The 128,514-nt window shown below is 45.3% G+C and overlaps 1 protein-coding gene across 1 annotated transcript; it reads left to right on the top strand.

The window, feature by feature from the left end:
- Positions 1-4,178: 4,178 nt before the first annotated feature.
- cndp1 (carnosine dipeptidase 1) lies at positions 4,179-97,293 on the top strand (the record flags this gene model as incomplete). The annotated part of the gene is made up of 12 exons (XM_084308337.1): positions 4,179-4,277; positions 17,207-17,320; positions 47,589-47,732; positions 49,530-49,692; positions 56,731-56,819; positions 67,058-67,255; positions 67,623-67,707; positions 69,706-69,866; positions 70,540-70,704; positions 73,150-73,291; positions 89,968-90,115; positions 97,218-97,293. The coding sequence occupies 12 exons, from the start codon at positions 4,179-4,181 to the stop codon at positions 97,291-97,293; spliced, it is 1,584 nt and encodes a 527-aa protein (XP_084164463.1).
- Between the last annotated feature and the right edge of the window lie 31,221 nt (positions 97,294-128,514).

Here is a 128,514-nt window from a genome sequence, read left to right on the forward strand (position 1 = left end):
GAGAAGTGTCAAAGTGGAAGATTTTTTTGAAGATTTAGAGATGTTTATTTTTTCAGCAAGGACTAAAATGAGGTTGAAGAACAATGGGGGTACACTTCCCAGGACGTTTTTAGACTGAGAAAAATTGTGCAGAAGCTCAGAAAATTGGATAATATAATGTTACCATGATAATGGAGCCTCTGATGTGTGGAGCCTGGCTGGACATTCAGGAAGGGAGTAGACCTGGGCTTGGACAGTGTCTGCAAGCAGTTGGGACAATGACACTGAAAGATGTTGTGGATGTAGCCGGGTCAGAGGAAGTGGCTTCTTTATTGGGGCTGAGGACGGCCTGTCACAACAGGGTCTGTCTGGACGATTGGACTGAAGCGCGGAGCGTCGGGGAACAATACCTGTTGCAGGATTATTTCGGTGGAACGGAAGGTCCTGATGAAGGGGATCTTTTTTCATGCGCTGGATATAAAAACTGACACAAATGGACTGACGGGACCCTTTTGGGTTGCTCATATGTTGTTCTTGATGACATATTATGTGTTGAATGGAAGTATGGATACATTTTTTGTTTGGGTGGAGCTTCAATGTTTTTTTTGTTGTGTTGCAGAAGGACAGGTGTATTTTAGCATTTTTTTTATTGTGAGATCTCATGTGGGTTTTAAGTGTGATGGGGACACATGTTGCCCGATATAATGTGTAGTTAGTTATTTAATTGTATTGACATACACATTGAGTCCATTGTAATGAGAATTATGTAAATAAATGTTTTTCTAAAATAAAAAAAACTCTCTCTCTCTCTCTCTCTCTCTCTCTCTCTCTCTCTCTCTCTCTCTCTCTCTCTCTCTCTCTCTCTCTCTCTCTCTCTCTCTCTCTCTCTCTCTCTCTCTCTCTCTCTCTGTCTGGACACAGACTCATCTCTCTCTCTCTCTCCCTCTCTCTCTATCTCTCTCTCTCTCTCTGGCCTTGCTCTGGTGGAGGGTGTGCCACTGTGTGTGTGTCATCATGTTAACGTTAGCCTCAGTTAAACCTTGCGACGCCTTGTTAGATGAAGCTGTGTTCTGAGGTGTCCTGTGTTCTGAGCTGTGTTCTGAGCTGTGTGCTGAGCTGTGTTCTGCATGTGTTCTGTGTTCTGAGATGTGTTCTGAGCTGTGTTCTGTGTTCTGAGCTGTGTTCTGAGCTGTGTGCTGAGCTGTGTTCTGCATGTGTTCTGTGTTCTGAGGTGTCCTGTGTTCTGAGCTGTGTTCTGAGCTGTGTTCTGTGCTGTGTTATGAGCTGTGTTCTGAGATGTGTTCTGTGTTCTGAGCTGTGTTCTAAGCTGTGTTGTGTTCTGAGCTGTGTTCTGAGCTTATATAGTGCTTTTACTAACTATTATATTTCTCTCTCCTCTGGTCAGGGGCATTGCCGGGTCTGTGCAGCGATAACACTGTATATTGACTGTAGAACGGGAGCGCTCTCTCGCTCTCTCGCTCTCTCGCTCTCTCTCTCTCTCTCTCTCTCTTGCTATATGTTGACTGTATCATGCCCAGCCTCGGGCAGCGCTATCATTTAAGAATATGTTGACTGTATGAAAAAAAAGAAAAAAAAAATATATATATACATATTTATTTTGTACCTTTAGGGGGGGGGGGCAGTTAGTAGATAAATATGGCATGTTCATGCTGAATGGACTGAAAAATATGAATTCATCCTCCCAGCACCAAACCAATGTGCCTAATACAGGGGCGTATTTGACGCCGGGGACAGCGGAAAGTGTCCCCCCCACGTTTTACCGTCCAAAGAGCTGAGTCTGACTACCTGTTCTATTATTATGCAAAGAGCAGTAGATGGGGGTCGCATTCTTGCCCTGCAAGGGCCAAGTACCCACTCGCTAAAGTACTTGTCTTTGCATAATAATAGCTCGGGTCGTCAGCCTAGGTGTGTGTTAAAATACGTCAAACATATTGTTTACACTGTCTTTCTTCTATAACCCTCCCAAATCATATTCAGAAAGTATCACAGAGACTTCTATTGACCAAGGAATTAGTTATTATTTCGCGGTTTATTCACATAACGTTATATTGTTTACACTGTCTTTCTTCTATTATAACCCTCCCAAATCATATTCAGAAAGTATCACAGAGACTTCTATTGACCAAGGAATTAGTTATTATTTCGCGGTTTATTCACATAACGTTATATTGTTTACACTGTCTTTCTTCTATTATAACCCTCCCAAATCATATTCAGAAAGTATCACAGAGACTTCTATTGACCAAGGAATTAGTTATTATTTCGCAGTTTATTCACATAACGTTATATTGTTTACACTGTCTTTCTTCTATTATAACCCTCCCAAATCATATTCAGAAAGGCACACACACAACATATTCCAGTTAACGGTATATTTTTTTAATGATTCGTTATGGCGTAATCAATACTTCCATGTGTATAAATTGCGTTCGCAACCTCCGTGTTTTGGGGGTAGTCATCAGAAACCTCGGATCCGGGATTCGCTCCCATCCGTCGGACAAGAACTGTGGGTTTTCAGCCTCTCTCTCTCTGGAGCTTAACGGAGTTTCTGGAGGAGTTTCTGGAGGAGCTTGTCGCGGCTCATGCGCATGCGCACGCTCAACCAATCAGAGAGGGGCTTCGCTCAACCAATCAGAGAGGGGTCTGCAGAAATAGAGTTCAACCAATCAGAGAGGGGTCTGCAGAAATGCGGCTACGAAATGTAGAGACGCAGAGGGGGGGGGGGGGGGGGGGCCCTAACCCCCCCCCCCATCGACGTCACTCGCCACGCCCCCAAATCTGTCCCCGGCACACATTGAGAGAGAGTTACGCCACTGGCCTAATATGCCAAGAAACGGTAGCTCTTGTGAAGAGTGACAATTTGAAACGCCACTACGAAACAAAACAGTTATTTTGATGCAGCCTTTCCTCCAAATTCAGTGCTAAGAACCACAAAAATAAATGGAATGAAATCATCATATCAAGCTGCAAGCAGAATTATTGTTAAAGCTATGTCACAAGTTCACAACGAGAAAAAGCTAGTCCTCACTCAGTGGCATGGGTGTTGGGCTAAACACAAGAAGCCATTCTCTGATGCATACATAATAAAATAATGTATGACTGAAGTGATGGAGACCATGTTTGAAGGCAAACAAAAGCAAATCCTCAGATAGCACAGCAACCAGAATAACTGAAATACTGGGTGATGATTTGATTAAACAGCTTTGTGATAGAACAAAATAATCGGGGGGCATAATCCCATGGGACAATGCATTGGGAACTTGTGTCTACTACTCCAGTGAATATTATTGCGCGGATCGGAATACGGGTGCACGCGTGGGAGCTTGCACAAAATCGGCAAGATATATATATATATTATATTGCCTAGAGGTCGCTGATTGACATCATTACAGATTCTGCCTTTAATTAAAATGGTTGGTTAAATGAAGACGAGTCGCTACCCCTGAGACGCACATGCCCTGTACTGCACACACTTCACCAGAGGGGGCAGTGCAGAGTCAGGGTCCCCTGGAGCACCTACTGTAGGAGTAAAGAGTCTTGAAGAAGAAACCTCAACAGGGATGAACCTTTGACCTTCCAGTCATGGGTCAGTCTTCTTAACCCTCTAACCACCCGGACACCCTCCCGGTCCTGCACAGTAGTGTGTTGTTGGCCACTGTTAAAGGTCCAATCTGTGATTTCTTTGGACCAGGGGTCACCAAACTGTCGATCGCAAACCGACTGGTGGATCTTTGGGACATTTCAAGTAGATCTAACGACCTCTTAACAAGCACTGCAATTCAAGCACTCTCCTTCACAGAAAGGGTTCCTATGGTTACATTATGCAACATCAGGGCTTTCTGCTGTATGAAGCAGGAAAACGTTAATACCTTTATAACGCGACACGATGGGACCCTCGCCTAAACCTGCTGTTCAGCCTTTATTTGGTAGCAGGCCACCTGGAGACGTCCGAAACACAAACAACAGGAATTCTTTCATTTCGAAGCCCTTTCACCGCGGTGCCTTTTGTTCCCGAGCGCGTCCCGGGGAGCCCCCTCTTGGAATGGGATCAATAGTTTGAGTTTAATTGTCGTGCCAGTCAGCGAGAAAAATGCAGTTTGTCAGCTGTCTTGGCGTTGCTCCAGGAAAACGTTTGACTGCACAGCCCCCCCCCCCCCGGACCCCTGCCGGGGCGGATGATGGGAGGGGAGGTATATAAACACAACAGGAAGCAATGCAGGGCCACAATCAAACTGGCAGAGGAGCCCGTTTACAGCCCCCCTACACACCTGGTGAAGGTAAGACATATCTCAAGTTTCAAGTTTGTTTTTATTCGTCACATATTATAAGGTACATGTACTTTATAGTGAAATGCTTGGTTCTGCATGAGCTCCTGAGAATGTGCTTCATACAGTAAAACAAGTAAGTAAAAGAGGAATAACTATACAATATACAATACAATATACAAACTAATGTACAACCTAAGTACAATCTAAGTACAATGAGTAAAATGCAGACAATGAGGTAGAAATGCAGACAATGAGGTACAAAAACTTTAAGGCAAGGTGCAAATGCAAATAGTTTATTCTAATAAAACAAAATTCATGATATTTTCCAGGGCAAAAACATTTAGATTACAATAGTTTACAGATATCATCACTAAATGGTACACAAATGAACAGAGTCACGGAATATAAATATTTGGGCCTGTGGATAGACGAAAAATGTACCTTTAAATTTCATACTGAGAAACTTGCGTCTAAGCTGCGCCAAAAAGGTTGGCTTTCTGTACAGAAATCGCTCAAGATTCCCTCAATTCTGTCTGAAAAGAGTTGTTGTGTCAATATTTTTATCTGTTTTTGATTATGGAGATGTCATTTATCGTCATGCTTCAGCTTCCACCCTGAAACCCTTGGACTCTGTGTACCACTCTGCACTTAGATTTATTACTGGAGATAGATAGGTATGATACACACCACTGTATCCTTTACAGTAAGGTTGGTTGGCCATCCCTGGCAGCTCGGCGAGACTATCATTGGCTCTTGTACATTTTCAAGGCATTGACCGGCAAACAGCCACCGTATATAGCTGCCTGTTGGAGTGGAATGCTCCAGCCCATCAAACACGATCTAGTAACTGGATCACCTTTAAAATACCACGGACTAGTACAGGACTCTGCAGGACAGCGTTCTCTTATGCAGCCCCAAAGTCCTGGAATGACAATCAGTCAAAGTTAAAGTTGGAAGTTCTTCCTTGATTGATTGATTGATTGATTGATTGATTAAACACTTTATCAACAGATTGCAGAATGGGTACAATACAGTACAGCTCAATACACACAATTGTTAAGGGGATGCAGACCAGAGAAAGACTTTCGTCTTGTTTACATCAGGGTCCCCCATTTTCAATTCATCATAACATATATGACATACATGACATACAGATAGACAGTACTGCTACATCTATACATTTATGACATACCAGATTTGCAAATACAGTACTGCTTGTGATACAAAAAGAGTCCAGAAAAGAGAGTATATACATTTGATGTAAAAACTGTACATTGGGGGAGGTTGGGTAGGTGGGGGGGGGGGGGGGGTAGGAGGGGTGGGGGGGGAACACTGTACAACTGTACAAGCAAAACTGTACATTGGAATATTGACAAAACCATACTTGGTCATTTACTGTACATTGGAGGGGGTTGGGTTAGGACATTTACAGGGGCCTCCCCTAGGGAATTTAAATTACAACACAAACAACAGGAGTTATTTCATTTCGAAGCCCTTTCACCGTGTTGTCTGATTTCATTTCTAAATGATTCATGTTGTAACTGTTTTTAACTGATTGGACTGCACATTGTTTTGTTGTTTTATCTTGTTGTGCACTCAGCAGTTCTGTAAATGAGGTGGCCTCACCTCAGAGCTCACCTGAGTATAAATAAAGGTTTCAATCAATCAAAATGAGGTATGAATGTAGTGCAAATCTCTTTAATAAATAGATAAATATAATGCAGTGTTAAAGTGTCTAAAGTGAGTGTTAAGTGTTTAAAGGGAGTGTGTGCATGTGGATGTCTGTGCAATGCGTGTAGATGGATGGGTTGATGGTGTTACATAGAGTCATTGGGCATCCTGATGGCCTGGGGAAGAAGCTTATATCTGGAGCGACGAACGCATCTTCTAGATCAGGGGTGGCCAACCAGTCAGAGACTAAGAGCCACAAAAAAATGACTGTGGTACCACAAAGAGCCACACCATATACCAGCGTTTCTCAACCTTTTTTTTCAGTCACGGCACCCTTCATGTGTTTATAGGTCTCACCCTCTGGCCTCTGAAGTTGCTAATGTCTTTTTTATTTGGGCCTCACAGGGTTAAAAGTACCCTGTGAGACCCACGGTTGCAAAATTACAAAATCACTTTTAGCCATTTAAAAAAATAATGTTTATTTAAAAAATGTTAAAGGGGAACTATTTTACTATTTCTTTCACTATTTGGGCACTTTTACACAATTCCTGTGAGTCTATGGAACACCTAGGTTTTTTTAAAAAAAATGCATTGTTTTGTATTTCTAATCAAGTACTAAAAACCGCATTTTTCTACCTCAAGATCTTAAGCCGTTTTGAGGCTGGGCTCCAACCACTGTGTGGCCTGGTGCCAACTGCCACATCAACTGCCACATTATTATGCAGCTGAGAAATCTCTGACATCACAGATATGCACATTTTCAGATGACTCAGTTCAGTGAGGGTGAATATTGTGAGCGGAGAATTGGAAGAATTCGCCAATATGAGAATTAGAGACATATATCCTATTAATATAAGTCCACATAGCTAAGAAACAATGGTAAACACTGAAAAAAGCCATTTATAAGATAGTTCCCCTTTAAGCACATGTATAGTCAATTGGTCCTGTTGTTCAGCCTCACAATGCTATTTGATAGTAAATGTGTTTATATGTCCCACCCTCTGAAGTTGCTAATTTCTTTTTAATTTGGTCCTCACAGGGTTAACCTCTTAAGCCCGAGATATACAGTAAAAGTGTATATTTTCAGCATTATGTTTGTTTACCAATTATTTTAACTGTTATTAGTGAAATATAAGATTATAGAAATCTCAGGGCATTGAGTCGGAAACCGGCGCATATTGACAGGAGGAAGTGGCACCGCCAAAAGTGAGTGTAGTCTTTTGAAGGAAGAGACTCAGGGCTTTCAAATTTCAAAAAACTACCCTACCCAGCTCACACCAGCCCCTGTCAATCATCTGACTTCTGGATTTACTTTTTAATTTCTCTTATTTTTTTGGGATTATCTCCCACAAACCTGAACGTTATTGCCATAAAACAGAACGCAGTTAGTTTCTCTACCTTTCTGTGAACGTCTTGCAAAAAACGGTGTTGCAATATGATGAAAAATGGTGGAGAAATTTACATTATAAAAAAGATGGCAGAATTCAGTACTGTATCTACAAAACCTTCTGTTTAATCATCTTCCCTTTATTCATTTGCTTAGATTTTTCAGGTCTGGTAAATTTTAGCATGGTGTTATTTACAGTCAAAGATATTTTTTTTTTAAATAGAATTGATATTCTCCTTTGGTTCATTACAATTTACTCAAGCCTAGTAACAGACACACTATTTCTGACACTGATCCATATATGTCCCTAGATTCAGATACCAAGAACATGCAAATGGACCATTTAAAAAAAAATTAAATGTTTATTCTACGTCCTTATGGAATGAGTGACATAAAAAAAAAAAAAGTAAAAAAAAAAAAAAAAGGGTAAAAAAAAAAAAAAAAGGTAAAAAAATGGATGGAAGAGCCGCACATTGACGGGCAAAGAGCCGCGGGTTGGCCACCCCTGTTCTAGATGGATGGTGTTACTCTTCTAGTGCGGGGGGGGCGGGGGGTTCTTAAACGGTAGTTTAAGACACAGAAATAGGCCGTGTGTCTGCTTCTTCTTCTGGGTCGGGACATTTTACACAAGTCCTAAAACATCGAGGCTGGGCGCCGGGGGACGAGAAACAATTAGCTCAGTTTGGACCCCTAGACCTAAAATAGCCCGATTGCTGTAGGCTACTGTATGTGTTCAGCATCACTTTCAGTCACCAATGTAGGAACAAAGTATATGAAGATGCACTAGACTTTGATTAAGGTTAAGACATGGTTCAGTTGGCAGTTGGTTCAGGAGTTGTCGGTTTGAATCTATAGGCGTCATTTACATTGACTACACTTACGGTGACTTTGCACATAAATTGCATAACATAATATTATTAAGGCTGACCTCGACTAGTTGAATAGTCGACTAATCGATCGAAAGGAGCCGTAGTCGACTGCCAACCTATTAGCCGAATGCAATAATCTTTTTTTATAAATAAAAAAAGATTATAATTTCTTTTAAATAAAAAAAAAAAAATTAAAGCAAAGAGGCCTAGAAGCATGGCTAATGCTAATGATGCGCATACCAGCGAGGCTAACTGCCTAAGAAAACGGGCACAGAGGCACTGCAAGATGATTTCACACACTAGACATATCAAGATGTATCCATCAGTGGACCAATTGCATGCTTTCGCAGAGGCCAAGAAGCCTTCAGTTGACTCCTTCAGACATTAAGGGCCTTTCTCACTCACCTATTGGGATCGAATCAGCGCCCCCCGGGACGGGGGGGAGTGTTCTCACTCAGACGGACACACCCCTTTTGGGATCGAACCGGCGCTGATTCGTTTTACCCCCCGCTGAACCTGGGACGGTTGGATTAGGTGGTTTCGGATGCGGGCCAGTGGGAGCGGGGGGCGTGGTTTTGCGAGCTTGTACCAAAACACGGACGTGGCTTGCTGCTGACACAACGTCATAACTATTCGACCGAGAAGAAACATGACTAGCAAAGGGTCACTGTGGTCAGCTGCCGAAATTGAATGTTTGCTGGCACGCTTTAAAGATAGGAGTGCGTCACCTTGTTTGTAGAGCTATATCTATATTCTATATTATAGCTATGGAGACAATACTATGGTCATTTGACAGTGACTTTCTTCCGTCGAACATGCAAAGAGAAAATTCTTTCATGCATATGTTCGCGCGTTATCCCGTGGTGAATATCAGTATAGTTTAGGAGTGATCCGGGATAATTCCTGAAAAGCTGGTTTATAGGGCGCTACGTGTATTCTTGTGAGGATTGGTTCTTTCCCCACCACAGGCTTCCTAAAGTACTGTGATGATTGGTCCGTTCCCGGCCACACGCTCCGTTCCTTTAAGGTGCTTTGTTAATTAATTGCATTCCCCACCACACGCTCCGTTCCTGTAAGATGCCGTGTTGATTGGTGCTCTCCCCACCACACGCTTCTGGAGCAATGATCAATTTCATCCCGCAACTGTCACAGCTTGTCATTAGCACCCTCTGGCTTTATATACCCTGATTCCCCTAATATCGATGTTGGATTGTTTTGAATATTCCCTGCATTTGCCTGTTCTTTCCCGTCGCTGTTCCCTGTCTGTTGCTTCCCAGGACTTTCGTGAAGTATCCCTGTGGAGAAACCTGATTCCCCGTACGAAGCTGCGCCTCGTTTATCTGCCCGCTTTACGCGTTGCGCTCTGTGAGCTGGGAGGATCTGCAGAGCGGCTTCAGACGTCACAAGCTAATTCCCACCACCACCTACTGGGAGAATCTGCAGAGCCGCAACCATCTTCACATGCCAGATTCCCCGTTTGTTCTGTTCTCCACCTAATTCAATCTTGTGACTCTGAGAATAAATACGCCCTTGTTTTTGGCTAACTCTGAAACAACTCTCTCTGTGCCGTTGCGCTTGTGGTCGGTTACAAACCCTAACATTACGATCCAACCATGACGACCTCAGCCGACACAGAGAGGGTTAGGGCAGCGTTGGCGGTCCAGATCGAGTTGGTCAACGACCACACCCAACAGTTGGGTGCGGTTGCGGCCGCTTTACAGGACCTCCGGGCCGAGGTCCAGCTTATTCTGGATGCCATTGACTCTCAGGAGTATCAGCAGGCTGTTGCCCTGCACCAGCTTCAGGCTCTCCATACTTCATTAAACACTCTGCTTTTGACCCCACCTGTCTCAGGAGTCTCGGCCAGCTCACCACCCGCGGCAGACCTCGCACCTCGGGAGCCCTGTCTCTCCGAACCACGTCTGTTCAATGGTAACTTCGAGGATTGTGCCACATTCATCATGCAATGTGAGTTGGTCTTCCATCATCAACCCAGCCGTTTTTCGTCAGAGGGATCCCGAGTAGCCTACATGACTAACCTGCTCACGGGCCAAGCAGCACAGTGGGTTACTGCCTCCTGGGCAATGGGGGCATTTTTCCTACCCAGACTTCGTGGCAGAGCTCCGCAGGGTTTTTCACCACCCAGCCCGTGGCCAGGACCCAGGAGCTCGGTTGGGCACCTTCCGGCAGGACAGTGGCAGTGTCAGAGACTACGCGCTGGAGTTCAGACTGGCCGCAACGGAGAGCGGTTGGAACGATCAAGCGCTTCGTCTCACCTTCCTGAGGGGGCTCAACGACGCAGTAAGGGACCAGCTCGCGACCCAAGAGGAGCCCGATTCTCTCGAGGGCCTGATCAGCCTCGCTATCCGCATCGACGGACGCCTCCGGGAGAGAAGGCGCGAGCGAGCACGACGGGGACCCCCAGACGTACCCCCCGAGTACCACGACCTCGAGGAGGTCTTCAGTACCCCAGACGTACCCCCCGAGGACCACGACCTCGAGGAGGTTTTCAGTACTCCAGACGTACCCCCCGAGGACCACGACCTCGAGGAGGTTTTCAGTACCCCAGACGTACCCCCCGAGTACCACAACCTCGAGGAGGTTTTCAGTGAGTCCAGGGCTCAGGTCTTTCCGCCTCACCGGCCTTACGACTGTGCCATCGACCTCCGCTCAGGGGCTCCATTTCCCGGCGGCCGCCTCTACAGTGCTGACCGTCCTGCCCCCTCCGTGACTGGTGGGTTTGTTCCCTCCCGAGCCGTGACCGAGGAGGAACCCATGCAGCTGGGACGCAACCGTCTTAGCCCGGCCGAACGGGAGTCCAGGCTCAGGTCCAGCCGTTGCCTCTACTGTGGCCGGGATGGACACGTGTCTCCAATTGCCCTACCCGGCCAAGAAGACCAGGCTCGCCGGGACCCCGGGAGATCCTGGTGAGCCGTTTTTCCTGTTCCCCCACCCGTGCACCACCTAACCGTCTGGCGGACGTCACCCGAGCTTGGGCGGACCAGCGGGCGACGGTGGGTGCACTCATGGACTCTGGTGCTGATGGGAGTTTCATGGACGTTGGGTTTGCCACCCGGGCCAACATTCCACTTGAGGACCTCGAGAGGCCCTTGGAGGTCTTCGTGCTGGATCATCGCCGCCTGGCTGACGTCACTCAACGCACCTGTCCAGTCCTTCTCACCGTTGCTGGTAACCACGTTGAGAGACTCCAGTTTTTCGTCACCAGCTCTCCTCTTGTCCCTGTGGTCCTGGGCAGGCCCTGGCTCGCGCTGCACGAGCCCCACATCGCCTGGTCCTCCGGTACCATCAAGGGGTGGAGCTCCTCCTGTCGTGCCCAGTGTCTTCAGGTGCCATCCAGCCCCCTCACCGGGTCCCAGTCCCCATCTCCGGCCTCCCTCGCCGGTCCTCTGTCCCCGTGCCCGGCCTCCGCTGTCGGGCCCCAGTCCCCGTCTCCGGCCTCCCTCGCCGGTCCTCTGTCCCCGTGCCCGGCCTCCGCTGTCGGGCCCCTGTCCCCGTCTCCGGCCTCCCTCGCCGGTCCTCTGTCCCCGTCTCCGGTCCCCCTCTCCGGGCCTCTGTCTTTGTCCCCCTCTCCAGTGCCCCTGATCGCCGGCTTCCTTCGGTCCCGTCCGGGCAGGCCGGGGCCGAGTGGGTCGCCGGGTGGCTCCCGTGGAGGGGGGGGTACTGTGAGGATTGGTTCTTTCCCCACCACAGGCTTCCTAAAGTACTGTGATGATTGGTCCGTTCCCGGCCACACGCTCCGTTCCTTTAAGGTGCTTTGTTAATTAATTGCATTCCCCACCACACGCTCCGTTCCTGTAAGATGCCGTGTTGATTGGTGCTCTCCCCACCACACGCTTCTGGAGCAATGATCAATTTCATCCCGCAGCTGTCACAGCTTGTCATTAGCACCCTCTGGCTTTATATACCCTGATTCCCCTAATATCGATGTTGGATCGTTTTGAATATTCCCTGCATTTGCCTGTTCTTTCCCGTCGCTGTTCCCTGTCTGTTGCTTCCCAGGACTTTCGTGAAGTATCCCTGTGGAGAAACCTGATTCCCCGTACGAAGCTGCGCCTCGTTTATCTGCCCGCTTTACGCGTTGCGCTCTGTGAGCTGGGAGGATCTGCAGAGCGGCTTCAGACGTCACAAGCTAATTCCCACCACCACCTACTGGGAGAATCTGCAGAGCCGCAACCATCTTCACATGCCAGATTCCCCGTTTGTTCTGTTCTCCACCTAATTCAATCTTGTGACTCTGAGAATAAATACGCCCTTGTTTTTGGCTAACTCTGAAACAACTCTCTCTGTGCCGTTGCGCTTGTGGTCGGTTACAAACCCTAACAATTCTAGCATTGACGTTTCTTGCCTGGACACGCTACTATTTCCAAATCAAATGTATATAATAGGTATTATGTTTCATCATGAATGCATGAAAGGGGGGGGGGGTCGTTTTTTTATGCTTTGATGGCCAGTAACAGCTTTCTTGTTGAACACTACAGACGCTGATCAGCTGGATCGATATGAAAACATTGTTAGATCAAGCTGAAATTGATGTCAGATAGTCCTTACCTTTGGTCAGGGGTATTCCAAAAAGAATATTCCAATTGTCTGATCGCGATTTCCAGTATTGGTGTCCATCTGGTCCCCGTCATAATTTTGCACAACTTATGGATAGAGTGTGCCAGATCCGTTTCGAAGTGGTCGGATGAAGTGATTTACTCGGCTCCGTCTAAATTTAGCACCCGGAGGGATTTAAATGTAACACACGGTCTGGAACAGGGTTTACTGCACTCTTGATACTGCCACCTAGCCGGATCTGGCCGGTACTGCACCCTCGGGTCCCAGTATGCCTTTTAACGGCAACATACAGGTCCGTGACATTGAATAGAATATTAAAAAAGAAAAAAAGAAAAATGGACCAAATAACGAGTTTACTCGTTGTTGGCGTTCAACGCATGGCACCAATAACGAGTAAACTCGTTGTTGGCGGGGAATGAGTTAAGCACCCACCACAGCCCAAATGGATGAATGATCCCCCGACTATCGGCAAATTTCGGCCAATCAAAGTCGACTATACAAATCCTTAGTCGGGGACATGCCTACATAATATAATATGACAAGGTAAGATAACAACGTGACTGGTGTGTTAATTCATCTGTCCTAACAAGGTAGAAGGGTTTTAGAACATCCTCACCACATCTCTTACTCATACTGTACGCACTTTGAACTCTGTTGCCTATACTCAATTTATACCTACCTACTGCTTTCACTGTCTGTTACATTTGCACTCTGGTTGTATGACAAATTTATTTTCATTGTACTGTACTTTTACTGTACTGTCCATTTACATGTTTATGTTAAATTAGAAAAGGTCTATATTCAGTAATGATTTATATGACGTACGGTAGCCTTTATTCCTCGTGTGATATTCAGGCCTCATACCATCCATTCCCTTTAACCTCTTGAAAATATGAAATTATATAAAACCATGACTTGACCTTAATTACCATAATTATATAAATCCATGATGCATGACTTGACCTTAATTACCATATAATACATATGATTAGGGACGGGTACAGAATCCGGTTTTAAGGCTACCGATTCACATGCGATCCACCGGTGCCACATTTCAGTAAAAAAAATATATATATAAAATGTTTTTTAGTTAAAAAATAAATAATAATGTAAGTCTGATGACATCAACGTTTTCTTTACCGCAAAACGAAACATATGAGGTGTGCCGCACGTTCACGGCAACGTTCACACGCACAATACACACTTACCTAGGATTTGACTTGATTCAACAACAAAGCAGTTGGGGCAATGGCAAGCCAAAAACGGTCGCAAGCGTGGTTACACTTTACAAAGCAAGATGCAGACAACGCTTGCTGCAATATTATTATATTAACTAATTGTTCTAAATAAATTATTTGAAGTTTGGACACATTTTTTACAACTGAGGTAGGTAGATTAAAAAGACTAAAGTACCGAAAAAGGTACCGTTGGGTACCGGTATCGATTCACAGGTACCGGTATCGGTTCAAATGTGAATGGCACCCAACCCTACATATGATACAAGCATTCTGCAGAATTCCTCATCAAAGCTTTGTACATCAGTGATGTGTTAATCTACTTCTGACTATAGTAATGACTGTTGGGTATAAAGGGGCATGAGACCTCGTTATTGTAGAATGTCACTTTAATGCCAACTTTCTAGCTGAGTTACGACACAGCTACATTACAGCTTTGAAAGGATCTGCTGGGACAAAATGTCAACCTCTAAGAAGATAAGGTCATCCAGTGAACCTCTTGTGTTTTCTCTCCCAGACGGATCTCTTTGTCTGGGAGTTGAGACAGCTTCATTCTGTGGTTGATGAGGGGAATGAGGATGGTTGAAATCTTGTAATGCATGTTGGAAAAATGTAAAGAAAGTATTAGTTAATGTAAAGAAAGTATTGGTTAATGTAAAGAACGTTTTGGTTAATGCAAAAAAAGTATTGGTCAATGTAAAGAAAGTATCGGTTAATGTAAAGAAAGTATTGGTTAATGTAAAGAAAGGATTGGTTAATGTAAAGAAAGTATTGGTTAATGTAAAGAAAGGATTGGTTAATAGAAAGAAATGATTGGTTAATGGAAAGAAAGTATTGGTTAATGTAACGAAAGGATTGGTTAATGTAAAGAAAGTATTGGTTATTAAAAAGAAAGTATTGGTTAATGTAAAGAAAGGATTGGTTAATAGAAAGAAAGTATCAGTTAATGTAAAGAAAGTTTTGGTTAATGCAAAAAAAGTATTGGTCAATGTAAAGAAAGTATCGGTTAATGGAAAGAAAGTATTGGTTAATGTAACGAAAGGATTGGTTAATGTAAAGAAAGTATTGGTTATTAGAAAGAAAGTATTGGTTAATGTAAAGAAAGGATTGGTTAATAGAAATAAAGTATTGGTTAATGGAAAGAAAGTATTGGTTAAGTATTGGTTAATGTAAATAAATTATTGGACCTGTTCCACCCCACGGGGTCGGTACAGACCCAAAAAATGACAATTTATTTTTAATATTGCATATAAGTTGCGATTTTTTTGTCAAACGTCTTCAAGTATTAATATCACTAACATGTCACAAAAGCATGTAGAATGTATATTATCATCAATACGTTAGTTTAGCAATAGGTTAAATGTGCCATTAGATAGTTTTTCGATTTTCTGAAGTCTATTCCAAGACGGAAACGGAAATGGAAATTTTGAACCATGGGAATTTAAGCAAGCCTAGTAATAGACACAATATGTCTGACACTGTGAATACATTCCCTGAGGTCCATAGATGTACCTAGATACCAAGAATATGCAAATAGCCCTTGTAGAAGTGGAACAATATTCCATTTACCTAGGTATATATTTTAGGCGGATTTTCACATCGTGTGGAACAGGTTAACGGAAAGACATTTTGGTTAAGAAAGTATTGGAATTAATGTCCATCATTGTCCATTTAAATAAATATTACTATTATATATTATTATATTAAATATATATATAAATATTAAATAAAGTTACACCCTTTGAAGAGGGTGATGGCAATACTACACAGGTTCACTGGTCAGAGCTCTCTGGACCCTGTTTACAACATGGAAATGCCAGTGAACCTAATGTTGTTGCTATATCTATACAATAGAAACATTTATGTATTAATTCATTCCCATCATTATCCATTGAAATAACTCATATCCTCCCTATGCTTCCTAACAGCCTTCCTGTGCTTCCTAACACCCTTCCTATGCTTCCTAACATCCACATGCTTCCTAACATGCTTCCTATGCTTCCTAACATCCTGCCTATGCTTCCTAACATCCTCCCTATGCTTCCTAACATCCTCCTTATACTTCCTAACACCCTTCCTATGCTTCCTAACATCCTTCCTATGCTTCCTAATATCCTTCCATCCTATGCTTCCTAATATATTTCCTATTTGATTTGATTTGATTAGACATTTAAAAAAAAATACAAGATTCCAGAAAAACGTCAAGGATGCTACACAAAAAAGTCAAGACTTATTTCCATGTGGTCCTTGGTCTCAGACAGACAAGCAATACAAAACATGACCACAAATAACACTTTGACAAACTACATAGACATGAACATTTTAAATGCAGTACAAACGTAGCCACAGGCAACAATGTATCAGACACCATTTTCATGCATTTTAAAATCTAGTTTTTGACATTGTCGAGGAGCCATGATTTTATTTTTTTCTTAAAATTGTGCCGGCTACTGCTGCATTTTAGCTGTGAAGGTAGCAAATTCCAATTTGTGGCTTCCCAGAACTTAAAAGAACATTTGCCCATATTAGTTTTGAACCTTGGAATACGCAGGTCAGCAATGCTGGCTCTGGTGTTATGGGTATGCATGTCTCTGTTCCACTGAAAATAATTTCTAAGATAAGTGGGGGCCCTATTATTATAAATGTTGTGAACTATGTTGAGCTGAAGTTGAATATCTTTCCTATGCTTCCCATCATCTTTTCTATGCTTCGTATTAGGGCTGCACGATTCTTGCTAAAATGTGAATCACGATTTTTCTTTGAGATCACGATTCTCTCACACGATTCTTATTTTTATTGCACTTTTTCTTAAACAGACAACATAACATATCAAAGTGCTTGACTTAAACTTAAACATAACATATATGAAAGTGCTTGACTTAAACTTAAAAGTCTCTTGTAAGTGTAACATACAAAATAACTCAAGTCAGAGTCGTCAAAAGAATTTAATAAAAAAAGTACTTTTTTTGTAAAAAGAAAATAGTCATAATTTTTTATTAATCGTGCCGCCCTACTTCCTATGCTTCCATCATCCTTCATATGATTCATAACATCATTCCTATGCTTCCCATCAAACCTTCTGTGTGTCTAGGCGTTCCACCTGGTGGAGGCGGTACACTCTACTGAAGTATTCGGGAAATTCATTTGTAAAGACAATTCTCTTCTCTAATCCCGACTATACTTTTCTCTTACCACCAGATGCTGTTCTCGCTACTGCCCTCCCTTCTGTTGGTCCTCTCCGCCAGCGCTCACAGCTTCCATTACCAGGAGCTGGTCCAGTATGTTGACAGTCACCAGGAGGAGTATATAGAGGTGCAGTATCACGTTTCATCTAGGGATGCACCGATCCGATATTGATATCGGATATCGGCCCCGATATCACTAAAATAGCTGGATCGGGTATAGGTAAAAAAATAAGCTATATATCGGAATATTAAAAAATATATATATTATTATTATATGGGGCGGCTGGGTGGCGTAGCGGAGATTGCGCTCGTCACCAATGCAAGAGACTCCGGTCTCGACTCCCCGAGTCAGCATTGCCTGCGGCTTGGGCCAGTCGTCATACTATCTTAATTGGCAGAGGTAGCGGGTGGAAAGTCGATGGGTGGGGATTGGACGTGGTGGACAGCGACTCCTACAGGTTGGTTGGGTGACGCCTGTACAGCAGAGACAGGAAGTATCGGGGGCAGCGTGAGCCTCCCACGCGTTACTCCTCGCCACAGAGAGTCTGCGCTGTCTGGTGAAAAGATGCAACAGGCTGCCATCTCGTGTACCGGAGGGGACACGTGATGCAAGGCTTCTATCCTCACTACAGCCGACCAGTGGGAGGCATAGTCTAGCAACGTTCACAGGGGAGGGGAGAATTGGAGCGGAGAATTGCCGATAAAGAAATTGGGATGGCAGAAAAAATTGAAAAAATTAAGGAGAAAAAAGTGGATCAAAAAAATATAAATTATTATTATATATAATATAATAAGAAATAAAATAAGAAATAACAATTCAGTACATTTATATCTATGTGTTAATTTGTTACATTTAGTTTCACTAAGCTAGGAAAGTAATGTTTTAAGTCAAGCCTGATGTTGCCTTGCACAAAAGAATTATCACAGTCTCTTCCACACAGTTAGGCATACAGTTTATTAACAATGGGTATTTACATTTATTCATTATTATTCATTTAGTTGACTCTTTTATCCAAAGCGACTTACAAGTTCTGTACAACAAGTCATCAGGAAGGGCACAACTCTATCAGCTGAGTAACAATGTTCATCAAAGTGTTGAGTGCTACAGTGTATGTTACGAAGGATCAGATTAAACCGAATATATATATTTATTGATTGATATATATTGCATAATATTTGTATATCGTTTGATATCCCTTGTATATTCCTTGTACATATACACGGAATATCCCTTTAGCCTAGTACAGACCATAATATTTCATTCTCCTATTGGACAGCGGTCCACAGGCGCCATGGCCATACCTTCAATGTCGGGTTCAAAGTCACCGCCGGGGACATGCCTGGACATGAACGGTATTGCGCAAGGATATGAGACAGGAATAAAGCTGGTACTAGTTTATTCACCTAAGCGTATAAATACGGCGCAGGTGAATACAGAAGCACTTAGTCAGAAGTCTTAGTAACTAAAGTTGAAGCCTCACCCACGATACGACGTGCGGTGAAGTATGGCCTGTTTGGCCCCAAATAGAGCATTGAGACTGCGTGCGAATTAATAACTGAAGTGTCAGAGTTTAACGCTGTACCGTCGAGTTCGACCTATTCTATTAAGTCAGTAATAGTCTATTTGTGTATAGTGTATCGTGCGGCTAAAGTTCTACAGTGACCAGCATCACCAACGTTTCCTCGTATCAGCTAGAGTGCTTATCCAGGCTGGGCTGCTTATCATGGCGCTTTCACCCGAGGGGCCCTAGACGAGGACCGTGTGGATTATGTACACTGGATAACCTACCGACGACTGCATAGCCCTTTTCGGCTGGATTATATTTGCTTTTGGTCCTGTAATTAATGGAGCGGAAAATCGCTGACACCCACAAGTGTGTGGGATTTAACCTGTGAGGAGCCACGTCGAGTCTGAGGCCGGCTAGCTTTCTTCCAGGTGGAGCTACATGCTACGGAGAACAGCTGTATTCGTCTGTGGATCAAGATCTTATTGCACCGTCTCCTGTACTCGGAGTCTCCTTATCATCGTTGACCCAGACTCTACTACCGACAGATCCTCTACCCTTGCTGGCTTACAACCGGGGGGACCCTACCAGTATCTCCCGCTATATTACTAGTGTACCATAGATATAATTCCCTAAGATTCAGGTTGTATGATTATCTCCTGCGTAATATGAGAATGGACATTCGTTATTGATTTGCCTACGCACATTCCTTTGCCTTATAAGCGCATCCAAAGTGAAGTAAAGTAAAGTATATTATGTACCTTTTGCTGCTAATAAATACTTAAATACAGCTTTGTGTGGAACCGAGTCATTGTGGGGAAGTGTTCATCATTAGATACCTGTGTACTGTATGGCCAGTAGGAATGTACATAAGACGGTAGTGGTTTAATGATACCATACTTAGCAATACAGTCAGGGAATTGTACCCCTCAGTTACAATTGGTCCTTCGAGCCGGAGGGTAATTAGCGTAATATTAATATAGTGGTATTAATATTGACATGGCCAATGATGAACACTCCACAAAACGGTTCTCCTAAAATAGATCGCCCGCAGCGTAGACGGCAGACACCTCAGTACTTAGAGGATTACGTTGCCAGTATACTACCTAGCTTTCTACAGACGGTAAACGCGGAAAAAGTAGATAGTAAAATTATGTCCGACCCTATCGACCAGGCTACCCCGCCAATAGAGGCCCTAGTGGGTTCTAACGTAACTGACCAAGCTCACGGTGGGGACCAGGAGGGACCTGACATGACTTTACCCCCCGCCAAGACCAAAGAAGTAGTCCCCGGAGAGCTCCAGGATAAAGAAAGCCCTCCAGGGATGGAACTCGACCCACTACAAGAAGGGACGAGCACCCCGGAGATGGATCTCCTCGACTCGCCACAGGAGAACGGATCTCCAACGAGTACTACCAGGAGCGGATCACCTCAACCAGCGTCTTCCCCCAGCGAGGCGGACAAGATGCTGGCACAGGCCTTCCTCGCCAGCCTGGCAGCCTCAACCGAGCGCGATCGACTCCAAGCACAGACGCTTAGTGAGCGCGAACATTCTTCCATGGAAAGAGAACGCCTTCAAGCGCAGCAACGGAGTGACGAAGATCGTATACGTCTAGAGATTAGACGCCTCCAGACGGAAGAGAATATGGGAAGAGACCGGGCCGAAGCCCAGCGCGCCGCCGCCGAAGCCCAGCGTGCCGCTGCCGGTGCCCAAAGAGAAGCAGAGCGCGACCTCGCTCTCACCAAGCGCGAAGCCGAGCGCGACCGATTACAAGCGCAGATAATGGAGCAGCTGATTACCAGGGCAACCCCCCCTCCCTCCGCACGGGGCTCCAGGGCCTCGTCAAGACAAGGGTCAAGGGCACCCTCCCCTACCCGATCAAGCGACCCTGAGCCCGACCACCAGAGAGAGCCTATACCCCTCTCCGAACCCCTTCCCCGACCGGTCCAAGCGAGACCCAGCTACAGGGAAGAACCGGTCTATACCGCGGAGAGGCTAAATAGACGACTACAGGATCTAGATGACCTGCCAGAGGAAGAAGAAGAGGGAGAGGAGGAGAGTCAAGCCCAACAGCAGCACAGTACTCCACAGGACCAGGAGGTCCAGTACAGCCCAGGCTTTACCCCCGCGGCTCTGCGCTACAGACCCCCGACTCAATTCACGGGTGAGCTTGACGCACGACCAGCCCCGAGGAACAGCACCTGGGTACGCGGGCCATGGTACCCAGCAGGTACCAGCCCACCAAGACACGTAAGAGGAGACTCGCCTAGGAGGCCTCTCTTCCAACGCTCACCGATGTGCCAGCCATCCATGGCATCGTACATTGGCACACCGACGTTCCCGGACTTCACACACGAGAACAGAGCACAGTACACAGAGCTACGAATGTGCTTAGAGACAATGATGTCCGATGTAGCTGATGAACCGTACAAATATGCTATCCTACTAAAGCACCTCAAGGTGCCCCGAGCGCACAATATAGCGCTGGCATATGCCACCTCTACTACCCCATACACCGCGGCTCTAGCAGCACTCGACCAAAGATATGGACGCATATGGGACTACGTAATACAAGAGATAAGGCATATTGACCGTCTACCCCCAGCCACAGACAATCGCTCACTAGATGACCTGTCTATCAAGGTACAATCCCTGGTAGGGATGCTGGGGGCGCAAAAGGAAAAGGGTATGCACGAACTGTACGCAAACTCTAATGTCGAGAGGATTTTAGAGAAGCTTCCGCCCGCCGTACAAGAGCGCTTCAGGCGGCAAAGAGACCACCGTGATCCTAACGGTCCCGAGCCATCCCTCCTAGACCTAGCCGACTTCCTGGCGAGAGAAGTCAACAGCCTACGGTTGGATACGTTCATGCGGAGCACACCAAGCTCCAGAGAGGGACCTAGGAGAGCAAACGATGGCCGCAGATTGGTGACCGTCATGCACCAATCAGAATCAGTACCGAGCAACAAGAACCACAGTACCCCCCTCGATGAAAGAGAAGTGGAAGATGGTGTGCCCGTACTGCGAAAAGGAACACTGGCTGTCACACTGTGACACGTTCAAGAAGATGACCACCGACGAGGTGAGTCAATGGATAAAGTCCAACCGACGCTGTTACCGATGTGCGCGCAGTCACATGGCAGCCGATTGCCGCTTAAAGAAGAGGTGTAGTCGGTGTGACGGAGCCCACTTAGACGTCCTACACGAAAGTAACAGAAGAAAGCCTGCACCCTCAAGCAGCACAAAGGCAAGTGTTATGTACATTGACCCCGCCAGCAGCGGGGGCGCCCGGGTGCTCTTAAAGGTGGTCCGCGTAACATTGAGTTACCAAGACAAGGTCATGGACACTTACGCCGTCCTTGACGACGGGTCAGAGAAGACCCTTCTCCTCGCGTCCGCTGCCCAGCTGGGGCTGCGGGGGAGCGAAGACCAGATGACGATTCGGACAATAAGAAGAGATCTAAAGACGATAAAGGGCGAGAATGTCTCCTTCACTATCGCAGCAAGCGGGCAGCCAGAGAGACGGTATAGTATCACTAACGCTTTCACCAGCCAAGACATAGGCCTGTCGCAGTACACCTACCCCATCGCCAAGCTGATGGATAAATATGTGCACCTGCGTCAACTACCTATACCGCTCATAGACAGTGCCACCCCGACCCTGCTGATAGGCTCCGACCATGCAGACCTCATCGTCCCGATAGACCGGGTCCACACAGGGCCCAGAGGCTGTCCTGCAGCAGTCGAGACCCGCCTAGGATGGACACTACAAGGCCCCCTCGCTAGGTCTCTTAACCGAACAGCAGCCACTAGCTGCCTCCACTCCAGAGTGACAGAAGAAGACACCACCCTCCTACAGCATGTCGAGAGGCTATGGACACTAGAGACAATGCCCTTTAAGAACGAAAAGAAAGACATTCGTTCTAAGGAAGACATTTACGCTATAGCCCTCCTCGAGCGGGGGACAAAGAGAGTCAAAGTCAACGGAGTGATGAGATACGCAACTCCACTCCTGAGGCGAGAGGGTATGCCTACCTTCCACGCCCCAAAAGAAGCGACGGAGCGGTATCTATTGAACACAGAGCGGCGCCTAGCCAGAGACCCCGCTCAAGAGACTGTGTACCGCGCTGAGATTGACAAGCTAATCACAGCGGGACACATAAAGAAAATTGACATTAAAGAGGCCGATCAGACGACCGAATCATGGTACGTGCCGCACCACAAAGTCCACCACAACGGCAAGGATCGTATTGTGTTCAACTGCAGCTACCAGATCGGATCACAAAATCTGAATAAAGAGCTCTTGCCCGGCCCAACACTCGGCCCCTCTCTACTAGGCGTGTTACTACGTTTCCGCCAAGACAAGGTGGCCATCAGCGGCGACATCAAAGGGATGTTCCTGCAGGTGCGACTAGTGGAGGAGGATAAGCCCCTGCTGCGGTTCCTATGGAGAGAGAGGATCGGGGACGAGCAACCAGCCATCTATCAATGGGAAGTCCTCCCTTTCGGAACCACATGCAGCCCATGCTGTGCTACGTTTGCACTGCAAAAACACGTCGCAGAGGACCCAGCAGCTGATGAAGAGGTCCGACAAAGTGTAGGAAATAGTTTCTACGTGGACAACTGTCTGCAAAGCGTCTCGACGCCAGAAGAAGCCGAGGCCCTTCTACTCAAGCTCCGCGCCTCCCTGATCAAAGGCGGCTTTGATCTCAGGCAGTGGGCCAGCAGCAACCCTCAAGTATTGCGCAGCCTCTCCCCCGAGGACAAGGCAGCAAGCAGCGAGACCTGGATGGCGACCATCCCAGGAGAAGCCCAAGAAATGACATTAGGACTAGTCTGGCGCTTCAAAACAGACTCGCTCCATTATAAACACACACCCCTGACCAAGGAGCAGGGAAGGTCGACTGCACTACCGACCACAAGACGGAGTGTATACAGAACACTCGCCAGACAATATGACCCGTTGGGATGTATTCTACCTTACACCACCAGGGCAAAGATGATTGTAAGAGCGTTATGGGACAAGGACCAGGGCTGGACCGACCCCATACCCGAACACCTTGCCTCCACATGGAGAGAGTGGGAAACAGAACTCAGCTCACTCCCAGGTGTCAACATACGCCGCAGCTACTTCCCACCCACAGTGAGGCCGGAGACGTGCCAGATGGACCTGCACGTCTTCAGCGACGCCTCCGAAGTAGCCTACGGTTCGGTGGCCTACTTGCGTGCCCGAGAGGAGGGAGGAGAAATACATACTGCTTTCATCCTGGCTCGCTCAAGAATAGCCCCACGCAAGCAACAATCTATCCCGCGTCTAGAGCTCTGCGCAGCCCTAGCAGGAGCGCAACTCGCCACGTTAATCCAACGTGAACTCACCATCCCGGTGCAAAGAACAATCTTGTGGTCAGACTCCACGACAGTACTCACATGGATCCGGTCTGATTCGTGTAGATACAAGGTCTTCGTGGGAGTCAGAGTCACAGAGATCCAAGATTTAACAGAAGCAGCAAGCTGGAGGTATGTGGACACAAAACACAACCCAGCTGACGTCATCACCCGGGGAATGTCCCTGGATGACCTCACCCGTCACAATCTATACAGTGACGGGCCAGAGTTCCTCAAGCTCCCGGAAGAAGAGTGGCCTACACCCACCCCACGGGAAGCGAGTAAAGAGGAGGCAGAGAACAAGAAATCTATGTTCTGTGGATTGACCACACTCGTCTCCACAGACCCCGACATAGACGATTGCCTCACCCTTGAGAGTGCGCAGCTAAAGACATTCCTGTGGCACCACCCAGAGGTTCAGCTCACTACTGACATTACTGCAGCTAACTACGAAGAAGCAGAACTTCTTCTCCTACAACGAGCCCAGAGAGACTCGTTTCCCGATGAGCTAGACTGTCTACAGGGAGCAAAGCCCGTCCCGTCAGACAGCAGATTGCTCCACCTAGCCCCCGAGAGCGACGCCCATGGTCTCATCAGAGTGGGTGGTCGTCTGCGGAGAGCTCCAGACTTACCGGATGACGTCAAGTACCCGATAGTCTTGAACAGCCGACACAAGGTCACAGAGCTGATCATAAAGAAATACGACGAGGATGTGCATCACGCCGGGGCAGAGAGAGTCTTCGCGGAGATCAGACATCGTTATTGGATACTGCAAGGGAGAGAAGCAGTACGACGTTTCCAGCGGACTTGTCTAGACTGTCGTAAATGGCGAGCATAGCCCAGTATACCCCGGATGGCTGACCTACCTCCCTGTCGCCTCCGACTCGGCGACAAGCCTTTTCACTCCACCGGTATGGACTGTTTCGGCCCGTTGTATGTAAAGAAAGGAAGAGGGACCGAGAAGCGGTGGGGTATTGTATTCAAATGCATGACCACCCGAGCGATGCATATAGAACTCCTTCCAACCATGAGCACAGACTCATTCCTTATGGCCTTCCGAAGATTCACATCGCGGAAAGGCAAACCGTCTATATTATTGTCTGATCACGGGACAAACTTCAAAGGCGGAGAAAGAGAGCTGAGAGAGAGCTTCCAAGCTATGGGCCCAGAACTTAAGACCCACCTCGCTCCATACCAGATTGACTTCCAATTTAATCCCCCGAATGCACCTCACTTCGGTGGAACTTGGGAACGAGAAGTACGTTCAATAAAGACAGCTCTGTACGCCGTGCTTGGGGCCCAGACTGTGGCGGAAGAAGTCCTAATGACAGTCCTCACGGAGATCGAGGGAGTATTGAACTCAAAGCCCCTCGGTTACGTCTCAAGTGATGTAGCAGATGTCGACCCAGTCACCCCCAACACACTCTTGATGGGGCGGCTGGACCCCGCGCTACCACAGACAGTGTATAGGCCTGAAGAAGCGAACGGCCGAAGAATGTGGAGGTACAGTCAAGTATTGGCTGACAAGTTTTGGAACAGCTTCCTACTCCACTATCTACCGTCTCTACAGACCCGCCAGAAATGGGTGAAAGAGAGAGACAATTTGACAGAAGGAACAGTCGTCATGATTATCGACCAGTCACTACCCAGAGCTATGTGGCCGGCCGGCCGCGTAAGCAAAGTGATCACCGGTGCCGACGGAAAGGTCAGAGCGGCCGAAGTGCTCGTCCAAGGGCGGATCTACACCCGACCCGTGGTGAGGCTAATAGAGTTGCCAAGGCTCCCCGATACTATTGATGACGACCATGACCCCATGACTTTGTGAACTGCCCTACCCTCACAACAGACATTGAGTAGTGGACAGTGCGGTTAATCTGTCTCTGCTTAGCTAATTAGGTGGGACTAATTAGGAGGCGGCTGTTACGAAGGATCAGATTAAACCGAATATATATATTTATTGATTGATATATATTGCATAATATTTGTATATCGTTTGATATCCCTTGTATATTCCTTGTACATATACACGGAATATCCCTTTAGCCTAGTACAGACCATAATATTTCATTCTCCTATTGGACAGCGGTCCACAGGCGCCATGGCCATACCTTCAATGTCGGGTTCAAAGTCACCGCCGGGGACATGCCTGGACATGAACGGTATTGCGCAAGGATATGAGACAGGAATAAAGCTGGTACTAGTTTATTCACCTAAGCATATAAATATGGCGCAGGTGAATACAGAAGCACTTAGTCAGAAGTCTTAGTAACTAAAGTTGAAGCCTCACCCACGATACGACGTGCGGTGAAGTATGGCCTGTTTGGCCCCAAATAGAGCATTGAGACCGCGTGCGAATTAATAACTGAAGTGTCAGAGTTTAATGCTGTACCGTCGAGTTCGACCTATTCTATTAAGTCAGTAATAGTCTATTTGTGTATAGTGTATCGTGCGGCTAAAGTTCTACAGTGACCAGCATCACCAACGTTTCCTCGTATCAGCTAGAGTGCTTATCCAGGCTGGGCTGCTTATCATGGCGCTTTCACCCGAGGGGCCCTAGACGAGGACCGTGTGGATTATGTACACTGGATAACCTACCGACGACTGCATAGCCCTTTTCGTCTGGATTATATTTGCTTTTGGTCCTGTAATTAATGGAGCGGAGAATCGCCGACACCCACAAGTGTGTGGGATTTAACCTGTGAGGAGCCACGTCGAGTCTGCCTCTCAGAAGTCTGAGGCCGGCTAGCTTTCTTCCATGTGGAGCTACATGCTACGGAGAACAGCTGTATTCGTCTGTGGATCAAGATCTTATTGCACCGTCTCCTGTACTCGGAGTCTCCTTATCATCGTTGACCCAGACTCTACTACCGACAGATCCTCTACCCTTGCTGGCTTACAACCGGGGGGACCCTACCAGTATCTCCCGCTATATTACTAGTGTACCATAGATATAATTCCCTAAAATTCAGGTTGTATGATTATCTCCTGCGTAATATGAGAATGGACATTCGTTATTGATTTGCCTACGCACATTCCTTTGCCTTATAAGTGCATCCAAAGTGAAGTAAAGTAAAGTATATTATGTACCTTTTGCTGCTAATAAATACTTAAATACAGCTTTGTGTGGAACCGAGTCATTGTGGGGAAGTGTTCATCATTAGATACCTGTGTACTGTATGGCCAGTAGGAATGTACATAAGACGGTAGTGGTTTAATGATACCATACTTAGCAATACAGTCAGGGAATTGTACCCCTCAGTTACAGTGTAGGTTAGTATTAGGACAAGTGCATGACAGTAAGTTAGTTAGTTTATTCATTTTTTTTTCTTTTTCATTTCAGATAATGGTATGGGTATCGGATCGGTACTCGGTATCGGGACTGAAATAGTCGGATCGGTGCATCCCTAGTTTCATTGCTTAAGTTCAGCCACAGATTCTCAGATTCAATATTTGAAAAATACCCAGGAGCTGTTAGTTCATGTGTAGTCTTCTGCGTGTGTGCGGGTGCGTATGCGTTGTGAGTGCTTGTGTATGTACGTGTGTGCTTGAGTGTGTGTTTGCACAATGTGCAGGTATAATATACCTACACGTTGTGCAAACACACACGTACACATACACATGTATATACTATGTGGTTTATATGTATATACTATATAGTATATGTATAATATATATATATGTGGTCTAGTATATGCTGTTATGGACATAAACTGTGATATTGTGGTCTTTTATAATTATGTATCTATGTATTTAACTGCATGTAGTATGTATGCATTGTAAGTGATATTTTATATGTTCTATGTTGGAACAATGCAATGGTAATGCACTGAAAACAAATTCCACCAGCCTGGCTGGCTGGTCATTAAAGAATCTAATATAATATAATATGTGTGACTGTAGGGTCTATATGTGTATAGTCTATGTATTATACTATGTGGTCTATATGTGTGACTGTATTATACTATGTGGTCTATATGTGTGACAGGTCTATATGTGTGACTGTATTATACTATGTGGTCTATATGTGTGACTGTATTATACTATGTGGTCTATATGTGTGACTGTATTATACTATGTGGTCTATATGTGTGACTGTATTATACTATGTGGTCTATATGTGTGACTGTATTATACTATGTGGTCTATATGTGTGACTGTATTATACAGTATATGTGTAACTGTAGCTGTGCTGTGTGGTTGTATATTAGGGCTGAGCCCAAACGTTTTTTTTTAAACATTTTTTATATATTTTTTGTATGTGTCTATTCATTCTGTTTAAACCAATGTGGTTTTTCTTCACAGTTGCAGATAAAGATTAGGCTACACTAATATTATAGTATAAAAAAAACTGATGAGTTATATTCATTAAAGAAAGTAAAAAAGAAAAAAAAAAATACCCATTTAATCAGATTAATCACTTTATTCAAATTGAGGATTTTGTTTGAGGATATTTATTTAAAATAAATAGATAAATAAAAACTTTATTTTCGAATATTTTGGGGGGGGGGGGGTAATTATTTTATTATTATTATTAAAAACGAAGGTTCGAACGTCCGTTCGAAAAACCCTGACAAAGTTTGAATCCCAAAAACAGGCTTCGGGGACAGCCTTATTGTATATACAGTATATCTGTAACTCTAGCTGTGCTGTGTGATTGTATGTACAGTTATATGTGACTGTAGTATCTGTGCTGTGTGGTTGTATATACAGTATATATGTAACTGTAGCTGTACTGTGTGGTTGTATGTACATGTTACAAGTACCAGGATATGGCACCTGATAGCAGAGATATATTTAACCTATGAAACAGGTTGTAGTTAGTCATTTGACAAAGGAAGGCGCAGACATGGTGTTATTGGTTCTGGGTCCTCCCGGTTGTGAGACTAACAACGTTTATTTATTCAACAGAATAATCAATCAATCAATCATCATCATTGTATCATCATTCAGTTCAATTAGTTACATTACTTTAATACATTCAATTATAATTCCATTCTTGTGATTAATTCAAAAGCATATTCATCATTGCAACACACATTCTACCCTTTTAGGATACCCTGGTTCACTTCAATAGCATTTTCCTTTTAAATGTAGTTATCCAGTATTATATACTGTACATTGTAATTACTTATGTCTTTATACATATTTGGCGTCTTAAGTATAAGCACGTGAAAAGGGAAACATTCTCCTGTTAACCTCCGTCTAGGCATGTCTAGGCATGTTGGAAGAGACCATCGTATGTCTTCTTTTAACAACACTGTCATTCTCATTGTCTGTCAAACAATTCCTTATATCACCAATAGCAGTTACCTTTATCATCATTCGTTTATCATCAGTCATATCCACTATTCTCTAGTCTACAGAAATACCTCAACACCTCAGTGTTACTCATATTTGTGTTCCAGCTCAAGTTCTATTACAACTCAAATGTGCAATGAAAGTGCATTTATATATATATGTATCTGGTCGTTCTCAACCTTACTAGGAATTTGCTAAACCGTGACCATGGTGTAAGTCAAGGGAATAGATTTATATTTACATTTAACGGAGAGCGGGATAGAGATAGAGAGAGAGAGAGAGAGAGAGAGAGAGAGAGAGAGAGAGAGAGAGAGAGAGAGAGCATGTGGGACAGCTCCGGTGTTGAGCTAAAGTAATTTCCCTCTAACCGTCTTCAATACTTGTACACAATATACACATTTACTAAACAGCAGTTCAACCCAAACAGTATGTACTTCAAAACATAAACCTTTATAATCCCCTTGGAGATACTTAACTCCGACACGTTAGTGATTAAATGGGCAATTGTATTTCAACACTATTGTTGTGAAGGGCCAGATTAAAGCTGAGAATCTACATTTATTGTTTTATATACTTTGTATATTATTTATATATACACGGTATATCCCTTTAAGCCTGCGTTCGAATCATAGTAATATTCGCTCTCCTTATTGGATAACGCCCTCGGCGCCAGACCGCAAGCCCCCAAAGTCAGGTTCAAAGACGAATGTCGCAACATGCCCGGAGACAGCGTATTGATTCGAGACGAGAACTGAGGTTCGGGACTAGATAACCACTTAAGTATATATGCTCCGGCAGGTGCGAACAGTAGCTGTTCATCCCGATTCAACGTGTAGTGAAGTGAGCAGCAGTGCGTCTAACAGAGCGTTGAGAACCATGTGCGAATTGAATAGTAAAGTGTCAGATTAATGCAGTAACGTCAAGTTCGATTTAGTTTAATGTGAAGTAAATAGTCGTTAATTTATTGTGTATCGTGCCAACCACAGTTCGTTCGTGGGTAGCATTACCCAGCAGTTCGTCCGTTGTTAGCTAGTGGACCTTAGCCAGTGCGCGTGGACTAAATACATTGGTACCAGCACACGAGGAGGCCTAGTCGGAGAACCTGCTGGACATGTGCACAGGAGAACCGGCGGCGGCGATTGCAGAACCATTGCTGGTTGGATTATATTGATTGTGGAACGTATTACCCGGAGAAGAGCATCGTTAATCTCCACTGTCGTTTGGGATTTAACCTCGTGAGGATCTACATTCGGGCTGGCCTCATGGACCGAGGCTAGCTGGCTATCATCGTTTGCTATCGAGCATTTGGATTACAGTTATTGCTTTTGTTGCTGAGCTAATTCTCATTCTGTAACCAATTATTGCATAATAATAAATACCCTCAAATACTATTTCTTTGTCAATGCCGTGTTATTATGAGTGTCCGCCATATATTAGATGTACTGTCTGGCCAGTAATTAAAGTACATGCATAGCAGTGGTTTAATCTATCACAATCTTTAATACAGTCAGGGTTTTGTAACCCCTCAGTTACAATTGGTCCTTCGAACCGGATGGTATCAGTAATCTTTAATATCATATTAATATTGATATGGCCAGCGGTGGACACTCTCCAGACGGCTCTCCCAAATTAGAGCGCCCGCGGTGCAAACGTCAGCCACCTCCATACCTGGAGGACTTCGCTTTCGTTTTACCCCCTAGCTTATCTAAAAAGACGTTAAGTACGGATAAAACGGATAGTCTAAGCATGCCCAATCCTATCGACTTGTCGGCCCTACCAGTAGAGACCCCAGTGGGTTCAAACGAAACTGACTTAGCTCACGGGGGGGACCAAGCGGGACATGACGTGACTATACCCCAAGACAGCGCCACCGGGATAGACCCCGGAGCGCCCCAGGACAAAGAAAGCGCCACCGGGATAGACCCCGGAACTCAACCAACCCAAGAGCACGCACCCGAGACCGACCTCGTAGCGCAACCAAGAGAAGAGTACCGCGCTCAAGAGATGGACCTCGAGGCGCGGCAAGAGAACAGGTCTCCACCAAGCCCTGTCAGCGCCCGATCACCTCCATCGGTGTCATCCCCCAGCGAGGCTGACCAGAGACTGGCGCAAGCCTTAATCGCCACGCTGACAGCTTCAACCGAAAGAGACCGTCTTCAAGCACAGACACTTAGTGAGCGCGAACACTCTGCAGCGGAACGAGAGCGCCTCCAAGCACAAGCACTTAGTGAGCGCGAACACTCTGCAGCGGAACGAGAGCGCCTCCAAGCGCAACAACAGAACGAAAGAGAACGCATCTGACTGGAAGAGAGTCGCCTCCAGACTGACGCGGCGATGACCATCAGACTGGAAGAGAGGCGCCTCCAGGCTGAAGAAAACATTCAGCGAGACCGCACCAACGCGCAACGCGATGCACAGCGCAACGCCGCCGATGCACAGCGCGACGCCGCCAATGCACGGCGCGAAGCGGAGCGAGACCGTCTGCAGGCGCAGATGATAGAACAATTGATCGCCAGGGCAACCCCCCCCTCCTCCACCCGGAGCTCCCGGAGATCATCACGACACGGGTCTAGGGCACCTTCCCCTACCCGACAAATCTACACGGGACCCGGCCAACAGGAAGAACCTGCCTACGTCGCCGAGCCCCCTCCCCGACCGGTCTATACGGGACCCAGCCAACGGGAAGAACCAGCCTACGTCGCCGAGAGACTAACTAGAAGGCTACAAGACTTAGCGGAGGAAGAGGAGGGACATCAAGCCCACCAGCACGAACCTACTGTGGACCAGAGGGCCCAGTACAGCCCCGACCGCAGCCCCGAGTCACTGCGTTACAAACCCCCGACCCAACACAAGGGTGAGTTTGATGTACAGTCAGCACCGAGGAGCAGCACCTGGGGGCCCGGCCTCTGGTACCCACCCAGTACTAACCCACGACCACCCGTACGGGGAGACTCGCCCAGGAGGCCTCTCCCCCTACGCTCATCGGTGTCCCAGCCATCCATGGCGTCTTACCTTGGAACACCGACGTTCCCAGACTTTACGCGCGAGGACAGAGAATTACGCATGTGTTTAGAGACTATAATGTCCGATGTCCACGACGAGTCTTATAAATATGCCATCCTCCTCAAGCATCTCAAGGTGCCCAGAGCGCATAACATAGCGCTGGCATATTCGAACTCAAGAACCCCATACTCAGACGCTCTGGTGGCCCTCGACGCGCGCTATGGACGCATATGGGATTACGTGATCCAAGAAATACGAGATATCGACCGCCTCCCCCCAGCCAAAGACAATAGAGCACTAGATGACCTCTCTATCAAGGTACAATCCCTCGTGGGGATGCTGGGGTCCCAAAAGGAGAAGGGGAGATATGAACTGTATGCAAATTCTAACGTGGAGCGGATACTGGAGAAGCTCCCTCCAGCCCGTCAAGAGCGTTTTCGGCGGCAGAAAGACCACCGTGACCCCAACGGCCCAGAACCATCCCTCCTAGACCTGGCTGATTTCCTAGCCAGGGAGGTCAGCAGTCTACGATTGGACACATTCGTGTGGAGTGGCTCTAGCCCTAGAGATGGACCGCGGAGGTTCAATGACAACCGCCGGTCAGTGACCGTTATGCACCAGGCCGAGTCAGTGCCGCAGCACAAGAACCACAACACCCCCCACGTGAAGGGAAAGTGGAAGATTGCCTGCCAGTACTGTGAAAACGAACATTGGCTGTCTCAATGTGACACCTTCAAGAAGCTGACTGCTGACGAAGTGAGTCAGTGGATCAAAGCGAACCGCCGCTGCTTCCGCTGCGCGCGCAGCCATATGGCAGCTGAGTGCCGCTTGAAGAAAAGATGCAGCAAGTGCGACGGCGCCCACCTGGAGGTCCTACACGACAACAACAAGAGGAGACCCGTACCACAAAGCAGCTCGAGAGTAAATGTCATGTATATAGACCCTGCGAAAAGCGGGAGCTCCCGAGTGCTCTTGAAGGTGGTCCGAGTGCTCCTAAGCTACGAGGACAAGGTCATGGACACTTACGCCGTCCTAGATGATGGGTCGGAAAAGACTCTCCTCCTCGCTTCCGCCGCAGCCCAGTTGGGCCTGCGGGGTACCGAAGAAACAATGACAATCTGTACCATTAGGCGAGACCTAAAGACCATAAAGGGTGAAAACGTCTCATTCACAATAGCAGCGGTCGAGCAGCCCGAGAAGCGGTATAGCATCACTAACGCCTTCACAAGCCACGACATAGGTCTGTCACGTTATACCTACCCCATCACACAGCTGACGGAGAAATACGTGCACCTACGTCAACTACCTATACCGCCCATCGACGGCGCCACCCCGACCCTGCTCATAGGATCCGACCACGCACACCTCATCGTCCCAACGGACCAGGTCCACATCGGGCCCAGAGGCTGTCCAGCAGCGGTCAAGACCCGCCTGGGTTGGACACTACAAGGCCCCCTCTCCAGGTCTTCTAACCGACCGACAGCCACCCGCAGCCTCTACACGAGGATAAGCGAAGACGACACCACCCTCTTGCAGCACGTCGAGAGACTATGGACATTAGACTCGATGCCCTTTAAGAACGAAAAGAAACTAGTTTGTTCAAAGGAAGACACGTATGCCATAGCTCTCCTCGAGCAGAAGACAAAGAGGGTCGAGGTCGACGGAGTGATGAGATACGCAACTCCACTCTTGAGGCGAGAGGGGATGCCCACCCTCCACGCCTCAAAAGAAGCGACAGAACGCTATCTACTGAACACCGAGCGGCGTCTAGCGAAAGACCCCACTCAAGCCACTATATACCGCGCTGAGATCGACAAACTGATCACAGCGGGACATATCAAGAAAATTGACAATCAAGAGGCAGACCAGACGACTGAATCCTGGTACGTGCCCCACCACAAGGTCCACCACAATGGCAAGAACCGCATTGTATTCAACTGCAGCTACCAGATCGGACTACAGAACCTGAATAAATTGCTCTTGCCCGGCCCGACACTTGGCCCCTCCCTCCTCGGCATACTACTACGTTTCCGCCAAGACAAGGTGGCCATCAGCGGCGACATCAAAGGGATGTTCCTGCAGGTGCGACTGATGGAGGAGGACAAGCCCCTGCTGCGGTTCCTATGGAGAGAGAGGATCAACGATGAGCAACCCTCCATCTATCAATGGGAGGTCCTCCCCTTCGGCACCACATGCAGCCCATGCTGTGCTACGTTTGCACTACAAAAACACGTGACAGAAGACCCTGAAGCTGACGAGGAGGTCAGACAAAGCGTAGAGAGGAGTTTCTACGTGGACAACTGTCTACAAAGCGTCGCGACGCCAGAAGAAGCCGAAGCCATCCTACTTAAGCTCCGAGCCTCCCTGATCAAAGGCGGCTTCGACCTTAGGCAGTGGGCCAGCAGTGACCCTCAAGTACTTCGCAGCCTCTCCCCAGAGACAAAGGCAGCAAGCAGCGAGACCTGGATGGCGACCACCCCAGGTGAAGCACAGGAAATGACATTGGGCCTCGTCTGGCGCTTCAAAACAGACTTGCTCCATTACAAGCACACACCCCTGACCCAGGAGCAGGGAAGGTCGACCCCTCTACCGACCACTCGACGGAGCGTATACAGAACACTCGCAAGCCAATACGACCCGCTGGGGTGTATCCTACCTTACACCACTCGGGCGAAGATGCTCGTGCGAGAACTGTGGGACAAGGAACAGGGCTGGGACGACCCCATACCCGACCACCTAGCTTCCACCTGGAGAGAGTGGGAGAGAGAACTCAGCTCGCTCCAAAATGTGAACATTCGCCGGAGCTACTTCCCACCCACAGTGCGGCTGGAGACGTGTCAGATGGACCTGCACGTCTTCAGTGACGCCTCGGAAGTAGCCTACGGTTCGGTGGCTTACTTGCGAGCCCGAGAGGAGGGAGGAGAAGTACACACAGCTTTCGTCCTGGCTCGCTCAAGAATAGCCCCCTGCAAGCAACAATCGATCCCGCGTCTAGAGCTCTGCGCAGCTCTGGTAGGCGCGCAACTCTCTACGCTGATACAACGTGAACTCACCATAACGGTGCAAAAGACAATCTTGTGGTCAGACTCAATGACTGTACTCACATGGATCCAGTCCGATTCTTGTAGATACAAGGTCTTCGTGGGAGTCAGAGTCACCGAGATCCAAGACCTGGTAGGATCAGCGTGCTGGAGGTACGTTGACACCAAACAGAACCCAGCCGATGTCATCACACGGGGGATGTCCCTAGATGACCTCACACGTCCCAATATTTACAGTGACGGTCCTGAGTTCCTCAAGCTCCCGGAAGAGGAGTGGCCTACCCCCACACCACGGGAGGCTAGTCAAGAGGAGGCAGAGATCAAGAAATCTATGTTCTGTGGGCTGACGCACGTCCCAGCCCCCACTGACCCTAACATAGACGACTGCTTAACCTTTGAGAGTGCGCAGATAAAGACATTCTTGTGGCACCACCCTGAGGTTCCCCCCACTACAGACATTAACGCATCGAACTACGCAGAAGCAGAACTCCTTCTGCTACAGCGAGCCCAAAGAGACTCATTCCCAGATGAGCTAGACTGCCTGCAGGGAACAAAGCCAATCCCTTCAGACAGCCGACTGCTCCCCTTGGCCCCCGAGCTCGACACCCATAACCTCATCAGGGTGGGTGGTCGTCTGCGACGGGCCCCAGACCTAACGGATGACGTCAAGTATCCTATCGTCCTCAACAGTGGACACAAGGTCACCGAGCTTATCATAAAGAAGTACGACGAGGATGTGCACCACGCTGGGGCAGAGAGAGTCTTCGCTGAGATCCGACGCCGTTACTGGATACTGCAAGGAAGAGAAGCAGTACGTCGCTTCCAACGGACTTGTCTAGACTGTCGCAAGTGGCGAGCACAGCCCAGTATACCTATGATGGCCGACCTGCCCCCCTGCCGCCTCCGACTCGGCGAGAAGGCCTTTCACTCCACGGGCGTGGACTGCTTCGGCCCGCTCTACGTCAAGAAAGGAAGAGGGACAGAGAAGAGATGGGGCATTGTATACAAGTGCATGACCACCCGAGCAGTGCATATAGAACTCCTTCAGACCATGAGTACGGATTCATTCCTCATGTCCCTCCGGAGATTTATAGCAAGAAAAGGAAAACCGTCTGCATTGTTGTCTGATCAAGGGACAAACTTCAAAGGCGGAGAAAGAGAACTGAGAGAGAGCTTCCAGGCCATGGGCCCAGAACTTAAGACCCGCCTCGCTCCCTCTCAGATCGAATTCCAGTTCAACCCCCCGAACGCCCCTCACTTCGGGGGAACCAGGGAAAGAGAAGTCCGTTCTATAAAGACAGCTCTGTACGCCGTGCTTGGGGCCCAGACCGTGGCGGAAGAAGTCCTCACGACAGTCCTCACGGAGATCGAGGGCGTATTGAACTCAAAGCCCCTCGGGTACGTCTCAAGTGATGTAGCAGACATCGACCCAGTCACCCCAAACACTCTCTTGATGGGGCGGCTGGACCCTGCCCTTCCACAGGCGGTGTACAGACCTGAAGAAACGAACGGCCGAAGAATGTGGAGATACAGTCAAGTATTGGCTGACCAGTTTTGGAACAGTTTCCTCCTCCACTACCTACCGTCCCTCCAAGCCCGTCAGAAGTGGGTAAAGGACAGGGACAACTTAAAAGTGGACACAGTCGTTATGATCATAGACCAGTCACTACCCCGAGCTATGTGGCCGGCCGGCCGCGTAAGCAAAGTGATCACTGGTGCCGATGGGAAGGTCAGAGCGGCAGAAGTTATTGTCCAAGGGCGGACTTACACCCGACCCGTGGCGAGGCTGATAGAGTTGCCGGAGATCCCTGACTCCCCTGATGACGATCATGACCCACTGACTTTGTAGATTGCCCTACTCCTCACAACAGATACTGAGCAGTTGACTGGACTATTAATCTGTCTCCCTTAACTAATTAGGTGCGGACTAATTAGGAGGCGGCTGTTGTGAAGGGCCAGATTAAAGCTGAGAATCTACATTTATTGTTTTATATACTTTGTATATTATTTATATATACACGGTATATCCCTTTAAGCCTGCGTTCGAATCATAGTAATATTCGCTCTCCTTATTGGATAACGCCCTCGGTGCCAGACCGCAAGCCCCCAAAGTCAGGTTCATGTCGCAACATGCCCGGAGACAGCGTATTGATTCGAGACGAGAACTGAGGTTCGGGACTAGATAACCACTTAAGTATATATGCTGCGGCAGGTGCGAACAGTAGCTGTTCATCCCGATTCAACGTGTAGTGAAGTGAGCAGCAGTGCGTCTAACAGAGCGTTGAGAACCATGTGCGAATTGAATAGTAAAGTGTCAGATTAATGCAGTAACGTCAAGTTCGATTTAGTTTAATGTGAAGTAAATAGTCGTTAATTTATTGTGTATCGTGCCAACCACAGTTCGTTCGTGTGTAGCATTACCCAGCAGTTCGTCCGTTGTTAGCTAGTGGACCTTAGCCAGTGCGCGTGGACTAAATACATTGGTACCAGCACACGAGGAGGCCTAGTCGGAGAACCTGCTGGACATGTGCACAGGAGAACCGGCGGCGGCGATTGCAGAACCATTGCTGGTTGGATTATATTGATTGTGGAACGTATTACCCGGAGAAGAGCATCGTTAATCTCCACTGTCGTTTGGGATTTAACCTCGTGAGGATCTACATTCGGGCTGGCCTCATGGACCGAGGCTAGCTGGCTATCATCGTTTGCTATCGAGCATTTGGATTACAGTTATTGCTTTTGTTGCTGAGCGTTGGATTACAAGGACTGGCTTCTGTACGTGAATCCCCTTCTTCTTCATTCGATCAGACTGAGTATCCGAACATTCCTCTCTCCTCCAGACCTTACAACTCTGGGAGGAACCCATTGTCTCCAGGCGGTACCAGCGTTGCCCTCTATAATTGCTATTATACGCCAGGCGGCGTTAGCCTAGTACCCATCGTAGGAATCATTCTATTCCCAGTGACTTATGCTACTGACTGACTTTATGCCTATTCTTCGCCATACAAGCGCAACCCTAATTCTCATTCTGTAACCAATTATTGCATAATAATAAATACCCTCAAATACTATTTCTTTGTCAATGCCGTGTTATTATGAGTGTCCGCCATATATTAGATGTACTGTCTGGCCAGTAATTAAAGTACATGCATAGCAGTGGTTTAATCTATCACAATCTTTAATACAGTCAGGGTTTTGTAACCCCTCAGTTACAACTATATTTCAATGTACCACGAGACACGGCGCCATCAATAGACGGTCAACTTCTAAACCACGTTACTTGTCGTCTTAAACGTCTTAAACTTGACTCAAACATCGACAATAGTCACTTCATTGGACCCTCGACATTGCATGTATCCTTGTTAACCTTTATGTGTGTTTTGTAGTATATTACCCACCTATGAAACAGGTTGTAGTTAGTCATTTGACAAAGGAAGGCGCAGACATGGTGTTATTGGTTCTGGGTCCTCCCGGTTGTGAGACTAAGCTCGCCTCGTGTGTCCCTAAACAACAAGGTACGGTTCCCTGGAAGGCGAAGCCACTAAACACAAGTCCTATACTGCCACCTATTGACCAAATTATGTTAATGTCTCCCATTAAATATAAATGACTGTTCTACCTTGTTTCTGATGGAGGTAATCCTGTACCAGTATGTTCACACTGTTTTGACACATAATCTAAAGATATTAACGTGATACCACTTCTAGTGGGCATCACACACTCCCTGACCTTAAAAAAATGGCTCCTGACATTTCTGAAAATCACCAAACACAACCATTCAATTTCACCCTCAGGCTTGAACCCCTAACAAACTCCCAATGGGTGGACCGTGGGTGTTGGTTGGACGGTAAGCATACTGGGCATGTTGTGGAAGGCTGTAAAAAATTGGATGCAACCATGGCATTACGAAGGGTATCAATGGATGTGGTAGTGGACTGTGGTGTGGTGCGGGCACTATCGGTGGCCACTGTACTACTGAATTCACGGTCACCTTGTTCTGCACTGACGGTTCACCTAGCATATCATATGTGAGACATTGTCTAGGCCTTCTGTCACGGGCAGACCTCCTAACCTCTGACTGGACCTGCTCTACCGGTGAGAGTGGAGGGGTTCGGAGATTGAGCTGGGCTACGGGGGAGTGAGCTTGGGGATGGGGTTGGGTTATTGGAGAGTGAGCTTGGGGGTGGGGTTGGGTTATTGGAGAGTGAGCTTGGGGGTGGGGTTGGGTTATTGGAGAGTGAGCTTGGGGGGCCTCCCTTTCCTCTTCTTCCTCCGATTCGCTAACATCTTCATCCGGTCTGGCCAAGACAGGTACGTTTCCATCCGTGTTTCCTCCCCTGTCGTCTTCACTCTCAGGGCACAGGCCTGGCATGACTTCAGGTCGTCGTTCACGGTGTCCAAGTGATCTTTCCTCTGTCCTTTCAACAGGTATCCTTAGCCAGTATCCTCTGTCACTGTCATCATCCGATTCATTGTCAGTGCTGTCCCTTGTCTCTACTTGTCTTTGTGTGTCTGACATTCTTCCTTGTCTTGGTCTGTCATTCGTTTTCTTCGCAGGGACAGTTCTGGCTGGCGGTGGAGTCATTTCCACGGGCAAATCATTTACCAGCAGTAAGAGATTTCGGTGTAGTGTTCTGGTCTTTTTCTGGTCTCCATGTTCAGGGCAGACAATGTATACTGGACTCTCAGCGAGCTGGCTTTTGACCACGTAGATCGCCTTCTCCCAGTACGATCTCAACTTGCCTGGTCCTCCACGCTGACTGAGGTTTCTTACCAGAACTCTGTCTCCTGACTGCAGTACTACTCCTTTTGTTTTCTTGTCATAAGCTACTTTTCCTCTTGCACTGGACTTTTTGCTATGTTCACAAGCAATCCGATAGGCTTCAGACATCTTCTCAGCCCATTGCTCCGCGTATCCTCTGGGTGAGTACGGTTCCTCTTTCTTCGTTAACCCAAACAACAGGTCGACGGGGAGGTCTGGATGACGACTGTAGAGGAGGAAAAAGGGTGAGTAACCCATCGATTCATGTTTGGTACAGTTGTACGCGTGTAACACATGCGGGAGGTGGTCCTTCCACCGCAATTTCTCATTTTCAGTCAATGTCCTCAACATCTGTAGTATGGTCCGATTGAGCCGCTCCGCTGGGTTGCTCTGTGGATGGTAGGGTGATGTTCTAGAGTGGCCGACCCCAGACAGCCGTTGCAGTGCTTGGAACAGTTTATTCTCAAATTCTCGACCCTGGTCATGATGTAGTTTCGAGGGATAACCGAATTTGGGTATAAAGTCATTAAAGATACGCTCTGCAGCTGTTTTCCCACTCTTGTTCTTGGTGGGGTAAGCCTGGGCGAACCTAGTGAAATGGTCGATCACCACTAGGATATATTCATACCCTCCACGACTGGTTTCCAGATGTAGATAGTCGATACACACAAGTTCTAATGGGAAGGTGGAGGTAATGCTGCCCATGGGAGCTCGGACATGTGTGACCGGCTTCTTAGACTTGATACAAGGACATCTTCGGGTCACATATTCTTCAATCTCTCTGGACATGAAAGGCCAGTAGAATCTTTCTTTTGCGAGGTGGATCACTCTTTCCGTTCCAACATGACCCATCTCATTATGTAGATGTTTCAGGGCAAGTGTTCTGTACTTTACAGGGAGGACCAACTGTTGGTATTGATTGGTCTTTCTGTAAAGGAGATCATCGTCAATATGTAATCTGCTCCATTCATGAAGTAGCTTTCGGGTTGCTGCGCTTACGGTTCTTTGTACGTCGTCTGACAATTTTGTGTTCGACTCTTTCAACTCCCTGATCGTGTTGATGGCTTGGTTCTCTTTTTGGGCCCTCACCAGTTCATCGTGACTGATTGTTTGTAGGTGTGGGTGAGACTGCTGGTTTGAGTCTGGGGACGCGATGTTAAGCGCCGCAACCCATGCCACGTCTTTCCTTTCAGCCGCTTGGCTTCCTTCCCACGTCGCTCGTACTGCTTCATTGGAGAGCTCGTCTGTGCAGGTTCTGTCATATCTCTCCATATCCAGGGGAAGGCGGGAAAGAGTGTCTGCATCTATGTTGGACTTTCCGGGTCTGTATTTGACATCAAACCGGAAGTCTGCCAGTTCTCCAACCCATCGATGACCGACTGCATTGAGCTTGGCAGTACTCATTACATAGGTCAACGGGTTGTTGTCGGTGTAGATAGTGAAGTGTGGGACATAATACAGGTAGTCACGGAATTTCACACACACAGCCCATTTCAATGCAAGGAACTCCAGTTTTCCACTGTGCATATGGTAATTACGTTCGGCTGGTGACAATGTTCTTGACCCGTACCCGATGACTCTCAGTTTTCCATCTTGATGTTGATACAGAACAGCTCCCAGGCCTTGGTTGGAGGCATCAGTGTGCATCCTGAAGGGTAGGTTGAAATCGGGATATGCCAAGACAGGGGGGTTTGTGAGGAGGTCAATCAGTTGTTCAAGTGCTCTCTGCTGTTCCGTGGTCCACTCTATGGGCTCTCTGGAGGGCAACTGGGGGCGTCTGATGTTCTTACTCCGCGCTGGGGCTGGGGTCTTTCCTGGCTTGATTTGGAGTAGCTCGTAGATGGGTCTGGCAATTCGGGAAAAATCCTGAATGTATGAACGGAAATATCCCAGGAATCCTGTTATTTTCCTCACTTTGCAGACAGTTCTGGGTGTCTTACTTGACAGGGCTTTCACGGTTTCAATGTCTCGTCTGTCTATCTTGACCCCTTCTGCTGACACAAGGCGACCCACATATCTGACTTCTTGCTTGAAGAGGTCACACTTCTCAGGTCTCAATTTCACTCCGTGACGTTGAAGGGCTTGGAGAACCTTGCGGAGGGTCTCTACATGTTCTTCAAATGTCTTTGCGTAACAGAGTACGTCATCAAGATACGGGATACAGCATTCATCCCTGAGGGGACCTAGCATCTCCTCCATGCTCCGTTGGAACGTTGCAGGGGCATTCGAGAGTCCAAATGGGATGCAAACCCACTCGTAAAGACCCCACGGAGTGATGAAGGCGGTGAAGGGTCGTGAACCCTCGGCGACGAAGCCCTGGTGGTAAGCTTTCCCTTGGTCTAGGATACTAAACCAGGTATAGCCTCCAAGCGTGTCAGTCAGGTCTTGTATTCTAGGTAATGGATGACGATCGGGCACAGTCTTTTTGTTCAGTAGGCGGTAGTCGATGCATAGCCGTAGGCTGCCGTCCTTCTTTCTGACGCAGACTACTGGGGCAGAATATGGAGACTTTGACTTGACTATCCAACCTTTCATTAACAGTTCCTGTATGTACTCTTTAACTTCTTTAAACAGTGGCTTTGGTACTGATGAGTACGTCTTCTGGACCGGGACTGTATCATGGAGATCGATTGTCATCTGCAGGCTCGGGATGCACCCAATGTCACTACTGTCTTGTGCAAAGGACCCAGCCTCTTCACAAAGCATCCTGTTGACTATTGTCTGTTGTTCGTCGTCGAGGTGACTGAGATCGACGGGGGGTTTGAACAGGATGGAGCTGGGAACAGCTGACATTGTAGCAGCACGGTTGGGGGGTACCGTGAGCTGGGAGATTTCAGGTGAGTAGGTTGGGATGGGGGTTTGCCGTGGGGAGTCTGTCGTGATGACTTTCCCAACACAATGGATGCTGCCCAGAGCTGTCTTCCTGGGGAGAGTGACGGTATGCTTTGTGTTGTTTCCCACAGGCACGGTGACATACAGCTTCCTGGGGTTTTGCGCTTGCAGCAGGCCTTCTCCAACATCCAGTTCTGCCAGCGATAAACTGTTGTCATCTGGTTCGAACAGGAAGGTGGGGTCAGACAGTTCCACGTGGGGTGGGATTTGGCACTTGACCCAGGCCATTTGACCGGCGGGGATGACAGTGGCTTGTTTACCTGTTCGTAGGCGACCAACCTGCACAGGGGGTCTGTCAGTCTGGATATAATTCACCAGGAGTTCTGCTTTCTCGGCTGGTATCACCATGGCGTTACAGAGCAGGCTGGTGAGAGTTGGGATCAGTCTTCCAGGTTGTTCCTGTATCATCACTTCCAGCACATTAAAACCCAGTAGGGGTCTCTCAAGAACAAGGCTGCTTACAAGGAAAGGCACAGTGATTGACAGGTTAGGATCTTCATTCCCCTTTAAGTTCACTGTAAGGGCCACCCAGCCATCAAATGGGAGGACCTCACCGTTTACCGCATAGACTTTCAACTCCTCTTCTTCTTCGATGATTTCGCTAAGGGGTCTGACTGGCATGTCAGGTAAGTATCTATTCTTCCAAGTTCTGTCAATCATGCTTACTTGGGCCCCTGTATCAAGCAGGGTTTGGACTGCTAAACCGTTTAGGTTACAATGGGTGAGAGCTCTTCTCCCTACGAGCTTGGCGAGGCATTCACTCTTGGTGTTTGTTAAATCAGGGGGGTCTGTGTGCTTCTGTATCTGGTTTACCATCTTGGTTCCTGTTCTAGGTGCAGTCTTCTCCTCTCTTACTCTTTCCTTCTCAGGCTCACTAGTACGACGGTTGTCAGTTTGGGACAGTAAAGGGGAACCGGTCAATGGTTGTCCTCTTGCAGGGACCGGCCCCAGTTTCCCTGACGTGGTGGTCTCTTTTGGCAGCCTAACGCTCTATGGCCTTCTTCCCCACAATGGAAACAGTGGGGGCAGTTAGGTAAATTCTGTTCTACACATCTGCTACAGCCATATGGCCTGTCCCTCGGCCTATTTATCCTCCCTGTTCTGACCTGGGGCTGTTGTTGCAGGAGCTCCACTAGATTGGTAAGTTTCTCTACTTTCTCTGCTAACTGCTGGATCGGGTCTACTTTAAGTTTCTTTCCTGTATTTTCTCCCCTAATGGGGGACGACAACACTGTGCTCCCTTCACCTCAGCACCTGCACTATGTACATGGGGGGGTCTATTGCGATTGGTAGGTCTTTCACTCTCATCGCTCATTACCTTTTTCATCTGTCTGAGAATGGCCTCATCAGGTACTCTGTCTTCAAGTAAGGGTTTGAGTTCCCTACGAATGTCATCATGTTTGTGTCCTAAACCTTGGTACACAGTGTGGAGAAAGACATCCTGAACGGTGCGTTTGTTGTACTTAACGTCAGTAGCAGCATATTTTGATGCAAGTAAAATCTTCTGCTTGAGTCCTATGACTCTATATAAAAACTGCTGCAGTGTTTCACTATCCTTTTGCTTCGTACACATAAGTTCTTGAAACAACTCGGTGTTATTTTGTTCACTTCAGCTCATCGATAGTCAAATCGTCTTTTACCATTAACATATCCTTAAAGCTGCCAGCTTTGATCACTCTCAAGACTGCTCTAACAACCTCTGCATCGCTGAATTGTTCCTTCAGACCTTCGTCGATCTGTTTGCAGACACTGTTGTAACTAATGTCTGATCCCTGGTCTCCTATCTGACCTCCCTGGAGCTTAAACTCCCTGCGGTGAAGGTACGACAGTTCTCTTAAAGATACTAGTTTATCTGTCGACACACCAGGGGTTTCCTGTTTACTTTTGGTGTCTGGTACACTCTCATTCAATGGCACAGCCTGAGCTGTGGGTGGTGGCACACTTGGCAGGCGCTGTAAAACCTGGTTGCTTACTTTTGAAGTGGGCACACTCTCAATTGTTTCACTTACATCATAAAAGACGCTAATGGGGTCGACTGGTACTGCATCACTTTGACTGGTGGACCGTAGACCCTCGGTTATACCCTCTTCTGGACCCACCACCTTATTCTGCATAAGCCCATCAGTCACACCTTTTATCTGTAATAAATAAGACAACCCCGTATTCCTCTAACTCCAGTAAAAAGTCGTTGATAAAGTTGAAGCACCCCTCCACGTCATCTATGGTAAGGTGGGTTCGGTCAGACGCCTCCAGTCCTGTTACCAGTTCCAATGCCTCGGCAATGCGAAACAGTTCATCCGCAGGTAGAGTGAGCAGGCTCTTCTTGATGTCCCATACCAAGCTTTTCCTCTCGCTGTCTCCCATGGATGCTTCCCGATTCCTCGCACTTGGCTCTCAGTTCAGGATCACTGTGGCGACTTTCCGTGGTGGGTGGATCTCCTCTACACGACACCGGTCTTCCTTCTCGTCAGGTGGAGTAGTGGACGCAGCTCTCGTTGTCGTCTGGCATCAGATGAGGCACTTCACTGCTGTCGATACTACGCAGATCAATCCCTCATTCAACGACCTTTACACCGGGCGTTGGTTCCTGGTTCATCGGGTCGCGGTTGGTCCAGGTGTCAAGATCTCTGGATCAGCTCCCATCCAGCAGGTGGCGCTGATCCCGGACGAGCCCCCAATAAACTGTTACAAGTACCAGGATATGGCACCTGATAGCAGAGATATATTTAACCTGTGAAACAGCTTGTAGTTAGTCATTTGACAAAGGAAGGCGCAGACATGGTGTTATTGGTTCTGGGTCCTCCCGGTTGTGAGACTAACAACGTTTATTTATTCAACAGAATAATCAATCAATCAATCATCATCATTGTATCATCATTCAGTTCAATTAGTTACATTACTTTAATACATTCAATTATAATTCCATTCTTGTGATTATTTCAAAAGCATATTCATCATTGCAACACACATTATACCCTTTTAGGATACCCTGGTTCACTTCAATAGCATTTTCTTTTTAAATGTAGTTATCCAGTATTATATACTGTACATTGTAATTACTTATGTCTTTATACATATTTGGCGTCTTAAGTATAAGCACGTGAAAAGGGAAACATTCTCCTGTTAACCTCTGTCTAGGCATGTCTAGGCATGTTGGAAGAGACCATCGTATGTCTTCTTTTAACAACACTGTCATTCTCATTGTCTGTCAAACAATTCCTTATATCACCAATAGCTGTTACCTTTATCATCATTCGTTTATCATCAGTCATATCCACTATTCTCTAGTGTACAGAAATACCTTAACACCTCAGTGTTACTCATATTTGTGTTCCAGCTCAAGTTCTATTGCAACTCAAATGTGCAATGAAAGTGCATTTATATATATATGTATCTGGTCGTTCTCAACCTTACTAGGAATTTGCTAAACCGTGACCATGGTGTAACTCAAGGGAATAGATTTATATTTACATTTAACGGAGAGTGGGATAGAGATAGAGAGAGAGATAGAGAGAGAGAGAGAGAGAGAGAGATAGAGAGAGAGAGAGAGAGAGAGAGAGAGAGAGAGAGAGAGAGAGAGAGAGAGAGAGAGAGAGAGAGAGAGAGAGAGAGAGAGAGAGAGAGAGAGCATGTGGGACAGCTCCGGTGTTGAGCTAAAGTAATTTCCCTCTAACTTCCCTCTAACTTCTTCGATACTTGTACACAATATACACATTTACTAAACAGCAGTTCAACCCAAACAGTATGTACTTCAAAACATAAACCTTTATAATCCCCTTGGAGATACTTAACTCCGACACGTTAGTGATTAAATGGGCAATTGTATTTCAACACTATATTTCAATGTACCACGAGACACGGTGCCATCAATAGACGGTCAACTTCTAAACCACGTTACTTGTCGTCTTAAACTTCTTAAACTTGACTCAAACATCGACAATAGTCACTTCATTGGACCCTCGACATTGCATGTATCCTTGTTAACCTTTATGTGTGTTTTGTAGTATATTACCCACCTGAAACAGGTTGTAGTTAGTCATTTGACAAAGGAAGGCGCAGACATGGTGTTATTGGTTTTGGGTCCTCCGGTTGTGAGACTAAGCTCGCCTTGTGTGTCCCTAAACGACAAGGTACGGTTACCTGGAAGGCGAAGCCACTAAACACAAGTCCTATACTGCCACCTATTGACCAAATTATGTTAATGTCTCCCATTAAATATAAATGACTGTTCTACCTTGTTTCTGATGGAGGTAATCCTGTACCAGTATGTTCACACTGTTTTGACACATAATCTAAAGATATTAACGTGATACCACTTCTAGTGGGCATCACATACAGTATAATATATATGTAACTGTAGCTGTGCTGTGCGGTTGTATGTACAGTATATGTGAGACTGTAGCTGTGCTGTGTGATTGTATATACAGTATATATGTAACTGTAGCTGTGCTGTGTGGTTGTATAGTATATGTGTAACTGTAGCTGTGCTGTGTGGTTGTCTGCTCTAGGCCCTACGGGACTGGGTGGCAGTGGAGAGCGACTCCAGCGACGCGTTGAAGAGACCAGAGCTTCACCGTATGATGGAGATGACGGCGGAGAAACTCAGATCCATGGGAGGAACAGTGGAGCTGATGGACGTCGGGCAACAGGAGGTCAGTGATGATGATACAGAGTCACAACAAGAAGGAGCATGGTGGGTTTGATGGTCATTAGTTTGACCAGGGTTCCCCATAAATAATGAATAATAACGGCTGCAAAACTCCAGAACTACTAGGAACATCACTCTGACCACTAAGTGTGTCCGACTCTTAACACATCCACCGCCATAAACGGCTTACGACGGGTTTGCTGATCATGCGAATTCCGCCAATCCACGGCGTACGACGTTATTGAGATCATATTTCATTTTTCCGCCATGGTATTCATAATTCCGCCACCCAGCCTCTGCTGAGACAGTGGGACTCGGCACAACCGTGCAACGCTTCAATACCGCTGCCTGGTGGATGATCGGGCGAGTTACAACCGGAAATGGATCTCTGGTGATATCGGTGCATCTCGTAAATCCGTCCGGCAGTCACATATTGTTGCGGGACTCTAGACACACATCCGTGTATATGGATCGCTGCCATAACTCAATAATCGATATGATTTGGGCGTTTATTGCACCATACAAACCGGAAATGGATCTAGTCGATTGACATCAAATAAGTGGGATCTTTTTCCTCCAGTCTCATTGGCGACCGGTAATAGGACAGTAACATTACTTTCAGCTTGATTGTTTATTATTTTCAATGCAAACCGCTCTGATCAATATATCACCCATACTACATAAAGCATTTACTGACGATCACGGAATTATAAACGACCCCCCCCCCCCCCCCTTTCATCCGTGCATGTGTAACGGGGAAGCCCGTGGGTATGTCCACAGTCACGGAAACACGACGAGTGACTGTGGCAGTGTGGGCTGGTAAGTTAAACTCACTTCCTCATAACAGGGTTAACAGACGCATAGGTACGGTAGTTAGGAGTGAATTCACTTCTTAGTGCAGCGGCCTGTGTCGTCGCCCATGGACGCGGGAGCCCCCTGTTCGACTCCCCCTCAGGACATAAGCATTTAACATCAAACACAACGCAGACCCAGTATGATCCGTCACAGTGGTGCCCAGTGACCCGGATGTCCTGAGGTGCGTGAGTTTAGGGAGGTGAGTGTAAAGGGGAAGCCTGTGGGTATGTCCACAGTCACGGAAACAGGTGTGTTGACGAGTGACTGTGGCAGTGCGGGCTGGTAAATTAAACTCACTTCCCCATAACAGGGTTAACAGATGCATAGGTACGGTAGTTACGAGTGAATTCACTTCTTAGTGCAGCGGCCTGTGTCGTCGCCCGTGGACGCGGGAGCCCCCTGTTCGACTCCCCCTCGGGACATTAACATTTAACATCAACACAACGCAGACCAATATGATCCGTCACACATGATGAGTCATAACGTTTAGGATCGTATTCAGTTGGATTTTTTAATATAGCGTGTATCGCGAATAAACTGCAATCGATAATCTATATTATGCGTTTAGGCCTATAACTAGCGTTCTAGGAATTACTGCAGAAAACGATAAAAACATACTTATAATCTAGAGTAGACGGTATTTTCGTATGAATATATGAATGAAAAAGTATAACGTTCCTACATCCTGAACGATAGATAATCGATGTTGAATGGGCCATAGTAATGTCAATTTAGCAATACAATTTAAAAAGTTATAGCCCTGCAAAGAAGGTGAACATCTCCATAGGCTTAGACTGGTAGCAGTGATCATACATTGATGGATAGAAGCGTGGCAGTTAATGTGTTAACCACCAAAACCTGCTCGGACCAGAATGTACAGTATGACGTATATGATGACAGTACTGTCCGTTCCGAGTGTTTGATCGTTTCCTCTCCGTCCCCCCAGCTTCCCGACGGCCAGACGCTGGCCTTACCCAATGTGGTGACGGCCCGGTTTGGCAACGACCCCGGCAAGAACACCGTCTGTGTGTACGGCCATGTGGACGTCCAGCCGGCTAAACTAGAGGACGGCTGGGCCACGGAGCCTTACAACCTGACCGACATCGACGGTGAGTTCTCCTCCTGGGCCACACTAGAGCTGTCCCCGAAGCCTGTTTTTGGGATTCGAACTTTAGCAGGGTTTTTTCAAACGGACGTTCGAACCATCGTTTTTTTAATCATGCAAAAAAGGAGCTCCTAAAGTCTTGACAGTACCTAATTATTTACTGGTCACAGGAGGCTTCAATAACGTTTGGATGGTAATCCATTTTGTGAATCCATTTGTTGAAACAACATCTTTGTTGGGCGATGACTCCTGCTATCCCTTTTTTTTTTTTTTTTAATCTTTTTTCCTCTTTATTTTTTTCCGTTTTTCTCCCCTCCCACTGTTAGTCGTTGTGCCAATTCCCAATCCCCTTCCTGGTCGTTGCGCACTCTACCCCCTACCGTCGGTCTGGGAGGGCGGAGACTATCACATGCTTCCTCCGACACCTGTCCAGCCAGCCCACTGCTTCTTTTCACCTGGCAGCACGGACTCTCACAAGAGTGTAACGTGTGGAAGGTCACACTACCTCTCTTAGATCCTTCCCTCGCTGTGCAGGCGCCCCGACCGATCTGTAGGAGTCGCTGTCCACAACGACCAGGACCCACCCACCGGCTTCCCACCCTCTAACACTGCCAATTGTGTTAATATGACGGCCGGCCAAGCCGGAAGCAACAATGGCGGCTCCTGCTATCTTAACGTTAGCAAGCTAAACATGCATAAGCAACGTGCATAGCATACCTGTGTAGTAACTTGTGTTCCACTGGGAACGTTCAGCATCACTGGATACACTTGGTTTAATCCAAACGTATATTCGGAAACGTTGCATTATGAAATAAGACGGGTGAGTGTGAGTGTGTCTCTCTCTCTCTCTCTCTCTTTTTTGCATGATTGATTCATTTCCTGATAATGTATGACGGACGGTGACCCCTCCTCATCTTGTGTCTGTGTGTTTGTGCGTGACTTTCGTGACTTTCAAATGATTGTAAACACAACATAGTACTGTGATATTCTGATATGAATCACATTCTGATATATATTTTTAGTGTAAAATAAATAAATGTAAATTGTTTTTTTAAAACAAAATACAAATAAAAAGCGGAGGTTCATTCATTAACTCATTGGACTCCAGTCATGATGATAGTCGGCAGGGCTGTACGCTAAGCTTTTTCACTAGGGGCACACTTGCCCCTAAATGAGAAATGTAGGGGCACAGAATATTTTTTAGGGCAACATTTTTTAATAACTATTTTACCATTATAGTGCAAAATTCGTTTGTTTTCAGGTTTGTATCTTTTATAATGAACCAACTGAGAAAGTGTGTAAATCACTAATAGAACAAAAACAACAAACTGTGTGTGTGTGCGCGCTTGTGTAGTGCTCCTTGAATGAGATCACCACAACACACACACACCATTGCATTAATCAGGAGGACAAGAAACTCTGCATACCTTTGTTTCACAATGAAAAGTGCTTTATAAATAAAATGAATTATTATTATTGTAAATAACCCCATGAAAGGTTTATTATTTTTATGGGTAATTACCTGCTTCATATTTGTGATGTTACTGGTTTCAAGGTGTGCCTAAAGTGATCAATGTGTTGGGCCATTTATAGAGATCTATGCCAATTAATGTTTATGTATATCCAGGACTTTTTTTTATAAGAATTGAGAGGCCTACTACGGTATTTGTTATGTTACCTTTATTTTGAAAACCGTGTTGCGACGCAACCTTGTTTAAGTTTGCGCTTTTGACAGTGAAATGTTCAGTTCAACTTAACTCGAAGGAAAGACTCTAATCAAAAAGGTTTAATTGACCCGTATGAGGCTCTTATATAGGACTTTGATTGTTTATAGAAGAGGAATGTAATAGTATGCAAAACGAGAAATAAACAGTTGATTTTACCAGCAGTAAGTTGCAAGCTTTCATACGGGGAACCGTGACAATTATTAGTATTATCTTATTTGCATATTGTCTCATTATTAGATAGATAGATAGGTTGATACTTTATTGATCCCCGGAGGGAAATTTAAGTAGACAGTATTTCACGTCCTAATAGTGGGCGACTCACCTAATGCATGGCTGAACGTTAGAAGTGTGTCCCCGTCAATCATCACTGCCAGATCAGACTTATTTAATCGCCTATGGTCTCTTATCATCTCTCCACATCGGACGTGGTTGTCATGGACTGATATCCGCTCTGTTCTTCTTGCAGAGCAAAATTAGCGGCTTCAATTTATTGAAAGGAAGTTCACATTCAGTTTCAATTCGGTTGTTCGCTAGGAATTATGGGATTTGGTGTTGGATGTATGGACTCTACCAGACGGGGACATGGTATTTAATCGCACGATAGACTACAACTACCAAGTATATAGCGTGACCCAGATTCACTTCACACGCAAATCTTTTGTTCACACAGGCTATCGCAGTAAATTCATTCATTGCCGACAGATTTTTTCATAGCACCACGACATTATGTTGCACTGTACAGCCCTGGTTGTAGGCTAATGTTTTACAATTTTTTTTATTAATTTAGGAGTGAAATGCGAATGAAGGGTTGAAATCACTACTTGCAAGGTTGCCCCCAAATATTATTTACCACTCGCACGGGCCAAATTAAGGGGCAATTTGCGATAATCTCGTCGCAGTGTACAGCCCTGGTCGGGTTGTATAGTATAGTCGAGTATAGTCAGGTTTTAATAGTTATTTCTTTCATTAGCGATATCCATTCATTTTCATCCATCCAGCCTGATGTTATCGTTGGGAATGGGACTGAGCTCGCAAAAGGGCAAATACCACCCCCTATGCCTTCCGGCTGGTATTGCACTCCACTGGGAATGGTATCGTTTTTTTTCTGGGACGATCCAAGCCGTGGGGGCGTGGTTCAAATACTCAGGCAAGGTAACCTGTTTCAACGTTAGATCTGCAAGGATCTGCAATGCTGTTGAACGTGGCACGGACCTCCGCGCCCAGTACTTCAAATGGCGATCAGATAATTGGATTATTTCTTTTGCATTACATCAGATACAAGGTAAGAACATTATATATAAATTTGATCGTTGATCTGATATGTATTTCTACCCCGATCGACGCTGTATCTGTGTGTGTATGTGTGGCTGTTTTCCGTTGGGTGCAGGAGGTGGGGGGGCGGGGCGCTGCGCTACGAGGGCCATTTCATGTATGCACGAGGAAGGACAATAATGATGATCTAGCGTTGATTTCAGGAAGATTCGATAATCAGCCGGAAAATTACAATGTGTGTTGTGTATTCCACTAAAGGGCTATTATCGCGTCTTTCTCTGGAATGACTAGAAATCACCAAAACTATACTCGTATTCAAAACGGTATAAAACTGAAATGTACCGATGAAAAAACAATCCGTTTTGTACATGTTGACTGCAAGCAACTCACTGATAATCGATGAGTGTATTAGACCCATAGCCATAATTTAAGATATATTTTAAGCGCTCGCAAATCTCCCAGTCCTCCCATTGATTAAAGCGGTGGCGCTCTAGCGCCCTCTCGCGCACTTAATCGGTGGCGTCCAATGAGTTAAGGTTCGAGTGCCAGCGTAACAAACGAAGGTCCGAACCTTTGAACGTTTGGGCCACAGAGCCTTACAACCTGACTGACACTCTGACATCACAGATTGGGGTGTGGCCAGCCTGACTGACACTCTGACATCACAGATTGGGGTGTGGCCAGCATGGTGAACATATCAACTAATAGGGCAGCCAAATGACCAAGGGTGTAGTTACTCTTTAACCCTTTCACTACCACACTAATGAATGGTTAACCCTTTCACTGCGACAATACATAATGGTTAACCCTTTCACTGTCACACGACACAAAGGGTTAGCCCAGGGGTCAGGAACCTTTTTGACTGGGAGAGCCATAAAAGCCAAATATTTCTAAATATATTTCATTGAGAGCCATATAGTATTTTTAACGTATAATAAATTAAATATGTCTTACTTTTAATGCGACTTCTGGTGCTGCATGGTTTTGCTGATGGCCTTGTAATCTGGTTCATATGTGGTGAGGTTGAGCTTCATGCAGGCGTTGAGGCTTCCATCAGTTAAACGTGAGCGTAGGTTGGTCTTAATGTTCCTCATATGCGAGAATGACTGCCCACATGCATATGTAGAGCCAAACATGGTCAATACGGCAATACTCACGCTGCATTGTGTGGTATGTCACAGGAAGCTCGTTCCAAGTTTTAAGAATCAGCTGGTCTTGGGCGGCTACGTGGCGTAGTGGGCAAGGCGCTCGCCACGAATGACGGAGACGCTGGGCTTGCCTGTTCGAGCCCAGCGCTCCACATTGCTTTCAGTTTAGCTGGCCGTCCATACTAATACACATTGGCTGTATTAGGGGGTGGGAAACTGATGGGTGGGGATCGGGCGTTGTGGACAGCGACTCCTACAGGTCGGTTGGTGCGCCTGCGCAGTAGAATCAGGAAGTGTCGGGGGCAGCGTGAGCCTCCCACGCGTTACTCCTCGCCACTGAGAGATCGAGCTGCGCAGGTGAAAAGATGCGACTGCTGTTACCTCAAGTACCGGAGGGGACTTGTGCTATGTATGACTTAGTCCACATTGCAGCCGGCTTGTGGGAGGCAAGAAACAGCGTTCGTGACAGGGGAGGGTTGAATTGGATGATACGAAATTGGGATGGGAGAAAATATAGAAAATGGGAGAAAAAGTGGATAAAAAAAATAAAAAATCAGCTGGTCTTCAAGTTGAAGATTTTTTATTTCTGTCCACTTGTGTTCCCTCGCCAGCTCTGCTCGCTATATCTTCAGCTACAGATACTATTAGCTGTATCTTCAAAACTAATTTCTGTTTACTTTAAAATGACACAGTATTATTAAGAAATATCACAAGTATTAAAAAATAAAAATAAAAAAAATAAAAAAAATCATTTTCTTTTTTTTTTTTTTTTTTTACTCAAAGATTTCTGGGAGCCATATGCTGTCACCAGAAGAGCCATATATGGCTCGCGAGCCATAGGTTCCCGACCCCTGCTCTAACCCCTGTCCCAACCCCCGCCCCCGCCCCCCCATCTCTCTGAGTGCTTGTCTCGTAGTGCTGACCAAGGTGCTGGATGTCTCTGGGTCTTGGCCAAGATTGCAGTGACTGTTCTATGTGCACCACAGAGGCCATGGATCAGCTTCTTACTGTCTTCTGTCCGTGGTCTGTCAAAGTGGTTTGTGGTCTGTCAACGTGGTTTCATTGCTGGGTTAAGTACTTCTATTCTATTCACTTAATATGCTTACTTCATATATCTATTCTATTCACATATATGCTTACCGCTTGTATCTATTGCTATGTCCGCCCATTACAATCACGCGAGCTGTCTAACGCCTGTCCCGTCTCCCCGTCTCCCTGTCTCCCTGTCTCCCTGTGAGTTGCTGTCCCGGAGTGATGACCGGAGTGTCGGACGTCCCGTGATGAAGACCGGGAGGATGCGACCCTCTCTGCATGCCCTCCTGTCTCCCTGTCTCTGGCTGTCTCGTAGTGATGACCAGAGTGCTGGACGTCGCGCAATGATGACAGGGAGGTTGCGACCCTCTCTGCGCCGCCCCCTGTCCCCCTGTCTCCGGCTGTCTCGGAGTTATGACCGGAGTGTTGAACGTCCCGTGATTAAGATGGGGAGGACGTCCCTCCTTGCGCCGACCCTGTGCCTCAAATAGATCCACTATCAGCTCTATCTTTAATCTTTCAAAATGTTCAGTTGCTATCGCTATCAGCTCTATCTTAAATTTTTTCTAAATGTTCAGTTGCTATTGCATGCACTCATCTGTGTTTCACTACACACATGAGTGCATGCTTACCAACTGTCCGTCAGGCAACACTACTATCACCGACATCTAAAAAGGGAGATCCCCCCTTGAATTGGCCCTTCTAAGGTTTCTCTCCTCCACATTGCCTGTGGTGCATTTTTTCCTATTGCTAGGTTTTAGTGAGTTTTTCCTTACCTTTGCGTGGGGTATGTCTGGGAGTGTTTGCATTGCATTCATTTATTTTGCATTTATTTTAAATTTGTTGGACCTTATGGTGTTCTTGTTTTGTTTCTTGACTTATTGTGATGTTTCTTCTTGACTTGTTTAAAGAAGATGTGTCCGGCCCATGGGGACATTAACGTGTGTTGTCGGGCCTTACAAATAAATTTGATTTGATTTGATTTGATTTAACCCCAATAATAGAAATACACCTCCTTTTAATCCCTTTCTTAGCTTTTTGAACAGTAAATTTACAAATATCTCTCAAATCATATTTTCTTTCATGTATTGAAAAAAAACCTTTGCACCCCGTCTGGGAGTAACTTTGCTTTAGCTCTGTACATTATTTGCATAGTTTTATAATAAACCAAATCATTAAATTTCACTACTACTATAGTGTCTTTATACCTGTATCACTGTACATAATAATACAACTCTGTACATACATCTGATTAGCACTATCACTCAGTAGTACTCATTTATATATTTTATACCCAGTTTAATCACAGTTTAATCGCCCTCATTTTATATTACTACTGCACTTTACTGTTACATTTGCACTCTGGTTGGATGCCAAACTTCTTTTCGTTGTACTGTACATGTGCTGTAGGACAATACATTTGTATCTAATCTTATATGCACATATTATTCCTATATTAACAATAGACGATGAGTATTTATTAGGGATGTTCGATATTGACTTTTTTACCGATATCCGATATACCGATATTGTCCAACTCTTAATTTCCGATACCGATATCAACCGATACCGATATATGCAGGGTTTCCCCCCCAAAAAAACGTAATAATTTCAGGTAATTAACATTACATATCTCTTGTTGTGGAATTAACACAACATTATGCATACTTTTGACAATACATAAAATAAGAATTTGTTCTTACTTGCTTGCCTGGGTAAATAAAGGTTAAATAAATGAAATTTTTTTTTAAAAATATTTAAACCGATAATTTCCGATATTACATTTTAATGCCAATATCGGCCGATAATATCGTCCCTAGTATTTATAATATATAAGTATAATATGGTCTCTTTTGTCATTAGGTAACCTGTATGGAAGAGGGGCATCAGACAACAAAGCCCCCGTCTTAGCCTGGATCCATGCTGTCGAGGCTTACCAGGCCCTCAACATGGTGAGAATAACCCCTGAACATCACTCCTCACCACCAGCACAATGCAAAGTGTCATTAGACATAATAATAACAACATAATAACCTTCATGTCGGAATGAAGGCACAGGAAGTCCTTCGTTCCGACAGCCATTAGACTCTATAACTCATCACTGTGCCTCACTGCATCACTGAGTACAGTGCAGCCATTCGACTCTATAACTCATCACTGTGCCTCACTGCATCACTGAGCACAGTGCAGCCATTAGACTCTATAACACATCACTGTGCCTCACTGCATCACTGAGCACAGTGCAGCCGTTAGACTCTATAACACATCACTGTGCCTCACTGCATCACTGAGCACAGTGCAGCCGTTAGACTCTATAACACATCACTGTGCCTCACTGCATCACTGAGCACAGTGCAGCCGTTAGACTCTATAACACATCACTGTGCCTCACTGCATCACTGAGTACAGTGCAGCCGTTAGACTCTATAACACATCACTGTGCCTCACTGCATCACTGAGCACAGTGCAGCCATCAGACTCTATAACACATCACTGTGCCTCACTGCATCACTGAGCACAGTGCAGCCGTTAGACTCTGTGATGCATAGCTGTGCCTCACTGCATCACTGAGCACAGTGCAGCCATTAGACTCTGTGATGCATAGCTGTGCCTCACTGCATCACTGAGCACAGTGCAGCCATTAGACTCTGTGATGCATCACTGTGCCTCACTGCATCACTGAGCACAGTGCAGTCGTTAGACTATATAACACATCATCACTGTGCCTCACTGCATCACTGAGCACAGTGCAGCCATTAGACTCTGTGATGCATCACTGTGCCTCATAGTTCTTAATTTTAATATGATTATATATTCTTATTCTTATTTTAGTCCTATTGACTACCTAAATGTTTATTGCAATCTGTAGTTCCGAATTTCCCTCGGGATTATTAAAGGATTTCTATTCTATTCTATTTTATTCTAACCTCACCATGACACTAGTAGGCTATAGTCATTCTACGTAACTTACGTAAACACCCCATATTCAGAGTGACAGTAGATTATCAAGTGTAATAAAGTGATTTAACACAAGGCTCAACACTTGATAGTACAAGACACTAATTGCAGAGACATGATGGTGATTTAAACAATTATCCACCACTATTACGCAGTATGACAGGATGCTGCATCATAAATAGACATCATAGCCTAAATCAATGTCATTACCATGAAACAAGAACGAACTCACTATATTTACTCATATGACCACCAAGCAAGCAGGATTCAACAGGCTTCCCCACAGATTCCAGTCAAGTTGCTGGGTTTAAACACACACACATGACACCACACAGACTGAGGCACAGCCAGGCCACTGAATCTGAACATCATTCATGCCATATTATAGGACAGAATATGGTGTTGGCACACCATAACAGATGAAAACATATGATTCAGTGACGGACGCATCACACCAGACAAAGAAACATATTCGGTGACGGCACACTTTACCACATGTTGGTGACGGCACAGCAGACGCAGATAAAAACAATCAGCTGACATCATACTGACAACATTATTCTTGTCTTTTGCAAAGGAAATCCACTTCATTCGTCTTCAATCCAACTCACGTTCAAAAACGTCTCTTCATGTCACTTGAAAAAATCGAAGCATTTATTTACCAAACTCAAAAATACTTCAAACATTTTACTAAATTATCTTCACATAATCAACCGGCCGATCACTTCTTCATCCACCGCAAGGATCGGACAGCAGAATCCGGAAAACAGCGGGGTGGTGGAATAGCCTTCATGTTGAACAACAATTGGAGCGATCCAGGCAACGTGAAGGAGCTTTCGAACCACTGCTCCCCCAATCTGGAGTATATATCCATCAAGTGCCGGCCTTTCTTTCTCCCGAGAGAGTTAATGTCGATCATCTTGATCGGAGTGTATATTCCACCACAGGCAAACACAGGTGACGCGCTGACCAAACTCCATGACGAGGTAAATAGAATCCAAGCAGCGAATGTTGATGCTACTATTGTGGTTGTGGGTGATTTCAATAGCGCCAATCTGAGTATTGCCAGACTTCTACCAGCATGTGACTTGTAACACCAGGCGGTAATATTTTAGACCATTGTTACTCGCAATTTAAGTGTGGTTACAAATCTCATTCTGCCAGTGGTTTCGGCAAATCTGATCATAACGCTATCTTCCTCCTCCCAAAATATAAACAAAGTCTTACACGCGCACCGGTAGTCTCGCGAGAGGTGCAGAAATGGACTGTGGGATCAGAGGAAACGCTACAGGCTGCACTGGAATGTACAGACTGGGGTGTGTTCCGAGATAACACAGATAACATTAATGACTACACAGAGACAGTGCTGGACTTTGTTTGTACTTTGGTGGAAGAAACAATCCCCACTACCACAATTGAGTTTACCCAAACCAAAAGCCCTGGGTAGACAAATCCGTCCGTGAGGCTCTGAAAGTGTGCACCTCATCCTACAACGCCAGGCTTGTGGCAGGCAACATGAATGACCACAAGGTGGCGACATGCAACGTGAGAAGGGCAGTGAAAGAAGCAAAGAGGCGCTACAGGGATAAAATTTAACTCCAATATGAACAGGCTGAGTCTAGAGCTATGTGGCAGGGCCTCAGAATGATGACAGATTACAAAGGCACCTCCCTCAAGCTGAACAGTGACATCTCCCTAGCAAATGATCTCAATACCTTCTATGCGAGGTTTGAGGCTGGGAATAACAGCACCAGCCTACAATCCACTCCAATGGAGGGGGGGGACACTGCTGATGGAGACTCAGTGTTCAGGTTAACAGAACATGAGGTGAGGAGGACCTTCAAGAAAGTGAATATCAGGAAGGCAGCAGGACCGGACGGTATCCCCGGCCGCGTCCTAAAAGTCTGTGCTGACCAACTGGCCCCGGTATTCACTGACATATTTAACCTGTCCTTGGAACAGGCTGTCATCCCCACCTGTGTGAAGAAGTCCACTATTATCCCTGTACCCAAAAAATCCAAGCCTGCTTGCCTCAACGACTACCGCCCTGTAGCTCTCACCTCCATAGCCATGAAGTGCTTTGAGAAGCTAACGAAGGGCTACATCTGCTCCTCCCTCCCCATCAACCTGGACCCCCTGCAATTTGCATACCGGTCCATGGAGGACGCCATAGCCCATGTGCTGCACACAGCAGCATCACACCTGGACAAGAGGCAGGGGAACTATGTGAGAATGCTGTTCATCGACTACAGCTCAGCATTCAATACCATAGTCCCCTTCAAACTCATAGCCAAGCTCAGGGACCTGGGCTTGAACTATGACCTCTGCCAGTGGGTCTTGGACTTCCTGACGGGAAGACCCCAGGTGGTGAGAGCAGGCAACTGCACCTCCTCATCCATCACTCTCAACATAGGGGCCCCCCAGGGCTGTGTTGTGAGTCCCCTCCTCTACTCCCTGTACACACATGACTGTGTGGCACAGCGGAACAACAACACAATCATCAAATTTGCTGATGACACAGTAGTGGTGGGCCTGATCTCTGCAAATGACGTGAGGGCCTACCTGGAGGAGGTCAAGGTTCTAGCGGGATGGTGTCAAGAGAACAGCCTCTCCCTGAACGTCAGCAAAACAAAGGAGATGATTGTGGACTTTAGGAGGTCGGGGGTCAGGGACTACAGCCCCCTCAGCATCGACGGGGCACCGGTTGAGAGAGTGAACAGTTTTAAGTACCTCGGAGTCCACATATCCGAGGACTTGACATGGACCTCACACATTGACAGTGTTGTGAAGAAGGCACGGCAACGCCTCTACTTCCTCAGACGCCTAAGGAAGTTCCAAGTCAGTCAGAAGATCCTTAAGAACTTCTACTCATGCACAATAGAGAGCATACTGACTGGCAATATCACCTCCTGGTTTGGGAATAGCACCGCACAAGACCGTAGCAGACTACAGAGAGTGGCCCGCTCAGCCGCACAATTGGAGGGGGCATTTACAACAAGCGGTGCATGGGCAAGGCTAAGAGAATGATCAAAGACTCGAACCACCCAAACAACTGCCTCTTTGAACTGCTGCGATCAGGCAAGCGATACAGGAGTCTCATGGCAAGCACAGAAAGACTCAGAAGAAGCTTCTATCCCCAGGCCATCAGGATGCTCAATACAATAACGAGTTATATGAGTACTGGCTAAGCGTCCCGCTCTTAAGCCATACCGAGATATACCTCATCTCATGTACCTAGTGTACTCCATCAACGAATAAAACCAATACACCCAGCACCTGCCAGGCCCCGCCCATACTGCCATACTATATAGTACTAGGCATGGCCACCACTCACTCTTCCTCGGAAAATCGTTTCCAAAGAAAAGTTTCCCCAAGGGAACTCAGGGCACGCTAAGAGCGGGACGCTTAGCCAGTACTCATATAACTAGGTTATATACATAGTCGCTCTTAAGCCATACCGAGATATGGGGTAGAGCGGACGCGAGGCCCGACAAATGCACCCCCTGAGGACCCGTAAGCCCACATCAGGGGGGAGGGGAGTCCCGTCACCCCATCCTTCCTAATGAAGAGGGTGCGGCAGTCAACTCCTCCCGAGTGTGAACAAGAGGGAACTAGAACCTCTTGAACACACAGCACAGGCGGAACCACGTGTGACACAACACATTGTGGCCCACACCCACACATGCCTGCTACCCTACCAAAGGACGGGAAGCAGGAGAGGCCACAGACCTCAGAACCGCCTGGGAGACAGAACCCCCGGTCATGTCCATGAGGTAAAACCTTACGAAGGGACCCGGTGAGGACCATGAAGCCACAGCACCGATGTCCTCCACCGAGGCCCCACCCAGGAGAGCGGCAGAGGCCGCCACCCCACGAGTGGAGTGCGCCCTGACGCCTCCAGGGGGAGCCATCCCGGCCAACGTGAAGCAAGGGCAATGCCCTCGCACAACTAATGGTACAGGCGCTGTTTCGGCAAGCCATGCTGCCCGGTCTGCGCTACGTTCAATGTGTTGGTATTGAAAGCGGTCCTTCTGGTCCTCAAACGGTGTTGATCAGGACGGACAATACGACGTCTGTGTCGTATATCGACAGACAGGGAGGAGTACGCTCCCCCCGTCTGCACTGGGCAGCGGGCGGCTGGCTATGGGCGTTCTCCATCTGCGCGGCCTGAGGGCCCTCCACATCCCCGGCAGGGTGAATGTGGGTACAGGTGTAATGTCGCTGGGTGGTCCTCACCCTGACGGGTGGGGATTACGTCCGGACATAGTCAGGCAGGTCTGGGACCGATGCCGTGCCGCCTGGGATTCTTTCCCATCTGTTAGGTCAGTTGTTGGGGCGGGTACATTGAGGAGCGCAGGTCCTTGATCCTGATTGCGCCGGACCGGGGCGCAGCTGTGTGGTTCCCGGTCCTGATCCAGCTCTTGGTATCCCGTCATGGCCTGTTCCTTGGTCATCGCGGGCCCTCTCTCAAGCGCACGGGTCTCTGTGTTAGTTCCCTGTGCTGGGCCAGCTGCTGGTGGGTTGGCTGGTGAGAGGGTGAGTCTGGAGAGGATGGATCCTTCTGTGGTTGGTACCATCCGGAACATCGGTGAAAAACGTGACGTGTGACAGCCTACTGCCCATGGGGACCCCCCTGGTGAGGACCCCAGGCCCTCCCCAGGGAACCTTACTTGCCTCTCACCGGGTCTATTTCCATACTGGAAAACCCACCTCCGTAACCCCCTCCTGGGGTGAAGAGGAGGCCAAGAGGGACCACGGAATGAGCAGATGCCATCATACCAAGCAGGCGTATCACAGACAGCGCCGTAACCGTCCTAGGACGGAACCTCCCGAGCGTGTCGACAACACGCTCTGAGAGGGATGCCCATAGCACTCCAACCGTTGACTGGGAAGAGGAGTACTCTACTTCCAGTCTACAGCAAACCCCAGGCTGGTAGGAACCTGCCTGGTACGAGACCTGACGATCCACCTTGACCGCCAAGGACCAGAACGTCGTCAGGGCAGAATACACTTCATAACCCCTGACGACGCAGAGGCCCCAGTGCGGCCTCCACGCACTTGGTGAAGATGCGGGGAGCCAGAGAAAAGCCAAACGGCAGCCCCTGGTACTCATACGCTAACCCTGCAAAGGAAGCGTAGGTAAGCCCTAGGACGGAAGATCGGGGATGCGAACATGCATCCTACAGGTCTATGGAGGAGAACCAGACCCCCACCTGACAGTGTTCAACAGGTAGGAGACGATCCAAAAAAAAAATGCTGAACCTTCCCATGGGACAGGTCCAGCATGGGTCTGACACCCCCCCCTCCCAATTTCTCAGGCACCAGAGAACACCGAGAGGAAAACGCCACGACGATGGCTTGCTTCGTCCACAGAGATTGGATCTTGTTGACCAGAGCTGTCACTGCGGTTGACCCTGACAATAGGGTCTGTACCAAACCCGAAAACGGGTGGGGTTGTGTAAATACAAGTCCCCGCCTCAGCGTTCTCTCCATCCACCTCGACATATGGTACTGCTGTAGCCATATGTGATGACACTCCAACGCACCCGCCGCCATGTGGCGCAGGTCCACTAGGAACTGTAGATAGGCGGCCCGGTCCCACCTGCTGTGCGTAGCCAACCCTGGACCCGTGCGAGCAGAGCGTTCCGTGTCGGGACATCTGACCCTGACACTACCCACGAGGCAATCGCACCCAAGGGGGGACCCCGACAGAAAGGGCCGGTTTGATACGGGGGAAGCTGACATCAGTTCTAGGTGACAAAAGCTCCCCCACTGAACACCCCTCCAGAACATGCTGAGGAGTTGTTCTGCAGCCGGACATGCAAGGTGTGAGGCCCCCATGGGTTCCTACACACCGTAGCCCTGCATTGATATTACTACCACCCAAATCACACGCGCCTGCAAGACCACTGCCAATCTTTCAGGAGTGGGAGGCACCAACATGATACCTGGCCTGGCGAAGGCGAGGTTGGGGAAGCCTGCACTGTGTGCCTCAAAAAGGTTTCGAGCCCCCCTGCTGACAACACTTATAGTTGACAGACGTAACACCAGGCTCAACCAACACAGCTTATGGTGTGGGAGCCGCTTGACAGCACAACATTCTCACGGACAGACCCAGGCTCAGCCATCAACTGGGTGTCAGCCCCTGTCCCCATGAGAAGCGAAAGTGGGGCCGCACGCGCTTCAACGAAGGCACGCGGCCCACAGCCAAAGGAAACAATCAGAGCCCCTTTTCCGCTGGTGTTGGGGGAGGGAGTGATCGGAGAGCGGGCTGCTCGCGGCAGGACGGCGACGGCTTGTATATTCCAAGCCGAGCTCATCCAACATGGCCGATCCCTCGGCCGCCAAGGCTGTCGGCCTTGTGGACACCTGTCGATTCAACGCCCAGGATACCTCTGGCGGGGGAAAACATGGCTGCCTGTCGAGGGCCTCGTCATCTCTCTCTCTTCTTCTGGCTGCGCGGTGTGAGGCGGTGTGGGGCCTAGGACAATACCGCCCGCGCTCCAGCGGAAGACCAAGATCCTCTGCGGAGAGGGGAGCCCTGAGCGGTTATAGCTTGCGGCTAGGTCAAAGCTAATAATGTCAACAGCCTTGCGCGATGTGTCGAAGTCGGCTGGCCCTCAAGGCCCCGCCACCAGACACCATTTTTTGATAGAAAAAACAGCAATTCGAAACACAGTTACTAATCGCTGCCAATTCCATACCGTGGCGGTACAGGCTTTAGCAGCCCACCAGCCACTCGCCGGGCCGACCCACCTCATGGCGTCGGCCGGGCGGGGCACTGTTTCAACATGTCAAAAGCAAAGGACTGATGCTAACACGGAGCACCAGTGGTGGTTGCAAACCTCCACTGTGGTGTGCACCATGAAGGGGTTAATGAATAAATGAACTAACACCACGAATATACTGTAGAATGGGCAAGCCCATGCACACAACATTAAGGGGTTGCGGACCAGAGAGAACCAGTCCCACATTCATTCATAATATTCACAACAGCACACCAGCCCTAGACCTCAGCCCATTTACCCATGAAGGTAAACAAAGTCCCCCCCCGCAATACTTCCCCAGTAGACACCGATTGACCATTAGCATGAATGGTTGAGAGGAGGGAAGACTGTAGTATAGACAGACATTCCTGTAGCAGAGAGACAGAACAGAAACAGTAGCCCAATATAGCATAGCGTTATCCGCGCGCTCCAGGATACCGGGGAAAACAACAACGTTTACCCAGATATCCCGCCGCTTGCGCCAATACACACTCGGTTGTCTCTCGGGACAACTCGAGCACATCACAAACGCCAGCATTGTCATGCCTAGTGACATCCCACAGTGGGGAATAGTAGAACATTGACCCAGCATTTATAGCATTCAGTATTAACAGCGCGCTCCAGGATAGCCTGGGAAACGTCCACCTCTTAGAGGGACGTTTACCCAAACATCCTGCCCCTGGCGCAATATACAACTCACAACAAGCAGCATTTACTAACACCAGCGATAATGCCTAGTGGCGCAAGTCCTACCTTGTGCGAAGTAGCTCGATAGCTACACCTCACACGCTGTCCCTCTGTCTGCTGTCAACAAGACAAGGAGACTACAGAACTTGACGCTGAAATGCATCGAAATGCATCCCGCTGCAGAGTCGCAGAACCGCCAGAACATGCCGCGAAGATTTCAGGGGTAGGCAAATCTTCGGTAAGCACTCAACCTAATTACTCTAAACTTTTCATATCAACTAGTTGCATAGGGTGTCATGCATCCGCTATCATGGAAACGAAAAAAGAGGAAGAGTGAGTGGTGGCCACGCCTAGTACTGTACTGGCAGGTGCTGGGTGTATTGGTTTTATTCGTTGATGGAGTACACGAGGTACATGAGATGAGGTATATCTCTGTCTGGCTTAAGAGCGGGACGCGATGCCAGTACGAATATATAACACTATGTAACAACCATCAAATGCACTCACAGCACACACATCCACATGCACACACTCACTTTAAACATACAACTCACTGCAGCACCCACTTTAACCACTTTAGTACACCTAAACACACTTTATATTTATCTGTAAAGAATTTGCACTACAACCCATACCTCATTACACCTTACTGTAAATTATATTGTACCTAAATTGTACCTCATCCCACTTCTGCTTTGCACTGTATAGTATATTGTATGGTAACTCAGTTACTTCTACTCTACATAGAGCATTATATATATGTATATACTGAAAATATATTTTATACTTGCTATACTTATTTTATTATCTATTTTTGCCTAGCACAGTCTCTGGAGCGAAACAGAAAGAAGCATTTTGTATAAAAGTATTCTGTACTTCTGTATGACAACTAATAAAGAAACTTGAACTTGAACTTGAACATAGAACCAATTATATCATAAAAGTGCTCAAATAGTGGTCACCGAAAATATTGTTGCGGTGGTAGAGATAGCGCCAATATTGATTTAAATAGCATATTCAGCCTCTGTGAGATGGTCTACAACATAAAAACAATCACAACGTTTTTAGTGGCGAAATAAAGAAATAATAATTCTGTTACAGCCATTTATTTTCACTTGGCCATAATCCAATAATCGATCATGCAAGACGGCACTTTGAAAATAACTACTACAGAAAAACGTGAGTACACAATTACAAGTACAACTCAAGTTCAGCCCTATGTTATTCTATTTTATTAGCATTAAAAGTGATTTTTCTTTATCGTTCAAAAGAGACCAGGCTTATGCTGTGAGGGCTGTGGGTGTGTGTGTGGGTCATGAGCAGATAATATGGACTCTTAAAGTTATACGTAAAACGAATAACCACTAACTGCTTACGCAGACGTTTTAGGAGAAGGGGGGGAAATAAACAACACAAAACAACCTTTACAGGTGGAAGCCTCAAAGTGAGTATTCAAGAAAATAAGTAATGTCCAAAAAAACGGACAACACTCATTAAAGAGGTATTGTAGAGAAAATAAATAAGCCACAAAGGCAACTCCTAAAAACAGAGTTTATATTGCAAACATAAAACAATAAACCTCCACCAAAGGAGTTTATGTGCAAAGGGCAGTTCCAAACGAACAAAAGAAAACACTACCATAAAGGACTCAGCCTTTATAAAATAACTGGTATCCATCTTCTTGTCTCTCTCTGGAGAAGACGGTAAGCTAATTTCCCAAAATGTTGGCGTGTTCCTGTTAAAGGAGAAAGATACAAGTGTCTCCCGTCCTCCACCAGGAGCTGCCGGTGAACGTGAGGTTCGTCGTCGAGGGGATGGAGGAGACGGGCTCCAACGGTCTGGACGCCATGATCCTGGCCCAGAGGGACCGCTTCTTCTCCGACGTGGACTACATCATCATCTCGGACTGTGGTTGGCTGAGCAGAAGCCCCGCCCTCACCTACGGCACCCGCGGGAACTGCTACTTCTACGCCGAGGTAGAGCCCCCCTCCCCTTCCCCCCACGCATCCCCCCTCCTCTTCCCCCCACCCAGCCCCCTCCCCTTCCCCCCACCTAGACCCCCTCCCCTTCCCCCCACCTAGACCCCCTCCCCTTCCCCCCACGCAGCCCCCCTCCCCTTCCCCCCACCCAGCCCCCTCCACTTCCCCCCACGCAGCCCCCCTCCTCTTCCCCCCACCCAGCCCCCTCCCCTTCCCCCCACCTAGCCCCCCTCCTCTTCCCCCCACGCAGCCCCCCTCCTCTTCCCCCCACCCAGCCCCCCTCCTCTTCCCCCCCACGCAGCCCCCCTCCCCTTCCCCCCACCTAGTCTGGTTGTGTACTACATGTCTCTGGTTGGGTTCCCAGGTAGAGGGACCCAAGCAGGACTTACACTCGGGCGTGTACGGCGGCACGGTGATCGAGCCCATGACCGACCTCATCGGCATTCTGGGTGAGTCATTATTTCTTATTTATGTGATAATAGTATGGGTACCGTATCAAAATCGTACTAAAAAAAAAAAAGTAAAAGTCAGAGTATCTGGCTAAAAACACACTTGAGTAAAAGTTAAAAAGGTTCTACTTTTAAATGTACTTAACTCATTCCCCGCCGGGAATTAGACGGAGCCCGTCATAACACTGCCACGCTTTAAAAGATAGGAGTGCGTCACCTTGTTTGTAGAGCTATAACTATATTCTATATTATAGCTATGGATACAATATTATGGCCCATTTAACATCACCTATCTATCGTTCAATATGTGAAAAAGAATAAATGTTTCCATCCATACGTTCCCGTGTTATACCGTGGTGAATATAAGTATCGTTATTGCGTGGTCTGGGGTAATTCCCGAAAGGCTGTGTTATAGCCTCATACGTGAATCCTACTCTAAGCGATGCCGTTTCTTGCCTGTACACGCTATTATTCGCAAATCAAATCCATATCATAGGTTTTATGTCCCATCATGAATGCATGAAATCGGGGGGGTCGTTTCTGATTATTTGATATGGCAGTAACAGCATTCGTATTGAACACGCTTATCAGCCTGATCGGTATAAAAGCATTGCAGGATCAAGCTAAAATTGACGTCAGATAGTCCTTACCTGTGATCGGGAGTATTCCAAAAATAATATTCCAATTGTTTGATCGCCATCTGGTACATCCGATGTCCATTTGGTCCATGGCATAACCCACCACAACATATGGATCGGGCATATTTGACGCGCTTCAATGGAACCGGGAGAACCGCTCCATTCACTCGACAAGGAAAAGTGAAACCGGAGACATTTGGCCATTACACAGGCCAAGATACAAGGTTTTCAAAGGGTGCTCAATACCGCCGTCTAGCTGGATGCAGCCGGTATTGCACTTTGGCGAACTCAGACTCATTCCCTATGGTAACACCAAGGTGCCTGGATGAATAATGAATACAAATATCGATCAAATAACGAGTATACTCGTTGTTGACGTTCAACCGTCGATTCCCAATAACGAGTAAACTCATTGTTGGCGGGGAATGAGTTAAGTACTAAAAAGTTAAAGTTTTTTTATCCCGGGGCAATGAAATGTTCCGTTTCGTCACGGATCACTCGTACTATCGTTTGTGGCCATCTTCTGTAGCTTGTCACTCTGACTGTCTATTCTTCTGATATCAGGTGTTTAATCAAAGATCCCCGCTTTCTAGTCTTGCACAAGGAACAATCAGCATGGGTATGGGCGGGGATTTCATTGGCTGTTTTTAAATAAAGTGCGGCCGCAGGATTAATAACGTTAATGTTAGTTTGGCCAGAGAAACAAATATACTAATTAAAATGGTTGGACCTGCGAGATTTGTACTTTGTAGGTCTGCATTTTAAATGGTAAGGAGTAAAAACTATGTTTTTTTCTCTGAAATGTAATTGAGTAAAAGTACAAGTATACAAACCTAATAATACTCGAGTAAAGTACAAATCCCCACAAACAGTACTTCAGTATTGTAACGAAGTACAATTACTCAAGTACTTTACACCCCTGGTTATACAGTATGTCATGTGTGCCGACAATTTATTAACTTTTCTACTCTTTTTATCATATCTCCCCCATACACCCTCTACTCTACTCTACTCTACTCTACTCTACTCCACTCCACTCCACTCCGCCTCACTCCACCCCACTCTACTCTACTCTACTCTACTCTACTCTACTCTACTCTACTCTACTCTACTCTACTCTACTCTACTCTACTCCACCCCACTCTACTCTACTCTACTCTACTCCACTCCACTCCACTCCGCCTCACTCCACCCCACTCTACTCTACTCTACTCTACTCTACTCTATTCTACTCCACTCCACTCCACTCCGCCTCACTCCACCCCACTCTACTCTACTCTACTCTACTCTACTCTACTCTACTCTACTCTACTCTACTCTTTTCCAATATACTCACCACGTCCCCGTCCCCACCCACCAGACACTCTGATCAGCCCCAGCGGTAAGATCCTGGTCCCTGGGGTCCGTGAGGCCGTGGCCCCCCTCTCTGACCAGGAGTGGAGGATGTATCAGGACATCGCCTTCGACATCGACAGCTACAAGAGCAAGATCGGCGTCAGCCAGCTGATGTACAGCAACAAGGTAACACGTGCAACTGATGTCAACCGTTAACCAATCAACAATTAACCTCATCTCATACCCCGCCCTCTTTTCTCAAACCCTGCCCTCTTTTCTCCAATCGCAACTGTTGCTTCCCTCCGACAGAAAAGAGGGCAGGGTTTGAGATATCGACACGTGCTTTTAACTTCTAATGCAGCGGTTCTCAAACTATGGGTCGCGACCTGAAGTGGGGCCGCGGGTAGGTGACAGTGGGGTTATTTTGATATTCCTTAATTCAACGTTGAAATGACGCAATACATTAAGTGCGGGGTCCCCCAATTTTTTTTAATGGGGGTCGTGGTATAAACAAGTTTGAGAACCCCTGTTCTAATGGATTTTATCGTGTGGGGGTGATTTGAAAAACACAATGTCCTTGTTGGTAAGTTGTGCCCAGACTGTAAGACAAGGCTTTAAAAACAACTCCAGTAATGGAATGAAGAACGGTGCCTGTTTACAATAAATTATTTTCTTTCTTCTCTCTCTCTCTCTCTCTCTCTCTCTCTCTCTCTCTCTCTCTCTCTCTCTCTCTCTCTCTCTCTCTCTCTCTCTCTCTCTCTCTCTCTCTCTCTCTCTCTCTTTCTTTCTTTGATTCTGTCTTTCTCTCTTTCTTTTAAGTGCAAATAAATATCAATTGTCAGTTTGAATGTCCCCTCAGGTAGACTTGCTGGCCCATAGGTGGCGCTACCCCACTGTGTCCATCCATGGTATAGAAGGGGCCTTTTCCGGCCCGGGCACCAAGACGGTCATCCCTGCGAGGGTCACCGCGAAGTTCTCCATCAGACAGGTTCCCGACATGGACCCTGCCGTGGTCAAGAAACAGGTGAGTAGGGATCTGCACCACCAAGCCATTCCATTCCATTCGATTTGTTTGTTATCATCATCATGCAGCACGAGTACAGTATAACGAAAAGAGGTTTGGAGTCCAACCAGAGTGCAAATGTAACGGTAAAGTGCAACAGGGATATACAATGTACAGGTGATTAAACTGGGTATTATATATATATATATATATATATTAGTACTACTGGGTAATGTATGTACAGAGGTGTAGTATTAATATGTACAGTGATACAGGTATAAAACAGTGGTAGTAAGTAGGGGTGTAAAGGGACTAGCGGTGGGGGAAAATATCCATATGTAGTAGTATCGCAATACTTTGCGTGGCGATACTGTATCGATGTATTTTTTTTTTGTATAAGGAAGTTGCATTGTTCATTTCAATACCTGTAATAGTACAGTAGTCCACACACACACGCACACGTGTGCATTCAGTTAAGTTGGAATATGACTGTAATACAAACAGTTCAGTTTGTCAGGTAAATGCAACACAGATTACAGTGTTGACCTCTGTCTGCTTGAGAAAATCCCATTTTCTGCAATACTAAATGATTGAAGTGAGATAAGATAATCCTTTATTGATCCCCTTGGGGAAATTCCGGTGTCAGAGCAGCATTGGGTGGGGGGGGGGAGGGGGGGTACAGGGTGGGGGATGCATAGATTCACAGTACAGTTGTGAACTGTAAACTGTAAACAGACTGAAAACTTTATTTTACAACAAAGTTTTACTTTGCAGTTGAAAAAAGGTAATACATTGCAATATATATCGCAATATTAATATCGCAATAATCAGCATATCGCAATATATTTTGAGAGTACAGACAGGTGTGGATAGATATGTATGGTGATTTCAGGGGTACTGTCTCGCTTTAACCCTCCAGACACCCTTCAAAAAACCCACTACCGAACGGCCGGGTAGCGCAGCCGACTAAGCGTCTGTCTACCACCGCAGAGACACTGGTATCGAATCCAGCCTTCAGTGGTACCTCCGGCTTGGTCGGTTGTCCATACTGACACAAATGGCAGTGTCAGCGGGTGGGAAGCCAGTGGAGTGTGTATCCTGGTCGTTGTAAACAGCGACTCCTACAGGTCGGTCGGGGCGCCTGCACAACGAGGGAGGGAACTGGGGGAGGTAGTGTGGTCCTCCCACGCGTTACACTTCTCCAGTGAGAGTCCTCGCTGATAGGTGAAAAGAAGCGGCTGGCTGACTCCACATGTATCGGAGGAAGCATGTGATAGTCTTCAACCCTCCCTAGACCGGCAAGTGGGGGGGAAATGCACGCAATGACCAGGAAGGGGAGGGGGCAATTGGCATAACGACTAAATTGGGATGGGAGAAAAATACAGAAAAAAGAGGAGAAAAAGTAGATAACAAAAAATAAAACCACTACCTGTCTCCCTAGTGACCGAAACTGCGATCTCAGTAAAACATATAATTTTCATGTATTGTTCAATTTTTTTTTCATGAATATCATTATTAACTTCAGTCCTCACCATACATATTGAATATGTATACATTTACATGATTTTAACCATTTCTTAAATTCGGGTTAGGGTTAGGGTTATGGGGTTAGGGGTACCCTATGGTTACCCTAACCCTAACCCTAACCCTAACCCTAATCTGTTCATTTCTGTGACTAGGGTGGAAGGTGTGAGACTTATGTTCCATGCGCTTAATAGTGATTTTTGGAAGGGAAAAAAAACATGGATTATTGTAATGTAATGTTTTTGGCATATACATAAAATCTAGCCAACGCTATCCACAAACACATGTGAAAAAAAGTCTATTTGACCAGAATTGCGACAAGGGTGACTGGAAGGTTAACCCTTTCACTGCCGCACTACCAAAACGGTTAACCCTTTCACTGTGACAATACACAGGAGGTTAACCCTTTCACTGCCACATGACAGCAGGTTAACCCTTTACTATCACACAACCGATGGCGACCGTGACGTCAAATACACCCACAGCACACACATCCACACGCACACACTCACTTTAAATAAACAACACACTGTAGCACCCACTTTAGACACTAACACACTTTATATTTATTGGCATCAATCTCATGCACCTCATTGCACCTCACCACCACAAGGTGGCACCACAAGCTAAGCTATACCTCACCATTTCTACACGGTACTGTATCTGCATTGTATAGACTGTTCATATACTGTATATTGAAAATGTTTGTTTTGTGGACACTTGTTTACGTACTTGACTTTCTATTTTATACTTATATTATACTATTTTACACTATCTTGTTATTTTATCTAGCACACTCTCAGGAGCAAAACAGAAAGAAGCATTTCATGCAAACGTATTCTGTATTTCTGTATGACAACTAATAAACAAACTTGAACTTGAAAAACTTGAACTTCTGTCGTGTGGCAGTGAAAGCGTTAATGGTGCCATGCGTCCCGCCAGGTGACAGACTACTTGCACTCGGTCTTCAGTAAGAGGAGGAGCCCCAACACGCTGAAGGTCACCATGGTCATCGGGGCCAAACCCTGGCTGGCCGACCCCCAGCACCCTCTGTACGAGGCGGGGAGGGCAGCGGTAAAGAGAGGTGCTCCCACACACACACACACACACACACACACACACACACACTCACACAGAAGATGGTCTTTCTATCTACAGTATCTATAGTTTATAGTTTTTTCCCCCTGCACAGTATAAAAACAACAACACAATATAAACATAATTATATTACATATAGCAAGTTGGAAAACAAGATCAATGTAAGGACCTTGTTGGAGTATGTGAGAGTAAGAAGTATTAGACTCGCCCCCTCGATAGATGCCTTCAAATCGAGGCTCAAAACCCACTTCTACCTACTAGCCTTTCCCGTTCACTGACTCATGCCCTGTTTTTCTATGTGTTTGCCTGTGTGCCCTCCCATAAAATGGAGTGTGATTGTTGTCTATATGTATCTTGTGTATCTACCCTCTGTACAGCACTTTGGTTGACACGCGTCATGTGAAATGTGCTATATAAATAAATCTGATTGATTGATTGATTGATAAGAAGTATGAGTAAGTGTGTGTGTGTGTGTGTGTGCGTGCGTGCGTGCGTGTGTGTGTGTGTGTGTGTGTGTGTGTGTGTGTGTGTGTGTGTGTGTGTGTGTGTGTGTGTGTGTGTGTGTGTGTGTGTGTGCGTGCGTGCGTGCGTGCGTGCGTGCGTGCGTGCGTGCGTGCGTGCGTGCGTGCGTGCGTGCGTGCGTGCGTGCGTGCGTGCGTGCATGTGTGTGAGTGAGTGAGTGAGTGAGAGTGAGTGTGTGTGTAAGTGTGTAAGTTCAAATACAATACACTCATTACAATACACAAGTTACAATACACTGTTACAATATAATGATCAGATGTTCCTTCAAACCTTTTTGAAGAAGGTTTTTTTGCCAGATGGAGAAAATCATTTCGTAGTTTCACACCTCTATATTTAATAGAAAATTGCCCTCTGCATGTAAGAAATTTAGGAAGATGAAGATGTATTTAATTTTATTTTATTTTATTAGACATTTAAAAAAAAAATACAAGATTCCAGAAAAACGTCAAGGATGCCACACAAAAAAGTCTAGACTTATTTCCATTGTGGTCCTTGGTCTCAGACAGACAAGCAATACAAAACATGACCATACATAACAATTTGACAAACTACATAGACATGAACATTTTAAATGCAGTACAAACGTAGCCACAGGCAACAATGTATCAGACAACATTTTCATGCATTTTAAAATCTAGTTTTTGACATTGTCGAGGAGCCATGATTTGACTTTTTAGCTGTGAAGGTAGCAAATTCCAATTTGTGGCTTCCCAGAATTTAAAAGAACATTTGCCCATATTAGTTTTGAACCTTGGAATACGCAGGTCAGCAATGCTGGCTCTGATGTTATGGGTATGCATGTCCCTGTTCCACAATTTGTAAGATAAGATGGGGCCCTATTACAGTTTTTCTCAATTGCTTTGGTGCATTTCTCTGATCAGAATTAAAGTTCTCATAACTGTTAGTTCAACCTCCACAACATTTTGTAATTTGTGCACATCATAGTAGCAGTTTCTCATTCCTCCGAACAAATTGCAAATGCTTTTGGACATGCATCAATTGCTTTCATACAATTCTCTGCTGTTTCATAACATTACCATTTGCTTAGGTCATGTCAGTCAAAATGAACTATACTTATGACTGCTGAATAGTCATTCCCTATAAAACTAATAGTCCTCATTTCATTGCTTGAGTCATTACATACAAATATGTTGAACTAGTTGTCAAAATCTGTCAAGCAAATTTTATACATTTCTTTATAATTTTTCCCCTGAATGGAGCTGGATGCCAGGGAATCGCTGCACACATTCATATATGTTGATGAGGCGGGTTTCAATCTGGCAAAAGGTAGAAGGTGTGGAAGGAATCGCATTGGACAGAGAGCAACCACTGATGTCCCAGGCCAACGAGGAGGGAATATTACAATGTGTGCAGCCATCTCAGAAAACGGCGTCCTCACCCATATGCCCCGCATTGGTCCATACAACACACAACATCTGCTGACTTTTTTAGACACTCTTTACAGGGACATAATCCCTGAGAATGAGAGAGGTCTAAATGGCGACCATCTGACCAAGTACGTTGTTGTATGGGATAATGTGCGTTTTCACCACGCAATTCTGGTCACACAGTGGTTTTCAGCACATGAAAGGATGCTGGTGGAATATCTCCCTCCCTACTCCCCATTCCTGAATCCAATAGCCAGACAGACAGGAACGTCTGGATGTGAATGAATGATTTACAGTACTGTGTATGTTGTATGTTCCAATTCAGTTCCAATATGTACTGCAATATTGTTTACAGTTGTGCACAGCTCTACCCAAAGGCCAAAGGGTGTTTCTTATGTTTGTTGTAAATTAGTTTGTATTTTCTTTTGCACAATGCTGTGAACAAATTAAATTTGCAAAGAGCATATGCAGTAAAAATGTGAAACATACGTGTCTTGTACTCATTTACCTCACTAAATACAGCAATGTGTAACTGTAGATTTCAAATGGCTGTACAAATAGTGTATAGTGCTGTCTTGAGCATTTTCAGAAAGTGTCACCAAGATCTGACTTTTTTTGCATTGGAAAACACTTACTGTCATAACGAAAACATGGCAAAGCCATTTGACTATCTTGTTCATAAACAATGGTGTCAGGACTTTTCATTTTGATGACAGTGACACTTTCATTGACATGAATACTTGCTTTTGAGGAATGAATGATCCATTTTGAGCAAGTGACACGCTTCTGCAGGTTATCACCTAGGTTTTGCAGTTTGTACTAATTGTTTTGAGAAATGCACTAACAGTTATGAGAACTTTAATTCTGATCAGAGAAATGCACCAAAGCAATTGAGAAAAACTGTATTATAAATGTTGTGAACTATGTTGAGCTGAAGTTGAACGGACCTGGCTTCCAGAGGGAGCCAGCCCAGCAACTACAAGTGTTGTTTGCCCACATGTGCTGTCGAGACTAGAGTTCAAGTCAAGTCAAGAGTTTTATTTGTCACGGCATACAAGTATACAATGAAATGCGGGTGGTCTTGCCCGCAACGATGTGCAATACATAGTACAACATATAATAGAATCCAATAAAACAACATTGTGCAATAAACAGGTAACATAGTGGGGCATCTCGGTAATAGTTATTTACAGAGCATGAAGGACATGCTAGGTCCTTTGGTAGTGCAGTACACTGTTACTGTTGCTATACTATTTTTAAAGTGACCTTTCCTTTTGTGGCCATAAGTGTGGGCGTGTGCAGCATGAGTGTGTGCTTGCTCATGTTAAAGTGGCTGCTAGTGTGCGAGCGTGTACAGCGTGCGTGTCGTGTGTGTGCTCATGTGTGCTTGTGTGTGGAGAGTTCAGTGTTCTGTGGCACTCAGTGTTCAGTGTTCAAGGCTCTGATGGCCTGGGGGAAGAAGCTGAGCCGAAGCCTCTCTGTCCTAGTAGCTGGGGTTCGCAGGCGTCTGCCTGACCTCAGCAGCTGGAACCGGCTGTTATTGGGGTGGTGGGGGTCTTTCATTATTCCGCAGGCTCTGGATTTGCACCTCTTGTTGTATAGAACCTGCAGGGGAGGTAGTGCAATACCCGTGGTACGCTCGGCTGAGCGTACCAGTTAATCGGATACGTTTGTTCTGGGAAACCTGTAACTTATCTTTTAAAACTTTGGTCAGAACTCCGTACCAAGAACAGATAGCATAGTCGAAGCAACAAGAAACAAGAGAATTTGCCAGAATGCGAAGACTTTCAGGGTCTAGTAAATGTGCTTTTCTGGCCAGAAATGTAGTTCTGCCATTCACCTTGCTCATAGTTTTGAGAGCCATGGATTCCCCGCTCAGGCTGCTGTCTAGGTGGCAACCTAGATAGCTTATACACTTTTTTGCTGCAAAAAGCTGGCCCTCGAGATTTATGCTGGGCGAGACCAGCTTCTGCAGCCTCACTCAGTCACTTTGATGCATTTCTCACATCATTATTTACATTTGCACAACAGTTAGTGCATTTTCTCAAAACAATTAGTACAAACTGCAAAACCTAGTTGATAACCTGCAGAATCGTGTCACTTGCTCAAAATGGATAGTTCCTTCTTCAAAAGCAAGTATTCATGTCAATGAAAGTGTCACTGTCATCAAAATGAAAAGTCCTGACACCATTGTTTATGAACAAGATAGTCAAATGGCTTTGCCATGTTTTCGTTATGACAGTAAGTGTTTTCCAATACAAAAAAGTCAGATCTTGGTGACACTTTCTGAAAATGCTCAAGACAGCACTATACACTATTTGCACAGCCATTTGAAATCTACAGTTACACATTACTGTACACATTGTAATATTCCCTCCTTGTTGGTCTGGGACATCAATGGTTGCTCTCTGTCCAATGTGATTTCTTCCACGCCTTCTACCTTTTGCCAGATTGAAACCTGCCTCATCAACGTATAATGTGTGCAGCGGTTCCCTGGTACACGCTTTATCCCAGAAGAGAGAGAGAGAAAAACTATAAACTTTTCCTGTGTAACATAATGCATTTTGGACAACATATTGTACAGTATGAACTGTCATGTAAGTGTACTGCATGGCACTACACAAAGTAACCAGTTTACAGCACTGAACATTAGAGTATGCATTGAACACATAAATGTTTTACTTGTGCATACTGGTGACGGGTCTCCTTCACTCTGTCGCTGTTCCGGTCAAATGGCACATTGTACTACAATTGTTTCATGGGCATTTAATTTCCCCTGAGCACTCTGTCAATTGTAGCGATTGAAACGGATTCAATATTACCAAAGATATTGTGATCCTCTATAACAGCGCTTTGTATCTCTCTCAACCTTATGGCATTGTTTGCAATCACCATTGCACAAAGGGCTTCCTCTTGGTAAAAAGGGGCCCTCTTCCACCTCTGCGAGGTTGTCTTGCAATCATATGTGGTGCAGAGTCAAATTAAAGTAATGAACAGCAAACATGAGATATACTGCTTTACAGTAACCCATATTACTGTAGTGTACAATACTGTAACAGTGCTTCCCACTTGTAAAATGCTGCAGTACAGTACCATACTGTAAATATGGCAAATCTTTACACTACTTTACACTACAATACAGTAAATATGTGCTGCAGTAAAGCTGTCTAAATGTAAAATGTAAAAAGTGACAAGTTCTTGTCCCACTGCAAGCTTCATGTATGACACAATGGCAGTAGTGCAGTGCAGATTGTTTAGTGCTGAATTACTGTCCAGTATACACACCTGCTCTCCCGACGAAATGTTTGAATACAGTAATTTAATTTACAGTGGTTCTCTCAACATTTAGCTGCACCCTTCGACCAGCCTCAGCCATTGTGAGGCCATGATTGACAGATTTTGACAACTAGTTCAACATTTTTGTATGTAATGACTCAAGCAATGAAATGAGGACTATTAGTTTAATAGGGAATGACTATTCAGCAGTCATAAGTATAGTTAATTTTGATGACATAAACAAATGATAATGTTATTAAACAGCAGAGAATTGTATGAAAGCAATTGATGCATGTCCAAAAGCATTTGCAATTTGTTTGGAGGAATGAGAAACTGCTACTATGATGTGCACAAATGACGAAATGTTGTGGAGGTTGAACTAACAGTTATGAGAACTTTAATTATGATCAGAGAAATGCACCAAAGCAATTGAGAAAAACGTTAGGTTATGACTATAACCAAGTTCTGTTAGTATAGCGACGCTCGGCGTCACTCTCTGCACTGTCCTCGCACACGTGCACACGCACTGAATAAAGACCATAATGTACCTTTAATCCCAATATTTGTCTGACCACACCCCTATCAGCTTACCCATATAAGCAGGGGTGGGGCCACCCACTCGCCTCCTTCCCAAGCTTTCACCACAAGGCGAGATCAAGGGCTGCAGCGGCGTCGGACGCCGAGCGTCGCTATACTAACAGAACTTGGTTATAGTCATAACCTAACATTCTGTATCGTATTAGCTCTCGCTCGGCGTCACTCTCTGCACAAGGGAGGCCGAGCGAGAGCCATCGGCCGACAAATACACCCCGCTGAAAGCCCCCCACAACCATCAGAACAGGGAGGGCCGAGCCCCCCCGACCCACCCTAATGGAGGGCACCCCCCCTATTGGGGCTTCACGGGAGGGCGACGGACCCGACCGTGCGAAGAGGCACTCAAGCCACTCAACGCACAGGGTGAGCAGACCGTGGCTTGACCCCACGACTACACACACGCACAACCCGCATGCCACCCGGGAACGAACGGAGGAAACAACCTCGTTACTGCCCCCAGAATCACGGGGTCAAGGGCAAACCCAACCCCGTGGCAAGGCCGTAGCAGCGAAGCGCGAAGGAAGACCCAGACCCACCCAAGGGACTGGACCCCCTGGAACGGGGGCCCGGAGAAGTCCATGATGCCAGCATCAAGACCCCACCAGGTGGGCACTTAGTGACCCCGCCCCCCACATCGCCAGCGTATTCGGACAAAGGCCCCTCAGCCGAGCGGGCCCTGTCCCCCCAATAGTACACCGCCTGGCACACTGACCCTGCAGAACAGGCAGTCAGCATGGCCGTAAGCACACAAAAAAGGTTAACCAACGGAAGCAGGCAGCGCACCGGGGAAAAACCAGGCAACAGGCTATTAACCCTAGCCTGGAGACTGCGGACGAGACAGGCGCCAGAGGGGACAGCTGAACACAGCCGCCCCGGCGGAAGGAGCGTAAGCTGGCGGTGTTGCATGACCAAGCCTCCATTTAAAAACCCCCACCCAGAGGGGTTGAGGCAGAGAAGGCTGACACGATTGGCAGACGTCATGAACGTGCAGGGGCACCCTCAAACGGTGAACCCGGGAGTTGACACTGCTCCAACACACCAGGGAATCAACCACCTTGGTGTTACCCAATGCGGTGGTTGTTCCTATAACCCCTCAAGAGAAAACTCCAAAACACACCTGCTGGTATACACCGGCTATACCGCAGTACAAGTGTTTCAGTTTTTCAAAAAAGGGTTAACCCAGGCCTACGGGTCAACGAAACATTACTTCGGACCGGGCCCGGCGATACGGGAAGCACAGGGTCACCAGAGGAGGTCAAAGACCACCCCAACAGGCCCCTCTTCGCCATGCGTGAGAGAGGAGCAAAAAAGAATGGAGAACCAGCCCGTAAGCACACCGTACTTGGTATTCCCAGGCGGTCTCCCAACCAAGTACTAACCAGGACCAACCCGCGTAGCGGCCGAGATCCGACGAGATCGAGCGTGTACAGGTTGGCATGGCCGTAAGCCATTACAACAGAGCTGAGTAAAAATGTACCCAACCAGGGTCTCCATAGCGCTTAACCCTGTGACACCCGGACCGACCGTCCCTCAGGGTACCAGAACAGCAGATCTGCATCCCCGGCGGACAACGGGTTCAACTGATCCGGACCAGCGTGACCAGAACCAGTCCCGTGCCCTAACCACGCCGACATGCCTACTCCAGGAGAAAGGGCAGATATGCGTGTTGATCTTAACATGAAAAGAAGGCGCCACCCAGACGTTCGGGCGAACCGCGCCCGGTGGCCCACCCCCAGGGCGTGAGACCCCTCTACATATGTTCAGATCCATTCCGTCATCATCCCCCAGACATGAACGAGAATCCGTCGATAACCAACCCAGGTCGTGGGATGTGGTCGTCGGAAGAGGAAAAACCTCCATCCCAGTTGCTCTATAAAAACGCCGTTTTAACCTCAAGCAACCAAGGCGTGCCAGTCAGTCGCCTGTTTACAGCGAGCTAGCACTATACGTGCGTCGGGACACACCCACATCAATGAACAGGCTATTTAGACCTGTCATTGAATCCCCAAGGCGCCCAGGGGAACGACAAGAGGGGTGTGACACTTCCTAACTCCAACTCTTTTTTAATAGAAAAGAAGGAAGCACCAACAGTATGTATCCCAGTCTACACAGCCGGGGGTAAAAATTTTTCACATTTTTACATCCCACCACCCTCCCATAGGAAGGAGACGGGAATCCCCAGAGAGACTTCCCACGCGAGCTGTACAGATTGAAAAGAATATATTGCACCTTGAGCCATGTAAAAAATTGATTTTAGGGCTATCCGGGGAAGAGGCACTGAACCCATACACACTCAATAATCGAATTGAATCGAATACATACACAATAGAATAGGACACCTTCCAGAGGGTCCACTCACTTTGACAATCTGAGGAGGAGGCTCTGTACTCTGATGGAGGCTCCCTCACATGGAAGGAGGAGTCCGAACTCACAGAAGGCCCGAATAGGCGCTTGGTGAGGAGGAGCCCTGACCACCCCCCCGAAACAGATCCATCACATGGACCTGAACAGCACACGGAAGTCCTACCAACAGAGACGCGCACGGTGACGTACTCTATGGCGGGGGAATTTCTGCGGTGCACACGCCCAATATTCCAGGCCGTGGGACCAGGAAACTCCCTCCCCCCCCCCCCCCCCCCCCCCCCCCCCCCCCTCATCCCGTAACGTGCCGAACCGCAACGTGACAGGAACCTTGAGGGACAGGGGGTGTACCCCTGACCAACAGAAAAAAGGGGGAGAGGAAAGGTTACCAGTCCACCCCTTTACGACCCCACACCCATGATACGATGTAATGACAAAAAGAGAGTATGACACAGTCATAGTCAGCTCTATGAAGCGTTTGACAGCTTCACACAGCGCATGAGCTAACCTGCTATCTGATTTTTACTAAGGAAAAAACACAGAATAGAGAGGGCTCTCTAAGAGCCCCGGTCCAACTTACACATGTGCTTCTGTGGCCAGTCCAACCCAGTTGTAGGTCACATGACACACACAACCCATCATCACCTACAAAAAATGGCAAAAACACTCTACAGAGGAACGCCGTTTTTCATAATGAGAGAATACATAATTCTCGATTAGTATCGGCCACAGGCCTTGCTAAGCACACATGAAAGCGACCAAACAATCTTTTCTTTTAGGAAAATAAAGTTTCTCCAGCAGTCTTAGCACAACCTCAGCAATCAAGCTAAGGGTTACATCGCATCCCTACCACACAAAGACACAATGTAGTGCAACAACATGTCTGATAGGAGGATGAAAAAGTCCCCAGGGAACCGGGGGGAAAACACAATCCTCCTACTTTACCCTTAATACGGCCAGTTAAAACAGGAAAACCTGTTAATATGTGAACACACTGTTCATTGTCATCACAGGCTGAGAAAAGAATATTCTTTACTCATTTGTCACTAAGCATAGCTTCATAGGTTAGTTACCCCTTAGTTGTGAGTACACGGTACATATAAACACACATGATGTTTCTCACACAACAACCAGATCATTTTCACATCTGTAACAACAACCCGATTTGCACGGAGAAGCTAATACCAGTGACAAGACAATTCACACAAAACTCGCGTCGTATCCTAAATGTATTGCAGCAACACACGTTTTTGGAAAACAGTGTTATTTACAAAACATGCAGAAGGTAAAGCCAGAAGACGCGTATAAGGTCTGGCCAAACCTTTGTCCTACCCGGAGCGTAGATCAGCGAAGTGCAGTCTCAAGGCCCCGTAGAAAACACAGCCGTCCTGTGTTGTTCGAACTGGGCAGCGTCGCCGCTCCAACCCGTCGCTACGGTCCTCTTTGTTGACGCAATCCTTGCCGTCCTGGCTCAGGGCAGGGTCGACGAACATCCCCTGTCAAAGATGACGTCGTAGTCAAGAGTGTAAAACATGTTATAATCAAAGCACGTTCAACAGAGTAGCATTAAGCTAACGGCCGCCCTAACCGTCGGACGCTACCGCCCCTGCCCACGAGACGCCGAGCGAACGGCGCGCGCGACCAGAGAGTAGCTTCGAATCCCCCCCGCCTCTCCCCGTGAGGGAGAGGAGAGTCGGGAACCGCGGCGGCGCGTGAGGTGCTGGAGCCACCCCGCACTGGACCTAGGCCGATAGCAGCAAGCTAACGTTCCCCAGCCTAACCTAGTAGGCCACCTAGTGATTATAGCAGGCTAGCGCCGCAGCTAACAGCTGACTGGCTAACAGTAGGCTACCACTAGCACGTAAGCTAAGCAGCTATCACCTGAACTTGTACACAATGATATAACACTCAGCCAGACAGGCCGCCGTTCTGAAACCCTCCTCACTTTTTAAGAGAAAAGAGAAACAAGATGTCAACACAGCTTTACAACAGTGATTTTACCAACACCCGACGGAGCCAGCACAATACCCAAACTGGCCTGTGTAGCTGACTTGAACATAGATCTTCCGCTATCGAACATCTATGCCCATATCTCCTCGTAAAGGAATACTCTCATTTGGATATGAAAGAAGGGGCTACACGGTGACAGAGAGATAACCACTCGTCCAGAAAACACAGGGATCACCAGTGTTAATGGTCGCGGCCCACTAGTTAAAACTATAATGGGCTTCAGACCAAGGTCTTCTGTCGCCTAAGAGGCTGAACAAAGGACCCTAGCATGGGGCCGGTTTTCATAAACATTGTCAATTAGCCCCCATAGCACTAACAGACAAGTGGAGCCTGCCAGCAAACATAACTCACCAAAACCAGGAACCCACCGCTTCTCACAACAGCGGCGCGTCCTACAGCCCAGCTGTGCCTTTACCGCAACCAGCACACAGCAAGGACTGCAGTTGGAAAAGCATGTAGCGGAGCGAACTCCCAATACGAAAACCGGTGGAGGATTTTTAGAATGATCATCATCTTCCAGACACTCCAGTACGAAGACAATATCGCCGTATTTTCTCGAAAATAGTGAGAGAGAAAATAAAGATATGATGTCAACGTATCCTTGTTTTCCAACTCTTCTCCTACTTCTTCTTCCATCACATCACGTCAAGTGTGGGGATCTACCGAGGCACTTCTTCCTTGTGGTGAAAGCGAGAAGGAGGCGAGTGGGTGGCCCCACCCCTGCTTATATGGGTAAGCTGATAGGGGTGTGGTCAGACAAATATTGGGATTAAAGGTACATTGTGGTCTTTATTCAGTGCGTGTGCACGTGTGCGAGGATAGTGCAGAGAGTGACGCCGAGCGAGAGCTAAAACGATACAGAACTGTAACACTGACAACATCCATAATACCTGACATCAGGGCCGGACTGGGGAAATAATTCAGGCCAGGAAATATACTGCATTCTGGTGCAGGAATTTTAGAATGTTTACCCTTTAAATGCCAGTGTTTGTGATGGCAACACAAATTATATATAAAAAGAAAACACACACTGTTACGGACTGTGTCCTTATGTGTATATATATGGGAGTAATGTATGTAATCTGTTGTGTATATAGGCATGTTTTGTTTGTTGTTGTCTTGTCTCCCTCTTGTGTCTTCATATCCCACTCTCAGGTTCCCAGTTGCAGCAGCAGCTGGTCAATCACCCACTCACCCCGGTGCAGCGGCAGCTGAGACTCATCCCACAATCAACATCCACTCCCTTCATAATACCCTTTGTGTTTCAGTGTTAGTTGGCTCCCTGGTTCGTTTGGTTGTGGTAACTATGCTGTGTCTGTGTGGGAGAGCTCTTTGATGTGTTTTGGTATAGAGCTGAGGCTCTTAGCTAGTGTTGGTGTGATAGCTGGTCAAATCTCTGTGTGAGCTCATTGTGTGTGAGAGCTGGTGAAAGCTCTGGTTCATTGTTTGTTAGCATATAGGAATTATTGTCAGTGTTGTGTATTTGGTGTAGAGCTGGTACCTGAAGCTCTGGTTTATTGTATTGTATTTAGGTCATTCGTTTATTGCACATTTCTGTTAACATTTGTATATTTGTTTGTCACCCAGCCTATGGTGATTGTGTTCTTGTAATTAATCTTTTGTTTCGCACACAGGGACATTGATGGCAGAAAGATACCCTGGGGTCTACATCTGCATCACGTAGGAGAACTACTGTTAAAGACACCAGCTTAGAGTGAGCACCACCTCCTGTACTTTGGGCGTCCGCGCCTGTAAGGGGGGGGGGCTTTTGTTTTATTTTGATATTATTTGGTGCTCACTGGTAGGTCCTCTTTGCTCTCTGTGTTGCTGATCTCATATTTGTAAAATAAACATTGTTATTTTACAATCTGTCTCCGGTGTTTTGTGTCACTGCATCCTCACCTATCCTGTCTGTGGCCTAGTGTTGCGTCTCCCCACGGGGGCACGTAACATAAATGGGGGCTCGGTAGTTGGGCGACAGACATTTGGTGTTGGTGTGCGGTGGGCACGTTGCTTGGTTTTGGTTTTGGGTGGTAGTTTATTAGGTGTGTTTTTGGTGTGTGTGTGCACTGGTCTGGGTAGGGATGTCGTCTTTTGGGGTGGAGGTGTTCCTGGGTGATCCCTCGGTTGATCGTTTGGATCAGTGTAGGAGAGAAGACTTGTTTGCCATCCCCTCGCATTTTCAGGTCGCCCTTTCTAAAAGTTTGGCAAAGGCTGACCTGAGAGAAGAGGTGGTGCGCATATTGGTGTGGAACAAGGTGCTCGGTGTCGGTGAGGGAGCGTCTTTTGTTTCTTCCCCTATAGTCACAGACGAGGAGGGCGAGGATCCTCCGGTGGTGGACCCGGTTAAAGACGGGGTAGAGGATAAGCCTCCCCTTTCGGGTGTCACGTCTCCAGTGCACGGGCGTGCAGCATCTGTCCCTAGTGGGAGTGCTGAGGAGGACAATCTTAAATTGAGTTTAGCACGGTTGCAATTTGAGGAGAGGAAGGAGGAGAGGGAGAGTGAATATAGTCATCGGTTAGCTATTAGAAAAATGGAGCTGGAGGCTGAGGTCTCAACCCGCCAGCTGGACGCTGACAACCGCCGGGTGGATGCTGAGAAGGAGGTTAAGTTGAAGCAACTGGAGCTCGACGCTGCTAAGGCTGGGAGTCCTGCTCAACCCTCTTCCACGGCTGTGGGGGCTTATGATGTAAGTAGGCTTATTTCTTTAGTACCTCAATTTCGTGAGGCGGAGGTAGACTCCTATTTTAATGCTTTTGAGCGGGTGGCTACGTCTTTAAAGTGGCCTAAAGAGGTCTGGGCTCTCTTACTACAATGTAAGTTAACAGGAAAAGCCCAGGAAATTCTGTCTGCCCTCCCTCTCAGCGACAGTTTGTCTTATGACACAATTAAGACGGCTGTACTTCGGGCATACGAGTTAGTGCCAGAGGCATATAGGCAAAAATTCCGAGCTCACAGAAAGTTACCTGGCAGTACTTTTGTGGAGTTCGCTCGTGAGAAGGAGTCTCTATTTTTTCGGTGGTGTAAGGCGAGTGACGTGTCTGATTTTAATTCACTGTCTGAGTTACTGTTGCTGGAGGAGTTTAAAGGTAGTCTGTCTGACCGTTTGGCTACATATTTGAATGAGCAAAAAGTGGGTACGTTGGCTCAGGCTGCGGTGCTCTCTGACGAGTTTGTGCTGACCCATAGGCAAAAGTTTGGTACTCTCCGACATGAGAGTAGGACCTTTTATCCCTCTGCTCACACTCCAGCTAGGTCACATGTTAGTCCGCCGCAGATCCGCCGCAGTGGCTATGTTGGACAGACTAGTCCGCCCCGCTCAGTATCTCCCCGCTACAAGGAGGAGCGGGAGTGTTTTTACTGTCATCAAGTGGGCCATGTAATAAGTGACTGTGTTGTTCTGAGACGCAAGGAGCAGTCTCAGACAGATGGACGACCTAAAGCGGTTGGTTTGGTCCAGACAGTGTGTGACATCCCAGGTCCCAGTTACGATCCGTTTATGTCGGACGGGTTGGTCTCGCTCAGTGGCAGTGAGTTGGACCAGCGTCCAGTACGCATACTGCGGGATACTGGGGCAGCACAGTCATTCATCATAGCAGACATGTTACCATTTTGTGATGAGTCATCGACTGGCTCTAGTGTGTTGGTGCAGGGGATCGGCATGGGCTTTGTGTCGGTGCCCCTCCATCAGATACATTTAACCTGCGGGTTGGCAAAGGGGGTGTTCAAGGTGGGCGTGCGCCCATCATTACCAGTGGGAGGTGTCACCTTTTTATTAGGTAATGACATCGCTGGTGGCAGAGTTATGCCATGTGTTTTGGATCACCCTAATGTTTTGTGCCCTGATGTGTTTGCCCCATTTCTCCCAGATGTGCCAGTGTGTGCGATCACCCGTGCTCCACAACCGGTAGTTGTGACGAGTGACAGGGTGACAATTCGACGGGGAACACTAGCCTCTGAGGCACCACGGTTACCCAGGACTTGTGGTAGGCTGGTGGTTGCCCAGAGTGAAGACGCTGGGTTGGGCACATGTTCATTTACCGCTCCTGCTCCAGGGATAGCTGGAAGCAGAGAGGTGGTCAGTTCGGTGGTGATTAAAATTCGGTCAATAGACAGCCCTTTTAGGCTGTTAAGGAAGCAGCTGATGGGAGAGACTCTTCACAACAAACCTCAGGTGAGGGGTTTGTTGTCTTGTGTGTGCAGGCTTGTAAAGTGGCTGCAGGAGGCTAGTGCTGTCTCTGAGGGGGGTCTCTCTGCTGCTCAGCGTATTGTAACGCTGCATTTTGTGCTGTGCTGTGTGGTCTTTCTCACATTGTATTATGTATTTTACTTTGTGAGGAGGAAAAGGGCAGCAGTCTGCCATTGTGCATTTTAACCGTGAACCGTCCCTCTGTTTTCTTTTGTGAGGTGCCTTCTCAGACCACGGTCTTAAATCTTGATGTTGGTGTTGGGTCTGCTGTACCCCTGGACATTTTGTGTCAACAGCACCCCTGATCATGTCAAACGCTACCAAGAGAGGTATGAAGAGGCGGAAGGTGATGGTCTGTTTGGTTGGTGGCAGTGGTGGATGTTTTGTTTTGTGTTATGATCTGTGTTCTTTGGGAAAAACAAATGGGGTACTTGGGTGTTGTGTTGTCGCCAGCCATGGGCTGACTCTTTATGGGGGGGAGTGTTACGGACTGTGTCCTTATGTGTATATATATGGGAGTAATGTATGTAATCTGTTGTGTATATAGGCATGTTTTGTTTGTTGTTGTCTTGTCTCCCTCTTGTGTCTTCATATCCCACTCTCAGGTTCCCAGTTGCAGCAGCAGCTGGTCAATCACCCACTCACCCCGGTGCAGCGGCAGCTGAGACTCATCCCACAATCAACATCCACTCCCTTCATAATACCCTTTGTGTTTCAGTGTTAGTTGGCTCCCTGGTTCGTTTGGTTGTGGTAACTATGCTGTGTCTGTGTGGGAGAGCTCTTTGATGTGTTTTGGTATAGAGCTGAGGCTCTTAGCTAGTGTTGGTGTGATAGCTGGTCAAATCTCTGTGTGAGCTCATTGTGTGTGAGAGCTGGTGAAAGCTCTGGTTCATTGTTTGTTAGCATATAGGAATTATTGTCAGTGTTGTGTATTTGGTGTAGAGCTGGTACCTGAAGCTCTGGTTTATTGTATTGTATTTAGGTCATTCGTTTATTGCACATTTCTGTTAACATTTGTATATTTGTTTGTCACCCAGCCTATGGTGATTGTGTTCTTGTAATTAATCTTTTGTTTCGCACACAGGGACATTGAGGGCAGAAAGATACCCTGGGGTCTACATCTGCATCACGTAGGAGAACTACTGTTAAAGACACCAGCTTAGAGTGAGCACCACCTCCTGTACTTTGGGGCGTCCGCGCCTGTAAGGGGGGGGGGCTTTTGTTTTATTTTGATATTATTTGGTGCTTACTGGTAGGTCCTCTTTGCTCTCTGTGTTGCTGATCTCATATTTGTAAAATAAACATTGTTATTTTACAATCTGTCTCCGGTGTTTTGTGTCACTGCATCCTCACCTATCCTGTCTGTGGCCTAGTGTTGCGTCTCCCCACGGGGGCACGTAACACACACACACACAAAAATGTAAATATCTTCAATATATCAAATGCAAAGTGGATTCCATAATACCTGACATTAACACTGACAACATCCATAATACCTGACATTAACACTGATAACATCCATAATACCTGACATTAACACTGATAACATCCATAAATTAATACCTGACATTAACACTGATAACATCCATAATACTTGACATTAACACTGACAACATCCATAATACTTGAGATTAACACTGACAACATCCATAATACCTGACATTAACACTGATAACATCCATAATACCTGCCATTACACTGATAACATCCATAATACCTGACATTATTACATGGCGTTTTCACATTCGCCAAAATGCTTGCTTGTGATTGGTCAATAGCGCGTGTCAGAGGTCAGTTATCAGACAATAATGACCGCTGTGGGACAATAATGACCGCTGTGCGCAGCTGTTCGCAATCAAGCCCACAATAATGACCGCTGTGCGCAGCTGTTCGCAATCAAGCCCACTGACATCAGTGCAAACTGCCGGCTGCCGGGGAAGCTGCTGGGGGGCGGAGCGACGAGCACTCAGCGGAGCCAGAACCAGTGTTACTGTTGCGAGTCGATGTAAAATGAATTAGGTATATTGTTAGTAAGTTAGCCATGTAATAAGCGGGATAATGTATAGCTATACTCGATCATTGTCGCAAAATAATTGACCTTCACTGACGTTTAAAACACCTCGCCGAGGCGGCTCGGTATTTTAAACTCTGTGTCGGTCAATTATTTTGCGACAATGACCTCGTAGCTATACATTATCCCTTACTTAACAGGAGGCCTTGGAAGTGGCAGATGGTGTTGTGTGGGGTAGCCTGTAGGCTTGCATGGAAAAGGGGCACCGTGACTTTAGCACCTGACCATAAGTCCCTCCTCTCCCTCTCAGTCTTCGACGTGGAGCCGGACCTGATCCGTGAGGGCGGGACCATCCCCATCGCCAGGACCTTCCAGGACGTCACGGGGAAGAGCATCATCATGCTGCCTATAGGAGGCTTCGACGACGGACTCCACTCCCAGAACGAGAAGATGAGCAGGTCAGAGGCAGGCTTGTTGTTATAACCCCCTGACATGTAAATGGTAAACGGTGCATTTATTTATTACAGCTTTTATCCAAAGCGCTTTACAATTTACGTGTATGTGTGTGTGTTTCACATTCACCCATTCACTCACACATTCACACACCCGACGACGGCGGAGGTCGACCACGCGAGGTTATGCAAGCCGACCTGCTCACCGGGAGCCAACCTGTTAAGCCTTAAGGTCCCCCTATAGGACCCCCTGCTTTTCTTTATCATACATCGATCAATAGAGACCATATTAGATCCCCAATTATCATATCATGGGGTATCATTGGAAAGCCACACTCATTGGCTACAACCCTGTGCAAATATCTTCGAGATCGCCAAATGATTGACGGAACTAGAGCCCCGGGAGTCGGGGGTGGTAATGTGTACTTTTGCATACTTTGGGGCACGCCTCACATATTGGCATGTAACTCGAGAACTGCTGAACGGATTTTGTCACCTGAAAGGGCAATCGACAGGCAACAAATAGGGCTTTAATTCGATCTATATATTGTATTAAAATAAATGCACACCCGAGCCACTAGAGGTCGGCAAAGAATCGTCCACATGTGGGCCCTTGGATGTTAAGAGGTTAATGTTTTTAAATATTTATTTTTGTAGCAAAGCGTAAAGACCATAACCCTATCAAAAACAGTAGTCAAAGTGTATATTTTAATTTTACCGATGTTTTATACGATTTATCGGAAATACAAATGTATCGGAAAAGGCTAATTATCGTAAAAACCGCAAGGAAATGACTAAATCCAGATTCAACCCTGCCATTGGAAAGAGGAGCATTTTCCCTATCCATAGATGTATGCTTTGGCCATAATAAGGTCAAGGTCAAGTTCAAGGTCAAATATGAATTTATAATTAAAATCGATTATCATTAATTACTGTATCTACAAATCCTTCTGTTTAATCATCTTCCCTTTATTCATTTGCTTAGATTTTTGTACATGATCTCAATACGGTGGTGAATGAGCTCAGTGAGCATTTTCTCCTACCCGTATACATTTCTTATCAAAGATGCAAAAATTATGAATCATAATTTATATTCTCCTTTTCTTCATTACACTTTACTCAGCCTAGTAACAGACACAATATTTCGGACACTGGAAATACATACCCCCAGGTCCCTAGATGTTCCTAGATACCAAGAACATGCAAATTTACCTTGCAGAAGTGGAGCAATCTTCCATTTACTTAGGCATGTACCTTTATTCGAAAACGGTCTACAGATTAACAGGTTGTCTTGCTCAAGGACACTTCGCCACGATGCTGAGAGGAGCCAGAATCGAACCGGGAACCTTCTGATTACCAGACGACCGCTCTACCTCCTTTTGGCGACCCCACACTTAATGTATCGCGTCATTTCAACGTGGAATTAGGGAATATCAAAATAAAAGCACACATTGTTGAACTTGATCCTGCATATTTATTAGACCATAATTACAGCACTATGTTATCAATACACATTTATAAAACGAGGCACATTTAGCCAAAATATGTTGCCATAACATAAAAAATATATATATATATCTACATTTCTTTTTTTACTTGCCAATGTGCGACCCATATACAAGAATTGCAGCTCAAAGTGCTTCACAACAGAAAAAAGACATACAATTATAAAATTAGCACATAAAGTGCAGACATATAAAATCACAGTTCTTCACATTACAGGACAACTTGTTTATGGTTTGATTCAGTTAAAAAAAATAGACCATAATAAATACAAACATTTAAATAATAAAATAGACAGACAGGACAAACAAAACACAGTAATGAATAACAAAGAACTAAAGCCAATCATCATGAGCTGGGACAATCTTGTTAAATTCAAATATGCCTGCCTTACCTATCAAATCTGTAGTTAGGTCTGTAGTTAGAGGGACTGTGTAGTTCTGCTGACAGATATACCAGGTCTGTAGTTAGAGGGGACTGTGTAGTTCTGCTGATAGATATACCAGGTCTGTAGTTAGAGAGGACTGTGTAGTTCTGCTGACAGATATACCAGGTCTGTAGTTAGAGGGACTGTGTAGTTCTGCTAACAGATATACCAGGTCTGTAGTTAGAGGGACTGTGTAGTTCTGCTAACAGATATACCAGGTCTGTAGTTAGAGGGACTGTGTAGTTCTGCTGACAGATATACCAGGTCTGTAGTTAGAGGGGACTGTGTAGTTCTGCTGACAGATATACCAGGTCTGTAGTTAGAGAGGACTGTGTAGTTCTGCTGACAGATATACCAGGTCTGTAGTTAGAGGGACTGTGTAGTTCTGCTAACAGATATACCAGGTCTGTAGTTAGAGGGACTGTGTAGTTCTGCTAACAGATATACTAGGTCTGTAGTTAGAGGGGACTGTGTAGTTCTGCTGACAGATATACCAGGTCTGTAGTTAGAGAGGACTGTGTAGTTCTGCTGACAGATATACCAGGTCTGTAGTTAGAGGGACTGTGTAGTTCTGCTAACAGATATACCAGGTCTGTAGTTAGAGGGACTGTGTAGTTCTGCTAACAGATATACCAGGTCTGTAGTTAGAGGGACTGTGTAGTTCTGCTAACAGATATACCATGTCTGTAGTTAGAGGGACTGTGTAGTTCTGCTGACAGATATACCAGGTCTGTAGTTAGAGGGGACTGTGTAGTTCTGCTGATAGATATACCAGGTCTGTAGTTAGAGGGACTGTGTAGTTCTGCTGACAGATATACCAGGTCTGTAGTTAGAGAGGACTGTGTAGTTCTGCTGACAGATATACCAGGTCTGTAGTTAGAGGGACTGTGTAGTTCTGCTGACAGATATACCAGGTCTGTAGTTAGAGGGACTGTGTAGTTCTGCTGACAGATATACCAGGTATGTAGTTAGAGGGACTGTGTAGTTCTGCTGACAGATATACCAGGTCTGTAGTTAGAGGGACTGTGTAGTTCTGCTGACAGATATACCAGGTCTGTAGTTAGAGAGGACTGTGTAGTTCTGCTGACAGATATACCAGGTCTGTAGTTAGAAGGGACTGTGTAGTTCTGCTGACAGATATACCAGGTATGTAGTTAGAGGGGACTGTGTAGTTCCAAACAGGAGGTCTGATTTTAGTCAGGCAGCCTTTAGAGCAGCCCACACCTGGAACAGTCTGCCAACACGGCTCAGGGAGTATCAAAGATACATTTAATTTAAATCTAACTTAAAATCATGGTTGAGAGATGGTCAAGTGTGCGGCCATTTTAACTGAGGGGTTGTGATGTATTGTAATGTATTTTAATGTATTGTAACCTACTGATTCCTATTGTGTAGGGATGTTCGATATTGGCTTTTTTACCGATATCTGATATACCGATATGGTCCAACTCTTAATTTCCGATACCGATATCAACCGATACCGATATATGCGGGGTTTCCCCCCCCCCAAAAAACTGAATCATTTCAGGTAATTAAGATTACATATGTCTTGTCGTGGAATTAACACAACATTATGCATACTTTTGACAATAAATAAAATAAGAATTTGTTCTTACTTGCTTGCCGGGGCGCCTATATATTCTAATACCAACGCAGTTGTGCATTTTGCGAATCTGATTGGCCACTGACGTTTCTGGTCATGTGACATGTGCACCAATCGTGTGACGGCAAGTTCTTTCGACGGTTAAGCTTAGGCACACAGTAGAGACACACAGTAGAGACACACACACAGATACACAGTAGAGACACACACACAGACACACAGTAGAGACACACACACAGACACACAGTAGAGACACACACACAGACACACAGTACAGACACACAGTAGAGACACACAGTACAGCCACACACACAGACACACACACACACACACACAGACACACAGTAGAGACACACAGTAGAGACACACACACAGATACACAGTAGAGACACACACACAGACACACAGTAGAGACACACACACAGACACACAGTAGAGACACACACACAGACACACAGTACAGACACACAGTAGAGACACACAGTAGAGACACACACACAGACACACGGTAGAGACACACACACAGACACACAGTAGAGACACACAGTAGAGACACACACACAGACACACGGTAGAGACACACACACAGACACACAGTAGAGACACACAGTAGAGACACACAGTACAGACACACACACACACAGACACACACACACACACAGACACACACAGTAGACACACAGTAGAGACACACAGTAGAGACACACAGTACATACACACACACAGACACACACACACACAGACACACAGTAGAGACACACTGTAGATACACACAGTAGAGACACACACACAGACACACAGTACAGACACACAGCAGAGACACACAGTAGAGACACACACACAGACACACGGTAGACACACACACATACACACAGTACAGACACACAGCAGAGACACACAGTAGAGACACACACACAGACACACACAGACACATGGTAGAGACACACACACAGACACACAGTAGAGACATACACACAGACACACACAGACACACGGTAGAGACACACACACAGACACACAGTAGAGACATACACACAGACACACACAGACACACGGTAGAGACACACACACAGACACACAGTAGAGACATACACACAGACACACACAGACACACGGTAGAGACACACACACAGACACACAGTAGAGACACACACACAGACACACAGTAGAGACACACACACAGACACAAAGTAGAGACACACACACAGACACAAAGTAGAGACACACAGTATAGACACACAGCAGATCTAAGTAATATCAAAAGTACAGTACTGTGTTGATTTGCAATCTGATGCTTTTCATTTGTTTATTTTCTTTTTTTTTATATATAAAGCAAGTTGGTTGAAATGGAAATGAAAATAGGATAATTATAGCAAATAAGCAAATTAGCCTTAACCCTTTCACTACCACACTACAGACGGTTAACCTTTCACTACCACAATACAGAAGGTTAACCTTTCACTATCACACTACAGAAGGTTAACCTTTCACTACCACACTACAGAAGGTTAACCTTTCACTATCACACTACAGAAGGTTAACCTTTCACTACCACACTACAGAAGGTTAACCTTTCACTACCACACTACAGAAGGTTAACACTTTCACTACCACACTACAGAAGGTTAACCATTTCACTACCACACTACAGAAGGTTAACCATTTCACTGCCACACTACAGAAGGTTAACCTTTCACTACCACACTACAGAAGATCAACATTTTCACTACTACACTGCAGAAGGTTAACCTTTCACTACCACACTACAGAAGGTTAACACTTTCACTACCACACTACAGAAGGTTAACCTTTCACTACCACACTACAGAAGGTTAACCCTTTCACTACCACATTACAGAAGGTTAACCTTTCACTACCACACTACAGAAGGTTAACCTTTCACTACCACACAACAGAAGGTTAACCTTTTCACTACCACACTACAGAAGGTTAACCCTTTGGTAGTGAAAGGGTTAAAAACAAGACTATAAACGAACAACGACGGTAGGTTGTTGACGACAGGCAGGTTTCTCAGTGGATGTTTGATTACCGGCAGGAAAAAGAAAAGAAAAAGTACATCCTGTTTTAGAGTCTATTGCAAGTCATCAAAGCATGTGAAAGCAGCAATCTGTGACAACGAGCAAGCCTTTGTAAGCTCTGAGGACTTTTAACAGGCAGATGTAACGTTGCCGGTAGCAACCATTGTGTCCTGTATAATAGGGCTGGATGGTGCTCCTTAGCAGAGAGGAGAGAGCTGTGTTGGCATCTGTTTCTATATGAAGCCATGATTGGAGATTTCACAAAATTATCTCACTTCTCTGCTGGAGTGGACAGCTGAACCCTATATTATAAGATCAAATGACTAGCTCACACTTAAAGGAAAACTCCAACATTTTGGGAAATTAGCTTATTTAACATCTTCCCTGGAGTTAGACAAGAAAATACATACCTTTTTTGTCTCTGTGCGTGCATTTAGCTTTGGGAACAGTCGCTTCATCACTGGAAGTGGGGGGGGGCCGGAGCCTGACGTTCCCTACAGGGTCTTACAGTCACCAAATACAACTCCAAAACGTTCCTGTAAACATGTTGTGACCTGTGTATTCACCACGTGGAGAAATAAAAAATTATTGAATTAGACTATTACGTTTTATAAGCAAATATACTCTGAACAATTTTTTGCCTAACCACTCAAGTCTCTGGGCGCAGTCAGTGGTTTCAACGTGAAGCCGTGTTTGTTGATATTCTCATTCCTTCAAAGGATCCGAACCGATTGAAGTTTATGGATACCATGACTTAAAATCCTCTTACCTTGACGATTAAAAGCCTCCCCAATTTAGAAAACAGTAATCAAATGGCTGGTATTGATAATATAATACTAACTACTGCACGCTCGCAGCTAACCGGAGCTAACACAGAACAGGATGGTAAAGCAAATATAATGACTTCCTTTCTGGGGTTTTCAAAATAAAAGTGCGATGTTTATAGCAGCGGAAAACGTTTATTTTGTACATTATCTAACATTAACACGAACCTAAACTAACGTTACAACTAACCTAAACTAACCTTTTATCGTAAAACCGCGAGGAAATGGATAAATCCAGATTGAACACTGCCATTGGACAGAGGAGCTTTCCCCTATCCATAGATGTATGATATCGCCATAATAAGGTCATTTATAGTTCATAATTAAATTTTGAATGTATAATTCAAAAGGATTATAATTCAGTACTGTATCTACAAATCCTTCTGTTTAATCATCTTCCCTTTATTAATTTCCTTAGATTTTCTTTGTACACTTGATCTCAAGAAGGTGCTGAATGAGCTCAGTGCACACAGGCCCTCATTTGCACATTTGTTTACAGTTTATTTTTCTAATATCTTTATATTCAGTGCCAATTATATAGTTTACACTGTTTATTTTTTTGATCAAATTTGATTGCCTATATTCATGTCTTTCTAACATTACCCTGCCCTGCCCATACCTGTACCTCCCCTCCCCCATGCTGCTATGACGCCCGCCCCAAGGGATAAATAGAGGAACATCTTATCTTATCTATTCTTATCTCGTCTCTCAGGTACAACTATATTGAGGGAACCAAGTTGTTCATCGCCTACCTGAAGGAAGTGTCCCAGATCAAGAAGACTGTGTAGCTTCCACAGTGTGGAGGCAGTAATGTGACGCAGTGAAGAAGACACAAGGATCCATTGTCTTGTTCTGTCCAGCAATACGGCCATTTAAGCATCTTACTGCATAGCTCTACTGTACTCATCTGTTATCTATCTATCTATCTATCTATCTATCTATCTATCTATCTATCTATCTATCTATCTATCTATCTATCTATCTATCTATCTATCTATCTATCTATCTATCTATCTATCTATCTATCTATCTATCTATCTATCTATCTATCTATCTATCTATCTATCTATCTATCTATCTATCTATCTATCTATCTATCTATCTATCTATCTATCTATCTATCTATCTATCTATCTATCTATCTTTTTCCTCCATTGTTAACCTCATCTCTCCTCTCTCTCTTTATTGCTGTCTGTATGTCTCTCTCTCTCTTTATGGCTGTCTGTATCTCTCTCTCTTTATGGCTGTTTGTATGCCTCTCTCTCTCTGTATGGCTGTCTGTATGTCTCTCTCTCTCTCTTTATGATCGAAGTCCATCTGGTAACTCGTAGATGGGTGTAGATCTTGAATTCCTACTGCCTGAGTTACACAGGGGAGATCTCTCTCTCTCTCCTCCCTCCCTCTCTCTCTGCCTATCTCTCTCTATCTCTGCCTATCTATCTCTGCCTCTCTCTGCCTCTCTCTCTCTCTCTCTCTGCCTATCTCCCTATCTGCCTTTCTCTCTCCTCCCTCCCCCTCTCCCTCTGCCTCTCTCTCTGACTATCTCTCTCTATCTCTGCCTATCTATCTCTGCCTCTCTCTCTCTCTCTCTCTCTCTATCTCTCTCTCTCTCTCTCTCTCTCTCTCTCTCTCTCTCTCTCTCTCTCTCTCTCTCTCTCTCTCTCTCTCTCTCGTCACAGTGAGTGTAGTGGCAAATGCCGTGGCCTCGTAGGCCTGTATAATGACTTGTGATGCGGCATGAATCTGCTTGTCGACTGTCGACCGGGGCAAACGTCGTCACTTCCAACCATCGCTCCCCACGAAGACGACATGTTTCTTTGTCATACAGAACTGTATATTATATTCGCAGTGTCATACAGAACTGTATATTATATCTGCAGTGTGTCATACAGAACTGTATATTATATCTGCAGTGTGTCATGATAGAACTACTATCATAATTCACTATGAATTGAAAATGGGGAACCCTGATGTAAACAAGACAATTAAACGTCTTTCTCTGGTCTGCATCCCCTTAACAATTATGTGTATTGAGCCATACTGTATTGTACCCATTCTGCAATCTGTTAAATAAAGTTTTCATTCATTCATTCATTCATTCAACTGTATTAGGGCTGTCCCCGACTAAGGATTTGGATAGTCGACTATGATTGGCAAAAATGTGCCGTTAGTCGACTATTAGTAAAAAAAAAAAAAAAAAAAAAGGATAATTATATATTTTTTGTATCATTCCATTTGGGCTGTGGGGGGTGCTTAATGTCTGAAGGAGTCGACTGAAGGCTTCTTGTCCTGTGCAAAAGCATGCAATTGGTCCACTGATGGATACATCTTGATATTTGTCTAGTCTAGTGTGTTCATTAGATGGGTGAAATCCTCTTTCAGTGCCTCTGTGCCTGTTTTCGTAGGCAGTTAGCCTCTGGTATGCGTGCCATTATAAGCGTTAGCCACGCTTCTAGGCCTCTTTTCTTTTGGAAAGAATGATACAAAAATATATATATATATTTCTTTTTATCATTTTTTTTTCTTTTTTATTCAACTAAGAGGTTGGCAGTCGACTACGGCTCCTTTCGACCGATTAGTCGACTAATCGACTAATAGGGGTCAGCCCTAAACTGTATATTATCTCTGCAGTGTCATACAGAACTGTATATTATATCTGCGGTGTCATACAGAACTGTATATTATATCTGCGGTGTCATACAGAACTGTATATTATCTCTGCAGTGTCATACAGAACTGTATATTATCTCTGCAGTGTCATACAGAACTGTATATTATCTCTGCAGTGTCATACAGAACTGTATATTATATCTGCGGTGTCATACAGAACTGTATATTATATCTGCGGTGTCATACAGAACTGTATATTATATCTGCAGTGTCACATACAGAACTGTATATTATCTCTGCGGTGTCATACAGAACTGTATATTATATCTGCAGTGTCACATACAGAACTGTATATTATCTCTGCGGTGTCATACAGGACTGTAAGCGTGTGCCATTTAGTAAATGCTATGCAATGCAAACAACAACCATGTCAGTTTGTTTATTCATTTGTGTTTTTATTGTTCATTAACTCATTGACTGCCGGGGATTAGCCTTGGCCCTAATTAGCCACTGCCACGCTTTAAAAGATAGGAGTGAGTCACCTTGTTTGTAGAGCTATAACTATATTATATATTATAGCTATGGGTACAATACTATGGTCCATTTGACATCGAGTATCTATCGATCAATGTGAAAAAGAAATAATTTTTACATCCATACATTCCCGTTTTATACCGTGGTGAATATGAGTATGGTTTTAGATTGGTCTGGGGTAATTCCCGAAATGCTGAGCAATAGCCTTATGCGTGTATTACACTAAAACCGTTGCCGTTTCTTGCCTGGACCCGCTATTATTCTCAAATCAAATCTATATCATAGGTATTATGTTTCATCATGAATGCATGAAAGGGGGGGGTCATTTTTTTATGCTTTGATCGCCACCAACGGCATACGTTGTGGACTAACGTTACACACACACGGTCGGATCGCATTGAAGACATGCTTGGATCAACGCAAGATTGATATCATATAGCCCTTACCTTGACTAGGATGTACCCCATAAAGAATATTCCAATTATCTGATCGCCATTCCAAGTGATGTCCATTGTGTCGCCAACATAATCCACCATACATCATGCATCGGGAGTAGTTGATTCTTCTCAATCCGACCGTTATAAACGCTGAGCTTGAGCAACAAAAAAAAATTACCCGGACCCATTCGATCGACCCACAGGCAAAGATACAATGTTTAAAAGGGTGCTCGATACCGCCGCTTGGGAGGATCTGGCCGGTACTGCACCCTCGGCGTCGCAGTATGCTTTCTACCGGCAACATACGGGTCCCTAACATTGAATAGGATATTCAAATGGAAAAAAATGAAAAACGATCTAATAACATATATAAACGTGGTTGGCATCCATTGAGTTAAGTAGATGAATGTCAGTGTGTTTTCTATTATTGAACAGGTTCAGAGCAGAACATTCAAAGTAAACAGGAGAGGAAAAGGCTACTAGTAGTACTACAGTATGTGACATTCATTTGATAGTTGTTATGATAGTTGTAAAACATCCACCGCAGAATGCAGAGGAAGACAAAGAGAGACAGATGTATTGACAGCAGTTCATACACATGCTGACAACATACACACGGTCTGAGTACAGTGAGGTTTACAGTGTGGTTAGTCTTCATCGCTGGGTTGATCAGAACATAAATAAGGAGACGTGTGGAACAACGACACGGTCTCATCAGAAAACATCAACAACATTCTGATCCACCACAGGACAAAAGGTACATAATGTACATTATGTTATAGCCATAAGTAACACATTTACTTGTGATATATTTACATTTCGTATCAGCGAAAATCGAAAAACATACAGTGTGACAAGGAGTTGAACCAAAAATTAAAAGACACATAGTGCTCTCACTAGACTAAGACACAGTGCTCTCACCACTAGACTAAGACACAGTGCTCTCACCACTAGACTAAGACACATAGTGCTCTCACCACTAGACTAAGACACATAGTGCTCTCACCACTAGACTAAGACACATAGTGCTCTCACCACTAGACTAAGACACATAGTGCTCTCACCACTAGACTAAGACACATAGTGCTCTCACCACTAGACTAAGACACACAGTGCTCTCACCACTAGACTAAGACACATAGTGCTCTCACCACTAGACTAAGACACATAGTGCTCTCACCACTAGACTAAGACACATAGTGCTCTCACCACTAGACTAAGACACATAGTGCTCTCACCACTAGACTAAGACACATAGTGCTCTCACCACTAGACTAAGACACATAGTGCTCTCACCACTAGACTAAGACACATAGTGCTCTCACCACTAGACTAAGACACATAGTGCTCTCACCACTAGACTAAGACACATAGTGCTCTCACCACTAGACTAAGACACATAGTGCTCTCACTAGACTAAGACACATAGTGCTCTCACTAGACTAAGACACAGCAATACTATGATGATGATGATGACGATGAGTCGTTTTAACGTTTAATGGTTATGGTCAAGATAGAAAGTCAGGGTTAGGCATGGGCGGAGTTTATGGGGGTGCAGGGGGTGCATTGCACCCCCTGGTGGCCGGGGGTGAAATTGCTTAAAAAAAAAAAAAAAAAAAAAATCAAGATTATTTTTATTTTAATAAAATTATAATAATTGTGAGAAACAAATCTGAATTCTATTATGTTTTGTTTTACAATACATTCATTTTATAGTAGTAATCATGTCACATTATAAGGCAAACCTTCTGTAGTGTGGCAGTGAAAGGGTTAACGCGCGGCCAAGCACCAAGCAGCAGCAGCAGAATGCCCGCGCGATAGATTGTAACGCTTGTACAAAGCCACTTATTCTGAGATGATAATTAATGTATCTGGATAACCAATGCACAGATTTTGTCGAGGCAGGTAGCGTTATTTCAGGAAAATTGATATCTATAGTCTGGTATATTTTTCGTCCACGAAAAATGGAGGCTGTAATAATTATTATTGCTCGAGACCGAGAGTCTATATGAATAATAATAATTAGAGCCTCCATTTTTCAAGTCAGTTAAAAATGATCCCCCGTAGTGCTGTGTGTGTGAGTGTGTGTGTGTGCTGCTGTACTACCTAAATAAAATAAAAAATTAGGGGTTAGGGCATTGTAAAAACGCTAAAATAATCAAATAAATGTCAAAAAAATCGTATCGATCGCCTAGCAGTCGCACCCCCCCTGGCGTCAAGTTCAAACTCCGCCTATGGGGTTAGGGTTAATGTTAAGGTTAGGGTTTGGTGTGTCTTGGTGTCTTGAGGTAAAAGCACTTCCCTCCCACCACGTGAGCGTCCTGGGTTCGTTTCCCAGCAGGGGAACTCCCAGCACATGTAATATGTGTACTTATTTGTAAATAAATACGTAAACACATCAATATATTACTAATTTGTAGGGGTGTAAATATTTGCCACAACGATTCGATTAGATTACGATTCTTCAGGCAACGATTCAATGCATCATGAAATCTCTTCATTTGACCACGATTCGATTTGATGCGATTGGATACATTTTCTATCAGTTAATTCCCCAAAATGAATGAATACACAAATGTGGCTGGGGGAACTTATTCACTCAGCATGAATGGACTATAGGTCAATAATTATTTTTTTATTTTTTTAAACGATTCAAATCCATTCTAATCTATTCTAACATTTTCAAATCGATGCAGTTGAATCGTCACCTTAAGATCGATGCATTGCGATGCATTGTTACACCCCTCCTCATTTGTAATATGTACACATTGTACACTTTTCCCTGTGGTGGATTAGTACTTTATTTACATAGGAACACAGCTGATCCCAACAGGTCTTCATCATCATGTCTTCATCACCAGCTCTTCATCACCTTCGTCTTCATCACCAGTGATGCAGGTCAGCCGGTTATGTGACAGACTCCTACATTATTTTTAATTTTAATTTTAATTTATATATCTTTTATTGGTGAAACATAGGTGGTACAGAGAAGCAACGGTTGTTTATCAATATTTAACATATCACCATGATTCTTTTTATTTTTTTGCTTTTATGATACATGTCGATGAGACACGGACAGGACTGAAATTTACCATGGGAACAACAAAAAACAACAAAGACAAAAACCAACCAAAATCGAAAACAGGCAAAAATAAAGCAAATAAAATATAATAATAATAATAATAATAATAATAATAATAATAATAATAATAATAATAATAATAATAATAATAATAATAATAATAATAATAATAATAATAATAATAATAATAATAATAATAATAATAATAATAATAATAATAATAATAATAATAATAATAATAATAATAATAATAATAATAATAATAATAATAATAATAATAATAATAATAATAATAATAATAATAATAATAATAATAATAATAATAATAATAATAATAATAATAATAATAATAATAATAATAATAATAATAATAATAATAATAATAATAATAATAATAATAATAATAATAATAATAATAATAATAATAATAATAATAATAATAATAATAATAATAATAATAATAATAATAATAATAATAATAATAAATAACCAAGATACAATATACAACCCTATTATACAGAGTATCTGAGGTGCTCACCTCAGAGAAGGAGTATTTCTTTAGGATCAGTCTGAGGGTCAAGGGATGTGAGAGTGTTTATGAATGTGATTAGAGATTGCCATCTATCGTAAAAATGGGCAACTCCGACTCCTACATTACTGACCGCATACCGGTAGCGTCCACGTGGAGGAGCGACGACAAGCCAGTAAAACGTTGTCTAGTTTTATTAATACAGGTGTGAATATGGAGCCATTATGGTTCCATCTCAACCGTAAGTTAGGGTGACCAAACGTCCTCTTTTGCTCGGTCATGTCCTCTTTTCACGCCCTGTCTTGGCCGTCCGGGGGGGGGGTTTATAAATTCATAAAAATGTCCGGCTTTCACGGACCGTTTGCATATACTTAAATTGACTGGCGCATTGCACAGAATACTACGGTACTCTGTTGCGTGTGTGACGTAATCCCTGAGAAGCTTTGTGGGCGGCTCTACAACTACACTCACACACAAACAGAGGAAGAGGGGACAGAGCGCACCGCAGCTCACATAATGCCAAAGAATGTACTTTTACAGATGAACTGCAGAAGAAATTCCAAATGTACCGACCCGTCGGAACAAATGGGAGGCGGGGTGCACCGTGTGCAAAGCTTGCACATACACGTGTGTGTCAGTGGCGGCTCGTGAATTTTTCTCCAGGGGGGTCGACCGATACCAAAAATGTACATGTACCAAGGTAGCACAATGCCACACTGCACACAAACACGCGTGTGAGCACGCATCGGTGAAACCACACACTACTGATCGTCGGTGAAACCAAAAGCATACGGATATTTAAGTAAGTACAGTTACAGTACAACTATCACCATTGCCATCAATAAATATGATCACAGAGTCCATGCAGCTAGGTTTCCAAACACTCACACCCCGATCTCAACTCTCTCTCTCTCTCTCTCTCTCTCTCTCTCTCTCTCTCTCGAAAATTAACAACACGCTGTGAGAGAGAGAGAGAGCGAGAGAGAGAGAGAGAGAGAGAGAGAGAGAGAGAGAGAGAGAGAGAGAGAGAGAGAGAGAGCGAGAGAGAGAGAGAGTGAGAGAGAGAGAGAGAAGAGAGAGAGAGAAAGAGAAGAGAGAGAGAGAGAGAGAGAGAGAGAGGAGAGAGAGAGAGAGAGAGAGAGAGAGAGAGAGAGAGAGACCGAATTAACTCACTGTTTACGTGGTCGAGGAGGGCTTGATGAAGTGTATAATTATGTCTACTGTTGTCCCCAGACTGTTGATGTATATCCACTCTGTCCAGACTGCATCCAGCTATTAGCCAAATAGCTTCTATTAGCCAAATAGCTTGTTGTTAGCACAACACAACAGTACTGTGATGAATGAGTCTATCTTTGCCCATTTCCGCGTCGAACAGCCTGCAAACTACCTGGCGTTCTATCGCCATGCTCTAAGACAAACTCTAACCTTAACCAACTTTGAAAGAGTGCCTAAGCTTAACCGTCGAAAGAACTTGCCATCACGCTCTAAGACAAACTCTAACGTTACCTTGTCCTTAACCTACTTCGAACGAAGAGTGGCTAGGCTTTCCCAATGTAGAAACTGACGTCGGCCAATCAGAGAGTGTCTCCGAGAAATGCGGCTACGGAAATTATTGACGCTGCTTGCTTAGAATGATATAGACCGCTTCAAAACGCGCCCGGTTTCCATCATAATACATCATATTTCAACGCACAGCGAATTACGCACTGATTGGCTGCGACAGTACAGCGATGAAACCAGTGCACGCCCACTGTGAGCGCTATGCGTCTAGCCCAGGAGAAATGCGGCTATGGAAAGTATAGAGGCGGTATTATTCTCTAGCAGACATTCACTTCCTGTTCATGAAAAAAATATATATATTTGATATATTAACGTTATATTGTGCATTGGAAACACAAACATACTTAAAATGAGTAAATATTATTCATTTTAAACATGTTTATATAATTTATAGGGCTATAAAAAATAAAAATAAAAATAAATATTTCTTCTTCTTCTCTCTTTTAACCAGGGTTAACCAGGGGGGGCGGCGCCCCAGCGCCCCTAGTGGCGAGCCGCCACTGGTGTGTGTCCAATAAAGGTGCAGGCGATCTTAAACCGCACATGGACATGTGTGTAATGTATAATTCATTCATATTTCACTGAAGGATTACAGATCCTTAGATCCAGCTCATCTGGTGAGAGCATAATCTCCCCCACTGTGCATCAGTGACCAAGCCAGCCAGGGACCCAGAATACTTTGACCTGATGACCTGTGGGACCTAATGTGCATGCATGGCTATATTGGCCTCCGGCCACAGGCCAGTGAGAGGAGCAAACTAGACTACCATATACGACCTGGCCTGTCTGATCATCATTATTACCAGTGGCTCGCTAAATTTGGAACCCACATAGTATTTAAGCCATGATGTGTTTGTCATTCTAGAGCCTTGCAGCCCCCATGGAGGGCTGTGGTCTCCAGGGCCCTCATTTATCAATTTTTCTCAGAAAGTATTCTATTTCCATACGTAAGCACAGAATTTAGAATGTGTGCACGCACAAAAAAAACGGGACTTATCACACGTGATAAATATACTTTGATCCTACATTTGAGCTCGTGCACTGTTTTAAAGTATTTGCATACCAGAACCGCCCCGATTAACCATATACGGTAATGGAACACCCCCATGAAATGTGGAAAAGTGGACTAACCCGAGCGAACTCTGAGAGACTTCACTGAGAGCGAGATTGATCACAGAGGTCCTCCAACCAACAAATTGAACGTATACAGCATTTCCCGTTGTGAACAATCTTATTTGGAAACATGACACACAGAATAATAGTATTTAGCGTTTTATTTTAAACAATATTTAATCGTATGATTATAGATATTTTTAGAGAATAAATAAATCCAATGAAGTTGCCAAGTTCACAGACACTCTGCGCTCTAATGCCTATTATGTGCGCTCGTCATGAGCCCGTTCTGGTCAGAGTCATATGGCTTCAGTGGATAACTATGATCTGCATTTAAGTGAATATGAATGAGACTCCGGCCACCGGCACATTATCAGCCAAAATGCGCATCGCAGATTATCTGTACATTGACCAAGTGGAATCCCGTTCACATTACTGATTACTGATGGAGCAAACTCTGAGAGATTGTTCACAGAGGCGCTGCCGAACCAAGATATAATATGATGTGTATAATATAATGTGTGTAGAGGCATATGCTACAATCTATTTTGTTGTTGGTATTAGGCAGCCTATATGAAGTACATATAATAGCAGCCAGCCCATAGCCTACATTATGCAACAGTAACTTGCGCATATAATAACACACAGCCCTGCGAAGCCTGCATACAGTAAACTAACTTGATCATTAATCTAGCTGTTGTATCTTTACTCTTATGAAAACATTAAATAATATGTATAGGCTAGGCCGTCGCTTTAGCCTATATTCTCAAATTGCATTTAATGGCTGAATGAATTAATGAAAACTTTATTTAACAGATTGCAGAATGGGTACAATACAGTACGGCTCAATACACACAATTGTTAAGGGGATGCAGACCAGAGAAAGACTTTTGTCTTGTTTACATCAGGGTCCCCCAACTCGAGTCCTCGATATCCTCGCGGACGGACCAGTATACCTTTATATCATATCATATTCATATTCATATCATAGTTTACTCTATCAGCCTACCAGCATGTAATACGTTCTTTGTTAGAACTCAACTCGTTATTATTTTGCGCATAGATTGCAGAAATACAGGGACGTTTTGATTTAGGCTTTGACACAGAATACAAGTCATGATATCACCCACACGATATATGCTCTGTGTCCAGAGCATGTATGCTTTTCATTCATTTAAGACACATTTATTGCAAGGGTTTTGTATACACATACACTCAACAAATAACCTCTGTCTGTTCTCGTTGCAATGCGTTTATATCGTGGGTGTTCATATGACTTGTATTCTGCTTACAGCTTCGGGGTTCCACTTATTACGTTTAACAATGGCAAAGCCTTTTAAATATAATCAAAACGTTCCCGTATTTCTGCAATATATGCGCAAAATAATAACGAGTTGAGTTACGCGGAGCGCAGTCAGTGCTTATTTCCGCGTTGTAAAAATATTCTACCACCGGGCGCCAACTACGCATGGTCCGACCTGTGCTTAAATATACGCACAAAGTCAAGCACAAGCTCAAATTGATGAATCCCACACTTTGCTTAGAAATGATCGTACGCACGGGTTACGCACATATCTGTGCGTAAGTCAAGTTGATAAATGAGGGCCCAGGACTGTTCCTCGTTCTCTGTGTTCCTGTCAATAAATACCATCGATTGACTTCACATTTAGTTTCCTGAATCTCTGTCCGGCTGGCTCATCATATCAATCCAAAGAACTCAGTTTTATACTATCATGTGCAAGTTGAGAGTTTGTCTGCAAAGTTGACAGACTTCTTTGTTAAACCCGGGAAAACAGAGGATGCTGTAAAGAGGGTGCGTTTGCATTTCATACTGTGAAACATCACAATCTATGGATTGCACAAGTGCCTTGCTAAAAAAGGCATTTCCAGACTCTGACACTGCATCCGAAGCCAATGTGTTATAGCGCCCCACTCGACTCAATTGATGTCGCACATGAAGCACTCAAATCAAATCCAGTACTGTGGTGTTTCTACAGACAGGAGTAACCGCGGAGCAGTGAAATAATACAGTACTTTGACTGGAAGAGGGGTGGCATGCAAACAAAATGAATCAAGGTTAAATACACCAAATAAGACAGCAGAAACCATCGCACAGTATCTCATTGAAACATGATTTGTCTGAAAAAGATATTTGTTAACTGGATTTTCTATTTTCTATTATTTCATATATTTTGTTATTTATTTTTGTCCAGTAAGACTTGAAAAGAGAGCTATTATTTTGTTACAGGTTGATTTTTAAGTTATTATTGTGCCATTGAGATTTGTCAGATAATTCTAGGCATAATCAAGCATGCTGATTGTTGAGTAACTTTGGTTTGGTGTGTCTTTGGTTATAGAGAGATATTGTTGTGTTATATACAGTAAAATTATATAAATAATAATTGTATATCCATAGAGAGGAGGCATACTTTAAATATATTAAAACAATAATGCATCTTTGAGTAAACGTTGAGTATCATCAGGCATGCGTTGCTCATGGGACGGGGTTCTGTGAGCAGAAGCATGCACATGCACGGATGTGCATGCACATGCACGGATGTGCACACGCGTGCACACAGGAATGCGCTGCCTGCACTCGACTGATGCGCCAACTCGCTAAGTACTACTTTGCATAACAATATGGCCGGTCGTCAGGTGTGTTCAAATACGTTCTCAGATACATTCACAGAAAACTTGTGAATGAAATGTGTTACATTCCATTCGTAGAGGCAATTAGGCACTGTCTGTAGTCTGTGCTATGCGAGGGAACATCTATGCGCATGCACGGGAGCACGCGCATGCGGCGTCATTAAAACATAGTGCAACCAGTTGTCCCATGAGCAACGCATGCCTGAGTATCATTAAGTATCTCGAGGCTGGGGGGGCATGTCCTCTTTTTTGGAAATCAAAATATGGTCACCCTACCGTAAGTGGTCTACTGTGTAAGCACCGTGTCCCAGGGGTGTGTATTAATTAAGCAGGCCCCCACGGGGCTTAGCGGTTAGAGTGTCCCGCCTGGACTGCTTCTGGGAAGGGGTGTGTCGGATCCCTGGCCCGGCGGGGGGAGGGAGGGGGGGGGGGGGGGGGGGGCGTTAACAATTAAACACTAACAGGACAGGAAGCTCTAACAGGAGAGGAAGAGCTAACAGGAGAGGAAGCGCTAACAGGAGAGGAAGCGCTAACAGTAGAGGAAGCGCTAACAGAGGAGAGGGGAAGCGCTATATCATTGTTATTGGCACTGGGCTCATGCAAGTGGAGGACAAGGCTATAGATCCATAGATCAACAGGCCAGAGCCAATAAACCACCATAGAACATGACCTTCGGTGTGTTATTGCTCTTATTATACAACCATCTTCGATCCTGTCAAAACAAATCAAATCAAATCAAATTTATTTATAAGGCCCAACAACACACGTTAATGTCCCCATGTACAGGTCTTCTTTAAACAAGTCAAGAAGAAAACATAACAATAAGTCAAGAACAGAACAAGATCACCATAAGGTCCAACAAATTTAAAATAAATGCAAATAAATGAAAGAATGCAAGCACTCCCAGACATACCCCACGCGAAGGTAAGGAAAAACTCACTAAAACCTAACAATAGGGAAAAACACACAGGGTTAGACAAGGAGCGGTGCATAGACTTGTCCTCACAAGATAGGTCTTCAGACTTAACCCGGCACGGAGGTGACGGATCCCCCGTCGTACGTTTCAGTTCTCCCGCCACGCCGTTAAATCTCAAATGAAGGAGAAGCGGCGTTGCATTGTGGGTAGAGAACATGGGAACTAACAGGGGGGTCCACTGTGTCCATGGGAACTAACAGGGGGGTCCTGTGTCCATGGGAACTAACAGGGGGGTCCACTGTGTCCATGGGAACTAACAGGGGGCTCCTGTGTCCATGGGAACTAACAGGGGGGTCCACTGTGTCCATGGGAACTAACAGGCCCTGTGAGCTGCACGGCCTCTAATGTAGAACATGGTTCTAGTACCTCTAATGTAGAACATGGTTCTATAGGTTCTATACTCACTGCAGCCGCCTGGAGACGTCCCCCCGTCTCTCCCCAAGGCTGCGGTTCTTGTAGATGTTTCACGTCCCGGGAGAGAAGTGAGCGGCAAGGAGGGACCCTGGTGTTGGGAAGGAGCCGTCATGGCAGCGGCCTGATTCACAACACCAGCTGCCCCGCCCCGCCAGGAGAGGAGAGGAGGAGGACAGCACCACCAGGAGGAGAGGAGGAGGACAGCAGCCGCTCCGCCAGGAGGAGAGGAGGAGGACAGCAGCCAGGAGGAGAGGAGGGGGACAGCAGCCGCACCGCCAGGAGGAGAGGAGGAGGACAGCACCGCCAGGAGGAGAGGAGGAGGACAGCAGCCGCACCGCCAGGAGGAGAGGAGGTTCAGAACACATTCCTGAAGCTGTAGACTTTCCTCCTCAGCTGCCATTAGGGTTGATTGATTGATTGATTGATTGATTGATTGATTGATTGATTGATTGATTGATTGATTGATTGATTGATTGATTGATTGATTGATTGATTGATTGATGGATTGATTGAACATTGTATTAACAGATTGCAGAATGGGTACAATACAGTACGGCTCAATACATACAATTGTTAAGGGGATGCAGACCAGAGAAAGACTTCCGTCTTGTTTACATCAGGGTCCCCCATTTTCAATTCATCATAACTGACATTTTATTGTAATTTGTATTGCCTATATTTATGTCTTTATACTTATAATTACCCTGCTCCCCCCCCCCCTCCCCCCGGCTCCAAAACAAGAGGAGGAACAGCCATAGGTGTCTTCGACACGCTGCCCGTTAACCTCTTCACTACCGCACTGCCACCAAAGGGTTAAGAACAATGATGTTCAGTGAGTCTGAACTCACAAGGCCCTGAGGTGTTCACGTGAGCTTGTGTGAGGTGCACGTTCTCGCACCACTAGCCTACCTCCTGAACCAGCATAAAAGATTTACTAATTTGGGTGTAAAGAGCTCACACACACACATGTTATTATGACCTCATAAAGTCAAGAGACTCAGCAGCCCCAGGCCGTACGTCTCAAGTGACGTGATCGCGGACTGGAGGGCTCTCTGTCTGATCTCTAGCTCGCTGACCTTGCCAGGAATGGGTGGCGTTCCTCTTTAAATTGAGGCAGAGGCCGCATCGACGAAGTACTGTCCTCTACCCACCAGAGGGCGGTATCTGTAGTGAGATTGGTCTCCACTCAGCCCCTGCATGGGTGGGTGTGTGTTAGGACAGCCGAAACCTGTCCAATATTTCGCCGTCGACTAAAGACGCACTTCTTCAACCATTATCTGAAATGAAAAAAATTATATTATAATAATACAAATAATCTAACCCTAACTAACCTTACTGTCATGCACTTGTCCTAATAAACTAACCTACACTGTAGCACTCAACACTTTGATGAACATTGTTACTCAGCTGATAGAGTTGTGCCCTTCCTGATGACGTGAATACTTTACCCAATGCAGTTGTGTTTCCGCCTCTCTGATTGGCCCGCGCGTTTCTGGTCATGTGACATGTGCGCTAATCGTGGGACCGCAAGTTTCTACACTGGTTAAGCTTAGGCGCTCTTTCGAAGTTGGTTAAGGTTAGAGTTTGTCTTAGAGCATGTGTAGTATAATTCCCTTCTCAAACTGTTATGAAATATGGGAATATGGTTGAAATCTTGATCCAAAACAGGTCGACGGCTACTGGGAGGTTTTGAACTCGGTATGATCAATACACCACACTCCAGAATAGTCTCATATTAGTATATCCCTAGAAAAGAGATCAGTAAAATACATAGGCTTTTTAAAATAGCCCAAAAGTAAGGTAATATTGTTTAGATTAAGGCGATTAAATTACTCTGCCAACTTCCCTCTCTGTCTCTGAAACAGTCAATACTAGGTGGTCTATCTTCTAAAAGGATAGGCCTGGAGTCAGAGTGGATTAGCATTCCCATCTTAAAGTAAACTGCAGCTGCTCTTTTTCCCCCACGGGGGGAACAGGTAAAACAATAAAGTTTTGAGTATCTAGCAGGCTGAATTTAACATTTCAAAGGCTGGCTCTATTGACAAAGCAGAAGAGAACAAAAGGTGGCAGGAGGTGACACCAAACCATTGATTAGAAATCCCCCTCAAACCAGTTTGGGGGCCATAGTATACGAGTTGACCTGATTAGCAAGCAGACTGGTGACCGCTGACCCAAGACTGCTATTTGGCCCAAAATTAGGTAAACATCACTAAAACCCTTTTATTTAACTTCATAGGACCATTTAAAGTAGCTAAACAGTAAAATAGTATAGATTCCCACATAGAAAATAATAAATAGGTTAAGGAAAACAATTAGACTATTATCCACTGTTGTAAAGTCTAATTCAGCCAGTAAATACAGTTAATGTGTAAATTCATTAGAAAACTAATCTAACATCAAACATAAGGTTATAGAATTAATAAATGCAACAGGATTGTCTTAAAACCAAATGGGACTAAAATAGACAATCATCTGGAGAAACTATATTCAACTAAAATATAGGTTTCTGTGATCCATTATTCTTGGTTAAAACCACCAATATGGCTAAATATAGTTTTTAAGCTCCAAATAAAATCAGGAAAACGATAACATTCATGAGTAAAGTATAGTCATTACTAATTCTTAAACTGTTAGTCAGTAAAATTAGATACTGGATTATAAAACGTTAACTAAGTGAAATATAACATATTCTCTTAAAAATATTAAAGACGGCCTCTTAAAGATAGTCAGATGTACCGCCGGCTCTAATCAAAATGGCCGCGATATGTTTCAACCAATCAGGATGTAGAGACACCCTCCTCTGACGTAGGAATCTGGCATATTCCAGAGGAGGAGTCTAAGCTTTAAAAATAGCATGCAGGGTAGATAGCAGACACACGCTTTTTGGAACCATCCCTGCACAGGAGAAAACGGAGAGGACTGCTTGAGCTGAGAACGAGAAAACGAATCTCTTTGTCCCTAGGGGAATCCAGATCATCAACACCGGAAGACCATTCTTTTTAATTGTATTTGATTAGTCTAGTATTAATGACAAACGGCATAGTGTTTGAATTCATTGATATTATTGCACAATCCATTTTTAATTGAACCAGACTATCCTTGTTCACTGTTAGACTTTGAAATAAAAACGGATCTGAACATTAGAACCCTCTCTTCTCCTCATTGCTGCTTTTTCCTGGGCTGTCCTACAATACGTGTTGGTCTTATCTAGTAATAGGTTTTAAGGTGAATACAGAACACAACGCAGAGTAGATTAGATAGAGGGTTTTAAGGTAAAATCATTATTCCCTATTACGATACATGGCAATAGAACGCCTGCCCTTCTTTCGACGGTTAAGCTTAGGCACTCTTTCAAAGTTGGTTACGGTTAGAGTTTGTCTTAGAGCATGGCGATAGAACGCCAGGTAGTTTGCAGGCTGTTAGACCCGGAAATAGGCGCAGAACTTGCTGTCCCACGATTGGCGCACATGTCACATGACCTGGCCAATCAGAGCGCAAAACGGGAACGCGGAAACACAACTGCGTTGGGGAAAGCATACACGCTTCCTGATGACTTGTCGTACAGAACTTGTAAGTCGCTTTGGATAAAAGCGTTCAGCTAAATGACTAAATGTAAATGTAAACACTGCTGGTCTGGTGGTCAGCTGATGATGTCACACAGTGCTGGTGTGGTGGTCATCTGATGATGTCACACAGTGCTGGTGTGGTGGTCAGCTGATGATGTCACACACTGCTGGTGTGGTGGTCATCTGATGATGTCACGCTGATGACACAACCTGTGGACAGAGAAGAAGAACATGGAAAATGCATTTTTTATAGAAAATGTAATTTGCTTATTAAGGAAAATATATTTGGTAAATCAAATTAATGCATATTGTAAATCCATTTTGAAATACAAATCAGCTGTAAAATCTATGAAATACACTATGTTAGATTAGATTAGATTATACAACACAAGTACAGTGCAATGGAAATACGTTTGGCATCCAACCGGAGTGCAAATGTAACAGTTTGTAGAGGTGTAGTATTAATACTACAATGGCAAAGATTCAAGGTAAACAGTGGAGCAGATTAAGAGAAGAGAACAGTGTTCCTGACAGATTTATGATTAAAAAAAAGAAATTGTAACATGAAGAATAAATGGGAAGTCAGTTTAAAACATACAGTATTACATCCTGACTACAGTATATCAGCTTAGTGCAGTCATTTTAAACACTGACTACAGTCATTTTAGTGCAGTCATTTTAAAACACCTGGTCTGTCCTCCTGACTACAGTCATCTTAGTACAGTCATTTTAAACACCTGGTCTGTCCTCCTGACTACAGTCATCTTAGTACAGTCATTTTAAAACACCTGGTCTGTCCTCCTGACTACAGTCATCTTAGTGCAGTCATTTTAACCTCTTCCACCCGGAGCCTATTTTCGGAAAATCCGCCTAAAATATATACCTAGGTAAATGGAATATTGCTCCACTTCTACAAGAGAGAGAGAGGAAGAGAATGCTGCTTCTGTCATGACCATATATGGAAAGTTTGATTGATTTATGACCCCTTTACGCACCGCCCACTTCCGCTAACTAAGCCAGGCCCCCTTTCTGGCTGTCACTCTGAAGCCCTGATGTTTCTTTGAAGTAGGGCGCTCCCTGGTGTTCACAGTAATACAAACGTCAAATAAAAATAATGATTCGTGCCTGTTAAGGGTGTGTGTGTGTGCGTGTGTGTGTGTGTGTGTGTGTGTTATATATATATTTCCTAATAATACATCCACAGAGCTTTTAGAAAGGTGCAGAATAGAAGTATTGCTTTCCCCCGAATAATTTTTTATTATTAATGAATTTATAATTTAAATAAATCGTGCAGGTCCAAAAATGTATGTTGTTGTTTACATGTTGCATGTATCCCCTTCCTACTTCCCATTTCCCCACATGGAAGGCACCTGATTGGATCAATGATATGCTGGTGCTCTAGTGGCTGAATGTTATCTATACCACCTTTATAATTTTTTTTTTGCATATATATATATATTTGTTTTGTAAGGTTTTAAATTAGTACATTCATTTCAGTAGTGGAAAAGTAGTTTTCAAGGAGTTATGTTTTTTCATTGCTAGAGATCAACGATTTGTTTTCCTTTTATATTGGTTGTATTTACATGTTCGAAATAAAGATTTCAAATCAAATCAAATCAAAATAGACCCTGATAACAAAATGCTTGTGGTAAAACAGTGTTTTTAAGCGCTGGTGAAAGCGCTTCCATTACAGCGTTTGTTCTTCCCCGTGACCGAGCCAGTTAAAGGGTCAATCCTCACTAATTCCTCGACAGCCTGCTCGGTCACACTCAACCTGAGCAGTACATTCCTCCTGATCCCTTTTTATCAGGTCCGCTGGCCTTTCTGCTCAATCTAATTGCGACAAAGCCCCACATGAGGGGCTTTTTTGCCAAAAAAGATTTTTTTTTTTACGGTTTCAATTAAACGGCTGGTCTGGCCCAGCGGAGCCTCTGGACGTGCGCCATGTCCTTCAGACTTAAAGGCTTGTTCCAGATGGATTTCGGTTCGCCTCGACTAGTAGACGAGAGTAGCCGAGTGAAGCCGGGGGAGGAGTCAGATCGTCGGACACTTCAGATTTCACGAGAGCCTCTTGCCTAGTCTCGCATGACAGATACGCTCTTTCACGTCACCACACACACATTACACACCTGTCCAGCTCATTATAATGCGATGGCCATGTGCAAAATTAGATCAGATTCAAATGTACAGCACACCATATACTGCTATAGTGGAATATACTATTCATATACCATAATGTATACCATCTTGTTGCGCGCTCCTGGCCGCACGCACACACACAACACACTGCTGGATAATTCTGTTTTGCATCAATATATATATATGTATACTGTGTATATTGAGGCAAAACAGAATTATATTATACAGTATTGAGGCAAAACAGACGACGCATGTGTGTGTGTGTGTCTGACAGCTTGAAGTTTATCATGATGATATGATGATAACGCATAACATAATAAAGTTTTCAATCAATCAATCAATCAAACGTCTCATAACTCCCTGGCTGTCACGTGGCTGGTGACTGACAACTTTTCTGAGCCAATAGGCGCTTTGCGCGACCGTAGCAAGTCGCTTCCCAGCCGCGTCTCTACATTTCGTAGCCGCATTTCTGCAGACCCCTCTCTGATTGGTTGAACTCCATTTCTGCAGACCCCTCTCTGATTGGTTGAGCGAAGCCCCTCTTTGATTGGTTGAGCGTGCGCATGCGCATGAGCCGCGACAAGCTCCTCCAGAAACTCCGGAGGAAACTCCGTTAAGCTCCAGAGAGAGAGGCTGAAAACCCACAGTTCTTGCCCGACGGATGGGAGCGAATCCCGGATCCGAGGTTTCTGATGACTACCCCCAAAACATGGAGGTCTGTGTTTGTTTGTGTTACTGAAGAGCGTTTGTTCCAGTATTTTGGGATAAATGTCTATGTATATAAGTGACTCCACAAGATTGGTCTTGTGGGTGGTTCATCTCAGCAGAGGCCTGTAGCTAGTGTCCGGTAGCAGTATCTGCTGTGATTCTCTAGTATAGCATCTGTGTGCATTTAGTAGTGGTTCATCTCAGCAGAGGCCTGTAGCTAGTGTCCAGTAGCAGTGTCTGCTGTGATTCTCTAGTATAGGATCTATATGCATTATTGAGCTTGACTTTTTGATCCAGTATATGTTATGCCGTGTGTCTTAAATTACTGTGGGTGATTTAATTGCGTGCTAACATGAAATGGCGTGTGTCTTAAACTACTGCATGTGAGTTTAATTACGTGCTATAGTTATGCCGTGTGTCTTAAATCGCTGTGATTTAATTGCGTGCTAACCTTTTGTGGATACAGGGAAAATTGGAGTTTGAACCCCAGGTTGTAGGAACCGTGGGTGAGTTGCTTATGTTCAGGATTGAACTATATCCCTTTTGTGCTACACCGTTTGAGTGGTGCGCAGTTAATTGTATTATCTCCTTGTTGTCATTTACTGTAAGAATGACGTTGGACATGAAGGATTTTGTTGCAGAGCCAACAGTGGAGAAGGTGAAGAGATGTTCAAAGGATGAGTTGGCGCAAATAGCTGCTCATTATTCTATATTAAAGTTTGATGCAAACCTAGAGAAGGAGAGCTTGCAATTTCAGTTGCTTGGAGGTTTGACTATTGCACTACATTATGTACTACTATGTATTTTGACTAAGGCTGTCAAAGTTAACGCGGTATTAACGCGCTATCGACCGATTCTATTAACGCCACTTTTTTTTAACTCACGATTAACTTTTAAGAAAAAAAAGAAATCTTTAAAAAACTTTTTTTTTTAACTAGACTTCACTCAGGTGTATTATTGATGCTCTCATTGATACTATGTTTGTTTCTGAAGTGTGTGTGTGTGATATATATAGAGAGAGGGGGGTGAGAGAGATGAGGAAGGGGCAAGAGAGAAAGAGAGCTGGGAGTGTGTGTGTGAGGGAGAGAGGGGGGGTGTGATTACTCAGCCCTTGTGTGGGTGAATGTAACAAGTTCCTAACATTTTCTTTCCCCTATTATTTCATGCACACTTTATTCATTGTTTTAAATTATTATTTTCTTTTAAGTTATTTTGTGCATCACTCTGTTTTGAATTTGATGCAAATTTGCAATGCATGAGGGTCATCCTTTTGTGTTAAATGGCTGCATAAAGCAAGCATTTGTTGACTCTGTTATGGTTTGACACCGACCCCAAACGCAACGACACAAGAGAGTAGGATTCAGAGTTGCCAAATACGAGGGCTTGTTTATTTGGTACTAAGAATAAGAGAAACAGGGAAAGCAGGTCAAACAAGACAGGTACAATGATCAAGGGGCAATGTTCTGCTGCTCTGCAGCTTCTCCCGTGAGGGTTGTCTTGGGAAGCAGGTGTTGACTTCTGAACCGCTCTGCAGAATCCTCTCGGCGGGTTCTCAGATGTTGTGGCGAGACCGAGAGAGGGAGAGAGGGAACGAGTCAGCGACAGAGCAGTCTTAAATGAGCAGGAGAACAGGGTGTACAATTCTTCGTGTTAACAACACAGTGAGCACAGTTCCAAACACAGCCCAAGTGAATCTCTTCGTGTTAACAACACAGAGAGCACAATTCCAAAAACAGCCCAAGTGAAACTCTTCGTGTTAACAACACAGTGAGCAAACTCCAAACACAGTCCCAGTGAATATCTTCATGTAAACACACAGTGAATATCTTCATGTAAACACACAGTGAATATCTTCATGTAAACACACAGTCCAATTGTGAAATAATATCTTCGGTGTGAGCAAACACACAGTGGATATCTTCATGTAAACACACAGTCCAATTGTGAAATAATATCTTCGGTGTGAGCAAACACACAGAGGGAGATGGTAGATCCCAAAATATCATTCCATAAAGGAACAAGCAAAAATAGATAAATGGCTGGGTGAGTGACTGTCTGACAAAAAGGTGGTAGTCTTCAGTGTAAGTCTACACACGAAAAACGGAATAGGTCAAGAACAGTCAAATAGATAACTCACCCAGACGAGATGCGTAATTGGAACTGGAACAACAGTGGAGGCGAGCGCGCGCCACGGGAGCAGGTATCCAAGCGAAGGCTTCTAGGAATTCCTGGAGATCAGCACAGAGAAAAAAGCAGCAGCAACAGCAACGGGGAAAAAATATCCAGAGACAAATCAAGGCGACAAAACAAGACGATCCAACAACTTAGAGTGGGGAAAAACGGGGTATAAATAATGAGGGATCGATTGATTGAAAAGCGTGGGGAAGTGAGAGAACCAATCAGCGACGTCTCTGATGACGTCAACGGGGAGAAAGCAGTGACAGCTGGGGAATGTGATTGAAAAGCGTGGGGAAGTGAGAGAACCAATCAGCGACGTCTCTGATGACGTCAACGGGGAGAAACGTGTGAACGAGGGGATAGAACCAATTGACAGAAAATGAATGAAAACAAAGCGAGGGTGGTTAAAGGAACAGAAACGAATGAGAGCGCAAGGACAGAAACCTCACAGTACCCCCCCCTCCACGGGAGCCACCCGGCGACCAGGCCGACCCGGCTCGTCAGGATCGTAATGTTATGGTTTGACACCGACCCCAAACGCAACGACACAAGAGAGTAGGATTCAGAGTTGCCAAATACGAGGGCTTGTTTATTTGGTACTAAGAATAAGAGAAACAGGGAAAGCAGGTCAAACAAGACAGGTACAATGATCAAGGGGCAATGTTCTGCTGCTCTGCAGCTTCTCCCGTGAGGGTTGTCTTGGGAAGCAGGTGTTGACTTCTGAACCGCTCTGCAGAATCCTCTCGGCGGGTTCTCAGATGTTGTGGCGAGACCGAGAGAGGGAGAGAGGGAACGAGTCAGCGACAGAGCAGTCTTAAACGAGCAGGAGAACAGGGTGTACAATTCTTCGTGTTAACAACACAGTGAGCACAGTTCCAAACACAGCCCAAGTGAATCTCTTCGTGTTAACAACACAGAGAGCACAATTCCAAAAACAGCCCAAGTGAAACTCTTCGTGTTAACAACACAGTGAGCAAACTCCAAACACAGTCCCAGTGAATATCTTCATGTAAACACACAGTGAATATCTTCATGTAAACACACAGTGAATATCTTCATGTAAACACACAGTCCAATTGTGAAATAATATCTTCGGTGTGAGCAAACACACAGTGGATATCTTCATGTAAACACACAGTCCAATTGTGAAATAATATCTTCGGTGTGAGCAAACACACAGAGGGAGATGGTAGATCCCAAAATATCATTCCATAAAGGAACAAGCAAAAATAGATAAATGGCTGGGTGAGTGACTGTCTGACAAAAAGGTGGTAGTCTTCAGTGTAAGTCTACACACGAAAAACGGAATAGGTCAAGAACAGTCAAATAGATAACTCACCCAGACGAGATGCGTAATTGGAACTGGAACAACAGTGGAGGCGAGCGCGCGCCACGGGAGCAGGTATCCAAGCGAAGGCTTCTAGGAATTCCTGGAGATCAGCACAGAGAAAAAAGCAGCAGCAACAGCAACGGGGAAAAAATATCCAGAGACAAATCAAGGCGACAAAACAAGACGATCCAACAACTTAGAGTGGGGAAAAACGGGGTATAAATAATGAGGGATCGATTGATTGAAAAGCGTGGGGAAGTGAGAGAACCAATCAGCGACGTCTCTGATGACGTCAACGGGGAGAAAGCAGTGACAGCTGGGGAATGTGATTGAAAAGCGTGGGGAAGTGAGAGAACCAATCAGCGACGTCTCTGATGACGTCAACGGGGAGAAACGTGTGAACGAGGGGATAGAACCAATTGACAGAAAATGAATGAAAACAAAGCGAGGGTGGTTAAAGGAACAGAAACGAATGAGAGCGCAAGGACAGAAACCTCACAGACTCTCATGTTGATAAGAGTATTAAAACTTGGAACTTGAAAAAGATCCGTTTAAGGTAGATACTTTTTTGTTTTTTAATGCGCTTAATTTGCGCTTAATCACAGGTTAACTATGGACAATCATGCGATTAATCGGGATTAAATATTTTATTGACAGCACTAATTTTGACGTATCCTCGTTGCCTATAATGGGACAGAAGGAAATAGTGCTGGCTGCTAAGGCAGAGCACGTTGAGAGGAATAAAGAGCGCGAGGCCCAAGAGGCGATTGAAGTGGCTACTGCCAAGGCAGAGCGCGAGGTAAAGGCGGCTACTGCCAAGGCAGAGTGCGAGGCCCAGGAAGCTATTGAAGTAGCCCAGGAAGCTATTGAGGTGGCTGCGTTTAACCGTGAGATGGTGCGGCGTAGTTTAGGTAATGCAGGTGCAGGTGTTGTTATTGAGGATTTTGGAATGCACACTATGAATGTACCTCTGCATAATGTTTTTCTTGATTGTGCCCTAGTGTCAGGCCCGGTGGTGAAACCGGAGGTGACATGCGTGCCAGATACTCAGGTGGCAGGAGATGATCTGGCAGAGCAGTATCTCAAGGTCTTCCCAGCCTGTATGGTGGCTGAGGCCGCAAACAAATTGCAGGAGGATGAGAAGGATGCTATGAGGAATGTTGCTAATTCATGTGGCCCCATTGTGGTTAAAGAGGATACAAGGCCAGAATTAGGCTGCCAGCCTGCTGTTCATGATGTCTCACTTGTCAGCAGTGATGATCCCAGTATGTCAGTTGATAATTCTGATATTGATTCACGTGACCACACTGGCTCTCTGACAGGCACTGGGTATGCTAGGTATGCTAGTCAGCCTGGTTACCTGTGTCCTGTACAGGAGCAGCCTTTGCAAGCTAGCCTAAGGTGTGGCAGCCATTTTGTTCATCATGGTGCTGATGTATGTGCCTCCATTTTGTGTCACGACGAAGTTGATGTGTGTGCCACCATTTTGTGTCATGACAATGTTACTGTGTGTGCCGCCATTTTGGCTCGTGACAGTACAAATTTTTCTGACGCCATTTTGTTTCATGACGAGGTTGATGTGTGTGCCACCATTTTGGATCCTGACGCTGTTGCTGTGTGTGACACCATTGTTGCTCATGACAGTGCTAATTTGAGTGACACCATTTTGGATCCTGTTGATGTTATTTTGAGTGACACCATTTTGGGTCCTGACCATGTTATTTTTTGTGACGCCATTCTGAATGGTGATCCAGGTGCTTTTGCTTTTGTGACCGATGTGTTGCTGTGTTCCAGGGAGGGTGGTGACATGCCTGCGGTAGTACATCCTGTTCTGGATGTTCATGATTTACAGTCTCCTGAACTGACAGTGCAGGGAGGGAAGGAGATGGGCGCTGTGATGGTACCAGGGAAATGTGATGATTTTTGTTTTCCTGTTTGCTATCCTGTTGAGCGCAATGAGTTGAATTTTTTTAGAGGAAATTATTCCAGTTTGCTGTTTCCTTTTGACAGGTCGGTATCGGTAGAGCGGCCTATTAAAGTGAAGCCTGTGTTTTGTGTTCCTGTTGGCTATCCTGAGTGCAATGAGCCTGTCTCTCATATTACTTCCGGTTGAATGCCTCTTTTTGACAGGTCGGTATCGGTGGAGCGGCCTGTTAAAATAAAGTTTTTGTTTTGTGTTGATCTGTTCGTGGGTGGATTGGCTTTTAGGCCTGGCGCCTCAGTAGAACAGGTGGTGGTGAAGCCAGATCGGGTGTTCCCACCAGCTCCACTCCATCGGGGTCCAGCGGGATACATTTTGGAGAGGACTCGCTTGCCTGGGTATCGGGACATTGTTGTTGGTAGTGGTAAACAACATTGTCGAATGTTCTCAAGTAGGGAGCATTCGACGAAGTTAAAGGTCGTGTTCGACAGGGGCCGACCCATTATCACTTTGTGGTAGTGACTCACGGTAATTCCAGATTCGTGGGTCACAGTTTCTTTTTTGGTGCGCAGTTGAGTGTGACTCTTGACCGGGGCTCACACTCAACACAGTACAGGCACTGCACATGTTAGTATGTGCAGTTGCATTTTTGATAGGTAAGGTTGGTAAGTATCCCCTTATTTATTTATGTTCATTCTCTTGGTGATGGTTTCTTTGGGCTATACTGTAGTTGGGAGAAGAACATACATTTTCAGTGTGGGGGTGTTACGTATTACTTTCACATGGTGGAGGGATACTTACTGTCTGTGGTGCACATTCACATTGTGGTAGTAGTGTGTTGTCACTAATGGGTGGTTTGATTGACACACTGTTTTCTTTCTGTTTTGCTTGTCTTTAAAATGGCCGCTTTCTAATTTATCACAGGTGTGGTGATGAGGCACCACACCCTACAAATGCAGAGCAGAGTGCAGGCTGCAGTTGTCAAGTCCTCACTTCACAGAGCTCGTCCTCGTCACAGCTCTCCAGCGTCTCACCTGCTCTCACTGCTTTATTGTATTTTTGGCTTGTTCTTCCTTTTGCCTACCCACATTCAAAACCGCTCTTAAAGAGCACCTACGGGAGGCTGCAATTCAAAACTGGACACCGTAGATGTCCAAACCCCCCACCCCCTCCTAATAGACAGTCTCCTCCCCACCGTATGTATATATTCTCTCCCCGCCGTATGTATATTTCTCTCCCACCCACCCACCCCCTCCAAATGTACAGTCTCCACCCCACCGTATGTATATTTCTCTCCCACCCACCCACCCACCCCCCCTAATGTACAGTCCCCTCCCCATCATATGTATATACTCTGTCAGGATCTATGGGTAACAGTACTGTATATTTGAATACCGTTTATGTCACAAATGTATCAGTACTAAATACCTGTATGCCATAAATGTCATGTATGTTGTGTATGTCATAAATGTCAATATGAATTGAAAATGGGGGACCCTGATGTAAACAAGACAAACGTCTTTCTCTGGTCTGCATCCCCTTAACAATTGTGTGTATTGAGCCGTACTGTACCCATTCTGCAATCTGTTAAATAAAGTTTTCATTCATTCATTCATTCATTCATTCATTCATTCATTCATTCATTCATTCATTCATTCATTCATTCATTCATTCATTCATATTTAACGTTAGATGAGCTAACTTGTTTGCTTTTTAGCTCGTTGTAACCAATACATTTGTACCTAGCCACTAGTGCAAACACTGAGACGGCTTTTTTGAGGACTCTGTTGAATCTCTATATATACCACAGGTTAGTTGCTTATCAGCTAAGCAATTTAGCCTTAAAAACATTAGATCACTTGTGTGTATGTCCGCAGTTCTGTGTGTGTGTGTGTGTGTGTGTGTGTGATGTCCTAACCCAACCCCCTCCAATGTACAATAAATTACCAAGTATGGTTTTGTCAATATTCCAATTTTTGCTTGTACAGTTGTACAGTGTCCCCCACCCACCCCTCCTACCCAACCTCCTCCAATGTACAGTTTCTACATCAAATGTATATACTCTCTTTTCTAGACTCTTTTTGAATCACAAACAGTACTGTATTTGCAAATCTGGTATGTCATAAATGTATAGATGTAGCAGTACTGTCTATCTGTATGTCGTGTGTGTCATATATGTTATGATGAATTGAAAATGGGGGACCCTGATGTAAACAAGACGAAAGTCTTTCTCTGGTCTGCATCCCCTTAACAATTGTATGTATTGAGCTGTACTGTACTGTATCCATTCTGCAATCTGTTAATAAAGTTTTCAATCAATCAATCAATCAATCAATGCCTTTGTGCATTATTTTTGTTATCGAACAGTGGAGTCTGGAGCACCCAGCTCCCCACTCTTTTTGTCCATTTAAATTAGCTGTGCGAATAAATATAGTTATTTTTGATAACTCCTGTCTTGTCCTGTGTCCACCACTTTACGTTTAAGGCCTAAACTAGCCATATTTTAGGATTGAACGTAACAGCCCTAAACAGAGAGTACACAGTGGCAGAATACCTGAGCACTGTGACTGACCCAAAACTAAGAAGATCCTTGACTAGGTACAGACTCAGCGAGCACAGCCTAGCCATCGAGATAGGCCGCCATAGGCAGACCTGGCTCACAAAAGAAGACAGACTATGCACCCACTGCACACAAGATGAGGTGGAAACCGAGCTCCACTTCTTAACAACCTGCCCACTATACCAAGACATCAGAGACATAATACTTCAACCTGCCCACTATACCAGGACATCAGAGACATATACTTCCCACAAAGTGTAAACACCCAAAGAGACTTTGAAAACATGGAAAACAACTCAAAACTCCCATACCTACTGGGAGAAATACAACAATGTGCAAACACAGCAGTAAGATTTGTGAGCTGCTGTTTCATCTTACTGCGTTGTGTATTTCGATTCGACCCCTGTTAACACTTTGAGTGCCAGCGACGAGAAATCTCGTTAGTTCATGCCATGCGTTGAGTGCCAAGGTCTGAGCTTGAACAGGAAAAATACCGCCCCCTATCGTCTCCCGGATGGTAATGCACCCATTGGATTGGACTGAATGAAAATGCATGAGAAAAGAAAAATCCGGAATCCACATTTTACTTCTCAGGCATGTAACCCGAGCCTACTGCAGTCATCGCCGACCCTCAGAACAGCGTGGATTATGTGTTTCGAGTACCCAGCGTTGGATCAATAAACGCGATCGATATTTGGAATGACGATCAGGAATTGGAATAATCTTTTTGCAGAACATCTGATGTGAGGTAAGGAATCTATTTTACCAGTCTTGGGGTAATCAGAGTTTTTGTTCACATATATCTCAACGTGTCCCCTATGTGTGTATGTGTGTGTGTGTGTGTGTCTTCTCTCCTCTCCTCTCCTCTCCTCTCCTCTCCTCTCCTCTCCTCTCCTCTCCTCTCCTCTCCTCTCCTCTCCTCTCCTCTTCTCTCCTCTCCTCTCCTCTTCTCTTCTCTTCTCTCCTCTTCTCTTCTCTCCTCTCATCTTCTCTCCTCTCCTCTCCTCTCCTCTCATCTTCTCTTATCTCCTCTTCTCTTCTCTTCTCTCCTCTTCTCTTCTCTCCTCTCATCTTCTCTCCTCTCCTCTCCTCTTTTCTTCTTTTCTCTTCTCTTCTCTCCTCTCATCTTGTCTTCTCTTCTCTCCTCTCATATTCTCTTCTCTTCTCTTCTCTTCTCTTCTCTTCTCTTCTCTTCTCTTCTCTTGCGCTGACCAGGAAATAGATCATTGATTTTTCAGCCCGCTTCTCTAGCGTGCATAAGTACACATATACTCAAGTTTCAAGTTTCTTTAATAGTTGTCATACAGAAGTACAGAATACTTTCATACAAAATGCTTCTTACTGTTACGCTCCAGAGACTGTGCTAGACAAGATAGTATCAAATAACATAGTATAGCATGTAATTTAGAAGAAGAAAATGAGGTCACAGTGTTCGGTATAGACATATGTACAATGTTCTGAGTTACCATATAATATACAATACTATGCAGTGTACTAATGTACAGTACTATATAGTGCAAAGCAGAAATGGGATGAGGTACAATTTAGGTACAATTTACAGTAAGGTGTACGAGTTGTAGTGCAATCCTTCATCAATAAATATAAAGTGTGGGGAGTGGGTGCTACAGTGTGTTTGTTTAAAGTGGGTGTGTGCTATAAAGTGTGTGGAGTGGGTGCTACAGTGTGTTTGTTTAAAGTGAGTGTGTGCGTGTGGATGTGTGTGCTATGTGCGTTTGGTGGTTGTTGTTGTGTAGTGTTCATTGTTCGTTTAGCAGCCTGATGGCCTGGGGATAGAAGCTTCTTCTGAGTCTTTCTGTGCTCGCCTTGAGACTCCGGTATCGCTTGCCTGACCGCAGCAGTTCAAAGAGGCAGTTGTTCGGGTGACTGGAGTCTTTAATGATTCTCTTAGCCTTGCCCTTGCAACGCTTGTTGTAAATGTTCTGGAGGGTGGGGAGCCCCCCTCCAATTGTGCGTTCGGCTGAACGTGTCACTCTTTGTAGTCTGCTTCGGTCTTGTGCAGTGCTATTCCCAAACCAGGAGGTGATGTTGCCGGTCAAGATGCTCTCTATTGTACATGAGTAGAAGTTCTTAAGGATCTTCTGACTGACTTGGAACTTCCTTAGGCGCCTGAGGAAGTAGAGGCGTTGTCGTGCCTTCTTCACAACACTGTCAATGTGTGTGGTCCATGTCAAGTCCTCGGATATGTAGGCTCCGAGGTACTTAAAGCTGTTGACTCTCTCAACCGGTGCCCCGTCGATGCTGAGGGGGCTGTAGTCCTTGACCCCCGACCTCCTGAAGTCCACAATCATCTCCTTTGTTTTGCTGACGTTCAGGGAGAGGCTGTTTTCCTGGCACCATCCCGCCAGGACCTTGACCTCTTCCAGGTAGGCCCTCTCGTCGTTGGCAGAGATCAGGCCCACCACCACTGTGTCGTCAGCAAATTTGATGATTGTATTGCTACTCCGCTGAGCCACACAGTCGTGTGTGTACAGGGAGTAGAGGAGGGGACTCAGAACACAGCCCTGGGGGGGCCCCTATGTTGAGGGTGATGGATGAGGAGGTGCAGTTGCCTGCTCTCACCACCTGGGGTCTGCCAGTCAGGAAGTCCAAGACCCACTGGCAGAGGTCATAGTTCAAGCCCAGGTCCCTGAGCTTGGCTATGAGTATGGAGGGGACTATGGTATTGAATGCCGAGCTGTAGTCGATGAATAGCATTCTCACATAGTTCCCCTGCCTCTTGTCCAGGTGTGATGCTGCTGTGTGCAGCACATGGGCTATGGCGTCCTCCGTGGACCTGTTGGGGCGGTATGCAAATTGCAGGGGGTCCATGTTGATGGGGAGGGAGGAGCAGATGTAGCCCTTTACTAGCTTCTCAAAGCACTTCATGGCTATGGAGGTGAGAGCTACAGGGCTATCTATATATCTATATATATACTATCGATAATCTAACGTTTATTTGAAAAACGATTCATAAATAGGCTGAAAAATTACAACGTGTTTTGTGTATTCCACTAAAGGGCGATTATCACAGAATCTTTTTTTTTTTCTCTGGAAATTTCCAAAAACGTCAGTTTTTCAAAACGGTATAAAACGGAAATGTACAGATGAAAAAACTATCCGTTTCATACATGTTGACTGCAAGCAAGTCATTGATAAGCGACGGGCGTATTAGACACATCGCCCATAATATAGAAAATAGAAATAAGGCTCCACGAAAATCATGAAATGTCGGAAAATCAGCCCAAAAAGGCTGGCATTCAAGCGCTAATTCTGGCGCCCCCTGCTGGCACTCAATGTGTTAAGGGATCGCCCTGAGTGGAAGTTGAACCCCGGTCTCTCTGCACCGGGGCCGACATCACAAACCGCTGCGCCAAGAAAGGATATCCCTTCCTAAGCGCTCAGTTTGGATGCCTCTGGGGAGTGAGTTTACTTGCAGTACCGCTTAACCGTCCACAGCCACTTCACTACTTGTACCTCGTGACTGTGGATAGACTGCGGTACCTCCGTTACACTAGTGACAAGAAAAGGACATCCAACAGAATACAACCACCATAAAGACTGTCAACCATACAAGAAATTCCTTCTGTAATGTACTGAGTTCTTTTGTTTTCTCTGTTTGATTGTTTTGTTTTGTTTGGCTTTGGCAATGTAAACATATGTTTCCCATGTCAATAAAGCCCATTTGAATTGAATTGAATTGAGA

Source organism: Notolepis coatsorum (genome assembly GCF_963971535.1).
Source record: "Notolepis coatsorum genome assembly, chromosome: 2".
In the NCBI taxonomy this organism is placed as follows: domain Eukaryota; kingdom Metazoa; phylum Chordata; class Actinopteri; order Aulopiformes; family Paralepididae; genus Notolepis; species Notolepis coatsorum.